The 144,179-nt window shown below is 38.2% G+C and overlaps 1 pseudogene; it reads left to right on the forward strand.

Annotated features, from left to right (window-relative positions):
- The first annotated feature begins 10,251 nt into the window (after positions 1-10,251).
- Positions 10,252-72,031, forward strand: LOC149233518 (serine hydroxymethyltransferase 3, chloroplastic-like; annotated as a pseudogene).
- The last annotated feature ends 72,148 nt before the right edge of the window (positions 72,032-144,179 follow it).

Consider the following 144,179-nt stretch of genomic DNA (forward strand, 5'->3'; position numbering starts at 1 on the left):
TCCATTGTCTCTCCACCTCGCTGAATGACTCTACCACTTGTCATTTCCCGCTCAACGCACCCTGGTAGTGCATTCAAGTGCATTGCAACGCTTCTAGCCAGTGTATTTGGGTGCTTTGCAACGTAGGCAGCTAGTGGAGCATCTGAATTGATCCTGATTTGACTAGTTTTGAGCAGTTTCTGGTGGAGAACTTCTGGGAGAAGCTATAATTTGTTGACCTTGTTTCTTTAGGAGCTGGAACAACATCTTTAGGGACTTAGGATCCCTTGGTTTATGGACATTTCATGCTTATAGCTGTAAGGCACAAAAATGTCTATAACACATATCGCACTAATATTTGGAACATGAAATGAATGATAGAGTCTTGTAGCTCTTGAAAGTGCCTCTGCTTCAACCCATTTGGTCACATACTCAGTTGCTACCAGAATATATGTTTTCTGGTTTGATGATGGGTTGATCGGACCAACAAAATCGAGCGCCCAACGCTCAAATGGTTCAATTACTAATTGTGGGTTTAAAGGCATTTCGTCGGACTTTCCAGGGTGTCCTGCTCTTTGGCGACTGTCACGGGCTTGAACAAATTTTTTCGCATCTTTGAAGATTGTGGGCCAATAATACCCTGTTTGCAGAACTTTGTGACTAGTTCTTCGATCTGCGAAATTTCTACCACATGGTCCATCATGACAAGCTTTCAAGATGTCAAATATTTCGTCTTCACGGACGCATCTTCTGATGTGCATATCTGCCCCTGTATGAAATAGGTAGCTCCTAATCCAAGAAAATCGGGTACTACGTTGCATAATCTATTTTCATTCATTAGGGGTCAGATGCTTTGGTAATTTACCTACTGCTAAATAATTTGCAGCATCAGCATACCAGGGTGTCTTGATAGTAACATCAAATAAATGTTCATCTGGAAATTGATCTTCAACTACTGATGTGTCCACTGGCTTCGGCATTCGTGAGAGAAAATTAGCTACATGATTCTCTTTTCCAGGTCGATCTTTTATTGTGATGTCGAATTCCTGCAATAAAATCAACCATCTTGTTACTCTACCATTTGTAATAGGTTTATTTGCTAAATATTTTATGGTAGAGTGATCTGTATATAAAACAACAGGATATCCAGTGATATAATGCCTAAATTTATTTACAGCATGTATTACAGCTAAGAATTATTTTTCAGTAACAGTATAATTTAACTTGGCAAGAGACAAATTCTTGCTGATAAAATAGATTTCATATCTTCCTACCCAAGGACTGCTCCAATAGTTGGGTCTAAAGTGTCTGATGAAATTTGAAATGGCAAGTCCCAATTTGGGCCTCTGAGCACTGGGGCTGTTGACACAAGTTTTTTCAGATCCTCAAAAGCACGATCGCATTTATCTGTCCAAACAAAATCAACATTCCCTGTCAATGCATATAGAGGTGCAGCTATTTGAGAAAAATGTTATATAAATCTCCTATAATAACCAGAAAATCCAAGAAAATTGCGTACCTCTGTCTGTGTGGTAGGAGTAGGTATTAGAAAAATTATTTGAATTTTGGTCGGATCTACCTGTATTCCAGCTATTGAGATATAATGACCTAGGATGTGCCCTTCGGTCATCATCATATAGCACTTTTCATGGCTGAAGCAGAGCCTAGTGGTAATACATTGTTGAAAAACCTTTTCCAATGTGTCTAGTGCTGGGTCGAAATCATCTCCGTATGGTGTGAAATCATCCATGTATACTTCGAGCCCTTCATTTATTAAATCTGAAAAGATGTTGAGGATGGCCCTTTGAAATGTGGCAAGGGCATTGCATAGGCCAAAGGGTAGGACTCTGTAGGCAAATGTTCCCCAAGGACAGGTAAAAGTGGTTTTGTCCTGGTCTTCAGGGGCAATCTAAATCTGATTGTATCCACTGAAGCCATCCAAGAAAGAAAAGAATTTCTTTCCTGCTAATGTGTCTAATACCTGATCAATGAATGGAAGGGGAAAGTGGTCTTTTTGGGTGGCTTTGTTTAATTCTCTATAATCTACACAAATCCTCCACTTTCCATTCTTCTTTGGCACCACAACTAGCGGAGAGACCCACTTGCTATCAGAGATCGGATAAATAAAGTTTACATCCAAAAGTTTTTGTACTTCAGCTTTCGCAATGTCTTTCAAGTGAGGGTTGAGTCTTCGTTGGAGTTGGCGAACAGGTCTCGCATCCTTTTCTGTATAAATGTGGTGTGTAAATAGATGGGGATCGATTCCTTTCATGTCCAGATAATCCCATGCAAAAGTTTCCTTATATTTTCTCAGTAGTTGGACCAGCTTCTCTTCTTGTTCAGGAGTCAGGTTATTATTAATGTTCAAGGTTTTTCCTGGCTCAATCTCTATAGTTTTGTTGTTTGAAACAGAGGTAGTGGATATTGTTTGATCATGAGTGTCTTTGAGAGGATCTTCTTCTAGTTCATTGTCAAATGCTGCCTCTATCATGTGACATTGTACATGCGATCTAGATTCAGCTTGGTTAATGAAATTGTTAATGACATTATCCTCTGTTTGATCTTTAAAATCAAGGGCATCTTCTATGGTGAATGGGGATCTCACGTTTTCGGTGAGGTATGATACAGGATGTTTATTAGTTTTTATTATTGTTACACTTGGTTGAGCTGGAGGGTATAGGGCTAGATTCTTGATGTTACTCCCTCTAGTTATGGTCATACTACCTTGTCGGTAGCCAATGTAAGCATCAGCGGTCGCAAGCCAAGGTTTGCCTAAAATCAACAGGTGTTCATCAAGTCGGTTTTTGGGGTTTATTATCAGAAATTCGGCAAGATATTCCCAAGAATCAACAGATACCATGACATCATGTAGTGTACCTTCTGGCCTAACCACTGATCAGTCAACCAGTTCTAATAAGGTGGAGGTTGGTTCTGCTGATGTAATGCCCAGTTTTTGACAAGTGGTGGTTGTTAAAATATTAATTGTAGCCCCTAAATCAACTAAGGCATTTGAAAAGGTTTGTCCATTGATTTGTATTGTCACTATTGGATTTCCTGGGTCTTCATATTTGACAAGTGCTTCTCTCCCTGATAATAGATCAGATAGGGTGCCAACTACTTGGACTGTTGGGTTATTTGTTATTCTCCTCCTTAGTTTTTTTATACAAAGTTCTTTAATGGTTTTTGCATATATTGGGATATCTTGGATAGCTTGGAGGAGTGGGATTTTTATGTACAAATTCTTTAGTTCTCCTAGAATATCAAAGTCAGGATGTTCTATAGGGCGCGGTATGATTAATCGTTCTGGGAATGGGGGAGAAGATGTGGTTGCTTGGTCATGAGTCTGTTGTCTGACCACATCTTCTTCTTGTAATGGTTGTTCTGCAGGTAACTGATTTTCAACTTGGGCCTGTTTGTCTCCCTCAGTTTCTATAATACACCCAGACCTTGATTGAAGGTCATTGCACTCCCTTAGATCGGTTTCTAGTTCTGATGTTTTGATTATTTGAATGGATTGAACCGGTTTGTTATTTGGGTTCGGGTTGGATTGGGCTAGGAGTTGCGGTCTTAAGTTGGACTGGGGATTTTGTTGTAGTGTTGGCAGTGTAGGTTGAGGGAGTGGAATGGTTACTACTGGCTAATTCATCGGTCTTTTCCAGTTTGTCTGCCAAGCTTGACTCTGCGAAGTGGGAGGGGACCATTGTGTTGGATATGCATTGTTTTGCCAATATGGTGGAGCGTAGGGAAAACTAGGCCAATTAGATTTGCTTGCTTGGTTCAGCCATGGAGATGACGAAGGAAATGGTTGTTGTGACCAATTTGAGAAGGGAGGTTGATTTTGCCACATTGTATTATATTGTTGAGCATGATATTGCGGAGGCTGGAAAGAAGAAGATGGATCAGGAAACATACCTGATTGTCGTGGTTGCCATTGACGGTGCTGATTAAGTACGTACGCCGATTCTGGTTCTTCTTCCGCTTCTTTGTATACTGCTTTTAGACCAGGAAGTGAGGAACAATTCTCTGTAGCGTGGTCTTTTGTACAAATAACGCAAACTTGAACTGCGTCTACTGGGCACTCTTTGTGGTTGTGTTTCTTTCTGCATCTGGGACAGAATATTGCCAGATTTTGCTCTGCCTCTGCTTGTTTCTGTTTCGCTTGCATAATATCGAGTTGTATTGTCAGAGTCCCCAATATATCAGTTTTGAAATTCTCCACTAAATTTCCAATTTCTACGCGAGTTACTCCTTCTCCAGAGATCTTGTTGTCCCTTGTGAACCTATCATGTTCCGCTAGTTTTAGCCTTGTACTGCCTCGTGAGTTCCTGATACATAAATCAATGATGTTAGCAAAATATTCTTGATAGATGTCTCCTTTTCCCATAATATTTAGTGCTTCAATCCATTGTTCCTTCATGCTTTTAATTAATGTTGTTTTCAATACATTATCAGGTAAGGGTAATGATGCATAAGGAGATCATTGAAGATTATACTAAAAACGTTCAACATATTCTTCTAATGTCTCATTAGGTCTAGATACCATCTGAAATATTTCATCTTTTAATTCTCTAGACCTACAATAATTCTGATATTTTTTTAAGAAAGCACTTTTCATCTGATCCCGGTCATTTATGACACCTCCACCTAATCCCATAAACCATCGTAAAGCAGCCCCTTTCGATGTAGAGGGAAATAATTTCAGCTTTTGGGGATTGGTGGTATATTCGTATCCTCTGCACAACACATCGAATTCAAACAAAAATGCATCTGGATCTTCCGATGTTAGGCCATGGAATGTAGGGATGTGCTAGAGAGGAATGGCCTTCATAGGTGCATTAACTGCAGTATCTAAAATGGGATATTGCAGTGTAGAGGTTTGGGGGGTTTGCTAGTTGTGGGCCATTTGGTCAAATATGTGCCAATAACCTTTTGGGATTTCTAGGAGGGTGTTCCTAGGCTGGCTAGAAGAAGCAAGAATGGTCTTAACAGGAATGGCCTTAACAACACTTCCTTTGTCTGGGATGATGAGAGTTCCTTGCTGAATTAATGTTTGGGGGGGATTTTAGCTCTTCAAGTTTTTCAGCTTCGTTCTAGATGATTTTTATAGCACTTCCCTTATCTGGGTTGCTTAATGGTTGAACTATTCCATGAGGAGATCTTGGTTCTTAGGTTTCCCCTGTTTCTCCTCTTCCCTCGTAGATATTACTAAGGTTTCCTTCTTGCAATGATTTTGGGCTAGAATTATCAATCTTGAAAATCTTTCTCCTATGTTTGGCTGTGCACCTTAGCCAAGGCTACATATGGTGATCCTATGGCCTGAAGGGAACTAGTAGGTTGTCTAGAAGCAGCTTTTCTAGGTCCAACTGAAGGCTGAGATTCTGCTTTTTTAAGGATTTCGTCTATAAAGGTCGATCGACCAAGGGTCATCGGCCCCTTAGCTTTATCAGGTTTGGGTAGTGGTTTAAGGTTTTTTTCAGGCTTTTTCTTCTTAGTCATGCACACAAATCAAATGCTGATTTCTACCCAAAATAACAACAAATCTGCAGGAAAGCGGGCGGGGGAGCAGGGCTGTTACATGCTCCATACGCAGGTTCTTACCTTCCGTTTTTAAAACCCAACTCTCTCCTAGCAGGTACTTACACTACTCTCAAAAGAAACAAATGGATACACTCTTCCCCAGCAACGGCGCCAAAATATTGAGCAACAAAAAGGGTCTTTTAACCTCTATTTACCCTACATTAATTATCAATCCAGGTACGATTTGTTATCTCAAGAGTGTACTCAGTTTGAGGCGGTCACTTGTCAAGAGTAATGGTAGTATTATAGTGCTTTTACAAAAGTAAATAAATATTGGAAACAAACTCTAAGTGTAATGGCAAGAAATTGAAATGCTTTATAACTAAATCATTCACTTAAGAAGCTACAACAATCATCAGTCAAGGATGCAGTAATGATAACTCTTTCCTTTGTGAACTAATGCAAATGAAAAGCAATCAAAGAGAAGATCTTCAATCTGGGAACTGGATAGCAATAGTCAATGTTCACTACAGCTGCAGATCGTTCTGTTCACACCAAAGCAATTACTTGAAATGATAATTCAATTAACAGAAAAGGGAACAACAAATAATCTATTGAAAGATCAAACAACAAAGCTTTAACTTACAGGAATGAATTAAGAAGCAATCACAATCTAAAGGAATTGAGCAGCAATCTTTAACTAGTAATTGAATTGAACAGCAAACCAAGTGTTATCTCAAAATCAAGCCCTGGAAAGCTGCAGACCAGGAAGACTTCAAGTAACTATTTCGAACCAATCTTTTAGCCAAGGCTTAGCCTCCTTAGCCTGAGAGGGCTCTCTCAAATGATTGAAGGTTTTTGATTATGACTAAGATGGCTAACTCTTTGTGAAACAAATAGGAATGAAGCTGGTGGAATAAAATTAACAAGCATCCATTGGGCTTATGGAGTCATATGTCATTTAGCATTAACAGTAGACTTGGCTTTGCAATAAAATCAAGGCATTCATATTTCAATATAGGTAGAGTACACCAAACACAAAAAGGATAGTTTACAAGTATATGAAGGAAATTAGAACACTGCAAGTGATTTCTAAGTAATCAAATACTCATAATACTATAGACAACATGAAAAGACAACAAAAGGAACTCTTACATTGAACTCTCTATGATTCTTGAGCAGCAGAAGCCAGTACTGTATTACCAAAAGAAACAGAGTTTTTACATAAGCTTAATAACAGAGCTTTTTTTTACATAAACTTCCAACCCCGGCACATTTCCCTTTCTCCTATATATAGAGTTCTTCGACCTGACTGCGATTCCTCCTTAAACATTAAGGGAACTCGAAATCTACTTCTAATGACACCTGTTTAACTTTTAACTGCCTATTAAATGTAACAAACTACAACTAGACTTTCTAGAGATCTAAATCAAGTAGGAGTCTAACTCCATATTATGCTAATAATAGCCTTGATTACAATCATTCTCGTTCTTTGACATCTGGTCCCTTTTTAGTTTAGCTATGGTGGATGTTCAAAACTTCATGCTGGTCTTCAATGTCGCATCTTCTCCATTGCCCTGAAACATAGGAAACTACCCCTGTTTATCAGTCTTTGGTTTGCCTCAAAATATTCGAATCCAAAGAACCATGCCCTTTATCTTTGATTATCCAAAATATAACAGATTGCCACGTCTTTGATGTGCTGTCAACCTCTTTTATGTGTGAAGGCAAAAGCTCTTCCATGCTGTCTGACATATCTTGGACTGTAGTAAATATGCTCACTTTATGACAAAAAGTTTAGAGTTTGGATTCGAATACATGTTTCCTCCACCTGTCTTGACCTTGTTGAAGGTTGATAGCTTCAGATGATCCCTTGTAGATATTCCCTTTTCAAAATTCCCGCTTGTATTTCAAAACTGGTTGACTGAGATTAGATTGTGTAGCTTCAGCAATTTCGTAGCACGCTACGAAACTGCTGTGTTATTCCAAGAAACACAGTTTCAACCAAAATTTTGCCATTTTTGAGCCTTTTTCTATTTAAACATTCTTTCAACTGCTCCAAGGCCTTTCAAAACTGAATGGAAATGTATGATTCTTCAAGAATGATTATACCAAGAAAAACCATCAAAATTTTGAAACATAGCCTTACTTGAAGTGAGATTTCTTTAAAAGATTCTTTCAGCTGGCTTAACTGTATCTTTAAGTCTTCAATTTGTTTCTTCATGACCTTGATCCCAGACCTGAGGTTTGTATTGACCTTTCTAATAATTTGAGCTTCATTTATTGCAGGAACAGTCCAGCTACGGAATTGAACACTAAAATCAACCACTTCAGGAATTTGAAATGTTTGGTCCTCCCACTGAGCTTGCATTTGGTTAAAATAAGCCTCCTTAACTGCAAATTTCCTGGCAGCTTTCTTCAATCTGGCAATTTCAAAGTTGGCCGATTCCAATCTCCTTTTCAGGTTTTCCACACTATCTTCTTCTTGAATGGCAACTGCTTTGCCTTTATCCTTTCTTTCATGATGTCGTGTCAGCTCCCCTGTTTCATCTGCTCTTGGCAGTACCTCCTGTACTTGTTTAAACTTCCTCGTTATGGGTCTCCTAGGCTTAAAAACGAATTGCTCAACCTGATCATCAAACTTGAGTTTTTTCGAGGCTTTGACTCTCTTGGCCTTGTCTTTTCCTGATTCTATGAAATCTGCTTGAACTAGTGGAGACTCTTCAATGTCAATGGCTTGCAATAGGTCATTTAAGTCTCCCTTTGAAATAGGGCTTTCTTCAATACTCACTGACTTACCTTTTTCTTTAGCCACCTGGCTCCTAGTCCTTCTTCTTTGAACTCCTTCACCTGTGCTTGATTCATGTGCAGTTTCTTTGACCTGAGTTTTCTCTTTAAGGGACTTCTGGGGTGTATCCTGGATAATCAGTGGCCTAGTGGATTCTTTAACTTGTTTCCTTGCCTTTAACTTTGAAAACCTCTTGGATCTTGTTTCTTCCTGATGACCAGCTGTTGTTGGAAGGTCTTTTGCAGCTTGAGGGCTGAGACCGGTCTTGTTCTTGAAACCAGACATGAATATGAATGTGTCCCAGTCTCTACCTACCCTCTGGAGTTCATGCAGAACAATCAACTTAACCAAGCCATGGTGGAACAATGAAGTCTCACAGGCTTCTTTTCTTAGCTGCACCTTGTCACACATTTTGCTTAAGCTGCGGAATAAGTAAAAAGGTAGATCAATAGATGTCTTTCTGGTGAAATGCAACAGAAGTTTAAAATGATATGAATACACCTTGTTATATCTCCCTTCACAGGTAAGGTACTTCTGTATACAAGTAAGCAAATTGGCATATGACTCTTTGACATAACTTCTAGGAACAGACTTGCTTAAATCTGAGTTAATGAACTCCTGCTTTAGAAATTCTTTGCATGGGGCCATATCAAATTTGAAATTCTTGAACCAACTTTCTTGCCCTCTTGGAATCTTTGTAACTGTGGATATCATGTTTGGTGAGACTTGCAATTCCAGCGTACCAACCTTTGAGTTTAGTCCTATGAAATTTTGGGCAAATTCCTTAGTAACTTGTGCATGACCTCCTTGGAGCTTCTTGCAAAAATTCCAACATCCAACTTGTTTAAATGCATGCTTGACTTCTCTGTTCTTCAAGGTTATGTCTAAACCTTCAGGCTCGTTTCTCAAACATTTGCCTGATCTATGGTCTTTCCTTTCTGTCGATCCCTCCATGAACGTTTGAAACACTATCGCTGCTCAAATTTCAATCTTTGCCTTGCTTGAATGGCTACCTCGCTTGATAACTGCCTCGCTTGATAACCATGTATTCAAATTGAAAACTTGCAGACTTGTTCCTCATGCAACGAATACAATCATCATTAAGACTGTGGATACCTGGCTTTTCTTGGAACTTGCAATCTGTGTGTACCAATGTACCTAGTGACTGTAATAATGGAGATAAGCGGTTGGACATGATATGTGGAGTGCATAAATTGACAATGAATGACGCAACCATAGATTAACTTGACAGATTTGACAGTTGGGAAAGATTCACTGTGGAATGCATGAATCTCCGATTTCGCAACGCGGTCAGTGTAAATTTTGAATTATGCGCTACGAAATCACCTAAGACGTGTCGCGCTGCGAAATCACCTAAAACACATCGCCCTGCGAAATTGCTAAAAAGGATTTATGCGCTACGAAAACACTTCAAAATGGTTACATGCGCTACGAAATCACCTAAAAGGCTTTGTGGCACATAGTAATTTTTAAACCAAACTGACACATGGCTATGAGTCCGGTGATGAATGAGAATGATCAGTGATGAATGAGAATGCATATTTGACTCAAGACCCCCTAAGACTCAGACTCTAAGGAAAAAACAAAATCAAACTTAGACTAGCACCAACCTTTATCATCAAGCTAGTATGAGAAATTTTGGCATTAGAATTCTTAAGTGATAACACCAAGAATGGAACAGAAAACTTAAGTAAGTCTATGAAATATTGAACAACGAACTAAATCAAATGCAAACACACAACGAATAATGGAGCCAGTAATCTTCGTTCAATGTAATAAGTATTAACCACAGTTATAAGGGAACAACAATTGCAGTTGTAATGGAACAGTGATCTAAATGAATGGCAATCACAATTATAGGTAAACCATGGCTAAATGAACAACAGTACCAATTTGTAAATGAACAGCAATGTTAATCTGTAAAGGAACAACAATGTTATACAGTAATGTCAATCTGTAAAGAAGCAGCAATGCGATATGATTTCAGAATGAACAGCATAACATTTCAGTTGCAAATTATAACCTCACTATTCAAGTATGAATTGAATATAACAGAGCCGGTAAATGAAATGTCAAGGAACGACAGATTACTGATTGAAGCAAGTAAAATAAATCAAACCACAAATGACTTGTAATCAAAAAATAATGGTACAGAAAGCAAGTGATCCACTAGGGCCAGGCCCTTAGCCACCAGGGACGCACTGCTGTGGTTACTCCAGAATCACATAACGGAACAGCAACAAATTTTATGTATTAATCATGAAAACAGAGTTACAGTAATCGCTCTTTAAAGAGATTCGATGATCAAAGTTCAGTTTGCAACGACAAATTCTATAAAACAACAGTGTTGTCCCTTTTTATAGTGGCCAGGCAGAAATACCAAAGACACAGATATTCTTAAGGTAGCGATCCCTCGTGATCAAAGGATCCTGAGGGATTCGCCATATCGTTATCCTTCAATTATCTCTTCGTCCTCTTGCGTTGATATGGCGTTTCTTCTTCCTTTTCCTGGATTATGCGCTCCGATCTGGATTGCCTCGTCTGGATGCGGTTCCCTGTCAAAGGGACAACAATTGGTTTTGCCTTGTCTTTTCCTCTAAAATGGCGATCTGCCTGTTGGCCGAATAAATCGTTCTTGCAGACAAGACTGATCTCCCTAGTATCTACAAATATCTAGCGACAAGCAGAACAAATCTACCTTTCTCTAATATTGTGATTTATAAATAAAAACCAAGAGGTGTTTTAGACCCTACCTTAAGTCCAATGCTAGTTTGTGGCAACGATGCTTCGACCGTCCGAATGAGTTTCCTTTTGAGAACCTGCAAACACAAACAAGCACACATCAAATAACACCTGCATAGCTAATATAATAAATCATATTCATCATGGTGATCAAGGAATCCATGAAATAAACCATACAAGACAGCTTATTGAGAAAAATAAACTTGATTATATTAACTTTGAAAATAAGAAGAAACTTTACAACCTTTGGTGCCTTGATGTTGTACAAGCTCCTCCCAGGGTCCAAGCAAGAATCTCCTCTACTTTGACAAGCCTCACACTCTTCCCAATAAGATCAAAAGGTATGCAATATCTCCTCTCAAGCTCAATTAGGAAGTTTAAATTCCAACAGCATTTACCCTCAAAAATATTCAACTTTCAACCTCCTCAGTCACCAGCCCAATGCCTCATTTTATAGTGCAGAGGAAGGAAGTTACATGTCCACCTATGAAGGGATAGAGTCCTCCTTCAAAGGGATAAGCTCCTCACATCAAGGGGTTAGCTCCTTTAGGTATGGGATGCATGAACCTCAAAGGAGCGAACTTGCCACCTCAAGATTCCCTCTAGAAGCTTCTAGAAATAACCCAAAGTGAGTTTTTAAGAATATACTTGCACCTTTTAGAATTTTACAGGGGTCCGCACCCATTACACAGAAACAGAGCGGGCAGGTCCACAGGGGACATGACCAGTGGGTGTGGGACCGCAGGCAATGCTAAGAGAAAGTAAGGAACCAGAGTTTTAGGGATTTTTAAGGGCTTTCTCTCATTTTACAAGGCTTGACATGAAGAGTTGAGGTTTAAGACTTGCATAGGAGGAAAGTATGAGTGGTGATAGACTCACACTGACTGCAGAATGTCATGGTGACAATATTTTGTGTAATAGATTGCCCCCAAAAGTGTGAAGTCTATAATAGATGAGGATAGTATTTGTCATCTAAGAAGAGTGAAGTACTTTATCATTTCGAGGATCATCCTGTGGAGAGCCTGGTTGGAACCTGTAAAAACATTCAATACAAAATATATATATGTGATCATATCATTGCTAAGGTAGGCATTCCCATACTCAGACCAAAACTGACTAGAAAACTAACTAAACTGCTCTGATATAGGAATGATCTCGTAATACATCACAAGTATAGACATATGTAGACACAATATGGACGCAGCCATCTGTTTATGAATAGTCCATTGTATAATGAATAACAAAATTCCTCGCAGCCTGGATGGTGGAAACTAGATCCAGGGTCTTTATTTCTACTTCCCGAAATAGTACGATTCTATCCATGTGAATGAATGTGTCGAAGTCGAACATGGTAGAAACCACTTGATTACCAGTCAATGATGTAAACTGTTAACAAGTGTGAGAGAAACCACCAGTAATGTAAATGGATCTCAAATTACTCAGTACAATCCATGAAATGTGAATAGATGAGTTGATGTCGAACATGTCACGGAATCCTTTGATCGAAGGTCAATGATGCAACCTATTGTCAAAGGCGAGAAACCTGCCATTGAGGCATGCAGATTCTAAGGTACTGACAATTTCTAGATCATCTTTCTAGATAATGAGCTAAAGTCGATAGAAAGCGATCCGCCGTAGGCAAGCCCACAACACGAAATCATAGATCAAGTTTGAAGAAATATGTTTGCAATGACTAACTCAGGGATGGTCAAGATGGATGATAGATATTTTGCAAATGAATGGTTTATTTGAACTGACCTCTTGAACACATAACGACACTGCAGATGGTTTGGTGACAATTGACCCAAAGCTAATACCCAGAAACTGGCTAAAGACTTTCAATATGGTTTGATTAACTGTTAGGCAAATGATTTCCAAACCCAGGTGAAAAAAAAGTGTCGTGTTCAAGAGTGGTTGAAGCTTTTCTGAGACACAAAGTATAACAAACAGGTTCATTTTTCTCTCTTTTCCCCCACCATTTCTGGCAAGTACCTCTTTATTTTTTATAAGCTTGAGGAGGATAACGTTTGCTTGATTATAAGCTCATCCTTCGGATGAGTCCAACTTAGTTGAAAATTTGAACCCTAAGAAGGAGTGGTCCGTTCTTGTTTGAAATTGAACAAGTCCTTTACTGTTAAATTTTAACGAGTCCAGTATAGGAGAAACTCCGCATTTTTCAATTTTAGGGAGTCAGAAGAAAAACTTAAGAAAACTCCATGGTTGTCCTTTTTCGTAAATTTGTGTCTCACAAGCCCAAAAAAAGTATAAAATAATACTTGAGAGAACCGCTTGACCATTACGATCAAGGAGTAATTTTCATAATTAGTGTCTTCGATCCGAAAAAGTAAAAAAGCAATCAAGGACACGTCGTTTTATAACCAATATCGAACTTGAAACGACAAAAGCCCGGCAATCCTTTCATGTTTATACGGTCAGAAAAGAGCTGTAAGTGGACCGTCATTTTAATTCTATTTTAACGAGATTAAAAAGAAAAACTCGGCAATCTTTTCATATTTTACGAGTCAGAAAAGAGCTTAAAGAGGACTCTAATGTTTTTTTTTGTTGAAAATGATCAATTTCTCCTGAAAAATCCAATATTTTGCACAAAAACTCAAACATTACTCATACCTGTTTAAAATAAATAAAAATGCATCAAAAAGTTACCTCTTTAAAGTGAAAAATAAACAAATTAAAAATTCATTTATTCAAAAAAGCTTATAAAAAGGGTTTTTGTAAATTCATTTTTACCGTTTGACTTCACAGAGAAAAGAGAGCTTTTGGGTAAGAAGCTTCCTGTGAAGATTGCGGAAAATCTGTCCGTTGGAATCGAAAACCGTCACCTCCAGGTAATCCACATCACTTTAATCTTGCATTTCAACCATTTGAATTTTGTTTTTAGGCTTCCACTTTGATTTTTTAAAGAAAAATTAGTTTAAAAGACCACTTGCGGGGGTCCGCAGGCGCAATGTGCGAAACCTGCGGACCCCGACTTTTTCCTACAGAGGAAAGAGCCAGGGGCCCGCACCTACTGCTTGGGTAGAGTGAGGACCTACACACTGTCCCTAACTGGAGAGTGCAGACCCCACGACATAGGTTTTACAACTTCAATTTTTTCAATTTCCACCCAAAAACTTTGAATTAAAATGTTCTAATCCGCCCTTTTTTACAATGTAGGATATACACAATGCTCATTTGGCGGGAATGGGAGCACGAAGATGTGGACCTTGCCGCAATTAATCACCAGCCCTCAATAGATGCATTGAGTGCATGCGGGCTATTTAAATTCTAGGCCATACCTGGCATGAGGGCCCAAGTAGACATTTTACAGTGGCTGGTGGACAGATGGAATATACAAGACCAGTGTTTCATTATTGGTGGCCACCGGCTCGAAATAGAGCTAGAGGGCATTTACTTCTTGACTGGTTTGCCTAAGAGAGGTGAACGATTATCTCTATTCGGGACTAGGCCAGGTGGCCAATCTGTCAATAGACTCTGACTAGAGTTTTGTAATGACCAAACAAAGGACAAAGGGATTGATATCAAAAATATTTCCCGTCCTGAACTCAAAGTGATTTCATTTACTATCACTAGAATCTGCGGAAGCGCGGCACTGCATGTAGCTACCTGATCCCAAATGCGAATGGCAGTAGACTGTTATCGAGGCACCATCTTCAACTGGTGTGAAGCTGTGTTGGCGAATGTAAAAGGCCAACTGAATAGAGCAAAAAATAGCCAACTAAAAAACTTTGGATATGGTTACTTAGTTGTGAGCTATGGTCTAGAATGGGTCTCGATGTTGGTCCCACAACATCTTTCTGTTGGAGCTGGACTTCCCCGAGAGCCTAAGCCGATGCGTTGGGTTGCAGTTATGGCTCGTCATCCTGAGGAGGGTTCAGAGGTTGTTCGATTTCCTCCTGAGTATTTTCGTTGGTTGGAGAACCAACTTTTCGCGATTCAGGATTTGCGTTATGCTGGGATGGATTATCGTGGTGACCTAGACATGACTCTTCCACCAGGACAGCAATGGGATGACTCAAGTAAAATCATTCTCAACATTTTCTAAGTTTTATTTTATTTATTTATTTATTTATTTTTATTTATTTTTTTATTTATTTATTTTTTCTTTTTAAATCGTCCAAAACTGATAGTAAAAAGTTTCAAATGCATATGTGGGTCCACGGCGACTAGCCACTCTCTGGCCCTATGAGAGGAGACACCCAACTGCAGCAGTACCGGCCCCACGGGACAAATCTACAGAGACCCTGACCGAATTGGAAAACCGTCGAGAGCGTTTGACAGCAGATATTCCAGAGACTAGCATAGATGACATTCCTCTTAGGTTACAGCACTATGTAATTGGGGTCCCAGGACCTTTCAGGAGGTTCCTTTGTAGGGTGGCCCAAGCAGTGGTTTCTTATCGTGATCATCACCAGTGATAGGATGATCGCCTTTTGTAGACTCATATGACATTTTTGCTTTTTTTACTATCATTTTTGCTGATCATAAGGCATTTTTCAACCTATGATCGAAGACGATGTATATTTGACACACTTCTATGCTATGCTATATCACTATTGTTGGCTATCTTGTAAAACATGTTATGGAATGTTTTTAAATTTACTGTTTGATTATTGAAAATGTCTATTTAACATTCGAGAAGAAATTGCATCTGCTAATGTATTTAAATATCTTGGAATATGCTGATATTTAATGTAGTCAAATTCACGTTCCAAGAGACGAACTCTCAAAAATAATCTTAACAACACTAGATTTCTAATGGCATAAACTCTATTAAGTTGCAATACAACGAGTTCAGAATCTAACCTCACAATCAAACTCTGAATCCAAAATGAGATGGATTCAGATAATAACTCAATCACTGCACTATACTTAGCAATGTTGTTCGTTGTTTGACCGAGGCTTACCTCATGCATAAACTCATCAGAGGGTGAATAGATAACCCAAGCTACAAAAGAAATGCTCCTTGTATTACGACAAGCACCATCAACGAAACCAATGTATGTTTGAAGAGACGTCGACATCTGTAATATCAAGAGTGAAATCAAGATAAGCAGGAATAATGATAAAAGCACTCTCTAAACTAAGCACACTTTTCTAATCTAAAACACACCAGCTAGAAAGAAAACTAATCTAATTAAAATCTCCACACCTAGATTTAAGCATAATATCTCTTCAGATAAAGACCATTTCTGGGTTTACCCAAAGAGACACCGTCAAAATCTACCAATTCATAGGCCCCTTTCGCCAACTTTCGCTTAACAATAAAACCATGCCACATAGGTACAAATTTCCAGTGCCTAGCTCATCGTTTGCTTGATCGTATAGTAAGACTAGGTCTCCTTCCGAAAAATTATGAGGTGTAACATTTCGATCGTACTGAGCTTTAATTCGTTTGGCATGAGTTTCGATTGCTAGTGCAGCATCACGTCGATTCTTATCTAGCTGAGCTAAGTACAATAAACGTTTCTCCTCTTCGGAAGTGGCTGGAAATAATTCTATGGCTATTTGCAATGACAGGATTTCGCATTCAATGGGTAACACAACTTCCAAATCGTAAACCAGTTGGAAAGGAGTGAAACCAGTTTATGTTTTTACTAAGGTTCGATACGCCAAAAACACTGAAAATAACATGTTATGTCAATTCGACCTATGAATACCAATGATTCGTCGGATCATAATGACTAGAACTTTGTTGATGGCTTCAACCAGACCATTAGCCTGCGGGTAATATGGAGTAGAACTATCGTGACGCAAGCCAAGTTGATCTCTTAGTTCAGTCATCATAATTTTTCAAAAATGACGCCCATGATCAGTGATAATCGCCCTTGGAACACTGAATCTAGTAATTATATGATTGAAAATGAAAATTGCAGCAATTTCGCCGTCTGCTGAAAATGTAGGCATCGCCTTGGCCCACTTGGTAAAATAATCTACCGCAAGGATGATATACGCATGCCCCCCAGTCGAGTGAGGGTTACATGTAATAGAGTCGATACCCCACTTTGCAAAAGGACCGACGGCAATTATAGGGTGGAGAGGAGCAAGTGGAGCACGCATCTTTCGATCAAAATTTTGACAATTGTGGCATTTCCGGACCGCGTAAATACAATCTTTAAACAAAGACGGCCTGAAATAGCTAGCGCGCAATATCTTTTGGGATGTGGCATACCCAGACATATGACCGCCACATGCTCCAGAGTGACAGTCATTTAGAACCTTTTCTGCTTCTTCATGAGTTAAACAATGTCAGAAAACAAAGTCCACCCCACGACGATAGAGTGTATCTCCAATGATTTTATATTGTTGGGATTGGAAACGTATTTTGAGTCGCTGAGATCGTGAAATTTCAGGCCGAAAATATTGGGTTTGGAGATAAAAAATGATATCTCCATACCATGGATCAAGAGTGCTGATAAGAAACAAGGATTCGTTCGCAATGGGTTCTTCCGCCACAGTTTCAGTATCAGCACGCGGGAAGTCACACATCAGTTCTGCAAAAACTAAAGATTTCTTTGACTTGGATTTTTCAAATTCCAAGTCAAATTCTTGCAGGATAACAATCCATTTGGAATACTTGCCCCCTAGAAATTGTTTGGTCAAAATATAGATCATAGGGTTACAGTCAGAAATTACGGTAGTTTTGCGTAGTAAGATGTAATGACGAAATCTTTGGATAGCTTGAACAGCTGCCAAGGCCAATTTCTCCACATGTGAATATTTTAACTCAGTCGGATTCAAAGTTCGACTAAGATAGTAAATCGCATGTTCACTAACGAATTCATCTTCCTGAATTAACACCATCCCGATGGTGGAATGAGAAGCGGCGAGATACAAGAAATAATCCTGGTTGTAGTTGGGAGGATGCAATAACGGTGCATGGGTCAACGCGTGTTTAAGTGCATCAAAAGATTTGTCAGCTATCTCATCCCAAAAGAATGGAGTATTCTGTTTCAACAACCTGGTAAAACCCTTTGTTATGTCGGCGTAGTTAGGAGTGAATCGACGTAAAAAGTTTGCTTTCCCTTGCAAACTTTGGAGTTGGCGAAGAGTTGAAGGAGGAGGCAATTTGACAATAGTTTCAACCTTCGAGGGATCGACACAAATGTCGGCTTTCGAAACAACAAATCCAAGTAAACGACTCGTTTCTATACAGAAAACACATTTGTGTGGATGCAACCTAATTCGATAATGCCTACATCTCATAAAGATTGCTCGTAAATGAGTGAGATGATCGGCTCTACGCAATGAATGGGCAGGTAAATCATCGAGATAAGGTTGCACAATGTGCTTGATGTCATGAAACGCATAAGACATAGCTCTTTGAAAAGTTTCTCCAACGTTTTTCAACCCAAAAGGTAATTTGCAATAAGCGAATGTCCCCCATGGACAAATAAAAGCCATTTTTGGTTGATCAACAGGTAGAATGTTGATTTGATTGTAACCAGAAAAACCATCCATAAAGGAGAAAATTTCACTGCCGGCACAATCATCAATGATTTGATCGATATAGGGAGTTGGGTAATTGTCTTTGGGACAAGCTCAATTAATATCCCTATAATCGATACATATTCTTATCATTCCTTGCTTTTTGTTAACAGGAACATGTTGTGGCCACCAACAACCCCCCTCTTTGTTTGGTATTAGTGATAACACCAAGCAAATGGGGACCCTTAATAAAAATCCAAAAAACATTTTATCAAAATTTTTGTATTTTAACTCCCTAAAGCTGTATCGCATCGCGAGAAGAGAGTGAAACATTTTCCTATGCGCATAATAAGCTGCGAAGAAGCGACGCGAAATTCATCACATCGCATATATTATGAAGCACTCTTAAATGAAAAAACTTAAGGAATCTCCGACGGCCGATATGCGACGTCGCATATCGCAACATCGCATAAGCAGCACATAATAATTGGATGACTAAGCGCGATTTGCGATTTGCGATCTGCGATATTGCGATCTGCAATGTTGCGATCTGCGATGAATGTGATCATCAATTCTTGCGATGACACATCTTAACGACGCGATCCTCGATACTACAATGCGAGTCACAGAAATCACCCATCGCAAGATTTCCTCGGCACAGTATTCAAGGAAAGCTGTCTGTAGACCAAAATTGGGCGTGCGCCTTAAAAGAAATTAATGATTGTACGCCAAAGTATCCAAGAAGGATTGTGTTGTGTTTTTCGAAGAGTCAGTTCATTATGGGTGTCATGATTATGCATTCATTAGAGCTTAAAGCTTTCATGTCAATCTTTTCATCATTTACTCTTTTCCTTTGCGTAAACTGTAAGACAGCAAATAACATAAAGCAATGTGCAGGAAACATCTAAGGAAAAGGGGAAAGCGTCAATGCTCGGAGAACAGAGAAGAGATGCCTTCACAGACGGATGCCGCATGCAACGGGACCATAGATTCCAGAGTATCACTCAACAGATATTGATGTCAATAGGCCATCCAAAACTCAGAATCAAAGGCGCACAAAAGCAGCAAGTTTGCAAAAGATCCTGAAGCTTATGACCAGTAAAGCAAAAAGAAAAAAAGCGCTAAAGAGGGAAAACGCACCAGAAAAGCCCGGAACAAAGAACGGAGGCAGTTTTCAATACAGAAAACTGTTCAGAGAGCAAAGTCCCTAACTTATTCAGTCATTCGCAAGGCCGGAAACCGAAATAGCAAAAGCAGAATCAGTTTGAGAGAAATTTGGGTTATTACCAACTATACACAGTGAATACACCAAGCCAGAGGAAGATTTTCGAAAATATCTTCTAGTTTACCAGAAAGTGGTGCCAGCGCTTGTTATTTCTATTTTCGTAGCTCAAACGAAAGGAGAAGACGACCAGCCGACTCTTCCCAAGCGAATGTTGCATGCTTACAGCACTAAGGAGCAAATACAGAAACGGTTAGGAATTAGATTCAATTTTTAGAAATAATTTTGCTTTAGTAGAAGGGCGGTCATTTAAAACCGTGTCCTAAATTTATGTAATTAAGATTAATTAGTTAGCAGTATTTAAACCCTTCTCAGGCATTTGGAGAAGGGTCCAGAAATTTGTCAAAAAACTTGTCCTCAGAACATGCACTTTTTCACCCTCAGAGGGGGTTTTTGATGAATGGTTGGATCGAGATTTATCAATGTTTGCATTTGATATCTGCTACTGATGTTGCACTTTTGTACTCTTAGTAGATGTTAGAACAAGTAGAGATAAATCGTTGTTGCTTGAAGCTTATGAGTGGAACCAGTCATAAATGGTACTTTTATCTCTTGACCATTTCTGCTTATATTCTTAAAGTGATATACAGTTTTCAGTTGTTTATATGTTAATGCATGAATGTGTGGGTTACCATTTGGCACTTCTGTACGGTGGAGTCATTTATTTGTGTTTGATATATGAATAACTTATTATGCGATATGTTGTTCATAACTTTTTATGCAAAGTGGTTTATCTTAATTGATTTCTATTCTTATGATAGCTGAATGATCTTTATTACCAGTTATTGTTCGAAATCTCTTTAGATCGCATAATAGAAGAAAGACACCCCGGGTTAGCGTAGATTAGATGTGTTGTTTCTCATTAGATTACAATAGCATAGAGTTAGTTTAGAAGTTTGAATTAAATTAGCTTTAAGTACTCCTAGATCAGCATCATCCAACTCTACACACACACACACCCCTTATATTGGGAAACTGGTCCCATTATCCCTAGTCGGACCCGCTATACCAAACGGATAAGGAGCTGCCAACCAAGGTCCGGACCGGGTGGGTATCCCCCTTGTTGTCGACCCGATTTTCGGGGCTTCAACAGAACAATATGCGATACCCAATCTGTTACGGGAATTGGATAAATGAAACCTGCTTTAAGTAATTTCTCAACTTCTGCTTTAATAGCAGCAGCTTTTCGCGGGTGGATCTGACGCAAACGTTGCTGGACGGGTTTAGCATCCGAGTAAGTTTTGATTTCATGAACAACAATTGTTGGATCAATTCCTGGCATTTCTTCATATGACCAGGCAAACACGTCGCGGAATTCTTGAAATAGGGCCTTATAAGTTTGGAGTTCATTTTCCATACAGGAGGCACCTATATGAATGTTTTCAACAATTCCAGGTTTAACTGAAATGTCAATAGGAACCGTTCGAGAAATATTTCCCAAGTTTAACTCAGAATCAGTATTTTGCAATGGATTATGTGGTCCTTTGACATAATCAGTAGTAAAAATAGATGAAAAATCATTCTGAAAGTGATCAAGCTCAAGTAAGAACGAAGATCGATGATGAAGATCTTCCCATGGTAAGTCATCAACAGACAAAATTTCACGAATCTTCTCATCAGTATGAACAAGCTCGGAAAAATTTGTTGAATATGAGTTTGATGTTGAAAGTGATTCTCCATGGACCACATTCATTATATCAATTTCGGTTGAACAAGGGTCAGAAAATGATTGTACAGCCTAATATGCAATTTCATAGGGACTCAAAGGCATCGCATCACCAAATGAATCCACCTCAGATTCGGAAGGTACGATCCAAGGATCATCATAAACAATAGTGTTTGATGAAATCATGTGAATGGTTGCAGAAGAGGGTGATACATTAGGAGGAGGAAAGGAAAAAGTTCCTAGTAAACCAGAATCTTTAACTAATCCTACTCCAACATCCTTGTAGGGGATAGTTGTTTTACCGACATGTTGTATACTTTCAGAAGAGGCTGGGTCAGATGAAAAATATGTCAGCTGATCTATAGTTACGATCTTTCCATTATGAGGAAACTTTATAAGCCGAAATACCGATGAAACAACAGCAGTCATAGCATAAGACCAACTGCGACCCAAGAGAAGGTTGTAATCTAGAGGGGCATCAACCACTTCCACATCTAGATTAACAATTTTGCCTTCAACCCCTATATGTAAATCCTGTAGAATGCCAAAAGGATGGAACCCACGGCCATCAAAAGCCTTTAGAACCGTCGAGGATTGATTGAGTGTAGGAGAACCAAGCGATCTCCAACACTGAATCGACATAATACACGTAGAAGCTCCCTCATCAATCACAGTCCTAAAGCAAGGTCTATTTTTTACTAACACTGGAATCTGGAAAGCCATTTGATGAGGAAGGTGAGGTGTACTATTTTCTAAATCGAAGATTATAAGGTTCGAGTCCTGAATATCAACAGCTCCTATAGCCGACAATAGCAATTTACGATGTGTTGGGCAAGATTGCAGCACCTCCAAAGTTGACATTGTTGAAGGGGAAATAGCTAAGTCTTCAACAATGTTATAATTCTAAGCAGCTCTCGCATGCGGATTGAAAGCTAACTTTTGAAGTATACCTTTAGCAGGCAGTTTGATTACTAAGTTTGGGTTAGGTTTCTTGATCTGTAGCGGATCAGAACCAGGAGTTGAAGTTGATGGGTTTGAATTAGAAGATTCTGCTTCCTTACCACCAACAAGACTTTTACTACCATAATCTTGTGATCGCGTCGCAATCCTAACATGAGACATCATCATTATGGGTTCTTCTGAGGCATTTGAGGAAGAACCAATCATCTTACTATCTTGATTAGGAAAAGGATCGTTCAAGACAACAGGCATTTGAGAACCTTTGACAATTTTCGCAACCTCAACACGATGAGTGAAGTCTCTTGCAAAATTCTCTTCGTCACAAATGACATAAGGATAGCGAGGTTTACGTTTCTCATCGGTAGATTCAGTTTTATCTGATATCTCTTTCGAATTTTGTTTATTTTTCTTCTTCCCCTTCTTTTTACCGTTGGATTTTGATCTGGTCGTAGATGATTCTACGACATGAATATCGGCAGGAATTTCAGCAGAAGAGTCTCTTGTCGAGGAATCTGGTAAATTTATGATAGGAGAAGAATTCTTTGAAGATTTCTTCTTACTTTTGGTATTAACTGAACCAATCATACCATCAGCGGCATGAGACCCTGAAGGAGCTGCAGTTATTTGATTTTGTTTTGGAAGGTCGGGGATTTTTTCGTGTAAAGTACCCGACTGCGTATAAACGAGGTCAAGGTACTAAGCTTGAGCAATTACTTGCTCTTAAGTAACAACTCCTGCCTTAGCTACATCCTCAATGATTTTAGGTAATAATGATTTAACAAACCGTTCAGCTAAAATTTGATCCGAAATAAAAACTTTCACTAAACGTCGTCGACATCGCCATTCATGAATGTGATCTGAAATATAAGTGGACGTTGACAGTTTTAATGAAGTTAATAATTCCATGCCATTTTCATATTTGACAAGCAACTGAAAATGAGTTAAGAATGAAGTAGCTAGCTGACTAAAGTTATAAAAAGAGGCTCGCGGTAACTCAATGTACCACTTGGCCACAAGACCAATTAGAGTGCGTTGAAAAAGACGTAAACGAATTGAATCATCTATAATGGAGTTAGATGCACACCAGAGGTGATAAGTCATCACATGGTTTGACGGATCCTCTCCTGATTTACCTTCAAACTTTGGGATATCACTGGGCAACTTATTCGGCATTGGCGGCCAAAACGGAAGATAATTAATTGGATCGTTCGTAAGGCACGACAAATCAGGCAAGTCCAAAGTTGCAATGAACGGTAACTGATGGTTAGGGTCTCGAAAACCCTGGGTCATAAGACCAGCCCCAAGAGGAGGATATCCAGGATAACTTGGAATTGGAATTGCATTTGGGATATTATATCCTCCTAGAAAACCAGGATTAACCAGACTGTACTGGGGTTGTTGAGGTTGCTGATAAGTATATCCAGGGTACGGTTGATACTGGTAGACTGGGCTTTGAACAGCAGGACCAAATTGGTACTGTCCCTGGTACGGTTGATAAGTAAATTGAGGTTGACTTGTGACAACCGTACTTGGACCAGGTTGTCCTACAGGCATCTGAACCGAAGTCTGAATTGTAGGTCTAGACTGAGGTAAAGATGCTTGAGGATTTGATGCAGGAACAGTAGAAACCGGAGCTGCCGATACTCTAGAAGTAGGTGGGGTAGATTGAACAGAAGCTGCAGTAGTTGCAGCAGTTGTTTGAGGCGGAGTTCGAGGTGAACTAGGCCCAGACTGATGAGCTACACCAGGTGCAGAAGTTTGAATAGTAGGCTAGACAGGTTGTTGGGTTGAACCAGAAACCAAAGGATGTCCCGATTGAGATGACAACTGCACATTAGGTTGCAAGATCTGTTGAGATTGAGATGGATCCCACACCATGTTCATTCCGGGGTATTGACCCATAGTAGGTTGAACATATTGAGGACCGTAACCGGGTTGAGCGTAGGGCTGATAATTCAAAGGTACATTTCCAGCTCCTTGTACAAATGATTGGCCAGAAGGTGGTTGGTAACCTTGGGTTGGGTACTGACCTGGAGGTTGATAACCTTGAGGCATGTATGAAACTGGGGTTGACCTTGAGGTATATATTGATATTGGGGTTGACCTTGAGGTATATATTGATTTTGGGGTTGACCTTGAGGAATGTACTGTCCCGAAGGAATGTACTGTCCTTGAGGTTGCCCCCCAGGCGGTAATTGAGTACCTTGAGGTTGCCCCCTAGGCAGCAATTGAGTACCTTGAGGTTGCCCCCCAGACAGTAACTGACTACCTTGAGGTTGTGGATTTGGAATGGTACTTGACATCATAAGAATGTCTTCTACACTCAAGTGTTTATTTTCGTTATTACCAGTTGATAGCCCATGTTAAATGGGTTGAGGATATGCTCCTTAAAAAGTACCAGTGAGTGACTGATACCTAGAAGGAACAAAAGGACTGCCATACAAAAATGTTTCCGGTGATTGGGAAAACATGGATGACTGTCTCGACATATTCAAAAGGAGGATAATAACATCTAGGTGTTGGATGAAAAGGAATGCGAGGTGGTGAAAAACTTAGACCCAGATTTTCTAAAAAGTTGGTCAACGAGACGTACCAAGCGTCCCTCCTAGGTGGATTGTAAAAGATTGATTCACACTCCCTAAGTTCTAAAGTTGGTTGATTTTCAGGGATAGATATACCTTCTTCCGGACTAACAAGTTCTTCAATAGAAATAAGTCCAAAGGGAATATTTTGGGTAATGATCCTTCCTACCCTGGGTGAACCAAGACCACTGGAAGTTGGAGAAGCAAATCCTGAGGATGGAGTAGCAGCAGGTTCAATTTCAAGCTTAGAAATTTTAGGTTCTTCAGCTAATTCACTAGTAGAAGAAACACGACCAGTAACTTCAAAAAATGAAATTGATTCGGAAATATACTCTGTTGCTTGAACTTGATAATCAGGATGAACAACTAAAGAATATTCTCTTTCTTCCGGTGACCCAACTCTACTGTCACTAGGAGTTACAAGAGCTCGTAGCCCTTCAAGCTGGCTCGGTGAATACTCGGGAGGTTGCCCCCGTAGTCTGTGGGATTGTCTCGGTAATTTAGCCACAATTAAATATTTTAATTACTTCACATGCAAACAAAGAAAAATATCAATAAAACCACCTAAAGTCTCTAGAGAACCAAACAATTTGAATCACACACCTAAAAATCTAGGAGTTCAAACCACACACAAACAGTAGCTTTCCGTACCGAAAACACTAGTTGATGATTAAATCCAACGTCGCAGAGTTCAATACAGAAAGGGTGGTTGGAACAGTTACTCCGACAACCTGCTTAATGAAACAGACTAGCACAAGTTTCTTTACTAAACCGTCTCGAGCGAAGAGAATGCCCCAGAGAGTCCAAGTGAGTCTAGTCGACGTCTGCTCCAAGTACAGTGGGATCTTCCCTCCACCATCACCTTAGGAAAGAATCCTATAGATTATGGTCACTATGGTTACCAACATAAACAAATATACCTGGGGGAACAGTCTGTGATCCGATACACACGCAAGGGCAGAGTAACAAAGCTCAATCCCCTTGAAGGCTCCTTGACATAATCCAAGGTTTACCAACAAGTGACCCCAGGCTCCTCGACAATGGTCAATCTGAGGTTTACCTTTTTTAATACGTGTATATATTCTATCTTTCCCAATGAGGAAGGATTGATTACCCCACTAGTTCAGATATGATCTCGTGCTTGACTCCTTTAAGAGGAGCTTCCCAGAGCATAGATGTAACAATTGGAATTTATCTCCTACCGCAAGATATAGCTACTTGTTTGTTTTAACTATCTTGGAGAGTTAATTACTCCCTACTCCAAGATACTAGCCTAAGCTATGTTGGTGATAAAGAGCCCTAGAAATAAAAAGATTGCTAGATAAATTTTACTTTAAGCGTTATTTTTATGGTTGTTTCTTAAGTCAAAAGGTATGGAGATGAAACTTTATGGTGTGAAGACTTCACTCCAAAACACTAAAAATGCACCTAAGATGATAAACAATTCTTTTTCTTCAATGAATTTCTAGCTAAAGAAAGAGTTGAGAATGCACTTCTTTGAAAAACAAATCTTTCTTCAACATATAAATTAAAAGAAAAACTTTTTGGTCTTTTTCAATAAACTCAAAACGAGACTTCTAATTATGCTCACGAAAAATATCCCTTTCTTTTCAACATTCAAAAACTACAAAAAACAATTTTTTTCAAAAGAGATTTTAAAATTTCTAGAAAACACTCAAAACTATGAAAAATCTAATCTTGAGATCTACAAATTTCTAAAAACCTAGTTGAAGTAAAAGCTTAAAAAATTTCTTTTTGAGGACATTTTACTTAGTTATTCAGCAAACTAAGGACTAATTCGTTCAGAATAACAAATTAATAAAAAAACACCCAGCTATGTTTTCTTTTTAAAAATGAAATTCAAAACTTTCAAACAAGTTCTTTCAAATCTTTGCAAAGAGAAAACGAGATCTATTCCTCACCAAAGGCAGATTTCACAAATCAGTCAGACTCATTAAGAAGACCAACAAAAACCAGGGTAATCTGAGGTTTCTTAGGCTTCTAATCTCTGAGTTACTACAAAGACCAAGCGAAAATCAAACCAGGCACGCAAAACTTCTAGAAAATCACCTAAAACCAAAATGCTAATGGAACTCACTCACAAGAAGTTTTTGACAAGACACATGCAGATCTGGGCAGAGGCTAAAAAACATAAACAAATCCTAAGTTTAACTGGATGAAAAGATTTTAGGTTTTTCAAAAATTTGACAGGGTCCGCAGGCTTCTGGTATAACCAGATGTGGTACCGCTCTGTGTAGTAAAGCAACAGTGCGGAGATGTCCGCACTGTGTTACAAACAGAACGTGCGGTCCTCTTTCAAAAGCGTGAAAAACAAAAAACAATTCAGAATCTAAAAAACTACCCAATCCCACACACATCAAGAAAAAACCAGAAACAGAGAAAAAGTTTCTCAAGTCAAAGTAAAAGTAAAGGCAAAAAACCAAAATTCAAGTCCCCAGCGAAGTCGCCAATTTGTCGGCCGGATAAATCGTTCTTGAGGACAAGACCGATCTCCCTAGTATCTACAGATATCTAGCGACAAGAAGAACAAGCAAATATACCTTTCTCTAAATATTGTGATTTATAAATAAAAACCAAGAGGTGTTTTAGACCATACCTTAAGTCCACGCTAGTTTGTGGCAACCATGCTTCGACCGTCCGAATGAGTTTCCTTTTGAGAACCTGCAAACACAAAAAAGCACACATCAAATAACACCTACATAGCTAATATAATAAATCATATTCATCATGGTGATCAAGGAATCCATGAAATAAACCATAGAAGACAGCTTATTGAGAAAAATAAACTTGATTGTATTAACTTTGAAAATAAGAAGAAACTTTACAACCTTTGGTGCGTTGTTGTTGTACAAGCTCCTCCCAGGGTCCAAGCAAGAATCTCCTCTATTTTGACAAGCCTCACACTCTTCCCAATAAGATCAAAAGGTATGTAATCTCTCCTCTCAAGCTCAATTAGGAAGTCTAAATTCGAACAGCATTTACCCTAAAAAATATTCAGCTTTCAACCTCCTCAGTAACCAACCCAATGCCTCATTTTATAGTGCAGAGGAAGGAAGTTACATGTCCACCTATGAAGGGATAGAGTCCTCCTTCAAAGGGATAAGCTCCTCACATCAAGGGGTTAGCTCCTTTAGGTATGGGATGCATGAACCTCAAAGGAGCAAACTTGCCACCTCAAGATTCCCTCTAGAAGCTTCCAGAAATAACCCAAAGTGAGTTTTTAAGAATATACTTGCGCCTTTTTTACTTTTACAGGGGTCCGCACCCATTACACAGAAACAGAGCAGGCAGGTATGTAGGGGACATGACCAGTGGGTGCGGGACCGCAGGTAATGCTAAGAGAAAGTGCGGAACCAGAGTTTTAGAGATTTTTAAGGGCTTTCTCTCATTTTTCAAGGCTTGACATGAAGAGTTGAGGTTTAAGACTTGCATAGGAGGAAAGTATGAGTGGTGATAGACTCACATTGACTGCAGAATGTCATGGTGACAATATTTTGTGTAACACTCCCATTTCTTCATTTTCTGCATAAAAAAAGGTAATAATTAGTCATTTTACGTTACTCAAAAATCTCTTTAACTTTATCATAATCTTTCATCATATGCCCATCTCATAATGTAAAGAAGTTATGAATTAAAGGAAAAGATAACGAAATAAGTGGCAATTACATACCTTTTCTAATGCTCAATAATTGTAATCAATCTAGTTTTTTGTGTGATCAATAGAGAAGAGCAACATCTCCTATGGTTTGTGTGAGTTAATTATTGTGTTTCTCCTCTCTGCCTTTCCAATGTTTTGGAGTCAAATATGACCAGAGCATAAGGCCTCTGTGCAGTTTTGACCATCCAATCAACGCATCAATTTTGGGTTGTTTGCCGAAATGGTCCTCACCTTTCAGTTTTCCATGCAAAGATCTATGGCTGGGCTTTCGCCAGGCTCATGCATCTGAAAGGGGGAATTAATGAGATGGAGAGATTAAGGAAGGCATTTAAAAAAAAAAACATACTTCATATATTTTTGACTTGTGTATATTTTTGTTTCATTTTATTTATTTTCCATTAATTATTTTTATTTTAGTTTATTTTATTTCCATTAATTATTTTTATTTATTATATGATCTTGCCTAAATTAGGGTCTTGACTCCTTTTTATAATTTTTTACTTCCCTCCTTGTTTGGAGTTTGACTTTGATTTTTTTATTCTTGTTAGTTATATTTTTCGATTATTTCCCATTAATAGAATTTTTTAATAATATTTTATTTTAATAAATTAATTTAAATATTATTTTTCAAAAACTAGCCATTTAATATAATCGTTACTTAACAATATTTGTTTTTAATAAATTAATATCATAATTTAAATATTATTGGCTTTGATTTTTTTTATTTATTTATTTTTAGTTATATTTTTCAACTATTTCCCATTAAATGAATATTTTAATAATACTTGAGTTTAATAAATTAATTTAAATATTATTTTTCAAAAACTAGCCGTTTAATATAGTCGTTGCTTAACAATATTTGTTTTTAATAAATTAATATCATAATTTAAATATTATTGACTTTGATTTGTTGATTCTTTTTAGTTATATTTTTATTTCCCATTAATTGAAAAACAATTAATAATATTTGATTTTAATAAATTAATTTAAATATTATTTTTCAAAAACTAGTCGTTTAATATAGTTGTTACTTAATAATATTTGTTTTTAATAAATTAATATCATAATTTAAATATTATTTTTCAAAAATAGTCATTACTTGAAATTATGGTCTCTACATTGCTCTCTATTTAAGCCTTTGCCATGGTCTGCCTCTTCATCTAGTCCTGATGATGAACCACACTAGTTGGTTCGAAACATGTCGGCCAAAAATTTCTCTTACGTGATTTCTACCGAAAGACTTTTCTTATTTCATTATGGATCACAGAAGCCTGAATTCATAAATAAAAAGATGTTTATATTTGTAAAATGAATTATGTATCTATTGTATATCTGGAAAATAGCTAAGTAAGATGCTATCCATATATGTTTGTCATTACATATGTCCAAGGACAAATACTTCGGATAAAATTGTGACATAAAATTCTCACATGTAAATCTAAAAAATACATTCATCTTCGCATTTGCACTAATTTTGCACGTTGGTGATTGTGTATGTACCAAAAGGAAAATATGTGCCTATAAGATATCTATTTTTCTTGATCTTTGAAGTATATCTTTGTATAAAGTAGAAAAGTAGATCTGTTCGGTTTGTTCTTTGCATCCCTCTGCAACCATGTTTTTTTCTCTATATAAGTGGGAATAGGTCAACCTTTGAAAACTACCCACTAGAATTTTGATGCCCTTTATCCAATTGACAAGCAAGTGTGGCTCAAGTGAACATTGTTTCAACACCCAATTTGTAACCACTTTAGAGTCCAAAGACGTCAATAGACTCAATAGTTATCCATTTCGCATAGAAAAGGACAACCCGTAGTGCGAAAATCTCAGTGCGGGTGTTAGAACCCGCCCCACTATACTAGCTGAAGTGGTAATATGTGCTCACTTCAATGACTATATGCATACATATTTACATGCAGCCCCATCAAAGAAACCTAGAATTTGTTCCAAACATCTACCTATTGTATAACTCTCAAAGATTCATTTTTAGAGACAACACCTATTTCTAAGAAGCATGCAACAACCTACCTTTAGATAAGCATTTTGTCAACTAAATAATCTTCAAATATGCTAGCAATCTGACAAGTTCTCTAGATGCCCCAAAATATGTATAATGGGAGAGAGAGATAGTCCTTGTATTTCGCGATCCAATCCAATAAACACTCCTTTATAGAAAAAAATTCCACACTGTTGTAAAATGAAGGATATCTAATACACCCGTCCAAATAGTGATCACAGATCTACAAATTAGAAATAGGTTCCTCACGTCTTCTTGATCTAAATTGCACATGGGACATCTCCAAGGGCCAAAGAACATTTCCTATATAATTTGTCCTAGGTTAATATTATTTCCATGTTAACCAACTAAAGCATATGAGTTTAATTAGAATGTTCCACTTCCAAAATTTAGGGAACCATCTTCAATCCTCCCAATTTAATTGTGTGGGTGAGATATATTTGTATACCTCCAACACTGAGATTTATCCAAAAATGCATTTTCCATCCCATGCGAGAATGTCTTCACTTTCTTATAATTTAATACCTTCCATGGCTAAGTTCCGTACATACTTATCCCATGTTATTGCCTACTCTCCAACTAATCTAAACTCCCATGCACGGGTCCATGAAGGATTCGGTGAGAACGAAACATGTGAGACATATATTTGCTTAAGAAAATAAATTCCTTGGTTATTTATATACCTGATAATCTCGGCAAGCAAAGAATGGTACCCACAATATCCTTTTAAGGGGTCCAATCCTATTTCCACCATTATTCTGGCTCTGATCTCCCAACACATATTCCCAATCAACTAGTGTTTGTTTTTCATCATACTATTCCAAATGGAGGCTTCATGTGGCACTTGCACCCCTCCCTTAATCCACTCCAAGAGAGAACGAGTTTCTAGGTAATTCTCTTTGATAATCGCTTGCCACACGGTCCTTTTAAAGTGCGCCAAAGAATTTTCACCAACATTGCATGGCCAAATAGTGCAATGTTTTTGATACCTCTTCCCCCAACCTCCTTCGGGATAGAAATTTCCTCCATATTAACAAGATGAAACTTATTTTTTTTCCTGCACCAGCCCATATAAATTTTGATATAAATGAGTTAATCCTCTGAATGATATATTTTTGCATCATATAAAGATGCATCCAATATACTGAGATGTTATGTAAAACTAACTGGACCAATATCAACCACCCTCCCATAGCGATCCATTTGAAAGTCCACATCAACAATTTTTGCTCGAATTTTTTAATTAGCCACTCTCAATCTCTGATACCAAATTTATTTGGTTTCAGTATAAAACCAAGGTACTTGAAGTTTTTTTCCATTTGTGTCGAATCAACCTCATATATATTTTTAATCTCCATAATTGAAGGCTCATCTAGAGAACCAACAATAAGCATGGATTTGGACTTACTCACATATAAAATTGTGGCATCTCCAAATGAATAAATAATCTAATATAAAATCATCCATTCTAAAACAAAAGTCTCCCCTAGGATAAGAACATCATCCACAAATATTAGATGAGTGATGGCTATATTCTTAGTAATATGACATCCCGAAATAAAACCACAGGAGTGAGCCTTTGAAATCATCCTACTCAAACCATCGATGACCTGTAAAAATAGGAGAGTGGATAGTGAACAACCTTGCCTCAAACCTCTTGACGCTTGAAAAAATTGTGAAGGAACTCCATTGATCAAAACCGTGAAATTGATAGAAGATATGCCTACCATGATCCAATCAACAACGCACACAAAAAGACCAAACTTATGTAAAATCAATCTTAAAATGTACCAATTGACACAATCAAATGTTATCAAATCTAATTTTAGTAAGCACCCATCCTTCTTTTAACTTTGATAGCGTGAAGGCATTATTGAGTGATATCCACCATATCTTGTATCTGTCGATTCACTAGGAATCAAAATTGTTATGGAGATATGTGTTTTGATAGGAAGGGTTTAATTCAGGATGCAATAATCTTGGAAATAAGTTTATAAACATTATTACAAAGAGAAATCGTCCTATAATCTATAAAAGTAGAAGCATTTCATACCATATGAATAAGTGAGATGAAGGTTGCATATATAGCATCACAGACAAAACATGTGTTCCAAGACTCCTTCACCATCAATAGAAGGTATGGCCTCATCATCAGTCCAAGAAATGTATAAATATATCAACTAACCACCCGTCCAGATCCGGAGTCTTTTCTTTAGCCATTGACTTTAATATTGCATGTAATTCGTCATATGTGATCAATCGATCGACAATCTCACATTCCGCTTCGTTGAACATTTTTGGATATAGTTGAATGATCTCAATTTGCTTCTCTATATCTACCCCTTTCCTGGCCTGATATTAATTACCAAAGAATCAAATTGCTTCATGTTGGAGATATTTTTGAGATGTTATGTATCTGTCTTCCCCATCCATTAGACCCCAAATAGTCTTATCCCTCCTCCTTTTTGAAGAAAAATTAATGAAAAAAATAGTGTTTTTGTCTCCTCTTGTAACCCAATTTGTGCTGATTTTAAGCCACCATTCCTGTTGAGATTGCAACAAGATGATGGAGCTTAGTGAAAAGAGTCGCCTTCACTAAGTGGGCCCGCAGGCTATTTTTGGCGCAAGTCTATTTTTAGACATATGGATCATGTCTATGTTTATGGATGATTGATCAAGTTGGGAAAAATAGATGGACTTCTATTTTTGATGAAAGTGTGAGTGATCACAGTGTGAGTGATCAAGTCTATTTTTAGACTGGCTGTCAAAAATAGAAAAGTCAAATATTATTATCTCACAATAATATTTGGACTATAAACTTAATCTTATTCTCTTGGAGCACTTCAGTTTGAGCTACGGAAGTGGCACATGCAGCTGTCAGAAGGAAATTCGTTTTTCTTATGAGTCAGTTGAGTTGTTGCATGCATGACTTCAGTTAGAACTCAAGTGAGTTGAGTTTAGTGGACTGGAGGTACAGTTGATGGAGTTGTGTTCAGTTTAACTTAGTTAAACTGGTTGTAGTTAGTCTAACTGCAGATAGACTAATGATGAGTTGTTAAACTAATTATTAACTCATAATACAACTAAAGAATACATCAGTTAACTCAGTTGCATGTCAGTGCATGTTCAGTTCAACAGGGACAGGTGGTAGAGAATCAGATTGCTATCAGTTGTGACTATAGTTGTGCACCAGATCTTGCACAATCAAAGGATTGAGTATGCCAATGAGTTTGCTCACGTATTTGGCCCGCATTTTAGCCTTTGCTCACGTCCACAAAGAGTGAGTGACTATTTTGCAGGTGAAAATCGAGTTTGGGAAGCAATTCTCATCAGTTCTTGAGCAAGTATTGAGCAGTGGAGGCAGGCAAGCAGTGGAAGAGATTTGGAGATCAGATCTGAGCTGTATTGTGTGTAACAGAGGTGGAGATACTTGTGAGAAGTATTATGCTGTGTAATGTTACATGACTCAATCATTAATATACAGATAGTGTGGGGTTTTTAGCGAGATGCTTTCCCCGTGATACATACTGTGTTAATGTGTGAATGCTCTTGATGTTTTATTGTTATTGATGCTGCTATATTCTTGATCAACGTAGAGGAGCTTATGTATTGTGTATGTTTTCCGCATTAGTACATGATCAGGATAATCTCCATTGAATATGTGTTAAATTATTCAAAATTTCTACAATTCCTCCTCCTAGAAGCTAAGGATTTGGTGCTTGCACCTTTCAAGTGCATGTGCCATATGTTTTAGAGTATCTGGAAATTAATCTAGCCCAGAAGGATCTGAAAGATCCTTCAGAATTTTATCAATAGTGATTAATTCTTTGATGTTATTTTTCTTTTCTGTTTTTGCGTTCCCAACATCTCACAACTAATTTCAATATGGAAAGTTTTTAGCAAACCTGATCCATCATGGATGTCCCTGAGATATTTGAATTCGAACACCAAGTGTCATAGAATATTTTTCCAAATTCTTTTTCCTTAAGCCAAGAGTGATTAAATTTAAATGGCAAACCCTTTCGGCCACATTCCCTCTGCCAATGAAGAAATATAACATCATCGTCCAACAACAAAGAAGGGTGTACCCATGATCGCAGAATGAAAAAATGCTCCATTAAGTTTTCATGTACCATAAAACAGTCCAGCCTCTTTGATATTCCTTTAGTACCTGTTGTAGCAGCTACAACCACCCTCCAAAATTTTACCTTAACTTCGTTTTGGAGCCTCCCTACCAACCATCCTTAGTAGCATGTCTTGCACTGTCCAAGTACATAGGCTTCAATTGAGTTTCAGTGGCCTGCCAGCCTGTGCATGTCAACCTGTTTGTCTCCCACCCACAGGCTATCAGTCTGGACTTAGTAAATTTTCTAGCTGAGATGCTCAATCATAAAATTGTGCAATTCTGGAGGGGAGCCAACCTTTCCTCCAGAAATTGCACAATCCTACTGGGCTCCACAAATGCGCAATCCATCGAAGTAGCCTTCCCTCTGAAAATTGTGCAATCCAGCCTAGCATTGGGCTTCAGCTCAGAAATTATGCAATTCTGACTGACGGTAAGGGTTTCGGTCCAGAAATTACACAATGCATGAGGGCCAACCATTTTTGCTCAGCCTAGAAACTGTGTAAATTTCATCCCCAAGCTTGCAAACTGTTGCATGTGCTTTCAGGTTGACCGGTTCCCCCCAAAACTGAGCAATCCTAATTTGCATGCATGGGCTACTTTTCCCGAAAAATCAAAAAGAAAAAAAACATCCCTAGATTTTAGGGACCTATTTTTAGCAGCTGGAGGTTATATGCAAAGATCATTTTAGAAACTTCCCTCCAAGTGTTGATTTTTCCTGGATTTGTGGCATGTGCTTCATAAGCCTAATCCTTATCAAACTTATTTATTTGATTTTGTAGAGCTCATCCCTCACATCGATCTTGGAGCTCTGACATCCCACATCGCATCTAGGAGTCTTTAGCACATTCCGCTCATGTTTTTCCGGGTAAGTCTGCTTTTCATGCCTTTGTTGCTTTTCTGTTGCTTTCTATATTTCACTTTGTGTGAATGTTGTTTGCTTGGTTTTATTGAACACTTGTTGTCATTTTAATACATGTTAGCTTGTAGAAGCGTTGTTTTAAGTTTTTCATTGCATCTCATTGTTGTCGCATGCATGACATTGTTTCTGCACTAACAGTCGTCGTTGCGGTGACTTGCTTCACACACATGCTTGTTTTCCCATTTTCTGAATCTTGCACTCATTATTTTGATGCATGATCTTTCACTCTTGTTTACACTTAGCTTCGCCATGCACTCAGAACTTTTCATATTTTCAGTCGCCCGTCGGCAGGTCTGGCCTGCCTTGGCCCGGACCTGGCCTTGCCCGGATAGCAATATGCATTTCTAAGAGTGAAGGCTCTGCCTTCCCTCTAGAAAATGTGAAAATCTAGCCCAGCACTAGACCCCATGCTTTCTTTGCGCAAATCTAGAAGGCAGTGCCTTGCTAGCCCCAGAAATTGCGCAATGCAGTTTGTGGGTTAGCATGTCATTGCTAACTGAAACTGTGCATTGCGCAGTTTCAGTCCTCAGAAGGCCAAGATGGACTGTGCATTGTGCAGTTCCAGCAATCATTCAGCCTCCTGACAACCCAGACTGTGCCTTGTGCAGTTTTGGTAGTCAGTCTCCCAGCCTCATGGTGAAAATTACACAATCTTCCCAGTTAGTCACCCGGGTATTTTGCATGTCAATCCTCAAAGTTGTTTTGGTTTTCAACTAACAGAATACTGGCCATGAGTGTTTCTATGTCTCTAGGTATCGCAGGTGTTTGTCCGTATCTCATCAATTCAGGTTCAATGGCCTCCAAGAGAGCAGGGTCAAAGGACATCGTCGAGAGCGCAACTAGAGATGCAGTTGAACAAGTATTTATGAGCTTTCCTATCTACGAAGACACCAAGTTGTTCATAGAAAAGGATATCAAGATTAAATGGCATGACATCAATGATATATTCTCAGGCACATTTGAGGAAAATATGGAAGCCCGTAGGGTCTATGTCAACATTCACAAGTCTATCTTATATCGGATTGCATGCAGGTATCCCACATTTCCATGCGCGGACATGATCCAATGGATTGTCTCACACGTTGATCTCGAGACGATGATGTTGAGCAGTGCCAGTGGAACACAGCTTTCTACCTTCACAGCAAAGGACTTTTAGGAGATGTATCACTTGCCACAGTGGGTGATCACAATGGAGAAACCCTTCAGCAAACCAGCAGGAGTGCAAACTCAAGAGATATCTTGAAGAGCTGGGGAAAAGAGCCAGCCAAGTTTAGGACAACACCCAGCCGGGTTTACAAGATGAAGATACTGTGGAAGGCATATTAGTACGTGGTCATCTTTGCATGTCGCTTATACGGCCAAGAGAGCACAAAGACCTTCCCGCAGAGTTGGGTGATCACGTTGGACCAACTATCTAGCGAAGGAAAACCTTGCAACTGGTCTGACATGTTGGCTCTCATGTTGAAGGAACAGGTGATAAAAGCCTGGCATCCGCCCAAGGGTAAGCAAGTGGAGATGTACATGTTTGCTTACATTATGGATGCAGTCTGTTCTTGTCAGCAGTTCCCAGGCTTGAGTTGGGCATGGACACCTTTGGAAACCTTTGTGCACACTTATTGCAGATTGTTCTCTGAGTGCAGCTTCCATAGAGTCATCACACAGTTGTCATACCACTTTGTCACCCCGGTGTACAAAATGATATTTGAGCAGGATCCACCTTGCATGTCACAGGTAGCAATGGAGGCATTGATTGACATAGCGGATTGGTATTTCTCACCCCTTGACACCTTCATACGAATGTACGACGCGGAGAAGGCTCTATGTGTTCTACCGAAGTTTTCCATGGACAAGCTCGTCATGCAAGAGGTGTCATATCACATCTCAACAGGGTTGTCAGCGAGACTGCACAAGAAGAAGAAGGCACCTTAGCCTGCTCTTCCTTTGTGAATCGGGTTGTATGAGATACGAAATCTCAAGCATGTTGAGGCTGAGATGGAGGAATTCAAAAGATTCACCTTCAGCACCAGAAGTTTCAATCCATATGACCCGCATTGCTTGGTGAAGGACCACTATGCGAGAGTGCAATTTCCTTGGATCCACGAGGTGTGTCATTGGCCTGAGGAAGACCCATGGAGATATTGTTATCACTCCTCTAGGCTCAACGAACTGTTCGGCATAGTTGTAGAGTGGTTAGAAAAGCAGCATCTCAGAGAGCAGCATCATCATAAGTAGCAGAGGGTAGAAAACCTAAGAGTGATAGAGGCAAGAGAAAGGTTGTTAACATCGCAGAGGTAGAAAAAAGCTGCAAGTTCAAAGAAAAACCACTTGTGATGAAATCATCTTTGGAGATTGAGGCTAAGTGGTGGTGGCGCGACAAGAGGATCGCACAAAGGCTAAGAGAGAAATAGAGGATGGAAGAAACAGAAAAGGAGTTGCAGGATTTGAAGCAGCAACTCCAGGAAGAACAGGAGCTATGTAGAAGAGAGAAGGAAGGGTAGCAAAAACAGGAACAGTAGGGGGTGCAACATGCACATATTGATGGAATTGTGCCCATAGAGGTTATAGACTCATCCAAGCAGCTGGCACAAAGCATATAGGGTGAGAAGTCATTGGAGTAGGACTTAGCTCAAGAGATTGAACAGATGCTAGAACAGATGGATATGGATATGGTGCAGCCAGAGTTAGACCAGGATATTGACCTCATGCCTCAGAACCTAGAGGTCACCCCACCAGCTTCACCAGAACCGAAAGCAGAGCAAGTCCTAAGCGATCAAGGATACACAGAGATCCTTGAAGACAATCTGGAAGCGGAGATGCACAACATATCCTTTGACGAGTCGCAACACAGAGTTGTGTAGTCTCGCATAGTGCCTACTCTGGATGTTCACAGATCTCCTACACAGTTTTAAGAACGAGTGATCATATCCAATGTGTGCAAGCATCTAGTAGCATTGGCTGATGCTACTAGAGCATATACCGAAGCCACCAGCTCAAGTGTTTGATTATTGATAGCAGAGAACGAGCGCATGGATAAGGAGTTACAAGCGGTCAAGTAGGGAGGAGAACAGGTTACATCATCCACCAAAGCAGAGTTGAAGAGAGGGATACTAGATGAAGTATCGTCCCTTAAGACATTCATGCGGATGTTGTATTCCAGATTTGTCACCGTACATAAGTCAATTGTCCATCTCAACGGTTGGCAGCAACGTTGTGATAGGAGAGCACGCATCTTGGAAAATCTACACACTGTTTTCGATCACATGCAAACATGGACAATGAGGTACAAAGGAGCCCCATTGAACTTGCCAAATATGATGAAGCCAAAGGTGGTAGAGTTAAAGGCATGCATCCAGAGTCATATCCAGAACTATGAGGAACTCCTGCAGCTCATCACCAGTTTGCAGGTTTCACATGCATGAGTTCAGAAGCATGGATGTCATTATGCGCACACATGCAATCCCATCTATTGGCACACTCACTGAGGCGAAGTCAAATAACCAAGTCCGACTAGAGCTGGACGTTTACTTTGATGAGTTGATGTGCGTAGCCACTAGCACAGACTTAGAGATCAGCATAGACACTATGCATCAATATGTTTTTGGTCCGGCTGCACTCAAGACTATGATGCGCATGTTATCAAATGAGTTGGAAATAGGTGCCAAATCAGTGTACCCAATGCAACAGAGGCAAGAGTTCGTTTTCAGCAGGATGTCACCATTGAGCACGTGGACACCATAACGGACTACCAAGCTTGGCATCAGTTGTCCACTGTCGATCATAGCGAGGATGTCGAAGCGTTGGTCTTCCCGCAGCTTTCTGAGTCTTAGTAATGTATTGCATGACTTTATCAAACCTATTTTGTCTCACATGGGTACATGTCCATATTGTAATGTAACATCTTGTAAAACTAAAAGAACAAGTGTTGATAGTATAGTGTAACAATCATGTAGTATTTGAAGAGTCATGAGGGTAAGTGAAGAGTCACAAAGGGGAATGTCAAGGGTCACCCTAGCCTTTGTTATTTATAAAACCTCATAACTCATTGTACAGGATTTTGGGAGCCAAGATTCCTATAGGTGTATCTCAGAGAAATCTTGGAGTGTATTGTAACGAGCATTGGCTTCTCCACAATGTAGAGCTAGTATATCTCTTTGGAGGAGCAAGCGGCAGTGACTGTAACGTTTCATTGTCGGGACTAGTGGTTGGTCATAGTTGTATGTATGATTGGATATTTCACTTTCTTAATATAACAGAGCTGGCATATTTCATGCATATGTTGTTATTATATTTCAGTTATCTTAGTTACTCTAATGATATATGTAGTTGTTGTTTACGCATGTATGTATGGATTTTTCTATATATGTTTGTATGAATCTTATCGATATGTGTTGTTGGTTTAACCATCACTTTGGATCGTTGGCTAACTTGCTTTCCAATTTGTGATGCATATTTGCTCGTGTCTTCCCTTTCAATTTGTGTGTTGTCATAGGTTTCCAAGGGGCACACTCATCCCTCGTTCCGTGTGTTAGAGTCATTAATGAACCTTCCTTCACTTGTTGCATATGTCACACCCTTTGTACCAACAAGGACATCTTACTCACCTCTGCGTGCAACCGTGGTCAAGGCAATATCGTTCTACCCCACTGCTGGGACTCCTACACGAAACAGTCTGAGGTCTAGTTGGGACTTCTTATCGGGGAGATCCCCTCACATGTTGGCAGGTCCAGTACCGTCAACAGTAACCAAATGACCACCACCAAGTAGGGAAGTTTGGGATTGGTAGGATGTCCACTAGCAAGTTTGTTCTAAAAGATCTTTAAAATATGCCCCCATTTGGTCTAATTTACACTTGGAGCCCCAAATTTGATCAGCGGCTAATGTCAATTTTAGGTCACTTGCGAGAATTAGAGTTCTAATCTTCAGAATGTCACAACAATCTACACGATCCCAAAAGACATGTCTGGAGGCATACATATTTAATATATGTATCTAGAGCTTGGATCCTCTAGAAAAACCTGAAAGAATAAATACTACAAAATAATTATAAGCCCAAAAATTAATGAGCTGTGGGTTCCATAAAGCAGCCAACCCTCTGGAAAGGCTTGACGCGTCTGTAGCACAAACCCTCCATCCTAGGCATAATTTTAGGAAGTATGTCCATTTTTTTCATGTGGCACCATGGTCTCCTGAATCAAGGATGACCATAGGCCGATGTGTACAAATCATATGACATAGGGATAATTTCTTAGGGGCATTCCTTAGTCCTTGAATGTTTAGGGACATAATTTTCATAAGGGGGAAGAATTTTCAGGTGTTGCATCTCTAAGTTCCTTGGTGACATAATCTTGTTGACATGATTAACAAAGGAATTTTTATGATGCTTATTTTTCACAAATTGGAGAGTTTAATTTTAGTTATCAGGGAAAGTGAGGAAAAGATGAACAAAGACATTATCATGGTACTTATGTCTCGTAAAGTGAAGAGTTTGTTGTTTAGTAATATAATATTATATAATTTGATTTTGGTGATGATCATTCTAGCTCAATGTAAATATATTAATATTTGAATTTTTAATGTTGTTTTTGGTATCATTTTTGTCTGGAATTTAGTTAAATATTAGAAATATTGTAAATATTACTTATTGAGATCGTACAATTTAAGTGTTGAAAGTGGTTGCTATTGATGTCAAATGCTATCCAAACGAAAGAAGAAACCATATTTTCAAATAGCATATTATTAGACATTTCCAATAGTATATCATCCTCTCTCTAGATAATTCCATAGGAATGAGGAGATATGAAATAATTTATTAAGATGACCTAATCGAAGTACAAGCAAACCCCATTTGGATACCCTATCTTTGAAGGCATTTTTACTCCAGCTTCCTAGCTCAAATAGGATCATAGGATATATGGTTGTAAATATTATTCTTATATCTTTCCAACAATATATGGCATACCTTCTAACTTGTAACGGTTGAGGAGAAGTGAATTTTTGAATATTCACTATACATCTTTCCAGTTGCACCAGTCGTCCCAGCAAGTCAACAAGTCAACCCTAACCTGGTGTCCAAACACAGTATAAATAAGTGTGAGAAAAGATATTTCTAAACACTCAACTCAAGTATTTGGTTTTGTGTTTAGGAGAGAAAAGGAGTAGACCTGATGTTCATGCCTCATGAATGAAGTATGTGAAGCCAAGTTCAAGCGACCTTTTGTGGAATAGTTTTGGTACATATTTGAAAGGTTTTTTCTCCTGGTTTTTAAGAAGGGTTTCTAATTATTTTAGTTCTATTTTAAGGATAGACTACTGAAGGTTTTAGGCCAAATTTCAAGTCTGATTGAAAGCCAAGTTCGTACCTCTTTTGAAGGCTAAGTCCTAGCCTAGGTGGAGGCCTTTTTTATTGCATAGTTTTGAGGGAAAATTGTGATCCAATTTTGAAGCTAGTTGAGCTCTATTGGAGATTGTTTTCAAGCTTGTTTGTGGCCAAACCCTAGCACTATATAAGGTTTAGTTTATTGTGTTGTGTAAAAGGAGCCTAAGCCCTAATCCATGTTTTGCGAACCTATTTTGAAGCCCAAAATCTAGACCAAATTTTTCAAGAGGTAAAGGTTTGTTTAAAGTGTGACAACAGTGTCAAGGGAGTTATTACCAAAGGCTTGTTGATTACTGAAACTGTTAAGGAAATTCTACAAGAGATGATTGTTGTATTTTCTTTTGTAATTTTTTTGTGTTTTTATCATTATTCAAGGCCAAGCTCAGTCTATCTAGGTCGCAGACCTATAAGACAATTTAAAGAGAAGTGGTTGTAAAATTATAAGGGTTGGTATAGCAAGTACAATGTTGGGTAATAACCATGTGGGAAGATCTATTGTTGAGCAGAATAGAAGTCTAAATATTGAAAATTAAGTAGTGAACAACAAAGTGCTAGAATGAATTGACTTGTATAAAAAGAGTGTTGTCATCTTCTTGATAGGTTGGACTATTACAAGTCATTTTGTCACATCTGCTCAAATGGCCTAGAAACCAAATCAATCAACATCCTTGACACCTTGCAACCATCCCTTTGCAAAGCCTTAAGCATTATATCTCCAAAGAGTCCAAGAATTTGGGTTTAACAGCTTAAAAACTCATTTTTGGACCCATCGCACCCTGTCTTCTATGCAACCTGCATTGTTGCATGTTGCATAACTAAGCAATTGTGTTGACAATTACATGTTGCCTTTGCCGCAGGTGCGATGGTTCTAGAATTTCATGAAAATAAAAAATAATTACAAAACTTCTCATTCCATAAGCTTTTAAGGTGGCTTTAACCATTTACTATTGATCGAGATCTCATACTCCTATCCTAGAGGTCTTATCTTTTATCCCTAGAGCTTATCCTTCCTCATATGTAGATCTAAGTCCTAGATTGGTAAAATCAAAACTACCCTATTTACCCTATAAATTCACTACCTCCCATAGATTCTAGGTTTGCTTTTGGAGCCTCTTAGCTATGCCCTGATGCTGCTACTTTTTACCTAAGGATCCATTACCATCCTTGAGATATGATTGAAGGCTTGCTTTGTGGCTAAGGAAGGACAAGTTTGGTGGGAGACATCTACATTGTCAAGAAGTACAAAATGGTTGTAATCTTCTCCTGCATTTCATTAATACAAAAAGCTTTGGTTTCCTATACTTGTGTCTATTTTATGCATATGTATTTCAATTCCTTCTTGAATCATTGATTAGAGAGATCAGTTTATGATATGTATGTCTTGTAGTTCTCTTGCTTGTTGTAATTGTTTTGCAAGTTCCATTTATAGTAATTGGAGCTGGAGATAAATTTTACAAGCCAAGAGAAGAGGAGGACTTGCATTGGACTCCAGGTAGGCCTTTCCTCCATTTTCTAATTTCTCTAAGGAAAACATTGGCATTTTTTGTTTTTGTTGTTTCTAGATCAAACCACTAGATCTAGGGGATTCACTTCTCTCCGCAGAAGAGAAATTTCCATAAAACATGGACCCGACAATGAAGAATTAAAGGTGACTAGGGCATAAGAACAAGGTTACCAGGAACCAGGATAAATAATAAAGAAAAGTGGTTGTGGTTAGGCTTAAAGGTGTAAACCAAAGGGTGGCATGGTAGGGGGGAAACCCTACTAAAGAAAGTGAATACATTACGAGAATTGGTGTTGACAGGTCTAAGGAAAAAAATGGAAGAGGAGGTCGGTGCCTACAAATTGTTGATTTAGTGCTTAGATGAGGAGATTAGAGTCTCCAGAAGGTTGGTTCCTACGAATTTGTTGAGTTGGAGAATCTAGGGAGATGAAATATCTTATAGACTAGTGCCTACAAAAGTTGTAAGTTGGTGATTACTGAGGATTGGTGTCTTCATATTCTTGACAGGTTGGGGTCTGCAATGTTTGTAAGTTGGTGCTTACAGAGGATTGTTTTCCTCACAAATGGTTGTAATGAATTCACAATGAATTGAAGAATGTTTATAGGTGTCTCTTCTTCAAGTTCTTGACTTTCACTTTCAGTCTTTGTGTTCATACATTGTAAATGATTGATTATGTGGTGTGAAATCAATTTCAATATTAAATAAGTGAAAAAATTGTTCAAATTAACGAAATGTTGATTCACCCCGACTCATTATTTCCAAAACTAAGTGCAATATGGGATTTTGGAGGTGTTGAATCCAATATTGCATCCAAAAATGAAATTGTAATGATGAAAAATTGCAAATTGATTAAAAATTAAATAGTTGAATTTTGGTTTAAGGGTGTTGAAATGATCTGGATTGGATCATTGTATTATTTTCCATGCATCTTAATTCTTTCAGAGTAGAAAAAGTGGAGGAATCAACTCAAGGAAAATTTTTACCAGCAAGACCCAGTTTGGCAAATTAGGGTCTAAAACCTTTCACGAGCATTTGAGGCTTCAAATGGAAATTTTTTGGGGATGAAAATTTGCCACTAAGGCATTGAAAATTGTTTTTCTATTCAACACACAAATACCTTTCCAACAACAAAAGAATCGCCTCAATCAAAGTCTATAGGAAAAAGTTATGCCACTTGGAAGTTACCTCTTTGTTTTGACCACCATAATTTGAGAGGATACCATGTCAGCCCCTATTATTCATGGAAAAGTGGATAGCCACATTACCATGATGAAGAATACTTTAGAAGATTCAATATTGTAAGTCTAGTTAAGAGTTGGAGTCAAACCTAACCACTAGTAGGTTATCAAGTTGTGTTATAACCAAGCCACTATGAGGAAAAGGAATTCCATTCTACACGAGAGCATTTTGTTCCATAGATGAGTAAAGTAGCCAAGAGTGGATACAGAGAGAGAACACAAAGAAAATGTGGGCACTGCAGTAGCCCATGGACCACAGGCCTCACTTCTTTGTACTTGCATCCATTTTCTATTCAAATAAGAAGAGTAGAGCAACCTCACCTTCCAGCTGGGTTTTCTTCTAAAAGGGTCTCCCAAGTTATATCTTGTGTTAATTTTTGGTTTGTGAGTTTTATTTAGTTTTTCACTATTTTCTACATAGTTATAATTTCCATGCATATGAAATAAAAAATAATTAACATATCCAAAAGTCTAAGGAAAAATAAACCCTCATAATAAATATTTTGGATTTTAAGCATAATTTTATTATATTTGTTGTGATGAATTGTCTAGTGGAATATCCACAATAATTTAAAGATTTAGTATTAGAGCAGTCTTTTTGAGGTATATTGTGACGAGTTGTAGGGATCAAGAATTGTAATTTGAAAGTCATAAAAACCCAACCATGGTTGATAAATCTGTTAATAACCTTCAAGATCTTGCAAAGGAGAGGTTTGTGCGGGTGGAAGCACAAGTTACAAATAGAAATTGTAGTGTGAGTCTCCTATGCAAACCCTAAGAAATAATCTTAGGTTATTCGTATAAGATGGGGCTTATAGCACAAAGGTTCGATCAGAGGGGAGATCAGGAGATAGGAAAGAAACAAAGAAGGATCCAAAAAAAAAAAAAAAAATCAACCTAGTTTGAGTATAACACTTGTTTTTGTAATAAATTGAAGATTGTTTATAGGTGTCACTTCTTCAAGTTTTTGACTTTCACTTTCGATCTTTGTATTCATACATTGTAAATTATTGATTATGTGGTGTGAAATCAATTTCAATATTAAATAAGTGAAAATTTTGTTCAAAGTAATGAAATACTAATTCACCCCCCCTCAGTATTTCCAACACTAAGTGCAATATGGATTTTTGGAGGTGTTGAATCCAATTTTGCATCCAAAAAATAATTTTTAATGATGAAAAATTGCAAATTGATTAAAAATTAAATAGTTAATTTTGGTTTGAGGGTGTTGAAATGATTTGACTGGATCATTGTATTTTTTTTCATCCATCTTAATTCTTTGATAGTGGAAAAACTTGAGGAATTAGCGCACAAGACCATTTTTACCAGTGAGACCTAGTTTGGCAAATTGGGGTCTAAAACCTTTCGAGAGAATTTGAGGCATCAAATGGAATTTTTTTGGAGATGAAACTTTGCCACATAGGCATTGCAAATTTTTGTTCTATTAAAAATACAAATAGCTTCCCAACGATGTAAGAATCGCCTCAATCAGAGTCTATATGCAAAAATTATGCCACTTGGAAGTTGACCGTCCTATTTTGACCACCATAATTTGAGAGGATGCCACATCAGACCCTATTATTCATTTAAAATGTTAATTTTTCTTAGGGATGTATTGTTCTTTGTTTTAGATAATTGCATTTTATCATTTACTATTGAATTCACCCCATAACATCATAACATTGTTATCAACATATGCAATTATATAGAAAGAAATATATCATCATCAATGCAGTGGAACATAAAGGAACAATAGAAGAAAAGAATTCACACATAGAGAAAGAAAAATTGGTTAGAGACCAAGGGGAAACCCTTTCAAAGTCTTCTTCTTATTAGATTGTCATAAAATGTTCAGCAAAGAGAGAGTATAATAATCCGTTTCTTAATTCATAAGACTATCCAACAAAAATAACCGAATCATATCCTAGAGATGAACCCAGCAATAATACTAATCAAAATCATGATTCATAAGCTTACGATCAACTGTTAACATCTGCAGACAACTGAAGAAATGAAACCCTAGGTCCCAACCACATGGAGAGAGATATATGTGTGCGGCTTGAACTTTCCAACCACATGCAGAGGCTTGTGTGTGTATGGTTGTAGCTGAAATTTTATTATGGCAACCATATGGTTGCAAACCAAAAACCCTAATCACATGTGTGAGCTTCAGACCCTACAATTTTGGACCTGAGCAAACCAATTTCCCCACGAACCAACTTCAAACATGTGCGAGCCAAACCAAGGAAGAGAGAAGAAGAAAATGCTTATTGATGATCACCAAATGAGGATCACTTGACTTTTATTTATAGCCATCCAAGGGTGTTCAAATTCTCTTTTGGGTTGACCTATCATTTTTTGCACATTTCAACTTTTATATTAAACATGTATTTTTCCTTAACCAAATTAAATTATTCTAAGGGCTAAGAGGAGTCTTCCTTGATGAGAAAGATTGTCTAAAGGGAGAATTTGTCCCTGATCTTCCAAATTAATAATCCATCTCAACTAGGGAGAAATTACTGGTTGCAACATATGTTCTATCACAAGTGTCTCAACATCATCAAATGTCATCTTTGCTCATCTCCGCTCATTTATGCTCATATATTCTCATCCCTGCTTATCTTTGATTATCTTTTCTTGTCTTCTGATGATATGTTGTACACTCTCTAATATAAAAGAACAATAATTTGGCATAGGAGGGGAGCTCAAGCTATCACCCTTTATCCATCGAGGAACCACTTCTACCACCTAGAATCAATTCCAACGATGAGCCTAATGCTACTACCTAGGAAACTCATCATCGAGGAGTCCCAACTCAACCCACATCATAGTCGGGGAACCCAGCGCAACCCTCAAAACAATTGAAGAGCTTAGCTCAATCTGGAATAACATCAAGGATCCCTGCTCAACCTAGAACCACATCGGGGAGCCCAGCTCAACTCGGAACTAAAGACAATGGGTGAGATCAACCTACCCCAATGTGTAGGGATCATACTCTATCCCAATGTCACTGGCAATAGGTGAGATCAACTTACCGAAGGTAAGGATCACAATCTACCATGTTGTCCCTAATCAACCATCTTAACCCTATAGAGTCAGATGGCAGAACACTTCCATCCACCAACTTGGGTGAGATCCACCTTCTGCAAGGGGTAGGGATCATGTGATATCCCAAGTCCCTCATCCCATTAACCAGATGGGGAGGTTATCCCACAAAGTGGGTAGGATGCTACCTAGGGCATACTATGACTAGGGGAGATATAAGGTCTCTACTTCCTATCAGTCAAAGGTCTCTCATCCTTAGGAGCTCACCAGCTCCATTCCTCACACTGGGAGCTCAACCAGGGGGGGAGAGCATTGCTCAGTTTTCTTAATTAGCCAGGACCCTTACCCTGGAGGGTCACATCCATCAATCAATGTTGCTCTCTCTAAATATTACAAACGTATCAAAGTACTTGTATTTGTTACCTACTTAAACAACTCAATGTAGAGTTCAATCATACTAATTCATGTAGTTATTTGAGAAACAGTCCTTTGTTTTCTTGTTCATCTAAAAGATCAAATCAAACATTATGTTAGATCAAATACATGTCATAAAATGAAACCTTATTTATTTTCCTTCTCATGGAGGCAACAACCACAAGCCTAAGCTTGTCTCATATAGAAACATTGTCTCAATCTATGAAGATATCTTTATCCCAGTTATATACGGGATTCTCTGCCAGTCGGATCCCCGTATTTTTATCACAATATACCATTGTCATATCTAGAACCTACTAAAAAATATCTCTAAATTGCTTCCTTAACCAAAATGTCTCACAGATAGCCATGCTAGCAACAATGTACTCAACCTTGGTCGTGCTTAAAGCTACGAACTTTTGTTTCCTACTCATCCAAGGTGTCATGGCAGATCCCAAACTAAAGGAGCACCTAAATGTGCTCCTTTTATCAATATTGTATCTAGCTCAGTTAGCATCAGTGTATCCTTCCAATCGTACATCTCTTGTAGTCTATCTTAGACCAATATTGATTGTCTCGTGCGGATTATTTCAAATTATAATGCAAATTATATATCCAAACAGGTGTTCTTGAGGAACATCAATGCCTCAATCAACTATCGGTGCTTAGAGGAATCTGCCAAGTTAGGTCCAACAATATCTTTGCATAATTCAATTCCATCAGGGTGTCCAAGGATTTTCATTTAGTCTTTCCAAATATTTCTACTAGCTTCATGTCATATTTTCCTTTTCCAAACTTCTAATTCTAGAAAGTAATGCATCATGCGAAGATACTTCATCTCGAACTCCGGGGCCAACTCCCTCTTAATTTGATCACCAAAGGCTCATTACCTATCAAGAATAGATCATCAACATATAAAACCAAAAGCAAAGGCATACCTTGGACCACTTTGAAGTAGCAGTTCGGATCAGCATGACTTCCAAGCTTCACAAGGTAGTTGTCAATATGGACATACCAAGCTTTGGGAGCTTGCTTCAAGCCATGCAATTCTTTCTGCAAACATAACCAAACCAATATACCAAGCTTCAAATAAGTCAATACTATGCAATCAAACCAACTAAGTATGCTTATCAAGCCTTAAATTCTAAACCAAAACCAATATCAAAACCATGAAAGTTTCTACCAATACCACTAATAAACTTTTCAATCCAAGTCCCCAAGTACTAGGTTACAACCTTGTCTTATTGTCATAACAACAACTATCATTTACCAAGAAATATCAAGCCAACTTCATCAAACCATCCACGTGATCCTAATATGAGTTATTTTTGTCACTAAATGTAAATGCATATATGAAGGACAAGTCATATAAGTTTCTTCCATCCATTCATTATGAGATTTATGCAATAACCAAAATAGAAATTATTGCATACTAAAGAGTGATCCTTTATCGATATACTATCTCCAATGATTAAATCAAGACAACTAGAATACTGATATGCATACTATAGACCCCTGCAAGCACAAGATGATTTAAGGTATTCACATTCTCCGCAACATAAAGATCTTTGCATAAGACAATAATCATGCCAATTATCAAGGTTCTATTAATGATGGTTCTCTATATTTAAGCCTTGCAACATAAGTAGGTTACTTCACCAACATAAGTAGGTTACTTCACATTTTCTAGAGAGGTCTTGCTATCAAGAAACCTTCATTATGATCCCTACAACAATTCAAACATTATGTAGATCTCACAATTCCTTAAAACTTCCCTGCTCATAAAAATCTCTATCATTTTCTTTATGTCTATATGTTTGTCATCCTCTTAGTGCGCTATGATTTTCATGCATAGATTTTAGTTTTTGTATATGCAGGCCCAATCGCAATCACATACCTTTCTTCGTGGAACTAGGAGGCCTATAACTACACTCTTAAGTCTTTCTCCCAGTGGTTGGGGCTTGAACTTGGAGAAACCTTCTCTGCTCAAATTAAAACTTGTCAAAACTTCTTCAACAACATTAACTGGTAATTTATTCATGTCTAGAAACCTTGCTTCAACAATCAAGAGTCTTTTATTCATTTACTGTAAATAATAATAGGATTTGGGGTCTTATGGAGATTTTCTCCTTCTAAATGGGAAGCCACTTAAATTAACATTAATCAACACATCAACCTCTCTATCATAATATTGTTATTCTTCAGCAAAATTGTTAGATCATGGAGTCAAACTATATCAAATTCTAAAACATATATTCATCATAGTCATAAAACAATCATCATCAACTGCTTCATTATTACATATGGACATGCCATCAAAGGTTAGTGTCATACAATTAGGGAAACTAACAAGTGTATCTTCATACAACATCACTTCTCTATCATATTACTCAATCACCACGACAAGGCATCCAATTTTATCTCATTGTCAAATTTACTAATCTTATCAAAACCTAACCAAAATCAACAACAGCATCACAATTTTATCATCAGGGTTACCATGCTTATCACAAGCATTAGTAATAAAATCAAGTTATCAAAATCAATGTTTTCTAGCCAAGTTTATAAAATTAGGAAATCCACCATGTCTTGCCAAATATCAAGAGCACTAATATACCACATGTACCAGAAGTCAAACTTACTTTCATACGCATGAGTCATTCATAAAGGAAATATTCAACATACCTTAGGGTTTAATTTCCCATCCAATCTTGTAGTTAAATCATAGAACTGAAGAAATATACTTCACATAGCTTGTAGTAGACATGTACCTTTGCAACTTGTAACACTTATTTGGCATTTTTCCATTAGGAACATCTTTACTTTTCCAGCACTAGCTCTTCTCTTCTTGCACTAGCTCTCTTTTCCTACACCTTAGATTGTTGGCATTGTGATGCATGTGTTTTCCTTGATGGAAACTCACTTGTAACAGAAAAAGTATATGGGAACCAGATGAATCTACATGTCAGATCAGAGGCGACAAAATGATGGAACATAGATATCAGAGGTGACAGAATGATGGAACAGAATAATGGGTCAAAGGTTTACGGATCAGAATCAAAAGCTTGATACAAGAAATTGTTGGTATTATGAATTAGGTGTTGTCCTTGATAGCAACCTACCTGATGAGTTTTCCTTGATGACAACCTATTTGATGAATGGATTACTTGATAAATGTATAAGCACTAGCAGGATGTGACAGAATGCATGGAAGTTGTGTTTACAGATGTGAAAAAATGCAGGGCATTTTAAAGGAATCAATTCAGAAGTGATGTATGATAGCAACTCACATTGTAATAGGTCAATTCAAAAGTAAGAGAGTAATGGCACAAAAGAACAGGATGATGAGACAAAGGATTGCATATCATAATCAAGAAATTGAGGAAAGAGAATGCTTTAAGTTGTATACATTGTTTAACCTAGTCCAAGTAGTGTATACATGAGGGTACACAGAATAAAAGGCGTGTATACGTATGCACTCAGTTTCATAGAAAGAAAAGCGTGTATGGGATGAAAAATTAAGGTTAAAGAATACTAGGGGTTCCTACCATTGTAGTGGCCCATAGTAATGAGCGCGAAAAAGAATATTGATCCCGTCAAAGAATACCATCGACATAACTATGGTTTTGACCCGAGGTATTGAGAAATTCTAAAACTATATAAGGAGGTGAAGATCAAAGTGTGAGGGTGTGCAAGTAATGAAAATATTATGAAGAGTTAGATCAAAAGAAAATATGCATGTAATGGGTTATTGATGATTTGCTTGATTTGAACTAAGTATGCACCTAAATGCTTAATGATGGATGAGGTCTAATAGATCTGAAATAATTATGCACTAATGATGGATTAGGATCATGAGACCTGAAATGACTTATCATGTATGATCTAATAATGGATAGGATAGATCTGAGTACTAATGCATGTTTTATCCTTTAAATGATATGATCTAGGTATATCTGAAATCTTGAAAAATTGCGAATTTATAAGTCATTATTTGCAGATCTACACGCAGGTTCACCTAAGTGAAGGCGAGTATACACGCGGGTTCGGCACCTCCAAGTAGCGTATGTAGAGGAAGGGATTGTTGTTCAGAAATGACTGATCTATCTGATCAATGTTGTTGTTTACTATTGTTTGTCAATGATGTCTTCATTAGATTTGAAGTTAAAATGGTTATATAAGGAGAATGAGTTTGGTTGACTGATTGATTGAGTAAAAGGGTGATCCTTGCTGCTATCTATTTAGAACTCTATAATATGACAATAGATCTTCAGAATGTCTTTGGGTGGTATATTTTTTAGTTCAGTAGTTTCATGATTCAGTATCTTTAGAGGTATACGCAGATTGAGTTACAGAAAGTAGCGTATACACACAGGTTTTCCTCATTGAAGTAGTGTATACATTCTGATATATGATTTTTGAGGTTTCAATTGGTTCTGGTTGTTGATGCAATGTTATGGGTTCAACGTTGTGTTCTCGTGACAGTGATCTGTCTGTTCAAATTGATTGATTGTCTTTTTCTTCAGAGTTGATGGGTTTCAATGATTGGTTGATGCAATTGTATTTGATGGTTGTATTACAATTGTGGTGATTGATTTTGAGCTTCAATGTTCCTGATGGGTCCAGTATGAAAATTTGATGAAACGTGGCTTATTTATTGTGTTGATGTGTACCAAGAGTATCCAATCTAAAAATTTATGAAACATGGTCCCTGAAGGAAGATTGAAGGTCGTAGCCTTCTGTAGGTCGATGCCTATGTATTGGTAAACATATCAGCTAGTACAAGAGCTAGGGGGTTGTATCTCCCTTCCAGTAGCAGCTGGAGAATGAGTGAAGGTTGTAGCCTTCTGTAGGTCGGCGCCTACGTATTGGTAAATATATCATCCAGTACAAGATCTAGGGGGTTGTAGCTCCCTTCCAGTAGAAGCTGGAGAACGAGAGAAGGTTGTAGCTTTCTTCAGGTGGGTTCCTACATACTGGTATGATTCTGCACCAGTAAAACATTGTAAATAGCTTTTTCTTTATATTAAAAAGAAGATAGAGACAACAGCGACAGGCGGTTTTCTCCCACATTGGGTTTCCACCTTAAATCTTGGTGCTCATGTGTGTTGCTTATGTGTGATGGTTTATTTTTTTATTACAGCACATGGTTACTTTTTATCTAATGTTTAATAAAGTATTTATGCACTGGTTGAAGACAAACAAATGACGGATTAACTGAATCATAAGTTCATTGGATATACGCTAATTGGGCTAAGAACAGTCGCATGCACACGCGGGTTCTTTTCAGTTTAAGTCGCGCATAGAAATCTGAATATGAAATGTAAAAAGTTATTGATTTGAAAATACTTATTCACCCCCCCCAGTATTTTTCCCGACAATTGGTATCAGAGCAGGTCCTTTGGCATAAGCTTGATCGCTTGAAGGAGACCCGTTGTAACAATGGGAAAGAAGAAAAAAAAAGAAAGCACCTCAAAAGAAGAATACATCTCAAAGGAACAGTCATAGCGGGAGAGACAATTGGCTATTAATTAGAAGCAATTATTCAGATTCAGAATCACCTCAGATTGAAGATGAACAAGCAAAATAATTATTAGGTACTAATTTTTGGTCCTTTGGTGATACATTTCTTTGTTCATGCAATATTGAAGATAATGAATGTGACAGTGAAACAACTGAATTTGCTCTTATGGGTGAAAGTGAAAGAAATCTAATAGAGGCAGAAGTTAAAAGGCTCACAGATAAAATTAGAGATCAATAAGATCTATTTGACAAAAGGGAGTGTACCTACAAAGAAGAGGTTACCAGGTTAAAAACTCAGTTGGAGGAAGGAAACAAAATAAGGAAGTAGTACAAGGAAAAGGAAGATCAATGTCAAAGGTTGCAGGATGAAGTAACATCATTGAGAAATGAAGTGAATGAAAAGGATACAACAACCAAGGAACTAAAAGAAAGAACAAGTTATTGTGAAGGTCTTGAAGTTGTGGTCATCTCTCTAAAAGAAGATCTTGAAAATTCAAATAAGCATAATGAAGAACTACTTCAAGCATTTGAAGAACAAGAAAATGAGTTTCTCAAATTAAGACAAGAAGTATGAAGGAAGAAAAGTTGAAGAAATCATGAAGAAACAGTATCTGGAAAAGGAAGAACAATATCAGGTTGACGTAAATATCCTAAAAGGTAAATTAAAAGAAAAGGATAAACTTTTATGATTTCAAGATATTACTAAGGTTTTGGATAATATTCTTAGTAGTCAAAGGTCTCCTGCCATCAAATATGGTCTTGGTTTTCATGAAAATGTTAAAGGTGAATCTAGCTCACAAACTGAGGCAAGGAATTCTAATGTAAAATCTGAAATGCTTAACAAGGAGATAAGAGGTCAACCCCATCAAGAAAAAAGGAAAGAAAGTGTTCAAAGAAAATCATTTAGTCTGAACTATGGAAGTGTTAATCGATTCTTTCCTCTGATGAATAATGTTGAATGTTCTATCTGTCATAATTTTGGACATGTTGTATCTAGGTGTAGAAGTAAAATGTTTCAAGCTAATAACCATCTCACATAAAGATCAGCAACTTCCAGGTATTTTAAGGGATGTTATTTTTCTTGCAATATGTTTGGTCACAAAGCCATTGATTGTTATAGAAGGAATATGAAATATATAAGATGTTATGCTTATAACAAGTTTGGGAATATAGTGAAAGAATGAAGGGACAAGTCTATGGATCGCTGTAGACAATATGGAAAACAATCAAATAAGCACATTTATATTAGAAAATCTGAAAAAGATGAATCCACCAAGAATCAAGAAAATGAAGATCATATAAGGTGTGGTATTGTTGTCTGCTCATTCAAAGACAAAGATGAATGTTCTCATCACATGAATGGAGACAAGAGTAAAATGGTGTCGCTGATGAAGAACCATCATGATAATAATATTCTTGGAACTAATGTTTCAGCAAAAGTTCTAGGATCAGGTACAGTCATAACAAACTCAAAGGGAGCTGAAAGTGTGAAATTTTAGTACTCCACCTTCCATACGCAAATCTTATGAAGTATAGTCACGTATATACACGAGTTTGAAACTGCACAGTCACATATATGTTGGTTTGATGAAGAAACAATGAGACAAACTTAAGAAAAGGGTCTGATATGATTCAGTCAATGATCAATTGTCTTCTATGTCTTGATGATTGATGATTACAATCTGTTGATGTTCTTTAGAAGTGATTTTTTGATGACTTGACGTATAACTCGTTGATGATGATGCCTTGATGATTCTTACTAACATATGCAATGATCAGATCTGACAGTGATCAATTGGCACAAGTTCAGGGGGAGCATATGCTATGCTTCTATTAATACATTGTTGGAATTATGTTTGCATTAGAAGTCTTGGTACGTAATAATGCTTATCAATAATGATGATGTTACTGAAGTGTTTTAAATGATGCATCATGTTATGCTACCGTCATGAAATGCCTATGATGAAATCACAGATGATACTTTGTTTGAGTCACTTAGTTGTTTTGATGCTTTTGATCATATTTTTGGATGACCTTTTTTATGATGCATATAGTTATGTTGCTTACATGGTGATCTTCATAAGTTCAAGGAGAAGAACAAAGCTTGAGTACACAACTTCAATATTTGATGATGATAAGTGTCACGCATTTCTGTTATGTGTTGTCATCATGCCTTGAAATATGCATAAATTTCATATGGTGCAAGATTCCTATAGTTATTGGCTCTCACATGGTTGTGGATTGTTTCTTTTGATGGTATCAAGAAAGTTTGACAAATGATTGTAAGCTCATGGTTTGCTTTTTACATTAATGAGAAGCTAGATACATATTATGCTAGATGCATGGATGATTACTTAAGTCGTGATGTTGGTATACAATATCCTCTTGTATGAAGAAAATTGGCCAAGAGAATGGTGTTATTGCAGGTTTCATGAAGACATGGCTATTTGGAAACTTGGCTTACTTAGTCACATAATGATGATGATTTCTTACTTTTGGTTTTCACATATGCTTATCATGGTTGATGCTTATCAGATGTGGGATGTTGGAAAATCCATTGTAATGATACATGTTTGATATATTGAGGGTTGTTGTGAGAAGAACAAGTGATTCCTGCTACGATGATTTGATGATGATGTTGTGGTCATGAATGATGACTATGGTGCTTCACATACATATGATGTGAATGGTTTTTGTGTTACTGCTTGGAGATATGACATATGCTTAGTTGATTCATGGAAGGCTATAGATAAAGGCTTTTTCTAACAAAGAAAAAGAGCAATTTGGTCTAGATAAGGTCAAGAGGATGAGTTGATATCTATATGCAGCATACTTAGTCACAAGTTGATGATATTAAAGTTACATTGACATATCTTGTGAACTAATGATGGACAGATACAGGTTGTTGTTCTTGATGTTGTTGACAAATGCTTATGGTGCAGATCATATATGATGTATGATAGTTGTTGATAACTATCATGATCTTGTTTAAAACTTTGGTCTTTTTTATCAATGTCATGTATATAATTTGATGTAAAGGTCATGTAAAGACCTATGATGTAATAATTGTCATATTCAATCATGTATGGACTTTTGAGATCATGTCAAATATGTAATCCCACTTGGTTGGGTGGTTGAGTCAAATTTGTATCCCCACTTGGTTGGGAGATTGATGTATGTATTAGTCATTGGTGATAGGAAGGTCATACTCACATAGTTGAGTTATAGAGTCATGTTATTCTTTTGAAAAATATATCGGCAGAATTTGCATGTGCTTAGGGGGAGCATGGAAAGTATAGTGCATCTCAGCATCTACTAAGGGGGATTTTGATCATAGAATTCAACATGTGCCTTGGGGGAGCACGATCAGTGTTCATATTCATCAGTTCATATATGGAAGTATTCATTTAACATTGGTCAATCATCCCTTTGCCCTTGATGTCAAAGGGGGAGAGTAGCTTGGTGTTTGGAGAGTAGCTTGATGTTTTGAAAAGCTTGGTGCTTGTCTTGATGTTATTTACAAGTTGTGGTGACCAAACACCAAAGTGGTTTCCATCAAGTCCAAAGGGGGAGATTGTTGGCATTATGATGCATGTGTTGTCCTTGATGGAAACTCACAGGTAACAGAACAAGTATATGGGAACCATATGAATCTACAGGTTAGATCAGAGGTGACAGAATGATGGAACAGAGATATCAGAGGTAACAAAATGATGGAACAGAATAATGGGTCAAAGGTTTGCGGATAAAAATCAAAAGCTTGATACAGGAAATTGTTGGTATTATGAATTAGGTGTTGTCCTTGATATAAACCTACCTGGTGAGTTGTCCTTGATGACGACCTATTTGATGAATGGATTACTTGATAAAGGTATAAACAAGATGTGACAGAATGCATGGCAGTTGTGTTTATAGATGTGACAAAATGCAGGGTATTTCAGAGGAATCAATTCATAAGTGATGTATGATGGAAACTCACATTGTAACAGGTCAATTCAGAGGTAACAGAGTAATGGCACAAAAGAACAGGATGATGAGACAAAGGATTGCAGATCAGAATCAAGAAATTGAGGAAAGAGAATGCTTTAAGTTGTATAAATTTTTAACTTAGTCCAAGTAGCGTATACACGTGGGTACACAGAATAAAAGGCGTGTATACGTATGCACAGAGTTTCATAGAAGGAAAAGCGTGTATGGATGAAAAATTAAGGTTAAAGAATACCAGGGGCTCCTACCATGGTATTGGCCCATAGTAATGAGCCGCGGCAAAGAATATTGATCTCGTCAAAGAATGCCATCAGCATAACTATGGTTTTGACCCGAGGTATTGAGAAAGGCTAAAACTATATAAGGAGGTGAATATCAAAGTGTGAGGGTGTGCAAGTAATGAAAATCTTATGAAGAGTTAGATCAAAATCAAATATGTGTGTAATGGGTTATTTATGCTTTGCTTGATCTGAACTAAGTATGCACCTGAGTGCTTGATGATGGATGAGATCTAATAGATCTAAAATAATTATGCATTAATGATGGATCGGGATCATGAGACCTAAAATGACTTATCATGTATGATCTGATAATGGATAGGATAGATCTGAGTACTAACGCATGTTTTACATGGTAAATTTTAGGGGCAAATTTTAGCCCAAGGGCGAAATTTAAGGGGTCTTTCATTTTAGAGGGGCGAATTTATATAAAACACCCATTTCATATATTTAGCCCAACTTTTATTTAAAAAACAATTATTTTTTTCATTTTATCCCCAAAAAAAGGGGCAGATAAACTATGAAAAGACTCATTTGACCCGATTCGCCTGGTTTGGGAGGTTATATTCCATTACAATCACCCGATTTTCTGCTTTGTAATGTTAAATTCATTTGCAATCACCCATTTTCTGGTTTGGGATGTGGTTTGGGAGGTTGTATTTGGTCCCAATCGCCCCGATTTCTTCTGTGAATGGCTCAGTGTTTTCAAATATGGTTTTCATCGATGGCAAGGGTGTAAATAAATAAAAATATAAATAAAGTGGAGGTATGGTAAATAAATAAAAATATAAATAAACTAGAGGTATGGTGAAAAAATAAAACCTCCTTTTATATTTAGTCCATAACCCTCTTTCTATTTAAGAAGGCTCAAAAAGAGGTTTTATTAAGTGAATCCTATGGTACAAATACCATATTTATAAAAGAGGTATGGTAAATTAATAAAAATATAAATAAACGAGAGGTATGGTAAATAAATAAAACATTTTTTTATATTTACTCCATAAGTCACTTTATATTTACGAACACTCAAAAAATGCATTATATTTAGGTGAAGCCTATGGGCCAAATACCATGGGCCAAATTATTATTACCATGCAAAAAAACATTCTTAACCCTAATATTAGTATCAATAAAAATAAAGATGCACATGGTATTGACCCATGGTATTCACGTGGAATATAGCCTATTTAAAGGGGTGAATTAAACCAGCATAGATCCAACTTTACTCTGGATCTACTAAGCGCCGAGAAGGGTCAAATATCGTGATATGCAAACTAGGATAGAGTGAAAAAATATTTGATCCCTCTCGGGGCTGGTAGATCAAGAGTAAAAATGGATCTTGTAATTTAATGTCACTTAAACATTTTATCTCAGTTTAAAAAATAAATAAATAAATAAAATAAAAATAAATCAATTATTAATTTTATCAATTTTTATAATTTACTAATAGTAGTTTTTAAGCTCCAGGGTTATGATAACCCATGGTAATACCATGGTATTCATGTGAGCATAGATTGTTTAAAGGGTAAATTCTATCAGCTTAGATCCATGTTAATTTTGGTTCTCCCAAGTGCTGAGAGGGGTAAATAGATTTCATCCCTCTAAGAGTTTGGTAGATGTGGAGTTAAGATGGATATAGATTGGTTTTTATGACAATGAAGATATTAGATAGGCTTAAAAATTATATTGTAAAAAAAATATTAAGGTGAATGGTTAAAGCTACATTTAGTCACTTCACAAAATTTAGTAAAAAATACTCATATCCCTATTAATATTGGTTTTTTTTATTTAACAACAACAAAAAAATCAAAACAGTGAAATCTTATCACTCTTTCCGTGTCACCCTCGCAGAAGAGAGACAGTCGCTACCCAGATTTCCCACCATTTTTCAAATGTTCTCAATATGGTATCTTCATGAAAACGTTAAGGTATTGATGTTGGATTAGTTGTTTGAAAAATAGGTTGGCTTGTACGACCTTTCATCTTCTCTGTTATTCTTATTTTTTCGTAATGATCTATAGGGGGTTGGGACACTGCCCCATATTGTCGTAAAAGGCGGATATTGTTCACCAAAAAGGAAATTAATCCACATGTTACAACGCTATTAAAAAATGCTAGAAGTATAAAGGTAGTGAATTATGCTAATAAGAAATTTAGATTGGGAGAGACGTAATTAAATTTTATTATTTAATTGAAGATTTCCAATTAAAATAATAATAAATCTACATTTATATATTTATATATTGATTGGAAGGCTTTTGAAAACGATCACTTATTTCCATTAGATCCCCTTCAGGCCTTTGGGATACCTACTACTTTCTTATATTATATAGTTGGGGCTTGCTACTTGTTGGCGTGTTGGGGTAAACAAACTCGATGTGTTTTTTTTATCTCGCAGTTGGAGCCTATGGAATAAGAAAGAAATTTGATTTGCATTTTCTCATCCTGATAGGTAAATGTTTGTAGATGAAGATTCCATATTCGCAACTCCGTCACAAGGAAATTATGTATATTTTGTTGTTGCTTAGTACAAAATCAAGCAATTTTTTTTTTAACTCAAAATTGGTTGCATTTAGGAGCATCGAGTTATCTCCATGTCTTCTTCACACAATAAAGTTGTATGGTCCAACGATCTTGCCATATGACTGTTGATAGCTAGCTTGCGGTACAAGGCTATCTTTGATGATGAAGCAGTAGTAGTAGCTTGGTGATGGGGAAGATTTGGAAAGTTAAATCTTCAATTTCCATGATTTTTATGTGGTTGGCCCTAATGAATAATGTTTTGACGTGAGAGGTTCTATAAAATAGGGCAAGGTAGGGTCCTGGAATTTGTACTCGATGAAAATGTGAAGGGGAAACAATAGACCATGTGCTGGTGTTCATTTTTATTTTTGCTCAGGATGTATGGGGTGTTATTATCCCCTTATTTGATCTAGGAGGATCTCATCATATCAGTTACACAGGTTCAGTGTCATAGACAGCATTCAGTCCGGTGTCGTTTAGTTTCGACAGTGTTGTTTATGGTTCAGGTTTTCAGGTGATGCTAATGGTTTTCATGGTGATATGGTTTTGTACCTGGCTGTCGACATGTGGTTATCGTCAATTCCGCCAGGATGTGGTCGTTGACATGTGTTTTTCGTCCGCCTCGCAAGATTTAGTATCGACATGGGTTTGTCTTCCTTTTGCAGGGTTTGGTTGTCGTCGTCATGTTACGATTGTCACGAATGTCACTTTGTGACAATTTGATGTAAAAGGTTATTTTTAAAAATTAACCTAATCCAAACCTAATCCTAAACCCATTAAACCTATGCTAAAAGACCTAAACCCTAATGCATAACCCTAAGTCTAATAACCTAATGGACCATGTTACATTCCAAAACTATGTTCCAAACGCTAAATCCATACAAAAGGCCTAACCCTAAGTCTTAAGAACCTAACCCTAATCCTATACCTATCAGACCTCATTACATTACAAAGCTATGACATAAAAACACATAAAACCTAAGTTTTTAACCTCTCGGCCTATTGCAAAAACATTGTAAAACAATATAAATCATATACACAGTCATAATCGCGGGCCTTAACCGCGCGGGAGAATATCGCGGGACAGTTGACATGTGAGCGGAGTCAGTATGTAATTCGTCAGGGTTAGCACTAGGAGTCTGACCGTAGTGGGACCGTGACCTCAACCATGACATGTGAACCAGAGCCGCCGAAGGTTGTCACCGCGTCGGAATCGCCAGGGAAAGCCGCAACGGTCGGGGGTAATGTGGTCATTTGCAAAACCGTCGGAGCATTGTTAGCCGGAACCGCTGGAGGATGACTGCGGATGTGGTAGTCTGTGGTTAGACAATGGTAGTCACATGCTGACTACCTCCCTCTGCCCGGTCAACAAACCATTTACGGTTGTGTTTTTAATATAAAGTTATTGTGGGTTTTCGTTGCGATTTTGGTGCAAAAACTAATTCAATGACCATGGTGTTATCCCTAAGGTGGCAAAACCTAACAAGACCAAGACCAAAACAAACCCTGAAGCCAGCTCATGCACTCCTAAAATCAGTCAGAGGAGGTTGGAGTGTATTTGCGGGGTTTAAAAGGATGTTTTGCTCATTGAAGTGAGAGAGAGTGGTTTTGGGTTTTTTTGTGCAGGTTCTGGAGGTTATAGTCGATTTTGTTTTCAGTGTAACAAGAGCATCCGGAGTCGGAATTGGGAACTGTGACAAGCATTGGAAACATAGTTCAGAGAGATATCCTTTGACAGTGACTAGAAGTTCCTACATGCACATTCCATTTGGTCAAATTGTTGTGTAATCGACCTCTTTGGTTTCAATCCTAATAAAGCAGTCGCCCATCTTGAGAGCGGACCTAGAGACATAGTCCATCAGGGACGAACTCCGTAATAAATCTTGATGTTGGGTATCGTGTGTTTTTTCTATTTTCACTTATGTTTTTCATCTTACTTATGTTTTATCATTTGTTGTAAAGTCTTTCCTCTCAAGCAATTCTCTCAATTTCCGCACTTTCAGTTAACATTATATTCATTAATGGCGTAATCAATTCTACATCAGTTTTAACATATGACCATTTCAGATCATATAATTTGGTATCAGAGTAGCTTGCGTTTGTAGAATTTTCCATTGAATGTTAACCAGGTCAAAGTCGCAACGTGGAGAAGGAATCCTTGAGCAGATTGATCCAAAGATTGGAAAGCGATGAGTCGTTCATAAGTCGACCATGACAGGATCTGATGCAGGTGAAAATACTGAAACTAAGATGAGTGATGAATAGTTTCAGCAAGCATTCTTGACTATGCAGCAGTTTTTGCGAGAACCCTATGAAGACAAGAAGGCAAGAGATGCAACTTTTTCTTCAAAGACATCAAAGAATGAAAAAGGTAAAGGCAAGGCTGATAAACCACATTCACCTCCATCATCTCCATCATCATCATCTTCTTCTTCTTCTTCTTCTAGTGCAGAATCTGAAACAGAAAAGAAACCTAAGAAAATATCTCTTTTGAAACTTGATGTAAAATTTGAGTTACCTATTTATGATGGCGAAATGAATCCTGAAGAGCTAGATAACTGGATTAAGCAGTTAGAAGTGTATTTTCATATTCAGAACATTTCTAACAATAAAACAAAAATTCAGTTAGCTACACTTAGAATGGGGGGAATAGCTTTAATCTGGTGGGAAAGTAAAACTCAAATAGATGTAAATCGAAAAGGATAAGTCATCTCTTCATGGTATAAGTTTTTAAAAGCTCTTAGGAAACAATTCTATCCTTTAAGATACATGCTGCAAGATGTTATTGATTGGCAGCATTTGAGGCAAGGTAAAGGGTAGAGTGTTCAGGAGTTTACTCAGGAGTTTAGAAAGAAAGCATTAGCACTGGGTATTTCATTGGATGCATGTGAAACTTTATAAAAATACATCGGTAGTTTACATTCATATTTGCAGCATACATTATTGATGTTTAATCCTTATGATTTTGATGAAGTGTGTGTTCAGTCCATACATATTGAATCAGGTGGCAGACCATTCAAGTTTTCATCGCAATCATCCAAAGAGTTGGAAATCAAAGATTCCAATGACAATAGGGGGAATAATAATTCGAAGAGAAAGAAATCATTGATAGCTCAAAAGGAAAGACCTACTTGTTCTCATTGCTGGAGAATCGGTCATGATGAATCTAAGTGTTGGAAACTTCATCAAGAACTTCAGCCCAAAAAGTTCCTTAAGGAGAAGGATGAAACAAAGGCAATTGTAGCAGTCAAACAAGATCTAGGTTCACATTCAGGTGATGAAAGGAGGATAACTTCTATGGTTACGACAGGTAAAAATTCTGACACTGGTTCAAGTTCGAATACTATTGCATCTTCATCAAACATAAATCCTTCAAAAGAGGATAAACGAGCTGAATTATTTAACATAAGGATAAATTCTATGCACACAAAGATAGGTACAATGTTTGACAGTGGATCACAGGCCAATCTAATATCTGAATATTTAGTTAAGAATTTGGGTTTGGAAACACGGAATCATCCAAGACCTTACCCATTAGGATGGCTAAATAAATCAACTCAGATAAAAGTCACCAAATAGTGTCGATTAAGATTTTCCATTATAGCTAATTACATTGATGAAGTAGAATTAGATGTGGTTCTAGTAGCCATATGTGGAGTTGTCTTAGGAAGTCCTTATCATTATGATCGTGATGCAATATTTTACAGGAGATAACGTAAATATCACCTTAAGAAAGATGGGGTTGAATTTATTGTCAAGGCACATCAAAACAAAAATCACTTGAATTTAGTTATTGCTAATCAGATGAAGCGATTAATAAGTTCAAATAAAAGATTTGTAATCATGTGTGTAAAGGAACAACATAAGAATCAACATGATGTTTGTTCAAGTTATGAGTCTCAGCTTAAAGATAGTTTGATCAAAGAGGTAGAAACTTTTTCAGTTCTATTTAAAGAAACCAAACATCTTACTCATAAGCAGGGAATACAACATGAATTACAGTTGATGCCTAAAACTCCTCTTCCTAGTGTCAGAATGAATCAATTCAATTCAAGTTTGGAAATTAACAGTTACAGGGATGCAAGTCAGTATTGGGGAAAGCCAATGTTTAATTTCTCTTATATTGTGTCACCATTTCATGTTTCTTACAGTTTGCAAGCCTCTTTTCAAGTGGAGAGGAAGTCCATTTGTTTTCATATCAAAGCCTTTTCTAAAGCAGGGTCAAAGCATTTAAGGAAACTTATGCATCAGGGGAAAGTGCTAATCAATGGTAACAGCATTTAATGAATAAAGAAAAAGTAATTCAAACAAATCAACAACTAATTCAATACTTTCAAAATCAAACTAAGTTTCAGCAATTTCCATTTTTCAGATTGATGGGTTTATGGCAGCAAGTTCACTTAGTAAACAGGAATCAGGAAGGTATAGTTGGTTTGATGTCAAGAATATCTTTGATTGTCTCTATCATTTCGCAAAATAGATTGTTAATACATGTCAATGGTATTGAACAATATCCTGTAGAGATTGTTTTCAAAGATGATTATGAATCACTAACTCATGGTATTTCGTGGAAAGAAATCAATTGCCATGTTCATAACAGGTTGTTTGACCATCGTCGCAAGTTGTACATATTGCAGATGGATGGAATAGGTCACCAATTCAAAATGTGCCATGGTCAGCATCATCAAGGTCATCACTTGCAGGTGATTGATCGAATGTATTGGTACATCATCAGGACAAGGTGGAAAGTGAGGGAGCTCTACCCTCATCGACTATTTTTTTAGTCAAACTTTTGTGGTCCAAAAGCTTTCAAGTGGAGAGGATTGATCCAGGAGGATCTCGTTAGATCAGTTACACAGGTTCAGTTTCGTCGACAACATTGAGTCCAGTGTCGTTCAGTTTCGACAGTGTTGTTTATGGTTCAGGTTGTCAGGTGATGTTAATGGTTTTCATGGTGAAATGGTTTTGTACCTAACTGTCAACATGTGGTTGTCGTCAGTTCCGCCAAGATGTGGTCATCGACATGTGTTTGTCGTCCGGCTCGCAGGATTTAGTGTTGATGTGGGTTTGTCGTCCTTTTGTAGGGTTTGGCTGTCATCATCATGTTATGATTGTCGTGAATGTCACTTTGTGACAATTTGATGTAAAAGGTTATTTTTAAAAATTAAACTAATCCAAACCTAATCCTAAACCCATTAAACCTATGCTAAAATACCTAAACCCTAATGCATAACCCTAAGTCTAATAACCTAATGGACCATGTTACATTCCAAAAACTATGTTCAAAACCCTAAATCCATACAAAAGGCCTATCCCTAAGTCTTAAGAACCTGACCCTAATCCCATACCTATTGGACCTCATCACATTACAAAGCTATGACATAAAAACACATAAAACCTAAGTTGTTAACCTCTCGTCCTATTGCAAAAACATTGTAAAACAATATAAATCAAATACACAGTCATAACTGTGGGCCTTAACCGCGCGGGAGAAGACCATGGGACAGTTGACATGTGAGCGAAGTCAGTATGTAAGTCGTCAGGGTTAGCACCGGAGTCTAACTGCAATGGGACCGCGACATCAACCGTGACATGTGAACTAGAACCGTCGGAGGTTATGTCACCGCATCGGAACCGCCAGGGAAAGTAGCAACGGTCGGGGGTAACGTGGTCATATGCAAAATCGCTGGAGTGTTGTTAGCCGGAACCGCTGGAGGATGACTGCGGAGGTGGCAGTCTGCAGTTAGACCATGGAAATCACATGCTGACTGCCTCCCCTCCACCCGTTCAACAAACCATTTACGGTTTTGTTTTTAATATAAAGTTATTTGTGGGTTTTCATTGCAATTTTGGTGCAAAAACTAATTCAATGACCATGGTGTTATCCCTAAGGTGGAAAAACGTAACAAGACCGAGACCAAAACAAACTCTGAAGTCAGCTCATGCACTTCTAAAATCAGCCTGAGGAGGTTGGAATGTATTTGCAGGGTTTAAAAGGATGTTTTGCTCATTGAAGTGGGAGAGAGTGGTTTTGGGTTTTTGTATGCAGGTTCAGAGGTTATAGTCGATTTTGTTTTCAGTGTAACAGGAGCATCCGACGTCGGAATTGTGAACCATGACAGGCGTTGGAAAGCTGGTTCAGAGAGCTATCCTTTGACTATGACTAGAAGTGCCTGCATGCACATTCAGTTTGGTCAAATTTCTATGTAATCGGCCTCTTTGGTTTCAATCCTAATAAAGCGGTCACCCATCTTGAAAGCGGACTCGGAGACGTAGTCCATTAGGGACGAACTCCGTAATCAATCTTGTTCTCTGGTATTGTTGTGTTTTTGTTGTTTTCACTTATTTTTTGCATCTTACTTATGTTTTATCAGTTGTCGTAAAGTCTTTCCTCTCAAGAAGTTCTCTCGATTTCCTCACTTTCAGTTAACATTCTATTCATTAATGGTATAATCAATTCTACATCAGTTTTAACATATGATCATTTCAAATCATTATTTGAGGATAGGGTACTTGGTAGGAGGCTTCCTTGTTGGACTGTTTGATGATAGAGCACTCAAATAACATAGATCATTGCCCCTGGTTGCCTCTAGAACCATTTCGTCAGGAAAGAAGGAATAATAGTTTTGTAGACAAGGAGATCCCTCCTTTTCAGGTACATCATCAAATAAAATACCTATATGAAGGCATAAAAATGACTCCAAAGGTTAAAGTTCCAAGGTGGGTTGCAATATGGAGGTTGATAAAACTTATCCATGGCCTTTATTTGTTGGTGCTTTCTAAGGTGATATTCTTGTTATATATATTATCTGCGAATATGTGTGATATTCTTGTTCTATATATTATCTGCGATTCGAACCCAAGTCAGCTTCTCCTACATGTGTGATATTCTTGTTATGTATATTATTTTTGATTTGAACCCAATTCAGCAATGTGCAGGAGGAAAAATCGAACTGGTGCTTCTTTTGGTGTCTTTCATGTCTACCTCTGCCAAAGAATTATCCACAATACATCAAGTTCTGGATTCACATATCTCCCGATATTTGATTATTTTTCACATTTTGAAGTGGGCACAGAGGATAGCTCTTGTTTAAAGTGAAAACATATTCATTTCAGGTCATAATGGGTAGTGAAGCATTAGGGATGGGTTTTTTGGGTCAATATAATTTGAACCCAACTGCAAATTTGATGCCCAAAACTTTACAACTAGTTTTGGGGGTTCCCTAGCAACAGAAAAGCAAAAAATTAGGAGGTTTGAAACTTTGAGGTCGTGCCCATCATATAAACCTTTTTTTATCACAACACGCTTGACAATGGTAAATCCTTTGGCGTTCATGCTATCGCAACCATGCAAATTCCCAGGTGTGCATGTTTTTCACAATTCACGCTATGATTTATTTATTTAAGTATTTGTTTTTGGTTAAAATTGCTACATGTATAGATAGCCTATGTGACATCCTTTATAATCTTGTCATTTGAAGACCAAGTGAAGAAAGCACAAATCATAGTTGAATATAGTTTAACTTGGAGGTGTTTAGAAGATTCATTTGTGAATTGAGTTGCTGCAAATAAGCTTCTTATCTTCATTTAATGAACTATGTCAAATACCTTGGTTTTATTTATAGTTTTGTTGAGTTAATGGTTAGTGAATGGCTTGATAAAGACTTTGTTCTTGATTTGGATTCCCCTCAGATGCCAGCAAGAAGAAATTGTAGACCTCAATAATACAATTCATGCTCCTGTCAAACCGTGCCTCAGTTACCAAGGCTAAAAATTTATTGTGATTTCTTTATCTAGTTTGTAAATTACTCCATGCAGAGGCAAAGCAGAGCTCTGTAAATCATCCTCTGAGTGAGCTTGATCCTGAAATGATTGTGATAATTGAGAAAGAAAAGGAGTCGCAATTCAATGGCTTGGATGATCCAGGTGGATATTGGTGGCCACCCGCTAATTCCACTTGGATCCCCTCTAATGCTTCTTACAGTTTTTTTCAGTTTCCTTAATTATAGCACAGTTTACTATTTTTAGCAATTTTTCGGGTCCTAAACTTCCGGAGCCGTTTTGAGGCCCTAAACGACGTTTTTTGGGAAATCCACCGCCAGCGATTTTTCTAATAAAAATCGCCTTTTCCGTCGTAGTCCTCGGAGAGATATTTCCAATGGGCTATCATGCACGTCAAACGGAGATAGTACGACCAATTCGCGACCCCGGGAAGTTGATGTACCAACTTACCCAAAAAACGGGGCCCACAATTTGGTGTTTCATCTTCTAGGGTTAGGTTGTGGAATGTGAAGGGTTTTCCATTGTTTCTCAACAATAAATAGGCCTTTGAGCCTCATTGTAAGATAGTTCAGAGGCATGTAGCCACCACATCTCTTCTCAGAGATAAGCTACCATCGCCCTAGCTGGTTTATTTCCATTTCTGTTTGTAAGCATATTTCAGTATTTTACAGTAATGAATTGAGGTATTATTTCCGCTGCATATCTGTCTTTATGGTTATCTCTGTATTTTATTGCGTTCCTGTTTAAATCCGGATCATTGGAACTTATTTCTTCTGAAAATTTTACATCCTGGGCGGTTATGGAAGTTGTTGGATCATGTCTAACAAACAAGTATTTAGAAAGACTCGTTGGTAAGAGGTAAGTGCCTGAAGATATAACTTGGAATATTAAGAATGGAACCATCATGATTGTGATTGTGTCTAAGCTGCTTGGCAGTTTCTTCTTGCCACTTGGTATTTTTTTCTTGTTAAACTCAGTTTCTCTTAGCTTTTGGACCTTTACTTTTTAGTTTGAATGTTTGACATGTGTGTAATGGCTTCTGGGTTCAGCGTTATATTGTAGAGACCTATAGTTGTTCAATGAGTATCTGTTATTGCAATTATGGATACAGTTGTTGGACACTTTTCTATATTTATTCACTATTGTGTTGGGTTGGGATTTATGCCATGCATATAATATGATGGCAATGAATTCATTGACCAAAGTGAGAGGCTTTGCTAGCAGAGGGCCCTAGAAGCATTCCATCTTGACAACAGTACATGGGGTGTTAATTTTCAACCATTATCTTGATCCCCGGCTAATTTTGTTGTTTATACAACTCTCCTCCAACCACATCATCACATTATGGTGTGTATGGTTCTGAACTACGAACCTCCTTTGATAAGATTATCATTCCTATTTGGGCATGTAACATGTGAAAAATTTCTTTGCAACGTTTAGGGTTTAAACTTACCACATGGAGGGCATCTGTCTCATGGATTCATGATAGAAAAAAGCGAGTATTTGCTATATCAATTTACTTTGAATCAATGCCATATCGTCTAGATGAGTCCATAGGTGAGCTCGCATTTCCAATCTAATAATAATTAGGAGGGAAACAGTTCCATCATTGAAAACTATTGAACTAATATTTTGGGGAAGTGTTCAAAGTGTTAATGGTCGGGTTTGTTTTCTTGGGTTATAGGATTCATTGACTATGAGATGCTTGAGAAGAATGCCACCCTTTTTAGGATCAAGCTTATCATTGTTGGTGCTAGTGCATATCCCCAAGATATTGATTACCCTCGCATGAGGTAGGTATTGAAGCTAGGTATTTCTACAGATCTTATAATGGCAATCCTTTCAAAAATTTCTCTTTCCAGCAATGTTTATTCTAGCATATTTTATTAATATGTTCTTATAGTATGTAATGTTGGATTTTTTATGATTTTTAGTACTAAAAAGTTTGTGGTTTGGGAAGATTGCCAATATAGTTGGGGCATACTTAATGATGGACATGGCACACATAAATGGTCTCATCATTGCTTCTATAATGGCTAGTCCATTTTATTTTTGTGATGTAGTAACAACTACAACGCACAAGGTGAGTTGATGCTATTAATTTTCTTTGCACTTCACCCTTTCGATTAAAAATATGACTATATTAGATGGATCTTTTTTTGGATCTATCTTAATGCTATCTATTTGTGCCATTCCCCCCTTGTAGAAGAAAAATAATCCCATTAATGTTCAAGAAATGGCGAAGAACTAAAACAAATATGCCATTCCCATCATAGGAGGAGTGATTATAGAGTTAAGAGGTGTATATTTTCCTTTTGATTCTCTTACATGTTCTTTCATTTAGTTTCCTGTTTCCATTTTTTTATGTTCTTTCTGTTTCTTATCACTACTAGATCAAAGCTTCGATAAAACTCATTATGTTCCTTGAATTGTTTGTCAATTGTTTCACTTTTTCCTTTCATTTTTATCTTTCTGATATTTTTCATTCTAAAATATTTTTGGATTGGAGGGTTGTGATTTTTAGTCTTTACGAGGTCCTTGGGGAGGCATGATATTCTTCAGGAAGGAACTAGTATTGGGGTTTCACCTAGAGACAACCATCAAAAATGTAGTTTTTCCAGGGTTACAGGTCAATCTGAGTTCTCCTTCCTTTCCTCCATCATCCATATTGTTCTCCTACTCACTAATATCATAATATTGGATATATCGATTTTTTGTATCATTTCGTTTCTAAATGATACATGAAATAATTTGTGGTTTTCTAGGGAGGACCATATAACCATACCATAGGAGGGTTCATTGTTTGTTTAAAACAGGATGTAACTGCAAAGTTCAAGGCTTATCAAGCACATGTGTAGCACTCTCACATGTCTAAGCTTCTGTAAAATTCATGCATGTGAATTATTTTTGAATGGATTTTGTTTCTTATCAAAGGTAAAATAGTTTTAGTAAGTTGTAGCAAATTGTCAAGCCCTTGCAAAGAGCCTAATGGATTTGGGTTACAATTTGGTGTCTGGTGGTAGTGAAAATCACCTAGTTCTAGTTGATTTGAGGCCCTTGGTAAGGATCCTTTGTTCATATGTTGGAGTACACAACCTACTTGTATATTGATTTCTATTGGATTTAGTTGGTTGAATGTAACATGGTATATATTAATGGGCTTGGACATGGCATTGATGGTGCAAGAGTAGAGGACGTTTTGGATGTTGCTTCTATCACACTGAACAAGAATTCTGTACCAGGTTACATGAATTTTTTATTTGTATATTTAGATGTAAAGGATTCATTGATTTTCCTTTCTCCATGGGATGATATAACTTACTTTAATACCTTACATTTTCAGGTGATAAAAGTGTTATGGTTCCTGGTGGTATACACATAGGGACTCCTACATTAACCACCCATGGGCTTCTTGAGGATGACTTTATTAAGGTTGCAGATTTTATCCACGAGGGGGTGCACATAGCTATTAAGACTAAGGGCTCTTTGAAAAGTAAAAAATTAAAAGATTTTGTAGAATTTATTAAGTCAGACAATTTCCAGCTACGAAATAGCATTGTTGATCTCAAGAAGCGGGTTGAATCGTTTGCTAACCAATTGCCATTGTTTGGTGTTGGCACTAAAAATCTTAGTTAGATATATGACGTGCTCACAAGATCAGAAGTTCCCTTTATTAACTTTTAGGTTGGGCTTCAGTGACGATAACCAGGTTCGTAAGATTTGGTTCCATGTGTATATTATAGTGATGAATAATGTTTTAAGCTGAATTTTGTCTGAATTTATGTGCTTTCCTAGCATTGGCATTAACATATTCTATTCCGATGTGTTGGATGTTGAGTTTTCCATTTCATTTATTAGCAATTATGTACAACTCTCTTTTTTTCATCACAAGAATTTTGGGTTGAAAAATATTGATAACTTGTATGGAAGCTATTATAGCACTTATTCATGTGGTGTGACTATGGATATTTTATATAGCCTAGAAAGCAATATTCCATACTTCTCACAGGCCCAGGTATTGGGCCAATTACACGGTTTCATAAAGTGTGTTCACTAAGACACTTCTACACATGCACAGATTCTATGTATACATGACACATTTGCAATCAATTGGGCTTCTAAGATTTTATTGTTACATTCATCATCTCACATAGGCTAGCAAGAATTGGTCCCATTTGTAGATTATAGCAATGAACCATGTTGAGATCTGTATTTTTCTTGAATTTATGTGATTTCCTAGTATAAGCATACAAATTCTGTTTTGGTGTGATGGATGTTGAGTTTTCTATTTTATTTATTGGCAAAAAAAGTCTACATAATTTGTATGGTACACCCTTTCAATCCTTCATTTTCCTGAGTAGTTATTTAGACTCTCTTCTATTGGTTAGGACTAAGTAATAGGAATAGTAGGCATAAAGACTTAGGTAGGAATAAATAGAAAGAAACTGATATTGTTACATTTATTGTACACACCCTTTATAGAATGAATTTACCACCCTATCCATGGTTTATAGATAGAATTGACGTAGCTTGAGTAGGTATTTACACAGGGTTTGATTACTGAATTTACCACTTTACACACCCTGTATGTGTTTCATTTGACTAGTTGACTACTCTTACTATTTTGAATTATATTAGTATTAGTCAGTATATTATATCCATTGGGACTTACACTATTAGGAAGATACGTCCTGAGTTTATTGAGTTTATAGAATCAAGTTCTCATTTAGTCTATAGGACAAAGGAATGCAAAATATATAGAGACAAATTTGAGAGCCAAAAACACAAAAAAATAAGTGGAGTATTTTATCCAATTACTTTTTGATTCACTTATTCCAGTCAAGTGTATATATAGTTTGTTATGGAGTTTTATGGGGTGAAGAAAAAAGTGCAAGGATTATTGGATTAAGGCTGTGAGACATGATGTGATGTGCCTCAGGACTACAAAATATACCAGGACTGGGTGGTATCTATTTTGCCAAAATTGCATAGGACTTGTAACTAGTCCCATACACAATAAGCAGCCCCTTGTGGAGGTATTCCAGTCCACGAGAGGTGAACATGTCACTTGGGGGAGTTGAACCCTAGAGGGTGTGATAACAACACCCCTCTTTCACTGACCAGGTAAGACCGTGTTGACAATATTGTTTAGACTTTGATTTAATAGTCTTCTAGTCTTAATTGTCTTAACAGGAGAGGGTATTATTCAATAGAATCATAGTATCTAAATGATGAACATGGGTTAAGTTTTGTTTCAAAATATTTGACTCTTGAATGCTCAAATTTTTGTGTGACCACCAAATGCAAGGCATTTCAACCAACTGGATGTTCAAAGTAGCGCAAATTATAGTGAGTACAGTCTCACATTGCTAGAGATTGTTTTCAGTTGGAAGTGTTGAAAAGAATAATGGGAATTTGCCAAACTAGGATTGTGAAACATATGAGTAACTGCTTCTATACCTTGGTGAACTTTCATTTTCATGTACATATATTCCAACTAATCTCTCCTTGAATTAGCAGGATGTAAAAGCTTTTGTGAATGGTGGGCATGGTGTATTGGGATGCTTCCATTAACTCAGGTTTTGAAAATCATGATTGAGTGTGAGGTTACACGTAAAAACTTGGCATGTTTTGAATTAGTAATAATTTATTTCTCAATGCAAAATTTTCATCTTCATATACATCCTAGCTGGGCTCTCTTGAAAATGGCAGAATATAAAATTTGTGTTGTTATGTCATGGATGGCATAAAGTAATATGATTTAATTAGCTCAGGTTTTCATTAGGTCAAGTGTCGAAGATCAGGATTGAAAGTCATCTACAACCATGGTGGTTTATCAAATAGTAATGGTGTTTTAATGAGAAACCTTCATCTGCATGTACATTCCAACTCGACTCTTTCAGAAATGGTAGAATGTACTTTTGTGTTTTGAGTATTATTGGTCGAATAAGGTAACATTATTTAGGAAACTCGGTTATTGCATAGCAGCCATGATTTTCCTGTGTCTAGTCATCATCTCAAATTCTTGTGCTTGTTTTTTTTGGTGCAGACTGCAAAATTGAGAGTTTTTTGCTTTTGATCAGCTACTCTGATTTTTCAATGGGAATTTATGTCTGATAATGTGGTGATTGTGCATGATTTGTTTTAATTCCTACATAGCTGTTGTGATATGTCATTCATCAAAAGATAACATTTTTTTCAGTCTAGATTATTTTTCATTAGTGCACTACCAAAACACAAAAGTCTCTGCTGGGTTATGCATGTATTTGATTCTTGGGATTTTATGTTGGCAGTTCCTTTGTTTTTCATTGTAATACATTTGAAATTAAAGATGAGGTGTTGTTTGTGGTGTAACAATACATTTGAAATTAAAAATGAGGTGTTGTTTGTTGGGTAATACATGATTCTTAAGAAGCACCTCTTGTTGATCAATGCTTTGAATCTTTTTGTATTTGATGTCATGATCCCCAGTCGTTCTTGTTGTAATGGAGATTGTTCTCCCAAGCATTATTGCATGCTTAATGTATTGTCCTGATAAAGTGACCTAATTATGTTTTTTATTGTTGCAACTCCATTGATATTATTGTAAAGTTCTCATTGATTCTATTCAATTGTAATCAATGCCTCATGTGTTTGTGATTCAAGAGTAGGTAATAAACTAGGGGAGGGAAGCCAGTAGTGGAATGGAGACCAATAATGGAGATAGAACCTTACCTCTGAAGCTATAACAAATCAGAACACAACACACCGATAACACATTATAAAAGTGGTATTAAAATAATGAAGAATGCTCACAAGTTTGAAAATAGTCCATAAACTCACTAGGCATACAATTTCCTAGAAAGTGACTCTTAGTTCAATACCATACAAAACATCATGTCCAAACACATATTTAAATGCTCTAACGTAAAGACACTTCCAATCCTTAGACATTAAGAACCATCAAATGTTTAGTCCAACAAGGTTTAGTTTTGATGTACAGATTACCTATCACATCTGATAGAGAGGTTGATTGTTGGAGAATGTCTGCAGTAAATGATGTTCCAATATGTATAACCTCAAGTCCATATAGAGCCCAATGCTTCTTTACCCTTGTGCATTTGATCAGACATGAATAGGTAATTCTTATCATTCAATGATTTCCATGACCCAACCATAAGTTTGCAATCTATAATGCAAAGGAGTAACTTATTCAACTATGTTCAAAATTACCATTAATCAAATCAATCTGCCAGGGCCATTAAACATTTTAGAAGCACCAGCATTGGCTAGGAGAAACTAAGAGCCCCTAGATCATAATCAAATCAATCCTAGACACAGATATCATCATTCTGCATATGAAATCCATGTCGATGACCATTCACCACTCAACTTTCCAATGGAATGTTATACATTTAATCTATAATTCATGGAAGCACCATTGCAGCAACTCAGTTTACAATACTGCTCTCTAGATCACTATCAGAATTTCATACAATGTATCTTTATTCTTGGGACTCATCAATCAAGATTTCCAATGGACCATTATAAATCTAAACCATCATTAATGGAAGCACCATTTCTTCAACTCAATTTACAACACTGTTGTATAGGTCACTCCAAACATTTCTCTCACCACGAACCATTAGTTAGGGATCAACACTATTTCATAAACTCTCTCCTTTAAAGTTTTGTTTCTTGTCACCTATGTTTACCTTAAAGTTTTTTGTTTCCTTGTTGCTATGCACTGCATCAACCTATATTATTCTATAATATTTTTTTGTTTAATGTTTTTCTGTCATACACGAGGAAATAGTGTTGCTCTTGTGAGGGTAAAAATGCAAGTGACAGGGTTGATCATCTACAAAAAGCTTCCTCAAATGAGGAGTTAAATCCGGTAGGTTTTGAAGAGAATAATGATATAAAATATGAAGAGCATATGATGTAGATGTTGAAGGTGGTGCTTCTGCATGAATTATAGTGCAAGGTGCAAGTTTAACCAAGAATATTAGTGTTAAGAGAGGCTGAACTAAAGAGGATATGTTGAAGGAAATTGATGATGTTGACTTCAATGGATGCTTAATAAGAGTTGCAATAAGAAAATATGGAACTCACCAGCATCAATATATTATTGGCTAAATACCTCATGCAAGGAAGAAGAAGAAAGGGGTTATTACAGTGTTAATTGAACAAAAGGAGGAAATAGTTGATTGGTGTAAGGAGATACTTGAAATTGGCCATGACCTAGAGTTGATACAACTTAAGGCTAACGTTGCTCCACTTTGAGTTCATTCTAAGATGGATTTTGGGGAAATCAAGGTGTGCAAGAGTTAAGAAAATATATCAAGAGCTAGCATTATGAACAATTGAAATCCTAAATAGAGACAAAGCTATGGATTTACACCCTACAATTTTGACCAAGTTGTATTACACTCTATCCAAGGCATACAAAGATTTTCCTAAAGTGCTAAAGTGTTTCCTAAAATGTTTTCCCAAAGTGTTTTCCTAAAGTGCTAAAGTGTTTCTATCCAAAATGTGCTAAAGTGTTTCCTAACAACAACGTGGATAACTATATTTTGTTGTGCAATTACAATTGGTTTATCAATGTCTAGGCTATATTTGTTTTAGGGAAATAAAAGTATTAAGAACCATGTCAAGAATTATGAGCAAGGAATATCTATGGTTGCACGTCCTAATGCATGGATGACTAAATAATTGTTTATTATTTGGCTATACCATTTTGTCACTTTTTACCTGGAGGCGTCTATCTTACAAACATATACTTGTTAATTTTTTATGGCCATCACAACAATATAGTTTTACGAACCACAGAGGCAAACACTATAGACATACATAGTGTTGGCACTGCTTAGACATTACTCATAAGTTGCAACCCCTAGAAGTGTGTTTGGGCCTTTTAAGAATTATTTAAGGTTTGAGAGAATAAATTGGATGGCAAAGAACCCATGGAGAGAGGTAAAAAGGTTTGAAACAGTTGAAATTTCTAGCATATCTATTGAAAGGACCTTGACACCCTCTAATATTAATGTGGAATGTAGGTGCAATGGAATTTGGCTAGTCAATTATGATGCTCTTACCAATGATGAGGCTTGTAGCCAAGTTTTTGAAATACCTGGTGATAAAGATGCAAAAGTTGTTATAAACATGTTGAGTCTACCTCAAGGATGTTATCATCTATTAGGTGATGATGATGAACATGGAAATGCTACTTAAGAATATGATGGAGCAATTCAAGAAAAAATAGTAGTTGTTGATGACAAAAACCACATACAAATTTTACAAATGCTAATCAAAATGAAATTGTTGAAATGAATATGATTGAAGGTGGTCGAGTGATGGGAATAATTAATGAGCAATTTGCATTTCCAAGCCAAGTGACCCTACATGAGTGGTTAGCGGAAGCCATGATGAATATGAATTGAAATGATCTTTACGAAGACTAATGAAGAAATCCTTAACATGCCTTCATTTGTGCTGGGCCATAAGGTGTTCAGGTGGTGGGGACTAGAGTTACATAAATCTTTTATTATTGGTCTATTAAACTCCATCATTCAAGGTAGGAACCATTTGTTGGTTGCGTAAGATACAATTATTCAGGTAAGAGAAAGGAAGGTCGGTAAGTAAGGGGACTTGTTTCATTTTCCTACTTGCATAAATCATGCTTGAAGGGGAGGGACTTTAACACAATGACTCAAAATAGAAGATTGCATCGTAAGACCACAGGTAAGGTTCATGGGTATGGGATTCCCTCGATTCAACACTTCATGACATGGTAGAATGACTTTCATAACTTATATATTTCTTGAAGAACGTAGTGTAATGACCAAATATCATATGGAAGGATGAACTACCTGAAGGAATATGGCTTAAAAACTACCCAGAGAGGGAATGGAAGTGTTTATAAATTACCCCTGCAAATATAACAACTTCTCCTTACAATGAGGCTACAAATTTGTAGAAGCAAAAAAGTCCTTTGTCACAGTTAGGCTGGAATTTGAGAAATTGGTTTGATATGGAATCAACAAGGTAGTGACGAAACACTCAAGGAAACAAAATTTGGGAGAAAAGTAAAACAAAATTTGTACAAACATTAATCTCTCATAGCTTGACAAAAGTGGTAGAGAAAAGATTAATCTCTCCTACCTTGACAAAACTGGTGGTCAAGATCAACACATACAAGAACTTTGTTGTGGAATATTATCAAAACTAATAGAAGGATATGAAAGAGTGTACATGATCCAGGTGGCTCCAGACACAGGCAAAAGTCCCAGAGGACTCAGAAAGGGAAAAAATCAAAGTGGTCAGATTGCTTCAAAAATAGCACCAGATCGAAGTGCTTGCTTCCCTTATTCCAACAGTGTGAACGACACTCAAATTCGAGCTCGTATGAAGGAGAGGGAGCTAGTAAAAGTTGGGTTGTGGGCCAGGTTTAAGCGTCCTACAATTTGACTGACCCTAGGGCATGAAACCTAGCTCCCGAAAGCGGGCAAATTTGTTGGATCGTTAATTTGTCTAATATCCCTTATATTAGACAAAATTGGAAAAATGTGATTGCTTTTATAAAATTAAAAAAATAATATTTAGGTGGTGGGCCATGACCCTCGCCACCCCATCGGACCCATAACAAATATTTAAATTAAAATATGGCCGACAGGCCATGACCCCCATCGTCCCCCAACCAACCACCAACATTAAACAATGTTAAAAAGGGGTGGGCGGGCCACCTCCGTGGACCCGGCCCACACCCCAACCCACCATACCATATATGCTCGTTAATCAAAAGCGAGGCCGGCGGGGATTGAACCCGCCCGGCCCACATGGGCCGGCCCCCACCGGGCGGTCCCATAATACAACCAAACCTCAAAACAAAATGCGCCATTTAAATACAGTTCCACCATTATTTACGACAACCCAAACTTAAAACATGCGACAGGTAACGCCATAAAAAACCGCGCCTTATTAAAAGAAATCAGTTGTGTTAATGCACCAAGTAGGGGGGTGGGTGGGGTTGGAACCCCCGACCTGCCCGCGATGAATTTAGTGTTTTCACCAACAGGTTAATAGCGCTCGTGTTGAATACTTCGCCAACAAAACGACATATAAACCCTTCACTTCATTTGCACGGGAAGGCAGATTTGAGAACGGAGGAACGGAGCCACGTTATGCAGGGTGGAATAGAGGCCAAGGCGTGGCACGGAAACTAAGACGGTGTTTTTTAATTAATTTTTGCAGGTGGAGCCATGATCTTGGAAAAACACAGGCGAACCATGATTGAGCCAAATTCTCAAGAGGGCGAAATTTTGCCAGTGTCCAAATTGGACAAATTTTATGTTGATCCTACACCTCTCAGCGACACGAACCTGATGGCATGGTCAGGATTTTGATCTGAGCATAAGGTCTTTAGATAACCCGAAGGAGAGAATCTTTGAGGAATCTAGGGGGAATCTAAAAGAGTCCTTAAGCCCCATATTTCCACTTTCTCAGAATTCAGAAATTTGATAGTCGATTTAACACTATTCGATGCCACAAATCTGATGGTGTAATCAGATTTTCTATTTTATCATTTCATTTTTTGAAAAAATTTCAAAGTGCAGTTCAGGTGTCAGCATTCAATGTGCGAGTCGTCCTTTCCATGAGATCTGATGTCGCGAGATTGATGGTACAACCAACTTCATCAGTGTGACATCCTTTTCTTCAGATGGCCCTGGGATGTGAGGTATATGCAGTGCGTTCATGTACTTCTTTTTGCTATGAGATGCATTTTGTTGCATAGATCCCTATTTAATGTTTGATGTGGGATCTTGTTTTCTTACTTGTTTCATGATTCCTACTTGATGTGACACGGAATCATCTATGGGATGTACTTGTTGTCATGATTCGTCATCTTTTGTTTGAGATCCCTTTGTCATCATGTTGATGGGATACTCATGTTGTCACCATATATGTCTGAATTGATATCCCTTTAATGCCATGTTGGCGGAATGCTCATTATTATCATATGTGGAATTATATCATACTGATAGGAGTCCTTTTTTAATGAGAGTTCCTGCAGCGGAACATCTCTTGGAGCCACTCCTACGTGAGGGCATATTCCATGTATGATAGAGAAAACACATGCATGTACATCATCACTGTTGATATCACTTGATGCAGCGGCCTACACCATCTTGACATCGGGGCCTGGAGATGTAGTCCCTCCTAGACGAACTTCGTTATCAACATCTTGTGTTTTATGTTGTTGATTCTTGTCATGTTCCTTTTTCGTTACAGCATGCATATATGTTCACTTATGCTATTTTAAATGCAATTCTAACAACATCATGAAAATAAAAGATCTTGGTTAAATCCGGGAGTTGAGTCAACTTGGATCAAGTTTGGTATCATAGCGGTCTTTGTGTGGATGTGAATTGCAAGTGTGAACAATGGAACGTGCAGCAACAGAGGATGAAAAAGCGATGTATGAGACCATGCTCAAAATTTCCCAAAGGGTGGAAATAATATATGAAGCTCTACAAAAAGAGACAGAGGAAAAGGAGCGATTGCAGCTTCAGTTGCGAGCCACAGAAGAGGCCTTAGAAGAACTGAAGCACAAAAACTAGAGTCTTCAAACAGAGAACGTTGAATTGAAGATGCTTGTACAAGAAGAGAAAGAGGAGAGACAAAGTTTGCTACAACGGCTTCAAGCTAAGGACGAGACCTTGGAAAAGCTGTAGCGTGACCCATGTGAGGAAAAAAGCAATTCTCTGAATTCATGTATGTGTCTTGATGATGATTTCGCTGTTTTTGAAAATCATACCACAGGAATTGGCTCCAAAATGTTGAAGAAAATGGGGTATGAAGGAAAAGGCTTGGGCATTAATGGCCAAGGCATTTTCAACCCCATCAAAGTAGAAGAATTACCCCATCAAGCAGGACTTGGGTATGTCAGGAAAGAAGTTTGGCAATCTGCCAAGACAGACAACGAACCACCAACAACAAATGATGAGTAGCCCTCACCAGTTCTTTCCAACTCGACATTGGAGGTAAAAGATGTGGATTTCCTTTTAGTTTCATCTTCACATAGTATGATTTCTATTGGATATTTAGAGATCCCAATTACAGGGACAAACATGAGGCTCCTTACTAGGACGAGGCACGAGGAGGAAAAAGAACTTGGTGTTAATAACCAAGGCATAACTCAACCATTCGAGGTTGTGCAGAGACCTCAATTTGCAGGCTTGGGATACACCAAAGGAGAATGCTCAAAGGAGTCAAATTCTTCCGAGACATAGTCGAAATCGTTGAGGAAATAGAATGATGGGAACACATCCCCATCATCCCATGGCAGTTTCCATTGCAGGGAAAGAGCTGAGGCAAGCTCTCATCGCCACAATGACATTAGAGACAGCAAGGAAAGGTATAACCAATCTCGATATTTGAATGTTCATTTCAATTATAATCATGTTGTTAATGATGGACATAAATCAAGGCATCGAAAAACATGTACCTTTTGTGGATTACATAACCATACATTTTCTAAGTGTTGGAAAAGAATAGCAGCACCCAAAAGGAGGAGGCATGAAAGACCCTCTCAACAGCAGGTAAAGAAACATGTTAAGAAGATCTGGAGGAAGAAGGTGTGTTGCAGTCATTGCAACAAAGGTGGCCATCAAAGAGCCACTTGTTGGAGGCTCCATCCAGGGCAGCACCTTAAAGACAGAGCATCAGTGCATGAAACAGTTGTTCGACAAGCAAAACCACCACAAGGGGATGACCCATTCACATTGATAAGTGAAAAATGGTTGCAGGATATGTTAGCCTGTCATGGTCATGCTTTTGTAAATCATTTGTTTCATTTTAAAATGTAAAAGTGATGATGTGTTTTCCATCACTTGTTAAGCAACAATGATGTTTGGTCTTATTTTGTGTTGCATTTTACACTCTGAAAGTGATGTTGTGTTTTCATCACTTGTCAAAACAAAAATAGTGTTTGCCTTATTCTGTAAATCATGTGTTACAGTGATGATGTGTTTTTCCATCACTTGTTGAAGCAACAATGATATGTTGGCCTTGTTTTTGGTAGTCGAGGTATTGTTTCCATTTCGATGTAAACTTGACAACCGAGTATGTGTTATAAACTCGTGGCAAGTATGGGATGCTTGCGCCATTAGCTGTTCATTAAATTCAAGCATGTAATTTGCAAAAAAAACAATGTACGACAGGTTGCAGAGGTTACAGGTGTCGACTCATCGCTTAAGGCTCCGAAGAACAAAGGTGAAGGAGATGGAAGCGAGACCTTTTCAAGACGCTTGTGATGCAGAGAAGTTGCATATTATTTTTCATGCTTTTGGAGGACCAACAGCTCCGCAATGGGGAGGATTAATCCAGGTGGCTCCAGACATAGGAAAAAGTCCCAGAGGACTCAGAAAGGGGCAAAAATCAAAGTGGTCAGATTGCTCCCAAAATAGCACCAGATCGAAGTGCTCGTTGCCTTGATTCCAACGGTGCAAATGGCACTCAAATCCAAGATCGTATGAAGGAGAGTGAACCAATCAAATTTTTGGTCAAAGTTGGGTTTTGGGCCAGGTTTAAGTGTCCTACAATTTGACCGACCCCGGGGCATGAAACCTAGCTCCCGAAAGCGGGCGAATTTGTTGGATCGTTAATTTGTCTAATATCCTTTATATTAGACAAAATTGGAAAAATGTGATTGTTTTTATAAAAAATAATAATAATAATAATAATATTTAGGTGGCGAGCCATGACCCCCACCACCTCATCGGACCCATAACAAATATTTAAATTAAAATATGGTCAACGGGCCATGACCCCCGTCGACCCCCAACCAACCACCAACATTAAACAATATTAAAAAGGGGTGGGAAAACCACCTCCGGTGGACCCGACCCACACCCCAACCCACCATACCATATATGCCTGTTAATCAAAAGCAAGGCCAGTGAGGATTAAACCCACATGGCCCCCACCGGGCGGCCCCATAATACAACCAAACCTCAAAACAAAACGCGCCATTTAAATACGGTTCCACAATTATTTACGGCAACCAAAACTTAAAACATGCGACAGGTAGCGCCAGAAAAATCCGCGCCTTATTAAAAGAAATCAGTTGTGTTAATGCGCCAAGTAGGGGGGGTCGGTGGGGTTGGAACCCTCGACCTTCCCACGCCGAATTTAGTGTTTTCACTAACGGGCTAACATCCCTCATGTTGAATAATCCACCAACAAAACGACATATAAACCCTTCACTTCATTTGCACAGGAAGGCGGATTTGAGAACAAAGGAATGGAACCACGTTATGCAGAGCGGAACGAAGGCCAAGGCATGGCACAAAAACTGAGAAAACATTTTTTAATTAATTTTTTCAGCTGGAACCATGATCTTGGAAAAACACAGGCGGAACCATGATTGAGCCAAATTCTCAGGAGGGCGAAATTTTGCCAGTGTCCAAATTGGACAATTTTTATGTCGATCCTACACCTCTCAGTGACACGAACCTAATGGCGCAGTTAAAATTTTGATTTGAGAAGCAAGTCTTCAGATGACCTAGAGGAAGGAATCTTTGAGGAATCTAGGGGGAATGTAAAATATTCCTTAAGCCCCAAATTTCCACTTTCTCAGAATTCAGCAATTTGACAGTCGATTTTACACTATTTGACACCACAAATCTGACGGTGTAATCAGATTTTCCATTTGATCATTTCATTTTTCAGCCACTTTTCGAAGTGGAGTGCAGGTGTCAGCATTCAATGTGCAAGTCGTCCTTTACATGAGATCCAATGCCACGAGATTGATGGTACGGCCAACTTCAGCAGTTTGACATCCTTTTCTTCAGATGGCCCCAGGATGTGAGGTATATGTAGTGTTTCCATGTACTTCTTTTTGCTATGAGATGTAATGTGTTGCATAGATCCATGTTTGATGTTTGATGTAGGATCTTGTTTTCTTACTTGTTTCATGATTCTTGCTTGATGTGACACGAAATCATCTGTGGGATGTACTTGTTGTCATGATTCGTCATCTTTTGTTTGAGATCCCTTTGTTGTCATGTTGATGGGATCCTCATGTTGTCGCCATGTATGTCTAAATTGAGATCCCTTTAATGCCATGTTGGCGGGATGCTCATTATTGTCATATGTGGAATTATATCATACTGATAGGAGTCCTTTTTGAATGAGAGTTCCTGCAACGGAACATCTCTTGGAGCCACTCCTACGTGAGGGCATATTCCTTGTATAATAGAGAAAACACATGCATGTACATCATCACTGTTGACAGCACTTAATGCAGCGGCCTACACCATCTTGACACCAGGGCCCGGAGACATAGTCCCTCCTGGACGAACTCCATTATCAACATCTTGTGTTTTATTTTGTTGATTCTTGTCATGTTCCTTTTTCATTACAGCATGCATATATGTTCACTTATGCTATTTTAAATGCAATTCTAACAACATCACGAAAGTAAAATATCTTGGTTAAATTCGGGATTTGAGTCAACTCGGATCAGTACAGTAAGAACCTTGACAAACACAGCCACTGAAACTTGCAACATTGTTTGTAGGAAGAGAAAATATGTTTCTTTTTTCCAAACATGTATGTTAGTATATTACAGTTTAATGAATATGTTTTCCTATTATCATATATGGTTTCATACTTTAACAAAACATTCGCCAAGACTTCACAATGTTTTATTATTCAGTGAAAGGTTTGCCAAGATCTTACAAGATTTTATAAATCATTGAAAGATTCGCCATGACTTTACAAGATAATATAATCTAGTGAGAGATTCGCCAAAAAAATATATATATACATATTATATTATTGATAAAATCACCTCCCATTTTTCCTATGTATCATGGGGATTCGCCCATTTATTATACATATAAATTTAGGGTGGTTCTTAAAATTTTCCCTAATGTTTTATCCTTTAAATGTTATGATCTGGGTATATCTGAAATCTTGAAAAGTTGCGAAGTTATAAGTCATTATTTGCAGAACTATACGCAGGTTCACCTCGGTAAAAGCGAGTATACATGCAGGTTCGGCACTTACAATAGCGTATGCAGAGGAAGGCCTTGTTGTTCATAAATGACTGATCTATCTGACCAGTGTTGTTGTTATTGTTGTTTGTCAATGATGTCTTCATTAGCTCTGAAGTTAAATTGATTGTATAAGGAGAATGAGTCTGGTTGACTGATTGATTGACTAAGAAGGGTGATGTTTGCTGCTATATGTTTAGAACTCTTCATAATGTCTTTGGGTAGTACATTTTTTGGTTCAGAAGTTTCATGATTCGGTATCTTTAGAGGTATACGCAGGTTGAGTTACAGAAAGTAGCATATACACATAGGTTGTCCTCATTGAAGTAGCGTATACATTCTGACATATGATTTTTGAGGTTGCAGTTGGTTCTGGTTGTTGATGCAATGTTATGGGTTCAACTCTATGTTCTTGTGACAGTGATCTGACTATTCATATTGATTCATTGTGTTTTGCTTCAGAGTTGATGGGTTTCAGTGATTGGTTGATGCAGCTGTATTTGATGGTTGTATTATAGTTGTGGTGATTGATTTTGAGCTTCAATGTTACCAATGGGTATAGTATGAAATTTGATGAAACATGGCCTATATTTTGTGTTGATGTGTACCAAGAGTATCCAGTCTCAAAATTTATGAAACGTGGTCCCTGGAGGAAGAGTGAAGGTTGTAGCCTATTGTAGGCTAGCGCCTACGTATTGGTAAACATATCAGCTGGTACAAGAGCTAGGGGGTTTTATCTCCCTTCCAGTAACAGCTGGAGAATGAGTGAAGGTTGTAGCCTTTTGTAGGTTGGCACCTACGTATTAGTTAACATATCAGCTAGTACAAGAGCTAGGGGTTTGTAGCTCCCTTCCAGTAGAAGCTGGAGAACAAGAGAAGGTTGTAGCCTTCTACAGGTGGGTGCCTATGCACTGGTATGAGTCTGTGCCAGTACAATATTGTAAACATCTTTTTCTTTATATTAAAAAGAAGACAGAGACAACAGCAAGTGGTTTTCTCCCGCATTAGGTTTCCACCTTAAATTTTGTTGTTCATGTCTGTTGCTTATGTGTGATGGTTTATTTTGTTATTAAAGAACGTGGTTACTATTTATCTAATGTTTAATAAAGTATTGATGCACTGGCTGAAGACAAACATATGATGGATTAACTTAATCATAAGTTCATTGGATATATGTTAATTGGCCTAAGAACAGTTGCGTGCACACGTAGGTTCCTTTCAGTTTAAGTCGCGTATAGAAATCTGAATATGAAATGTAAAAATTTATTGATTTGAAAATACTGATTCACCCCCCCTCTTAGTATTTTTCCCAACGTAGATGATCCTCAAGAAGGATATTATTTTCACATCTCATCTAGAGGTTAGAATTATTCACATAGTCAAATATGTAGGAAGAAATAATCAAATCAATAATCATAAACAAGAATAGTATCACAAAGAAGTAACATAAATCTAAAAGGTACTTATATTTAACGAGATGAGACCAGCTCCCTCTTGAACCATTCTTCAAGAGAATATTGTCCATTATCCATGTAACAATGTTTCCATCGACGTCATCATCAACCAGGGCTAATTGAGGTTAACCCAACTAGGGTTACGCTTAAATATGTTAGAAAAAGTTCTCATTGATCATGATAGGGTTTCAAAACTGCAAACTCAATCCTTTATCTTATCCTAGGGTTTCTTAGAAACCCTAGCGTTTTGATATCTATCAAACCCTAATAACCAAATTACCTACAGTTTCTGTGAAACCCTAACATTCTTTTAGGTCTACTCCATATTTTCTTTCTTCCATCAAAGGTTTCTTCTCAAGGGTGATATCAATGACTTTTATTCATTCCATCTCTGATACCATGTTAATTTTTCTTAGGGCGATATTGTTCTTTACTTTACATAATTGTATTTTATCATTTACATATTGAATTCACCCCACAACATCATAACATCATTATCAACATATGCAATTATATAGAAATAAAAATATCATCATCAATGCAACAGAACATAAAGGGACAATATAAGAAAAGCATGCACACATAAAGACACTAGGATTGGTCAGAGACCAGGGAAACCCCCACAAGGTGGAAAACCATTTCAAATTATTCTTCTTATTAGATTGTCATAAAATGTTCAGCAAAGAGAGAGTACAATAATCCATTTCTTCATTCACAAGACTATCCAACAAAAATAACCAAATCATATCCCAGAGATGAACCCAACAATAATACTAATCAAAATCATGATTCATAAGCTTGCAGTCAACTGTCAATATTTGCGGCCAACTAACGAAATGAAACCCTAGGTCCCAACCACACAAAGAGAGATATGCATGCGGCTTGTTTTCATTCTGTATTTTTGAAGTTGAGGGAGTAAACACATAGGACAACATCAAAACCACTTTGGAAGCTGGGATCTAGCCCAGCCAGTTTTAGAGAGGGATCTCTCTGTAAAATTTATCTATGTATGATGTAAATTTTAGGCTAGTTATTACTCCACTGATTGTTTTTTATTGGATTGCTTGGTTGATTAAATTGTTATAATTCCATTGGACTATGGTGTCTAAAGATTAACTGGATTTGCATCAAATTTTGAAGGAGTTTCACAAGGCAAGCTAGGTTGCACTAGTTGGATCTTTTAGAATTTTAAATGAATTATGAAACAGAAGAAATGTAAGATTCAGTAGAAACTAAGGAGAAATGAAGGATTCCTTAATTTGACTTCAGCAAAAAACATATAAATTACTAACATCCAGAATAGGGTGTTTTGTATAACATATCCTATTCATCACGGTTTCTATTATGTAATTAATCTTTTCAGAAATGGAAAAGAAAAGAAACAATGATTAAACACATGAACGGAAGAAAAACATCACCAATTTGTACACCACATGAATCCTGTGAAGAATTTCCTTGTATTATAGATGCTTCAAGCAAATTTAAAAAATGACAATTCACAGAGGATATTATATTCAACAATCAACCCCTAATAATTCAAACAATGAAGTATTTACAAAAAATAATTACAAAATTGTTGTCTCAACTAACAGTGTATTATTAGCATTATCCTAGACAATAAAATTGATCTTTTACATAATCACAGGCAAGGTTGACAACTGCATGAAGAGGTGGCTCTGTTTTGGTGGATTCGGTTGTTGAATCAGCCTATAACTGTGTTGCGCTGGTTGCTGTACTGGATGATTTGTTGGTTGATATTCTTACTGTGTTCGAGTTTCCTTTAATCCAATAAATCACATAGTTCCTCCCACATTTTTTCATCTAGAATGGTTAACTTAATTACCCTTCGGTAAATCTCGTCAACCTCAGTATACTTTGCAAATGTTGGCTTTAATGTGAAGACATGTTTTACCTCATTCTGGATAAAGAAGTCATTTCCCATTGTCTCTAAGAATGCTCTAGCTGTCATGCTGCCTTTTATACCACTAAATTTAATACTGCTTTTGGCCACTTCCTTCATCTTTAAAACATAATCTTCTTGAGTAATCATTTTTCCATTAATCACATATACATTGGGCAATCCTTTCTGAATTAATGCTTTGATTTTGTTGAAAAACATGTTCACTCCCAGCTCTAGTGTTTCACATTTCTCCTCCAATTGATCAGTGAGATTTCTTTTAGTCAAAACCTTCTTAACTTCCAAGATGGTGGTAGTCCTCTCACTAATTTATAACTCTTCAAGTTCATACTTATTCTTTGAATTCAGGAATTTGATGATGTTGGAAGCCTCTGTAGGCATGTCTCCCAGCTTTTCCCTTACTTGAACAATGGTTTCAGTGGCCCTTTGTATCAGTTATTTCTGTTCAAAAATGATTTGGATGCATGGAAAAATCTCATTCATGGAGTCCAAAATACCCATCCAAATGGTTTCCTTGGCTTGGGCCAAGGTTTGACCAATTGATGTATCTTTCTCCACCCTTTGTAACCTCTCTAGTAGTCTTTGTGATTTTTGTACTTTAACCAAATGAGAAGCTTCAGTTCTGGCTTTCTATTCTTGCAGAGCTTTGAGCTGCCCATGCAACTTATTAATTTCTTATGATTGGATTGACATATTTTCCAATGTCTTTGTCACCTTTTCAGCACTTGTATTTTGAGTTGAAGAAGTTTCTGTAATTGTTGTTCCTGTAGCTGGGACTTGAGTGATGGGAATAGCATCCAGGGGGACTATGGCTACTCTTTGAATCTGTTCCTTTTCTTTGATAATTTTCTCCATTTCTACCTCCATCTGTCTAATCTGAACATTATTCTTTATGATTAACTTCATCATGTCAGCCTTATGTGTTTCATTTTCTTCAATATCTTTAACCAAGGGATCCTCTGTGGCTAGCAGTTTTAGATGCTTTCTCAATACTGCAATGTCCATATTTTTCTTCTTGATGATATCTTCTGTAGCATTTATATCTTTAGGATCTTATTCTATCTTGACTACCAAATATTCCAAAGAAGATACCTTTTTCCATTTTAATTGGGATTGAATATTTTCATATGAAACCTGCAGCTTTAACAATGACATTGCAGTATTAGTTAAGGTAGATGAAATCATCTCACCGGTCTGTTTATGCATCTCCATTTGATCAATGGGATGGATATATTTATTGTTGAATTTAAATTGTGTGCTCTTATAGTCTGTTGGTATCTTAGGATGTGGAATTTGGGCCTCAAGGAAGACCATCTGCATCTTTCCTTGTTCTGTATCAAAAACTGATAGTAATATGCTCTGTGAACTGGAATTTTGCTTCCAAAACTGATTGTAGGTGTAGTTATTAAGAAATTTCATTCTTAAGTTTGATCAATCGGTACTTGTCAAAAACACTCGTTTCCTTTTCTCCTTGGACATCTTGCAAAGATAGCTTTGTTTCTTTTTTACCATGTGATATTGAAGGTCCAGTAGGAGATGTAACAAACTTACTGCTTGTAGATGGTGATTCTCCAATTATGATGGCAGGTTGATCTTCTGCCTCCTTTTTTGCATCTTTCCTAAGAGTCATCTTGGCTCTCTTCCTGTAACTGATTCTGAACTACTTTGCCTCACTACCTGTTTTTTATGATGATCCTTCCTCTCTCTGTCTTTTACTTGTTTTCTCTTAAGGAGTGGGAGTCTGTAAATTTGAAGTAGAAAACAATTGTTCTTCAGCTTCTTGCAATGTATTCTCTACCCATTCTAACTGGTTCACATATTTCTCTATCTCAGGCCTTGAGGTATGGATATATGGAGTAGTTTTGTTTTCTACTCTCAGCTTAGAAATGATACCCCAAGGGTCATAAGACCATGTGAAACTCATGCTAAATTTCATCTCTTTAAGGATCTTATCTACTTCTTCTCCTGCTAACCTGGTGTTGCATATGAAAGGGCCCACCTGTGTCTTTATCCAAAATTGGGACTTCTTCTTTGCCACCACAAAGTGAATATCATCTTAATTTAGCATTTGTCTAATATATTCAATGGAAAATATCCTCATGGGGAGGTATTTTGGGATCTTGTATGGTGCTAACTCGCATCCATAAACTCTGATTTTTGTATAATTTTGGTATAAATACCAATCTCCAATCTTATCAAATGAAAAATCCTTTTGATGTCTTCACTGATTCTCGGTTGTGTTGAGTTGTTTAGGATATTCATAGTTGGGTGAACAAACTCTTCAATGAACTATTTATAGGAGAATTCTTGTTGCTCTTTCATGACTAAAGAAGTCCAAAATATTACTGGTTGTTGGTTTCCCTCTTCATCTAGCTTCTACATGGAAAAAATGAACAAACATATAAGCTAAAATTGAAGTGTAATTAAACACTTTTTCTGTTGAAAATTTAAGAAATTGCTCATGAATGTTATCACCAAAGAATTGATTGAAATTAAACAAAATAGATGGTTTGCTATCTGTGGAAAAGATGGAAAGGAAGCCTAGAATGGTTTCATCTACCCACTGATTAGAATAATAACCTATAATGTATGAAATTATGGTTATAATTGGTTTATCTTGATTAGGGAAGATTGAGGAAGCATATGGAGGATTCTTCTTTGGCAATTGGGCATTTTCTCGTAAGATCTCAAAAATCTTGGCTCTTCTGGAAAAATCAAGCTTATGATAGAGATCGGTGAGGGCTTCTAAGGAAAATGGGGCACTGTTTTCCATAGTGGAAGCTAGCATCATCTAGTTTATGGATTGAGCAGTAACTGAAAAAAGGATCTCACCAGATGGGGTCATAATGTCTCTTTGTTTGGGAACATAGCAGGCTTGGTGTTTCCTAGTGAATTCAGGGGCATGGAAGGTCAGAGGGAAAATATAGTGAGGAAGATTGGACTGCCAGAGTCCAATTTAATTTTCTTTGTCAGCATGTTTGTCCTCCAGACAACAGTAAAGCTCCAAAAATTCATAGTCACATTGTGCCTCACTGATCTTATAATCATTATCAGCTAATGGAATATGATCTAAGTCTATGGATGGAGGGATTAATGGATTAACAGGGTTCTCCTGGTTCTTTCTCTTTGGAGGCATATTTAGATCAGTGAACAATTAATGGTGATGGAAGGAAAAGCTTACTGGGAATAAATTTGAGGTTATGAGCCATCAGGGGAGGGGAGACAGAACATTGACAATTTGATCTGCTTCAATAATCTTTTGAACCTGGTCTCTTTGCAGAGAAACCTAGGAATTAAGGAGAATAATCCAGTGAAAGGGACAAAGAAGACGGTTCAAAGTTTTTTTAGGAAGGATGTCAAGTTCCGTTGGAGGTTGGCGCGAGACTGTTGAAGTCGAACGATTACCAGGGAAGGAAAATTGAATGCTCAACGGTAATTTTGCCAGGAAAACATTTAATTGGGCAACGGCTAGGAAACGTGGCGGGATAGGAGTGGCGGAGGTGTCGGTAGGGACACAGTAAAGGGATGAGGGGAAGATGATTTTCGGAGGGGGTAGGAGGTGGTAAGTGGTATCGGCTGGGGGGGTACAAAATGCAGAGAGGACGCCACGTAGTGATGGGGCCCCGGCAGAGAATACTGCCTTTTCGGACCCCCCCCCCCCCCAGGCGATAAAGGTAGGATGGAGAGGGGGGGCCGAAAATAAATGAGTTTCGTTGATCCTTTTGAGAGGAGAATATCGATGCTTTGACTGTGGCCTCCTTTAGCCATAAACGACAACAAAAAAATTTCCATATTCGCCTTTGATATTTTCTTTTAAAACTTAGGATAATACTTCGACTATAAAATATATCATGAATGTAGATTATCCCATCGTGCCTATCTTTTATAATTTCATTGAAACTTAGGGTAAAGGGCAGTGTATAAATACATTTATAAAACCAACTATTTTTGCCTGCCCCTTAACTAAGCTAACATTTTTATTTTTCTAAAGGGGTTCATTTAGGCTAGCGAACCCATAATTATTTTCTTTTATGGAAAATCAAAACTACTAAATCCTATTGCTTATTTCTCCTATTGATTCAGATTAAATAGTTGAACCAGTGCCATTTTCTACCTAACTATTTCTCAAATACTCTTATCGGATGTAACAAATTTTCTTCATCGGTCTTGGAATAAACAGTAATGTCATCTAGATAGATCATAATAAACTTGCCAATTTCATCAACAAAGGCAATATCCATTGCTCTTTGAAATGTGGAACCAACATTCATTAACCCAAAAGGAATCTTCACATACATGAAGGTACCCCATGGAGTAGTAAAAGTTGTTTTATCTTGATCATCAGGGTGAACTAAAACCTGATTATAGCATGAGAAACCGTCTAATAAAGAAATCCTAGAAGATCCAACTACCTTTTGTAAGATGTGATCCATTTTTGGTAAAGGGTAGTTGTCCTTTAGGGAAACTTTATTAATATTTCTAAAATCTATGCATAATCTAATTTCACATGTCTTCTTCCTAGTCAGTACTATATTGGAAACCCATTTAGAGTACCTAAGAGGGACTATGATTTTAGAGTCATACATTCTTTTAATTTCTTTCTCAATTAGAGGCATTAGTACTGGATTTATTCTTTGAAGGTTTTGTTTAAATGGTTTCTGATCCTCTTTAATTGGAATTTTATGTTGTATAATCTTTGTATCATAAGTTTTTAGATCTTCATAGCTCCAAGCAAAAACATCACTGAATTCTTTGAATAAAGCAATGTATTTTTGTTTTTCAACAGCTGACAGTGATTTGGACAGTTTTATCATTTTAGGATGTTTTTCACTTCCTATGTTGCATTCTTCCACTTCTGCCCCTATGGGCTCAATCTTAGGCTTCTTAGCCACATCATTGAAATCAAACAATTCTTCCAGTGGAACTATACCTCTAGGTAAACGTTATCCTTTAACTGAAGTGTTTCAAACTCTTCTCTCTTTGTATCTATCTCAAGCAATTTTAATTTATTTACAACTTTATTTATATGTATATTTATGTCTGAGTTGTCTAACTGCTTTTCTACACTAGAATGTACAACTATTTGATTTTCTAATTCACACTCTAAGTCTATACGATCTTCTTCATATTCATCCTTAGACTGCAGAAATATTTCAATTTGTTTATCATTTCCAAACACTTGCCAATATTTCATATATCTGGTACAGTTGTTCGATGTTTCACTTCCACTATATACTGTCGATTAGGGTAAGGCATTTTACAAGAGCTCACTAAAAATGCCATACTATTAGCCAGGATATTTTGATTTCTAGGAATTGCAGAAAGGTCATATTCCACAAAACTCTCTACAAAATCAAGCACATCATTTATGTATGCTCTCAATCCAGGGTGTTTGGCCGAATACTCTCCTTTAATTTGTTTTATAATTATCTTAGAATCACCCTAAATGGATATTCTCTTGGCACCCAATCTTTTCAAGAATTTCAATCCTATTATAAGTGCTTCATACTCAGTTATATTATTTGTACACTGAAAATTGAGTTTGTATGAATGACCTTCAGCATGATTGTTTCATGTGTTTGCAACCCACACTCCTGCTCCAGAACCCTCTTTACTATAAGAGCCATCAAAGCTCATGTTCCAAAGAGGTTCATGAAGAGTGTTTTGTTCTACTGCTTGTGTTTGGTTTGGATCTATTTTAGAAATATCAATTTCTGCTTTGGTATCCGGAGTGTTAATGACTCCATCATTATAAAGAATGAAAGACTCTAAATCTGAGTGGACAGAGTAAAGAAGATAGTTGTGAGGCTTGACTACTCACCATGAATTTCATCAAAGTTTCCCTATATAATCTTCTTTGCTGACCAAAAACTGGTATGGTGGCAAAGGTCATATCCATTTGTAGGGTCCCTTGTAACTTTGCTCCCCATGAGCGTGACAATAGCATGCCATACTTAGGGGGTATATCTGCAACCACTATATCCATTACCAGACTTTTGGCCGGGATTTGAGCTAAAGTAACACATAGGTCTTTGATGAGACCTAAACATCTTACTTTGCTGGAATCAAAGGAATATAAATCTTTATAAGGTCTGGTAATGTCAAGTCCTAGTTTTTCCATAACAACTTTAGGCATTAAATTGTGGGAAGCACCTGAATCTAACATAGCATTATGGAGGATCTTATCATGAATATTTAGGCTAACATAGAATGGAGGAACACCCCCTTCCTGTGGTTTGCCCTCAACTTCTGGCCCAAATAAGAGTTCAAGCTGGTCATCATTCAAATTAATAGAATCTATGTTTTCCCCTATGTTTATAGCTTTCATCACTTGAGGTCGGTACATATTTTTGTTCATTAACTCTGTTAGGGGAATAGGAATTTTTAGTTTTTCTAATTCATTCTCAATTTTGAATGATGTTTGAATCTTAATCAGGTTGGGAAAATCAGATTGATCAGTAATTTATTTTGATATAGGTTATTTTCGTTGAATTGTGGTTGGGATATCAGTTTGAGTAGTTGTGGAAACACTATCAACTATCTTTTTGACAGGAGTTTCTACTTTCGTTTTGCCAGAATTATCAATACTTTTCTTAGGAGAAATGTCAGTGGTTTTCCTAGCATCAGTGTCAGAGGATTTCTTAGCAGGATTTTCATAATTCTTACTATTGAGAGTGTTTGAATATTTTTTCTCCTAAGGTTATACTGCATATGGACTTCCATAATGGCATTCTCAAAACCTTGTTTATATTCATATGATTCCTCATAGTCAAGTTCGGTTTGAGTTAGGAGGAAAAGTTATTGCTCCTCTTGAGTGAGAAAAACAGTTTCATCATCATTTATTCCCATTAGATTTATTTGACTGTCATCTAAATCTTCAATTATATTACCCTCATCATCAATATAATTTTCCTAAAAAGGAGGTCGGACTTGCTGGTTTGGACCCTTTTGTTCTCGTTGTTTGATTTGGGGAATATTCCTTCTGAAATTTTGATTCCTATTTTGAGGAGTAGTTTTATTTTCTCTCATTTGAGCTTAATCATTTATGTTTACTCTTTGCATCATCTTTTCCACTACCCTTACTAGGTTATCAATTTTGTGATTAGAGGTAGAAGTGGAAGGCTCTTCTTTAATGGTAACCCTACGTTCAGATTTTAGTTTGGCTTTCTTGGCTAAGATGTTAGCTTCAACTTTTATAGCATTGGCTTGCATTTCTTCTAAAGTGGCAGGGTCTCTCTCTCTAAGTTGATACTCCATGTCTACATCAAAACCATCAGGAAAATCAATTAAAGCTAGGCCAAGGGAGGGTTCGATTTCTGTAGCAATTGCATTGTAAACTGTGTTAAATCGTTCAAGTACTCCTCCACAGTTTCATTTGTTTTACTTTTAAGTCTTTTGTATTCATTCAGGAGTTGAAGTGGATTTTTCTTGTTTTCCCATCTAGCTAAGAAAATTTGATGGAATGCATCAAGGTTGCCTATACTTCCTGTAGGTAAACTCCTAAACCATTTTTTGACATCACCTCCTAGACTTTGAGCAAACAATCTCATCTTTACATCAGCCTCATCTACTTCTTGAAGGTCAAAGACATCATTCATTCTATCCACGTGTTGTTGAGCAGTATGAGAACCAGTGTTATCAAACGTTAGAATTTTGGATTGATAATTTGCATGCATAGTATTTAGTTGGCTCGGTAACACCGAAGGTGCATATCTAGCTACCATAGTTGGTCTAAGAAATTGACGGGAAGATGGACCTATGGAAGGTGTAGTTGTAATAACTACAGGGATAGTATGAACAACATTATGAGTTATTACAAGTGAAAAAGTAGAGACTATAGAATGAGTAGGACTAGGGGGTTTTAGATTAACAGACTGGGAAGACTGGTGGACAAAGAAGTTGTTGTAATTGTTAAAGCTGAAAATTCAACAGATTGTTGAATATAAGCTTCTTTAATGGTTTGGTCCAAAACCAAGACTAGACCCTATAATTTATCAAATTGTTGTAGGTATTCTAGATCAGGATCTAATTCAAGAGGCTGAGTTTGGGGTCTATATGGTTGCAATAAAGCTTCATCAATGAAAGTTTTAACTACAAAGCTCTTAGATTTTGTCCTAAACAAACTATGTTGGAAAGGAAAATCAAACTCTATGTCTTGAATAGTTTCAAACTTCTCAGGAAGAGAGTTAGACCTAGACAAAAGAATTTTCTCAAGAAGAGAATTGAACCTAGACAAAGGACTATTACTCCCTGGCTCTTTATAAAACTTCTCTTTTTGACTAATTTCTCTGGATTATCTAAAAAATTCAGCAAGGTTGGGATCTGGATGTGTTCTAGTGAAAAATCTTTTAGGAGCTAGATCTATTGAAAACTTATCACACAGCTAATAAAACTAAAATTAATAACACACTCAAATATTGATCTGAAATGAGGGTTTAACATCTTGTTTCACTTACAAGAACCTCTCACTCCAAAGCTTAACAATTATTTGATCTAGCTTATGTTGACAATTGCGGAATTAAGTACTTGAAACAGGTGTATGTCTTTGTTTGTTTTCAACTGTTTAAGTGCTTTAAGTTGATTTTTTTATGCTCATATTAGACACACATAATAGCCATATAATGCAGCAAATAAACATCAACACATAATAGCAAATTTAATCTAGGAATTCACCCTAATGTCATGGGCTACGTCTCCTTGAGCTTCTGTCAATTTGACTTGACTCTTTGGGATTATGGCTTCAATTCTTTTACAAGTTCCACACTCAACTCCAATGGTTATTGGCTGAACCAATGGGCTTAGAAAACCATCTGAATCCCCTTCATGGCTGTCATCATTCTGCAAACAGATCTAAGATCCATTAGACTCGATTCCTTCAATCAGTGCATTGAGCTTCGCTGAGCTTCTTGATGGCACTAGCTCCTTCAGAATTCTTCAACTATCTATAAAACCTCTTCTACTATCTCCAACACATATCAGACATCAACAATTGATTGTTCATTTGCTCAAAATGAGCACTGCATCCCCGATCTAATCCTTCCTCCACGGATGGCACTAGGTTGCCTCAAACTTCCTTGTAGCATCTCTACATTCAGAAGTCTTTAGATGCTTTTGTAAACCATTTTAATGGATTCAGAAGGCTCATTACAATCAAGAATGACTATTGGTTCGCTAAGAACAGATACTAGTAGCTCATGCAACTGCCTCCAACCCCTGGTGGCCCTGAGCTCCAAAATCTCCCTTGATGAAAATCTCCTTGAAGATGGCTTCTTCAACTTCTCTGGATTGCTCCATTGGCTTCAAAAGGCCTCAATTAGCCTAGCCATCCTCTTGGTTCACTCTCTTAGGTCTAAAATCACTTATGGAGTGCATTTAATGAGTTTGCCCTAGAGATCCTCCACTAAATTTGGCTAACTGCAATGAACTGTGACTAATTTTGGAAAATTTCACCTTTTTTTCTGCTCCACCAAGCTTGACCATTATCTTAACCGTCGAGAACGCATGTGATTGGTAGAACCGGCAGTTAGGGATAAGGTTAGCGGTTTTAGCGGTTAGGTTAACACACACACCGCGTGTGGTTGGCAAACCGGCGGTTAATTCGCATGTGAACATTTTTTGCAGGACTGCAACCTTCAAACCTCTAGCCATTACAGCTTAAATACAAACCACAACCCATAACTGTTAAGAAACAATGCATAGCAGAGGTGGTAGCGCCCTGGGCTAGCGTGTCGGAGGTCATGGGTTCGATCCCCTCGAACCCAACATAATTTTACTATGCCAATCCAGGGCCACGTGGTGGCCTCCGGGCTTGCCACATGTCAGCTCCAGATTAGTCAACCAAAAAAGAATATTGTGGGGAATATTCTTTTTTTAATATTTCCCAAAAATCAATTATTCTTGGAAATTTCAATTTACTGGACTTTTCAAATGGCAATAACTTCTTCATACGGTGTTAGTTTTGCGAACCGTTCACGGCACCAGAATCGGGAAGATGAGATCTATCCGGTCTTTCAAGTTCAACACTCTTTCAAACACTTTGAATTTTGAGCTCTCAAGAAAGTCCTGGATCAATATCTGATCACTCCTCCCCATTGGGAATCTTTTGGACCCCAAAAGACTGATATACTAATCTGAATAGTAGATGAGAGTACAGTACCCTCTTCTTTCAACCTTCATACACTTTCCTGCATGGAGGGTGCCTTTGAACCAAATCTCGAAGGTAGTCGACACTTCCCTTCCTGGATGCACTTGTTCTCCTGTTAAGAATTGTCTTCCTTGAACTCATTCAGAATTTATAGAAGGTAGCTGAACATCGCTTCCAAGCCACTTCCATGGCGACCTTTGCTGCTGCAAATCTCCTTCAGCAGACGATGTCAAAATACAAGAAAACAACTTGACGACATAAATTCTTGCTTCACCAAAAGAAACAAATTTCACATCATGTGAATCATCAACATGTCTTTACATCTTGTGTACAAATGATCGACTAAATCCCAAGCCAACAAAAATCATGCCCTTTAAACAATTGACCCTTCAAGTCAAGCATGTACAAAAAGAATTTTAATGATTCTTTTACAAAGATGAAACACTTCATCATTATCTCCCTTTTACAATCTTGGAGACCAAATCAACTCTTCCAAGTCGACATGACATTACATGCATGTTTAAACAAAACAATATGATGGTCGATAGCTTTCCATCAAGTCAATTACATACATGTTCAAATACAAGGAAATCATTAACATCCCTGTGTTCATACATTCCATCCTCATGCATGTATTCAATTCTTCAACTTTCTCTTAAGTACAATCATAAGTACAAGATCCTCGATCACATGTACATGTACTTTCAAAGCTGAAATGAATATAATTTTGCTGCAATAAAGTGAGTCTACATACTCGACTTTTCCATCCTGCAACTTGCATTCCATTAGCAAAGAAATGCAAATAGATGTGATACATTTCTTTTCTCATCAAAAAAACATGTAACTTTATTGGATAAGAACTCTAACCATTTCTTACCAATCCACACCAAAGGTGCTTCCTTTAACTGCACATCGACATCGATATGTGGATCATCCTGACACACATCAATTATGGAAACTTCCTTTCCATTCTTGCCATACTCTTTCTCCACTTTCTTCAAATTTCGTGGAAGCATTGTTGGATTCAAAGTCCAACACCTTTCAGCAATATGTCCTTTATTATGGCAATAAGTACAACACATGTTCATCTTCTTGACAGCATAATTTTCCTTGTCCAATGGACCTTTGACTTCTTGCCTTCTTTCCTTCAAACGTTTCCTGTATGTGGCCATTCTCTTCCAACATCTAGAAACACTATGGTTAACCAAACCACAAAAGGAACATGCAATTCTTTTCCAATGCTTATGTGGAACTTTAAGTGTGATTGAAATCAGATTTATACCTTTCTCTTTCACCTTTATTACCTTCATTAGGAGGTGAATCAAATGAAGAAGTAGCTCCCTTTGGAACACCATCAATCCCTTCAATGGTTTTAGAGGTTTGACAACTTTCTGGTTCAAGTGTATGCTTATGTACACCTTCTTCCTATAAAGTATGTTTCAAACTATTGCATTCCCCAAGAATACAAACTTTACAAACTTGAAGTAGGGAACCTGAAATGAAACTCCTTCTAGGAACTGTTTCAATTGCCTTCATGAATGTTTTGGAACTTTCTCCAAAAGATTGTCCATAGCCAAGACCCAAACACTTAGGCCTTTCCTCAACCATTATTGGCTCAACTATACCCTGTGCATGTTTGCCCAATCCTTTTCCTTCATAGCCCATTTTGGACATTAACTTGGACCCTATGCCTCTTGTATGTTTTTCAAAAGAACCAACATAAACATTCTTAGAGGAAATTGAAGACAAACTAGAATTGTTTACCTCTTCTTCAAGCTAATACTTGACTAAGGCTTCTTTGGCAGCAAGGAGCTGTGTCTCCAACTCATGCATCTTTTCCAGATCCATATTTGTAATATGAATTTGTCTCTCCATTTCCTGCAATTTGTCAGAAAGCAAATGCTTCTCTTCTCTCATGGAATTCAACTGCTCTCGAAGTTCGATACTCATTTCTCTCACCATATCCATCATGATGAACAAATCTCGCTTCAAGTCTTCATCAAAGAATCTTGTGAAAGAGGAGGATTTGGAAAACTCACTTGTAGAAGTTGTCATTATCAAAATGAACAAAATCACTTCAACAAAATTCACAAAGCTTTCAAAGAACTAATGACAAATTTCTGAACTAAATGGCAGTAGAATCAAATTCTTATTCAAGCAGCCTTTTGTAAACAAACCCTCTTATGCTTCAAGGATTGCCTTGAGGTCCTTGGGGTAAGGAGAATGCCTTCAACCCTTCTTCCTTCTTGTCCTCTCATGGACTTAGCTTATCAATAGCTTTCCCTTCACCTTTTCAAACTCAAACAATAGTCAATTTACAAATAATCAAACAGTAGAATCCTTTGTACTGTTTAAACACCTATCAAGTCAAACAAGAAAATAGATTGCTTTGTCAATCAAGCATCATGATCTGATACCACCTAATCTAAAATGAGGTTTTAACATCTTGTTTCACTTACAAGAACCTCTCACTCCAAAGCTTAACAACTATTTGATCTAGCTTATGTTGACAACTGCGGAATTAAGTACTTGAAACAGGTGTATGTCTTTGTTTGTTTTTAATTGTTTAAATGCTTTAAGTTGATTTATTTCTGCTCATATTAGACACACATAACAGCCATATAATGCAGTAAATAAACATCAACACATAACAACAAATTTAATCTAAGAGTTCACCCGAATGTCGTGGGCTACGTCTCCTTGAGCTTCTATCAATTTGACTTGGCTCTTTGGGATTATGGCTTCAATTATTTTACAAGTTCCACACTCAACTCCAATGGTTATTGACTAAACCAATGGGCTTAGAAAACCATCTAAATCCCCGTCATGGCTATCATCATTTTGTAAATAGATCTAAGACCCCTTAGACTTGATTCCTTCAATCAGTGCACTGAGCTTCCCTAAGCTTCTTGATGGCACTAACTCCTTCATAATTCTTCAACTATCTCTAAAACCTCTTCTACTATCTCCAACACATATCAGACATCAACAATTGACTGTTCATTTGCTCAAAATGAGCATTGCATCCCCGATCTAAGCCTTCCTCCACGAATGGCATTGGGCTGCCTCAAACTTCCCTGTAGAATCTCGGCCTTTAGAAGTCTTCAGATGCTTTTGTAAACCCTTGCCATAGATTCATAAGGCTCATTACAGTCAAGAATGATTTTTGGTTCGCTAAGAACGAATACTAGTAGCTCCTACAACTACCTCTAACCCCTGGTGGCCCTGAGCTCCAAAATCTCCCTAGATGAAAATCTCCTTGAAGATGGCTTCTTTAGCTTCTCTGGACTACTTCATTGGCTTCAAAAGGCCTCAATTAGCCTAGCCAACCTCTTGGTTCACTCTCTTAGGTCGAAAATCACTTCTGGAGTGCATTTAATCAGTTTGCCCCAGAGATCCTCCACTAAATTTGGCTAACTGTAGTTAGCTGTGACTAATTTTGGCAAATTTCGCCTTTTTGTCTACTCCACCAAGCTTGACCACAGGGTTGACCGTTAGCTTAACCGTCGGGCATGCATGTGATGGGTAGAACCAGCAGTTAAGGATAAGGTTAGTAGTTTTGGTGGTCGAGTTAACACATAAACCGCATGTGGTTGGCAAACCGGTGGTTAATTTGCATGTGAACATTTTTGTGGGACCGCTAGCAGTCCCAACCTTCAAACCTCTAGCTGTTACAACTTAAATACAAACCGCAACCCATAACTATTAAGGAACAATGCATAGCGGAGGTGGTAGCGCGTTGGGCTAGCGTGTCGGAGGTCACAGGTTCGATCCCCCTGGACCCAACATAATTTTACTATGCCAATCCAGGGCCACGTGGTGGCTTCTGGGCTTGCCATGTGTCAGCTCCTAATTGGTCAACCAAACAAGAATATTCTAGGGAATATTGTGGGGAATATTCTTTTTTTAATATTTCGCAAAAATCAATTATTCTTGGAAATTGCAGTTTACTGGACTTTTCAAATGGCAATAACTTCTTCATACGATGTCAGTTTTGCGAACCATTCATGGCGCCAAAATCAGGAAGGCGAGATCTATCCGGTCGTTCAGGTTCGACACTCTTTTGAACAATTTGAATTTTGAGCTATCATTAAAGTCCTAGATCAATATCTGATCAAATATAAACAAAGATTACAACCTCAGATCATGTATTGCATTGTGATATAAGAGTTTTGATTTATTGAAATATTGATTGACTAGCAAGGAATATTTATCTTTCAATTTAAAAATTATTCTTCCACAGTATGGTCACCGTTATGTTGTCTTTTTGTATTTTTGAGGTTGAGGGAGTAAATGCATAGGATGTTGGGTTGTGTTATATTTTTTCCACGACTAGCCTTGAGGGGGGTGGGTAGCCCCTTCTACGGGGTCCGGGGTAGCGCCCCAGGGGTAAAAAAAATTGGACCCTATATTAATGTGGGCGAACCTACCTATGGTTTTGTGCATGGTTTTCACACATGGTTTTGGACGCGATGGTTTTTGGTCCATGGTATTGGATGATTTGGCATGTATAAATATGTATTGTAACATTGAAATGAAAATAATGAAAAATCAAGCTGATAGTCCCGGTTTTTGGATCCAGGGGAAAATCTCTTTGTATATGTGTTTTATGTGTTATGCTCTCGCATTGTTTATTTCATGTTCTTAGAATTCGTATGCAGGTAATTTCTGTATGGGGTTAAAACCTACATTTGGTATCAGAGTTATTTTGGCTTCAAGGGGACGCCTCTATTGCTGAGGGGTTTCGCTCGGGCCTGTGGTAGACCCTGTTCAGTGGGAGATCTACGGGATCGATTCTGGTGGTGAAAGAAGATGGTGAACAATGGAAAGATAAAGATCGAGAAATTTAATGGTCAGAGTTTTGAGTTGTGGAAACTCAAGATGGAGGATCTGTTGGTGGATAAAGATCAGTGGATCGTGATAGATCCGGGTACTAAACCAACAGGAGTGTCCGATGAAGAATGGAAGAAGTTGGATCGAAAGGCAAAGAGCATAATAAGATTGTGTGTCTCAGATTTAGTATTGCTGAATGTATCAGGGGAAGCTACGGCAAAGGCTTTGTGGGACAAGTTAGGGACTTTGTACCAATCTAAGTCTTTGGTGAATAAATTGTTCCTATGGAAAAAGTCGTATAACCTGAGGATGAAAGATGGAGACTCAGTGACAGAGCATCTGAACGCATTTAATACTGTGGTAATTCATTTGTTATTTGTTGATATTAAAATTTCATATGAAGATAAGTGCATCAATTTTTTGTGTTCTCTACCAGATTCGTGGGATAGTCTGGTTATTGCAATAGGTAGCAATGCAACTGCGTTGCAGTTTGATGAAATAGTCTCATCCTTGATGGCAGAGGAGATGAGATGGAAAAATATGGAGAGCCAGAATGGTGATTCCCTATCTGTACGAGGACGGTCCCAGAATAGAAACAAAAATAAGTCATCGAGTGGGAGATCTAAATCTCTAGGAAAACCTGTAAAGGTGGTTTGCTGGAAATGCGGAAAGGAAGGACACTACAAAAGGGAATGTAAATCTAAAGCTCCTGACAAAGGAAACGGATCTGATGATGCTCCTTCTGCAGAAGCGAAAACCACCTCAGATGAAGGTGGGGATGTGTACTTGGCTTCTTCAAGTACACATGTAGATCATGAGGCATGGTTGATTGACTCAGGTGCATCCTTTCACTTCACTCCCCATAGAGAGTGGTTCTGAGAGTATGAGAAATATGATGGTGGTGATGTCTTCTTGGGGGATGACAGGAAGGCTAGAATCGTTGGTCGTGGAAAAGTCAAGTTGAAGTTGCAAGGTGGAAGGATTAGAACACTTTCGGGTGTTCTGCATATTCCTGCATTAGCCAGAAATCTGATTTCTGTAAGAAAGTTGGATGATGCAGGTGTAAAAATAGTGTTCGAGAAAGATACCTGCAAGATGGTTCGGGGAGCACTAGTATTGGTGCGGGGAGTTTGGATTGGAATTCTGTACAATCTGCAAGGTAGCATTGTTATTGATGGGTGCAACAGTTACGTGGTTCCTGAAAGTGGAGTAGAAAACCTAGTGGTCTTTAGAGAAAAGACCATGTTATCACATCAAAAGCTTGGACATATTGGAGAGAAGGGCCTTGGAATACTTAATGGTAAAGGTATGGTAGAAGGTATGACTAATAGCTCTCTGGATTTTGATTTCTGTGAAAATTGTGTATATGGGAAGCAGAATTAGGTGAGTTTCCCCTCTGGTGATAAGAGGGCGAAACAGATATTAGAGTTCGTGCACAATGATGTGTTTGGACCTGTGAAGGTTCCATCACTGGGTAAGTCTGCGTACTATGTATCATTTATAGATGATTTCTCAAGGAATACATGGATATATTTCCTCAAGAAGAAATCTGAAGTCTTTGACAGGTTTAAATAATTTAAGGCTCTGGTGGAAAACCAGACAGAGAAGAAGATAAATGTGTTGAGGACAGATAACGGTGAAGAGTTTTGCAGCAAGGAATTTGAAGAATTCTGTAAGAAGCGTGGTATAGCACGACAAAATACTACTCCATACACACCTGAGCAAAATGATGTTGCAGAAAGAATGAACAAGACATTGATGGAAAGGGCAAGAAGCATGCTCAATGGTGCCGGGTTAGGACATGAATTTTGGGCAGAGGCGATGGAGACAGCATGTTACCTGGTCAACAGATCACCTTCATCAACGTTGGAGGATAAGACTCCACAAGAGGTATGGAATGGTAAGAAACCCTCTCTTTCACATCTGAGGGTATTTGGATGTGATGCATATGTACATGTTCCAAAGGAGAAAAGAACAAAGTTGGATAGTAAATCTGAAAAGTGCATCTTTATTGGGTATAAGGATGGTTTAAAGGGTTATAAGCTTTGGAACCCAGTAACAAGGAAGGTTGTGCACAACCAAGATGTGGTGTTCAGAGAGGTGAAAAATGTTATTAAACATGAAGTCCCATAAAAGGAACCTAAGAAGATAGATTTTGAGCTAAAGGAGGAAGAATCAGACTCTACAGCAAAAGAGGAATCAGAAGATGAAGAGCCACAAACTCTAGTTGTGAGAAGATTAGTTCGAGAAAGAAGGCATCCAAAAAGGTATAGTCCATCTGCTTTCTATTCAAATTTTGCTTTATCTATTACTAATGATGATCCCAGAACTGTGAAGTAAGCAGTAGATTCAGAGGATGGAAAACTCTGGAAAGAGGCCATGGTTGATGAAATGGCATCTTTGCACAAAAATGAGGCTTGGGATCTGGTAAAGTTGCCAGCTGGAAGGAAACCCATTGGCAGCAAATGGGTGTTCAAGAAGAAGACAAACGCAGAAGGAAAGGTGGATAAATACAAAGCTCGGTTAGTAGCAAAAGGTTATTCCTAGGTGCCAGGAATTGATTTTGGTGATATTTTTTCTCCTGTTGCCATGGTAGATTCTATTAGATTACTTTTAACTGTTGTTGTTGTTTTTTATTTTGAGGTAGAACAGATGGATGAGAAGAAAAAATTTCTTCACAGGGATTTGGAAGAGGATATATACATGAAGGTTTTGCGGTGAAGGGTAAGAAAGAACTGGTATGCAAGTTAAAAAATTCTTTCTATGGTTTAAAACAGTCACCAAGGATGTGCTATCAAAAATTTGATACATTTATACGGGGACTTGGCTTCACCAGAAGCGAAGAAGATCTATGTGTGTATTTTAAATTAATTGGAGACCGTGTTATTTATCATTGTATGTGGATGACATGTTGCTGGTTGGAAATGACAAAGAAATTATCCATGATTTGAAGACCCAGTTGTCCTCCAACTTCAACATGAAAGATCTTGGTGCTACAAACTATATTTTGGGCTTGGAAATTAAAAGAGATCGGGCAAAGAGGAAGCTTTGGTTAAACCAGAGGAAGTATGTGGAGACAATATTGCAGAGGTTTAATATGTAGGATAGTAAATCGGTGAAGGTTCCTATTCCTGTAGGTGTAAATTTATCTGTTGAACAGTGTCCCAAGACACAAGAAGAGGAAGAGGACATGTCCCATGTTCCATATGCAAGTGCAGTCGGTAGCCTGATGTATGTGATGGTTTGTACTAGACCAGACATTGCACATGTAGTGGGAGTATTGAGCAGGTTTATGTCAAAACCATGGAAGGAGCATTGGACAGCAGTGAAGCGGGTTTTCAGGTATTTTCGTGGCACTAGTGATTATGGTTTGCGCTACCAAGGAAGACCAGGATTGGACAAAGTTTTGGATATTCGTGCCTTTATTGATGAAGACTGGGCTGGAGATCTGGATCATAGAAGATCTACAAGTGGGTATGTGTTTAACCTATTTGGAGGTGCAGTCAGTTGGATGAGTAAGAAATAATTTGTAGTGGCACTATCAACTATAAAGGCAGAATACATGGCAGCCACTCATGCAAGCAAGGAAGCAGTTTGGTTGCAGAGATTGTGTTCAAGTATGGGGTTAGTACAGGGAGCTATAAGGATAGAGTTTGATAGACAAAGTGAAATTTTCTTAGCAAAGAACCCTTCTTACCATTCAAAGAAAAAGCACATTGATGTTCAGTATCACTTTGTGAGGGATATGATAGAAGACAAAAAGGTGTTGCTGGTAAAGGTGGACACTGAAGAATATTGTAGATGCATTGACAAAATTTGTGAGCTCTAAGAATTTCTCTTGGTTTAGAGAAACAATGGGCGTTGCATGGCTGGATAAATGACTAAGCTCTCTTGTGGTCGCCTGTGGAAAGAAAACAAAAAGTGGGAGGATGTTGGGTTGTGTTATCTTATTTCCACTACTAGCCTACCTAGTAAACCGAGGGGTTAGAGGGGGGGTGGAGCCCCCCCTTCATTGCGCCAATTGCACAGCGAGGGCGGTCACGGGGGGGCAGCAACCCTGACTGTCCACGGGGTTTGAGGGGAGTGGGTAGCCCCCCTCTACGAGGTCTGAGGCAATGCCCCGAGGGAAAACAAATTTGGACCCTATATTAGGTTGGGTAGACCTACCTATGGTTTTGTGCATGGTTTTCGCACATGGTTTTGGATGCGATGGTTTTCGGTCCATGGTATTGGATGCTTCAGCATGTATAAATATGTATTGTAACATTGAAATGAATATAATGAAAAATCAAGCTAGTAGTCCCAGTTTTGGGATCCAAGGGAAAATCTCTGTGTATATGTGTTTTATGTGTTATGCTCTCGCATTGTTTATTTTATGTTCTTAGAATTCGTATGCAGGTAATGTATGTATGGGGTTAAAACCTATATAGGACAGCATCAAACCCACTTTGGAAGCTGGGAGCTGGCCCTACTAGCTTCAGAGATGGATCTCTCTGTAAAATTTAGTAATGTTTGATGTAAATTTTAGGCTAGTTATTACTACACTGGTTGTTTTTTATTGGATTGCTTGGTTGATTAAATTGTTATAATTTGATTGTGCTGTGGAGTCTAAAGATTAACTGGATCTGGAAAAAAGGTGGTCTCTTGACCTAGAGGCTGCTCTGGCCACGTGACCTAGCTCTTCTGAGCTCTTGCGCTGCGCATGCCCGCAGCTGCATACTTACTACCCTCCAATCTGCCATGGCCCGAGAGGGGGGCTCGGAGCCCCTCCCCCTTCCTCCAAAAGTTTGTGAATTTCATAAAATGGTGGATGCATGCTGCAAACGACCCCCAATAGCACAGCAATAGAAATTCGTAAAAAAAAAGGACAGCATACCCTCGGTGGCCCTCCCTGAGGAAGAAACTTGTCAATCTGCTCTGAACCTAGCAGACAAAGGACTCATAGGGCAGCTCACAGGCCTCTAGCCCTCGCCCAAATCAGTAGAAGATTGGATTAAGAGAAACTGGTCCCCATTGATCAAGGAAGGTATCAAATATTACTTTGTTGGCAAAGGCTACTTCGTGTTTGTGTTTGAATATGCTGAGGATCGGAGTCTTATCTTTAGGAATGGGCCTTATTTCATGGGGCCACAAGGTTTATATCTAAACAAATGGTCACTGGATTTTGACCTAACACAAGATGTGCCCACTGCCGTCCCAGTATGGGTGCGACTTCTCCACCTACCCCTGCATTGTTGGACCCAGAAATCGCTCCAAATCATTGGCAACTCCCTTGGAAAATATATCGACCACGCTGCGAGGAAAGATCAGTACTCATGTGCTCATATATGTGTGGAAGTAGAACTTGAAGAAGGATTGCCAGAAGCAATAAAACTCACAGTAGCCGGATGGTCTCACATCCAAGAACTGGATTATGAGCAACTACCCTTCAAATGTAGACACTGCCATGGCTATGGGCATTTTGCGAGATACTGCAAGAAAAAGGCTGAAGAATAGAGAGATAAGTTGAAGGGAGAATAGTGGACCACAGTCCAGAAAGCTGGGCATGCAAAAGCACAAGGGAAAAGGCCTACAAAGGAGAACAACACTGAAGATCAAGGAAATGAAAAGAGGAACCCCCATGCCTCGGATGAGAATCCAAACCCTAATGGAATCTCCCCCTCAGATCCTCCTGAAGTAGATCTGATTACCCAGGCACATATTGACATCCCTCAAACAAACAAAGAAGGAGGAGGAACTGCCTCTCCTGGTGCCTCTCAGGGTATCCCCTCCATTCCCTTGTATGTAGATATAACCAAGAAAAAAGTGGCAGAACCCTCTGACTCCTATGAGGATGAGATCTATGAGAGACCCTCGAAGAGGGTGGGCAGGAAGCCTCACAAAGTAGTGAGGGAAGAAGAAGAAGAACGTCTAAAGATGCAAGGCAGCCAATCCATAATAGAAATGTCTATTGGGAGAAATATAAGAGCAATACCTTCCAAGGGAGGCCTCTCAAACCCCTCGCCAGGTAAATAATGCATAGTCTCTTGGAATTGCAAAGGTTTGGGGACCCAACCAAAAATCAAAGTCGTCAAAGATCTAATGAAAATAGAACCCACAAATATCCTCCTGCTCCAAGAGACCAAAATCGAAGGGCAAGCCCTCATGGAAATCAGAAAGTCAAAATGGAAAAAGAATGCAGGCAAAGCAGTCAGCTCAAGGGGATCTTCAGGAGGAGTTGCGACACTCTGGACTGACAATCACTTCCATCTGCTTAACTCGCATGAGACCCAGCACTGGATCTACACTGAGCTCAAGCACCTTGAAGGTAAGTTAACTATAGCCCTATTCAATCTCTATGTCCCTGTCTTTTATGTTGAAAAAAAGGAACGCAGGAATTCTCTCTCCTACTTTTTAGACCTTCATTCCCCCAACAACATCATTCTAGCCGGATACCTCAATATTGTTATGAAGCCAAAAGAAAAAGGGGGGGAAACAGCATCAGAGACCAACTACTGCCCTTGGTCGAAGAACTCATGCAGCAGAGGGACCTTTTAGATTTTGCACCTGTAAAAGGCACATACACTTGGACCAATAATCGAACTGGGACTGATCACATTTCTGCTCGGTTGGATAGATTTCTGATTCAAAGCTTCTTGCTGTTGGAAAATCTTCTTATCTCCACAAAAATTCTCCCCAAACTCACCTCGGACCACAAATTCAACTCCTTATGGCTCCTAAGGAAGACATGGACCCAATGCCCTTTAAATTCAGCCCTCTCTAGATTGAAAAAGAAGGTTTTCTTGACACTGTTCAATCAGCCTGGGATATTCCCATCAATGGATGTCCCAGCTATGTGTGGGAACAAAAATTAAAAGCCACAAAAAAAGATTTAAAAGAGTGGCTAAAGGATCCATCTAAAAACCCTACTCAACAGAGAAATGAAGTTGTTCACTCATTGGAAACTCTGCAAATGGGAATAGAAGACCTTCACATCACTCCAGAAATTCTAAATAAAGAGGTTGCACTCCAAAGCAACATCCACCGCTCTTTTAGATGGGAGGAAGAGTATTGGAGGCTCAAATCTCATAGCCTATGGCTCAAGGCTGGAGACCGAAACACTTCGTTCTTCCACCAACAATACAAAGGTTGATTATCTCGCAACCATATTACTGAGATAAAAAATGAAGAAGGACAGATCTGCAAAAATCTCACCCAAATTAAATCAGCAACTGAAAATCATTTCAAAAACCTCTACGGGCCTGGGATTGAAGGTAGCAAAGAGGATATTGAAGAACATATCTCTAATATCCCTCACCTCATCAATCAAGAGGAAAATCAAGCTCTTCTAAAACCTCTATCTGAAGAAGAAATTATCAAAGTAATATGGGCAATGGAATCAGATAAGGCCCCTGGGCCAAATGGCTTATCTACACACTTTTACAAAGTCTGCTGGAACATCATCAAAACAGCGCTGTTGAAAATGATACAAGGTTTCTTCAGTAAAGCCAAGGTTGGGGGAGGCATCAATTCAACCTTCCTAGCCTTAATTCCAAAAGAGGTCAATCCAGAAACTTTTAACAGATTTAGGCCCATTTCACTTTGTAACGCTTCCTATAAAATCTTGGCCAAAATCTTTGCAAACAGAGTCAAACCCCTCCTTGAAAAATTAATCTCCAACTCTCAAGGGGGATTTGTTAAAGGTAGACACATCTTGGATAATGTCATTCAAGTCGAGGAAGCGGTCCACTCCAGTAAACTGAGAAAAGAGAAGGGGATTTTGATCAAGCTCGACATGGCCAACACCTTCGACAGGGTCAACCACTCCTTCCTCTTCCAAGTTCTTCAATCCTTCGGCTTCACTGCTCAGTTCATCAATCTCATCAAAGCCTGTATTGATAATCCTTGGATTGCCCCTCTAGTCAATGGCCAGCCAGCATCCTTATTCCAAGCTCAGCGTGGATTGAGGCAAGGTTGCATGTTATCTCCTTTCTTGTATATTCTAATGCGACCTCCCTCAGCAGGAAGCTTATTGCAGAAATGAATTCTGGTGACCTCCCCGGAATTCGCACTTCCAATGCCCAAAAGCCTATAAACCATGCCCTCTTTGTAGATGACTCCCTCCTTCTTGGTGGTGCCTCTACGAGAATAGCTAAATCTTTCGACTCTGTCCTAAAAAGCTATTGTAGAGCCTCAGGAGCTATGATAAATGACAGAAAGAGCTCAATCTACGGATGGAATGTGGATCAAGGCAATCTAAACAGTATAGCCCAGATCCTTGGCTTCGAGGGCTACGCCCATTGGGACAGCATCAAATATCTTGGCCTACCACTCACCTCCGGGGTTAATATCAGAACTCTGTGGCAAGGTATTATCAGCAAGATCAAATCCAAGATCGCCTCTTGGGGAGGGTTCTGGCTCACAAAGGGAGGAAAAACAATCTTAATAAAATCTGTGCTTTCTGCCCTTCCTATCTACCAAGCCTCTTTTCTTCTTGCTCCTAAACACATCATGGAGCAAATATCCTGCCTTCTGCGAAACTTTCTTTGGCAAGGAGGCAAAGGCAATCAAAGAAAAATTCACTTGGCAAACCGGGATCTAGTAAAACACCCAATAGTGGATGGAGGACTCCAGATAAGAGACCCTGCACTCTCCAATCTCACCCTCGGTTGCAAGCTTCTCTGGAAAATATATTCCGAACCTGCTCATCTAGTCGGTGATACGCTCAAGAAAAAATATGCACAGGGGGTCTCTCTAAAGCAACTATTTTTTGACAACACCTCCCCTGGAATGTTAACCTGGAATTTATGCAGAAACAGCATCAATCGCTTTAAGTCTCACCTCTACTGTATTCCAGGCAATGGAAAAAAAATTTACTTGTGGGAAGACCATATAATGAATAGCGCACCCCTTAAATCCCATGATGAAATTCGTGACCTTCGATGCTGGCTTCTAGATGCAGGGTATCGCAAGCTATTTGACATAACAGAGTGGGATCGTAAAGGGATTTGGTAGGATTGGAGCTTCCCAATCGTACCGAAGCATCTCCTTCCCCAGCTGGCAGCGCTGAAATCGCTCCTCTCCAATGCTGCGCCCATCCATCGTGATAGTCCAGATAGCTGGGGCTGGGGAGACACTGGCACTTATACCACTATAGCAGGTTATATCGCTCTACAGCCAAAAAAAGATAAAATACGTTCTCCCAGCATTTGGAAACAGGGTTGGCATTCTACAGGACTTCTGAAAGTCAATTTCTTTTTCTGGATCCTCATACATAACAAACAGTTGACAGGTGACAATCTGCTAAAAAGAAACATTGTTGAACCTCATCAATGCATCATGTGTAGAAATGTTGGAGAGACAGCCCCTCATCTATTCCTAGACTGTGTTTTTACCAAGGAAGTCTGGAAAATAACGCTTCTTGATCTACAAGTTAATCTGCCCCAGCAATGCACCGTGGCTGATCTTTACTCCACATGGCTCCAAAAGTATCCTCATCAAATTCCAGCAACTCTCTGTGGTATCACTTTTGGCTTTCAATCCCTAAATTCATGTGTTGGGAAATTTGGCTCGCCCGGAACGACTTGACATTCAATAATACTCCTTGCTTCCCTGCAAAAATAGTTGCTAAAGCTAAAGCTCTTCTCCTAGAATCTGTTCTTCAGCAGTCGCAAAAACTAGATTCTTCTCTCCTCCCTTCTAAAAAGAGCTAGTTGAATCATCTTAGCCCTCTCCCCAAAGGAAAATCTCTGATCCTCCCCCTTCCCAACCCTCACTGGAGATTAAGAGATCCAGAAGCCAGCTTCCAACTTTGGTGGAGGAATCAACTCAAAACTACAATTTTCTTCAACGGAGCCTCCAAGGGAAACCCTGGGGCAGTGGGCACTGGTGGACTCATCTACTCCCCGGACAGCACTAGAAAAGATTTCTTCAGCTGGGGGCTTGGTCATCGCACAAATAACCAGGAAAAACTCCTTGGCCTCACAAAATCCTGCCAAATTTTTCGAGAAAGAGCCATCAAAGATTGTCAAGCATTTGGAGACTCAGAAATCCTCATCAAGAATATCAATATGTAGGACCAGTTCAACAATGCCACACTCAACAAGTCTCTGAAAAGGCTAATGACCATACTGAAGGACTTTGAATCTTTTCAAATTTTCCACATTCTCAGAAGCTTGAATAGTGAAGTGGATATAATGGCAAACAAAGGCTGCCTTCTTGCATCGGGCGAACTCAACATCAATGACAATAGTATTATTCAAGCAAGTGTTCCTTAACCTGAGAAACAGAGTACATCGAGATGTATTAAGATGTAATATATTGCAGTGTAACAAGGTTGATTAGGCTCCGGCCCAACCAAATCATAAATAAAACATACCCGTTTCAGTTTTTAAAAAAAAGATTAACTGGATCTGCATCAAATTTTGGAGTTTCACGGGGCAAGCTAAGCTGCACTAGTTGGATCTTTCATAATTTTAAATGAATTATGAAACACAATAAATGTAAGATTCAGTAGAAACTAAGGAGCAATGAAGGATTCCTTAATTTGACTTCAGCAGAAAACATATAAATTACTAACAGCCATAATAGGGTGTTTTGTATAACATATTCTATTCATCACAGTTTATGTTATGTCATTAAGCTTTTCATAAATGACAAAGAAAAGAAACAATTATTAAACACATGAACGGAAGAAAAACATCACCAATTCATACACCACATGAATCTTGTGAAGAATGTCCTTGTATTATTGATGCTTCCAACAACTTTGAAAAATTACAATTCGCAGAGGAAATTATATTCAACAATCAACCCCTAATACTTCAAATAGTGAAGTATTTATAAAAATAATTACAAAATAATTACAAAATTGTTGTCTCAACTGATAGTGTATTATTAGCATTATCCTAAACAATAAAATTGATCTTTTGCAGAATCATAGGCAAGGTGGACAGCTGCATGAAGAGGTGGCTTTGTTTTGGTGGATTCGGTTGCTGAATCAGCCTATAATTGTGTTGCACTAGCTGTTGTGCTGGTTGATGTGTTGGTTGATATTCTTATTGTGTTCGAGTTGCCTTTAATCCAATAAATCACATAGTTCCTCCCACCTTTTTTCATCTGGAATGGTTAACTTAATTACCCTTCGGTAAATCTCATCAACCTCAGTATACTTTGCAAATGTTGGCTTTACTGTGAAGACATGTTTTACCTCATTCTGGATAAAGAAGTCATTTCCCATTGTCTCTAAGAATGCTCTAGCCGTCATGCTGCCTTTTATACCACTAAATTTAATATATTTTTTGGCCACTTCCTTTATCTTTAAAACATAATCTTCTTGAGTAATCAATTTTTAATTAATCACATATATGTTGGAACATCCTTTCTGAATTAATGCTTCGATTCTGTTGAAAAACATGTTCACTCTCAACTCTAGTGTTTAAATTTCTCCTCCAATTAATCAATGAGATTTCTTTTACTCAAAACATTCTTGACTTCCAAGATGGTGGCAGGCATGTCGCTAATTCCTAACTCTTCAAGTTCATACTTATTCTTTGAATTCAGGAATTTGAGGATGTTGGAAGCTTCTGTAGGCGTGTCTCCCAGCTTTTCCCTTACTTGAACAATGGTTTCAGTGGCCCTTTGTATCAGTTCTTTCTATTCAAAAATGATTTGGATGCATGGCCAAATCTCATTCATGGAGTCCAACATGCCCATCCAAATGGTTTCCTTGGCTTGGCCCAAGGTTTGACTAATTGATGTATCCTTCTCCACCCTTTGTAACCTCTCTAGCAGTTATTGTGATTTTTGTACTTCAACCAAATGAGATGCTTCAGTTCTGGCTTTTTGTTCTTGAAGAGCTTTGAGCTGCCCATGCAACTTATTAATTTCTTCTGACTGGATTCACATATTTTCCAGTGTCTTTGTCACCTTATCATCACTTGTATTTTGAGTTGAAGAATTTTTTGTAGTTGTTTTTCATGTAGTTGGGACTTGAGTGATGGGTATAGCATCCAGGGGGACTATGGCTACTCTTTGACTCTGTTCTTTTTCTTTGATCATTTTCGCCATTTCTACCTCCATATGTCTGATCTGAACATTCTTTGATCATTTTCGCCATTTCTACCTCCATTAGTCAAGGTAGAGGAAATCATCTCACCAGTCTGTTTATGCATCTCCATTTGATCAATGGGATGGATATATTTAGTGTTGAATTCAAATGTTGTGCTCTTATAGTCTATTGGTGTCTTAGGATGTGGAATTTGGGCCTCAAGGAAGGCCATCTACATCTTTCCTTGTTATGTATAAAAAACTAATAGTAATCTTCTTTGTGAACTGGAAGTTTGCTTCCAAAACTGATCATAGGTGTTGTTCTTAAGAATTTTATTCTTAAGTTTGATCTAGCGATACCTGTCAAAAACACTCTTTTCCTTTTCTCCTTGGATATCTTGCGAAGATAGCTCTATTTCTTTTTTACCATGTGATATTGAAGGTCCAGTAGGAGATGTAACAAACTTGTTGCTTGTAGGTGGTGATTCTCCAATTATGATGGCAGGTTGATCTTCTGCCTCCTTTTCTGCATATTTCCTAAGAGTCATCTTGGCTCTCTTCCATTCTGACTGGTTCACATATTTCTCTATCTTAGGCCTTGAGGTATGGATATATGGAGTAGTTTTGTTTTCTACTCTCAGCTTAGAAATGATATTGCAAGGGTCATAAGACCATGTGAAACTCAGGCTGAATTTCATCTCTTTAAGGATCTTATCTACTTCTTCTCCTGCTAACCTGGTGTTGCATAAGAAAGGTCCCACTTGTGTCTTTATCTGAAACTAGGACTTCTTCTTTGCCACCACAAAGTGAATATCTTAATTTAGCCTTTGTCTGATATATTCAATGGAAAATATCCTCATGACGAGGTATTTTGGGAGCTTGTACGGTGCTAACTTGCATCCATAAACTCATATTTTTGTATAATTTTGGTATAAATACCAATCTCCAGTCTTGGCCTGATCTATCAAATGAAAAATCCTTTTGATGTCTTCACTGATTCTGGGTTGTGCTGAGTTGTTTAGGATATTCATAGTTGGGTTAACAAACTCTTCAATGAGCTATTTATAGGAGAATTCCTGTTGCTCTTTCATGACTAAAGAAGTCCAAAATATTACGGGTTGTTGGTTTCCCTCTTCATCTAGCTTCTGCTTGGCAAAATTGGACATGTCTGCTTGATAATATAGAAACATATAAGCTAAAATTGAAGTGTAATCAAACACTTGTTCTGTTGAAAATTTAAGAAACTGCTCATGAATGTTATCAACCAAGAATTGACTAAAATTAAACAAAATAGATGGTTTGCAATCTATGGAAAAGATGGAAAGGAAGCCTAGAATGGGTTCATCTACCCACTGATCATAATAATAACCTGGAATGTATGAAATTATGGTTATAATCAGTTTAGCTTGATTAGGGAAGATTGAGGAAAGGTATGGAGGATTCTTCTTTGGAAATTGGGCATTTTTTGGTAAGAAGATCTCAAAAATCTTGGCTCTTCTGGAAAAATCAAGTTTCTGATAGAGTTCGGTGAGGGCTTCTAAGGAAAATGGGGCACTGTTTTCCACAGGGGGAGCTAGCATCATCTAGTTTATGGATTGGGCAATGATTGAAAAAAGGATCTCACCAGATGGGGTCATAATGGCTCTTTGGCTGGGAACATAACAAGCTTGGCATTTTCTGGTGAATTCAGGGGCATGGAAGGTCAGAGGGAAAATATAGTGAGGAAGATTAGACTCCCAGAGTCCAATTTCATCTATTTTGTTAACATGTTTGTCCTCCAGCCAACAGTAAAGCTCCAAAAATTCACAGTCGCATTGTGTTTCACTGATCCTATAATCCCTATCAGCTAATGGAATATGATCTAAGTATATGGTTGGAGGGATTAATGAAATAACAGGGCTCTCCTGGTTCTTGCTCTTAGGAGGCATATTTAGATCTGTGAACAATTAACGATGATGGAAGGAAAAATTTACAGGGGACAAATTTGAGGTTATGAGCTGTCAGGTGAGGGGAGACATAACATTGACAATTTGATCTGCTTCAATAATCTTTTGAACCCAGTCGCTTTGTAGAGAAACCTGGGAATTAAGGAGAATAATCCAATGAAAGGGACAAAGAAGACAGTTCAAGATTTTTTAAGGAAGGATGTCAAGTTCTGTTGGAGGTTGGCGCAGGACCGTTGAAGTCGAAAGGTTTCTCGGGAAGGAAAATAGAATGCTCAACGTTAATTTGTCGGGAAAACATTTAATTGGGCAACGGCTAGGAAACGTGGCGGAATAGGAGTGGCGGAGGTATCGGGTAGGGACACGGTAAAGGGATTAGGGGAAGACGATTTTCGGAGGGGGTAGAAGGTGGTAAGTGGTATCGGCTGGGGGGGTGCGAAATGCAGAGAGGACGTCACGAAATGATGGGGCCCAGCAAAGAATACCGCATTTTCAGACCCCCCCCCCCCCCCCCCCCGGTAGTAAAGCTAGGATGGAGAGGGGGGGCTGAAAATAAATGGGTGTGGTCGATCCTTTTGAGCCGAGAATCCTGATGCTTTGACTGCGGCCTCCTTTAACCATAAACGACAACAATCTTTTGTCCATATGCGCCTTTAATATTTTCTTTTAAAACTTAGGATAATACTTCGGATATAAAATATATCATGAATGTACATTTTTGTTGAAATTTGGTACCGGAGGACAGGTGGTTCCCTTAGGCTTTGATCTTTGGCCTAGGGAAAAGTGTCTAAAAGAATTTAATTTTTTTCCTAAAGTGACTTTATAATTTTATAAAGTTAAATCTAATTTAAAAGTGACTTTAAGTGATAAAGTTACTAAGTCTAATTTTAAAGTGACTTTTATAAATTCAATGAAAAATTAAAAAGGAAAAGTGACTTTGGAAATAAATGACTAAGTGGGTCTTTATTAAAGTGGGGTGAATTAAAAAATAAAAAGTGAGATTTAAATGAGCATTTAATCTCAGCCTTAAATCTCAATCTATTTCAGCCATTGGATTTAGGGATCACCCAAAAGTCACTTGGGGTTAGATTAAAGGAGGAAAAGGAGGAAAATGTCATTAATTCTTTCATGAGCAGATTCAGAGAATGAGAGCAAGGGATCAAGGGAGATTTCTGGACAGTGAGCTGCAGAGTTTCAACAGCGGAGTTTCAGCAGAGCGGAGTTTCAGCAGCGGAGTTTTAGCAGGGCTGAGTTTCAGCAAGTCTGTACAGCGGAGTTTCAGTAGGGTGGAGTTTCAGCAAGGCTGAGTTTCAGCAAGTCTGTACAGTGGAGTTTCAGCAGGGCGGAGTTTCAGAAAGGCGGATTTTCAGCAAGGCTGAGTTTCAGCAAGGCTGAGATAAGTTGTAAAAGTTTGCTTGCTGATTTTTGCTGAATATTTCTCTTACTGTAAAAAAAGGCATTTTCCAGAAATAAAGAAGAGCTCTCAAACTGGTTTTCCCCAAGAGTTGTAGGGGGTTTTTCCAGGGTCACATTGACCAAAAATCTCATTGTTTAAATGTGTTTTAATGATTGTTTATTACTGCTGATTTTTATTTCTGCAATTTCCAGCATTCTGTAAAATTTCCAGAATTTTTGTTTTCAGCAAATTTATTTTTTTCAGCTTGTTAAATGTATGGTTATGGGAAAGGGCATTTAAATATATGGGAGAAATAAGGAGAAACTAAAAACCGGGGTGGGAAATGAGAAATTTCTACATGGTATCAGAGCTTGAGTGCTGAAAGACAGTTTGGGACAGCAAAAGGAAAAATCACAGCTGCTGATTTTTCACTCAGAAAATTCCAGCAAGCTGATTTTTTCCATAAACAGCAGTTTTATCTTTACTATAGCAGTGCTATTTTTTAGTTTTAGGACAGCAAGATGTCATTGGGATTGAGGGTGGAGGATAGGCTGGATGGGCATACAAATTACAGCGTTTGGAAGGAGAGAATGCAGAGTATCTTTGAGGAGGCAGAAATCTGGGATATCATGGTGCATACCACACAGAACCCTGTTGTTGTGCCTACTGATGCTACTCAGTTGACATCTTACAATAAAAAGAACAACAAGGATAAGAGACTGATTCTAGATGGAATCAAAGACCATTGCATTCCTCATGTGAGAGGAAAGAGCAATGCCCATGAGATGTGAACAGCATTGTCCAATCTCTACCAGAGTACCAATGAGAACTGGAAGATGGTCCTGAAGGAGAAGCTGAAGAACATTAAGATGGGTAATGATAGTGTAGCTGGATATCTCACAAAGATTACTAATGTGAGAGATGAGTTGGCAGCGATTGGAGAGGCCATTCCACCCACTGAGTTGGTGCGGATTGTAGTGAATGGCCTCCCCCGTTCATGGTTGAACTTTGCTGATGGGGTTTGTGCAGGTGAGACCCTTCCCACATGGGAGAGATTTTGGGATGATTGCATTCAGACAGAGATCAGGAAAGGCCAACTTGGGGCAGCGAAGCCAGTTGAGCAGGATGAGGATGTAGCACTGGTGGCAGGAGGTAAGAAAGGCAAAGGGAAGAAGCAGGCTTCCACAAGCAGTGGTGGGGGCAAAGGCAAAGGTAAAGTTAAACAGGGGAACACACAGAAGGACTATTCCAAGGTGAAGCGATGGAATTGTCAAAATATGGGACATTATGCAGTTGTGTGTCCGGAGAAGAAGAAGAAGAAGGGGAAGAACCAGGACGTGGTAGCTTCAGCAGAGATTGAGGACTTTGCAGGTTGTTTTGACAGGTAGTTTGCGTTCACTACATATGAGTCATCTAGTGCAGGATCACCTGCCACACAGGTTCAGAGGGAGCATGCTTTTCCCTCAATTAGCGGAGCATCTTCAGGTATCTGGTATGTGTACAGTGGGGCTTCACGTCACATGACAGGAGTCCGTGAGTACTTCTCAGAGCTTTCAGAGAGTGGCACTGATATAGAGGTAGTACTCGATGATGACAGAGTTGTTAGAGCAGTCGGGGTGGGGACACTGACATTTCAGAGGGAGTCCAAACCTCCCTTGAAAGTGTCAGATGTTTTTTATGTGTCAGGGATGAGGAAGAACCTCATATCCGTCTCAGCTTTGGAGGACAGAGCATATGAGGTAATGTTCAAGGGAGGACAGGGGTTGACGTATCCCAGGGGCACTCCAGCTGATTCAGCTAGAGTGATAGGTGTACGCCATGCAAAGGTGTACAAGTTTGCATTCTAGCCCCTTTTGGCATTGAGCAGTAGTACTGACAGCAGAGCTATCAGTTCTGTGCTGTGTGAGATTTGGCACCACAGGATGAGACATATGTATCATGGAGCCTTGAGGACATTGCGGGAGATCACTACAGGTGTGCCAGATTTCAGTACTGATCACTTTGATACTTGCAGAGGTTGTGCGATGGGCAAGTTTTCCAAATCCCCTTTTCCCAGCAGTGACAGCAGAGTGACTAGGATACTTGATTCGATTCATTCCGATGTGAGCGGTCGGATGTCTCATGTTTCCTTGAGTGGATATGAGTACTATGTTTTATTCATTGATGATCACTCCAGGAGGACCTGGATTTATTTTTTGAAGACCAAGAGTGAGGTCTTCAAGCGGTTTCAGGAGTTCAGAGCTCTTGTGGAGACACAGACAGGTCGAAAGATCAAGTCCCTGAGGTCGGACAATGGAGGAGAGTACACCCTTGGAGAGTTTGTTGACTATTGTGCGGAGGTAGGCATTAGGAGGAAGTTCATTGTTCCTTAAAACCCCCAGCAGAACGGGGTTGCAGAGAGGAAGAACAGATCCATCATAGGGGCTGCCAAAGCCATGTTACATGATCAGGGGTTGCCATTGTTCTTGTGGGCAGAGGCCTGCAACACAGCTGTTTACTTGAAGAACGGGAGTCTGCATCGTGCCTTGGGGCACATGACTCCGGAGGAGGCTTTCTCTAGGAAGAAGCCTGATATTGGTCATCTTCATATCTTTGGATGCATTACATACTCCTATATACCCAAGGAGAAGAGGACCAAACTAGAGCCCACCATAGAGAAGGGTATCTTTGTGGGCTACAGTGAGACCTCAAAGGCCTTTCGGATTTACATTCCTGCACAGAGGAGAGTTGTTGTCAGACGGGATGTGAAGTTTGAGGAGGACAGGGCCTTTAGGAGGTCACGGGAGTTAGAGTATCTGGATCAGCCAGACCCTCAACAGCAGTTGAGTCAGTCGCGGGGATCCAGTGGGCAGATCAGGAGGATCAGGAGGTACATCTATGAGGATGTCAGGTCCGTCAGTGAGTAGTGGGTCACCAACCAGAGGGGTGGTGCTCTGGGCAGCATGCAGAGCAGTTCACAGAGCAATTCACTAGGGAGTCCACTGATGGACAGTTCACACGGTACCTCAGCTTCTACAGGTTCAGGTGTAGGTAGGAGGACAACAGACAGACAGTCAGGAGTTCAAGCTCCTGATGATGATGAGGAGGAGGAGTTTCATTCTCCGGTGGGAGAAGTGCGCTCAGGGAAGAGGAAGCCCAAGTGGCTTCAGGACACCTTGAGAGATGCCTCATTTGTTGCTGAGCCGAAGAGGCCGGTCAGAGAGAGTAGACCACCTGAGAGGTTCTGTAGCTATATGGCGATGGTTACCAGCATCCTTGACTCTGAGCCTTCTAGCTATGAGGAGGCAGCTAGCCAGCAGGTCTGGAGAGAGGCCATGCAGGAGGAGTATTCTTCTATCATGAAGAATGATGTTTGGGAGGTGGTGCCGAGGCCTGAGGGTAAATCTGTGGTTACTTCCAGATGGCTTTACAAGGTAAAGCATGCTACAGATGGCAGCATTGAGAAATTCAAAGCAAGGTTTGTGGCTATAGGGTTCTCCCAGGTAGAGGGAGTTGATTATGAGGAGACCTTCGCTCCCGTGGCTCGATATACTTCGATCCGCTCCATTATATCGATAGCAGCAGAGATGGGTTGGAAGATCCACCAGATGGATGTGAAGACTGCATTTCTCAATGGCTTCATACAGGAGGAGGTGTACATTGAGGAGCCACAGGGCTTTGAGGTGCATGGGAAGGAGTCCCATGTGTGCAGACTGAAGAAGGCCCTTTATGGCCTGAAGCAAGCTCCCAGAGCTTGGTACTCCAAGATAGATACATATTTGCAGGGGATGGGTTTCACAAAGAGTGAGGCAGATCCGAACCTTTACTTTATTGTGATTGGTGAGGAGCCTCTCATTCTGGTGTTGTATGTGGATGACTTGGTCATTACAGGTGCAGAGAGACTCATAGAGCACTGCAAGAGAGATCTTGTGACAGAGTTTGAGATGAAGGACATCGGCTTGATGCATTACTTTTTGGGCTTGGAGGTGTGGCAGGAGGCAGGGCATTTCTTCCTGGGGCAGGGCAAGTATATTGTGGACATCCTTAGCAGATTCCACATGGAGGATTGTAGACCCATGTCGACACCGATGATCACCAACTGGAAGAAGCTTCATGCTTCGGATTCCGAGTTGGTGGATCCCACATTGTACAGGCAGCTGATTGGTTCCTTGATGTATTTGGTCAACACTAGACCAGATATCTGTTTTGCAGTCAACATGATGAGTCAGTTTATGTGGGAGCCTAGGAAGGTTCACTGGGTGGCTGCAAAACACAATTTTCGTTACTTGCAGGGAACAGTGGATTATGGTTTGGACTACAGGCAGGGAGATGGAGTGAGATTGGCAGGATACACTAATTCTGATTGGGCAGGTTGTGCTTCTAATAGGAAGAGCACTTCAGGGTGCTGTTTTGGGTTGGGTTCAGCAGTAGTGTCATGGTTCAGCCGGAAGCAGTAGTCAGTAGCACTGAGTTCAGCGGAAGCAGAGTATATGGCAGCCAGTCTAGCTAGTTGTGAAGCTATCTGGCTTCGCAAGATGTTGTTTGGCTTATTTGGTCAGTCGTTGAGACCTTCAGTGATTTACTGTGATAATCAGAGTTGCATTAAACTCACGGAGAATCCAGTATTTCATGACAGGTCAAAGCATATCGGGATCAGATATCATTTCATCAGAGACTATGTTCAGAAGGGAGTTGTGAAGCTTGAGTATATTTCCACTGATGAGCAGGTTGCAAATATTCTTACCAAAGCCTTACCACGGGGCAAGCATGTCTACTTCAGAGACAAGATGGGTGTGGTGAGGAACACCTTCCTCGGTAAGAGGGAGTGTTGAAATTTGGTACAAGAGGACAGGTGGTTCCCTTAGGCTTTGATCTTTGGCCTAAGGAAAAGTGTCCAAAAGAATTTAATTTTTCTCCTAAAGTGACTTTATAATTTTATAAAGTTAAATCTAATTTAAAAGTGACTTTAAGTGATAAAGTTACTAAGTCTAATTTTAAAGTGACTTTTATAAAGTCAATGAAAAATTAGAAAGGAAAAGTGACTTTGGAAATAAATGACTAAGTGGGTCTTTATTAAAGTGGGGTGAATTAAAAAATAAAAAGTGAGATTTAAATGAGCATTTAATATCAGCCTTAAATCTCAATCTATTTCAGCCATTGGATTTAGGGATCACCCAAAAGTCACTTGGATTACCCAAAAGTCTCTTGGGGTTAGATTAAAGGAGGAAAATGAGGAAAAGGTCATTAATTCTTTCATGAGCAGATTGAGAGAAGGAGAGCAAGAGAGCAAGGGAGATTTCTGGACAGTGAGCTGCGGAGTTTCAGCAGCGGAGTTTCAGCAGAGCGGAGTTTCAGCAGGGCGGAGTTTCAGCAAGTCTATACAGCGAAGTTTCAGCAGGGCGGAGTTTCAGCAAGTCTGTACGGCGGAGTTTCATGAGGGCGGAGTTTCAGCAAGTCTGTACGACGGAGTTTCAGCAGGGCGGAGTTTCAGCAAGGCTGAGTTTTAGCAAGGCTGAGATAAGTTGTAAAAGTTTGCTTGCTGATTTTTGCTAAATATTTCTCTTACTGTAAAAAAAGCATTTTCCAGAAATAAAGAAGAGCTCTCAAATTGGTTTTCCCCAAGAGTTGTAGGGGGTTTTTCCAGGGTCACATTGACCAAAAATCTCAGTGTTTAAATGTGTTTTAATGGTTGTTTATTACTGTTGATTTTATTTCTACAATTTCCAGCATTCTGTAAAATTTCCAGAATTTGTGTTTTCAGCAAATTTATTTTTTTCAGCTTGTTAAATGTATGGTTATGGGAAAGGGCATTTAACTATATGGGAGAAATAAGGAGAAAGTGAAAACCGGGATGGGAAATGAGAAATTTCTACAATTTTCCCATCGTGCCTGTCTTTTATAATGTCATTGAGACCTAGGGTAATGGGCACATAAATACATTTATAAAACCAATATTTTATGTCTACCTTTTAACTAAGCTAACATTTTTATTTTTCTAATGGGGTGCATTTAGGCTAGCAAGCCCATAATTATTTTCTTTTATGGAAAATCAAAACTATTAAATCCTATCGCTTATTTCTCCTATTGATTCAGATTAAACAGTTTAACCAATTTCATTTTCTACCTAACTACTTATTTACCAAGATTATATTGTTTGACAAATATTTATTCTCTAGTCTAATTTACATAAATTCAAAACATGTTTAACCATGATTATATTGTATGATTAAACAAATAACTAGTCATTGTGGCATTTTAAACAAGTTGCACACAACCTTTATTTATCAATCATGAAGAGAACTATCTATCAGTAGTGGCATTTAGATTTGCAACACTTTCAGTATTATTTTCTTTTTGTTCTTTATTTCTTTGATGGGGTTCTATCTTTTATTCTTTTTTCAATGTTTTTTGTTATCCTTTTTTTTATTTATACCCGCTTTTCATTTTTTTCTATTTTTCTTTTTTTTGGAAATATATTTTAAAAATATATTTTTCCTTAACCAAATTAAATTATTCCAAGGGCTAGGAGGGGTCTTCCTTGATGAGGAAGATTGTCCAAAGGAGGGAATTTGTCCTTGGGTTACCAAATTAACAGAAAAGGGGTTAGCCAAATTATCACGATGAAGAATACTTTAGAAGATTCAATATTGTAACTCTAGTTAAGAGTTGAAGGAGTCAAACCTAACCACTAGTAGGTTATCGAGTTGTTATAACCAAGCCACTAGGAGGAAAAGGAATTTCATTCTATGTTAGATCATTTTGTTCCATAAATGAATAGAGTAGCCAAGAGTGGATACGGAGAGAGAAAATAAAGACAATTTATGCATTGTAGTAGCCCATGGACCACTTGCCTCACTTCTTTGTACTTGCATCCATTTTCTATTCAGATAAAGAGAGTAGAGCAGCATCACCTTCTAGCTGGGTTTTATCTAAAAGAGTTTCCCAAGTTATATCTTGTGTTAATTGTCCAAAGGAATATCCACAATAATTTACGGATCATATTAGTATCAAATCATGTCTTTCTGGGTATATTGTGAGGAGTTGTGGGGATCAAGAACTGTAAATCGAAATTCATAAAAACCCAAACGTGGTCGATAAATTTGTTAATAACCCTCAAGATCTCCTAAAGTATAGGTTTGTGCGGGTGGAAGTACAAGTTGCAAATAGAAACCTTAGTGTGAGTCTACTCATGGAAACCCTAAAAAATAAGCTTAGGTTATTCGAAGAAGATGGGGGTTCTAGTGCAGAGTTCTGATCAGAGGGGAGATTAGAAGATAAGAAAGAAACAAAGAAGGATTCGGAAAAATAACCAAAAAAAGATCAACCCAGTTTGAGTATCGGGAATCATTCACATTCCCTGTTCAAAATGGAAGTGAAGCTCAACATCAAGCCATACCAAGTGAGATTGATGCTCTAAAGCTAAATCAATAGTTACAACAATCGAAAGCTTATTTTAGTGTCCATTATATAGAGGAAGAACATAAAACTCCATTCGCTTGGTTGAAATTAGTGGGTCATGCCCTAAGCCAATGGGAAAGACACAAAAAGACCTTGAGGTTGGAGGGATATCCTCTAATGACTAAGTGGCAAGATTTAGAAACCCTCATAAATTCATAGTTTTATCCTATCAGTTATGTAGACAAGCAGTGGATCCGGTGGCATTACTTCAAGTAGAAGCAGGGGAAAAGTGTATAGGAATAAATTGTAGAGTTCAGTAAGATGGTCATAATGCTTGGTATCTCCCCAAAGAACCCATATGTACTCCTCAAGTATCTAGGGGTCTACATATCCATTTTTGAAATTAAGTGATGTTGTTCAAGCATAGATCAGTGGACAAGGGTTGTGTACAGACACAACTTCTGGAGAACATAGGTTAGAAGAAAGGGAAATCAAGTGGATTAACGTAGAAGGAGCACCAAGACGCTTCTAAGTAGGGGAAGAAAAAATGGAAATGGGTAAAAGATAAAAATATGACAACCACAACATACGACTGCAAAGATCCCAAAAACCATTGCAACATTGGCGGTCATTCAAAGGAGAAGTGAAAGAAAATGCATCCAAAACTTAACTCGAAGAACAAAAAGAAAGATAATAAGAAGAAGAAAAACCAGGTTGAAAGTAGCTAGGATGCGGATGAAAATAGCATCTATACATAAGTGCAAAAAGATGTGAATTTGATTGGCATTCAACAACATCACAAGAATGAAAAAACTAGACTCTTCCATGTAAAGGCACAAGTCAAGAAGACAAAGATTGATACTTTGTTCGACTCAGGCTCATGGGTGAATCTCATTGCAGTAGAGTTGGTCAACAAATTGAGATTGGAAGTTCATAATCATCCAAACCCATATTTGTTGGGATGGATAAATAAGGATGTGGAAATTAAGGTAACCAAATAGTGAAAAATTAGACTTACTATCAGCGTTGATTTTATTGATAAAGTAGAACTAGGTGTAGTTCCCCTTGATGTATGTGGAGTGGTGTTTGGAAATCCCTATATGTATATGTGAGATGTTACCTTCATGTCGAGATACAACTAATACCGCCTCATCAAGGATGGAAAATCCTTCACCATAAAAGCGCACAAGGGAAACTCCAAAATTTCGCTAGTAACAGCCAAACAAACCAAGAAATTGATCAATTCTCACAAGAAGTATGTTTTATTATTTTTAAGAGAAAATTAGTTTGTAAAAGAGTCGGTAAGAAAAAAGGCATCCCTAGAGGGGTGTGCTAAGAAAACAAATCAACAAATGAAAGATTTGTTACATGCATAGAGGGATATGTTCCAAGAGCCTAAAGGGATACCACCCAAAAGGGAAGTGGAGCATGAGATGCAAATTGTCAAACTCCCCATTGCCAAACATTAGGTTGACATATACGTAGTATGTTATAGAATAAATTGAAGTGAAGAAGAAAATGCAACAGCTACTGGAACAAGTTGTCATTTGACCAAGTACATCACTATGTGGGTCACGCATATCATTGTGCCAAAGAAGGATGGGACTTGGTAGATTTGTATAAATTACATGGTGTTAAACAAAATTACACTCAATAACACGTACCCCCTTCCCAGGATAGATGATCTATGGGATCGGTTGCAACAAGCCAAATACTTCATCAAGTTGGACATAAAGTTTGGATATCACCAACTTCGAGTCATAGAAGAAGATACCATGAAAAGCATCTTCAAAACCAGGAAATGTTTGTATGCATGATTAGTCATGTTTTTTGGCCTATGTAATGAACCAATGACATTTATGAGGTTGATGAATGATATATTATGCCCTTTTATAGATTCATTTGTTATTGTCTATTTGGATAATATACTAGTATACAATGCTATCTGGGAGGATCAAATATCACATTTGACGCAGTTTCTAGAGACATTAAAGAAGCACCAATGGCTGGAAAATATCAATCTAAAGTGTAAGATTGAACTGCATTGTTTCGTGTATTTGGGGCATGTGATAAGTGGAGGAGCGTTGAAAATAGATCATACCAAGATGGAGGCTATCACAAAGTGATCAATGGCTACTAATGTTATAAGTTTAGGAGTTTCGTTGGCGTAGCATAGTACCTGAGGAAATTCATAGCCTCATTTTCAGCAGTGATAGCACCACTTCATGCCATAAAAATGAGTGGAAAGAGTTTCCAATGGGGAAAGGTTCAGCAAAGGGCCTTTAAGGAATTCAAGAAAAATATTACTCAAGCACCAGTTCTAGCATTACCAAATTTGCAGCAGCCCCTTGAAGTGGAGACAGATGAAAATGCATATGTGATGGGAGTGGTCTTGATGTAAGAAGGAAAGTGCATATGCTACAATTTTGAAGTATTTTACGGGGGAGTTCTTAACTACCTTACCAATGACGAGGAGTTTTACGCCTTGGTGCAAGTTGTGAATAAGTGGAAACACTATATGATGGGAAACATTGTCTAATGGGAAAGGAGATAGTAATCCACACATATCACGAGCCACTACGGTATCTGCAAGCCTAGAATAAGCTACAACAAACCAGACATTACAAGTGGATGGTGATTTTTACAACAGTTTCATTTAGTGATCAAGTATAAGAATGGAAGCACAAATGAGTTGGCTGACATGCTTTCAAGGCCACCCACAAAAAAGGTCACAACTTTTGGAATTCGATGCACATGGAGCCATTCACCCATGATGCATATAGAGAGGCATATTCAGAGGTTTCAAGGAGGTGTTTTAGAAGTTGTAGAGCGAAATTCATGTGCACAATGGTGACAACACAATCTACTATCATCTCCATGATAGGTTACTCTACAAGATGGATAAGATATGTGTTTCTAAAGGTGAGTGATTGCAGCTAATTAGAGAGGCTTGCGCCTTCAAAGTTGCAGGACACTTTGGTGTAGGGAAGACAATGGCCAACTCACAGAGGTATGTGTATTGACCCAAGATGCAAGAACAGGTAGCTAGGTTCATAAGAGGATGCATGTTTTGTTGTACCGACAAGCATATTAATAGTAAACATGCTCTATATCATCCCTTACTTGTACCCACTCATCCTTGGGAAAGAATTTCCATGGAATTTATGGGAGTTTTATGAACAACCAGGAAGGGACATGTCTACATATTCATGGTAGTTGATAGGTTCAACAAGAAGTGTGTTCGGATGCCCTATAAAAATGACATCAATGGGAAAGAAGTAGAAAAATAGTTCTTTGGACAAGTATGGGTGCACTTTGGTATAGCAAAGGAGCATTGTTTCAGACAAGGACACAAGATTTCTTAGTGTGTTTTGGACTACATTGTGGGAGAATATGGACACGAAGTTAAATAGGTTTACAACATTCCATCCACAGACAAATGGGAATACATAGGTAGTCAATAGGACTTTTGTGAAACTTTTGAGGTGTTACAATTAGAACAATTTGAATACTTGGGATGCAAATATGGTATATATACAACACTCTTATAATAGGTCAGCCCACACTTCTATTGGTAGGTCCCCATTTGAAACTTGTTTTAGATATTTTCCACCTTCACCTTTATATATTGCTTATGGGTAGCAAGGAGGAGTGAGGGAGGATCTTATAGGGGATGCCTTAGGGAAAAAAGTTGTTGAGAAGATCAGGAAAATCCATATATAGGTATAGGAGACATTGTAGAAGTCACAAGAAAAATATAAGGCTGGGCATGATCAACACTGAACATATGGTCCCTTTGAGATATTGGTGGGAGAGAAAGTATGATTACAATTGAAAAAGGAGTAACTACATGGTCCTATTAAGAAAATAAAGGCTCTGGGATATGGTCCCTTTGAGATATTTGTTGAAGGTGGGAGATAATTCCTACAGACTCATTCTACCCCTATACATGCATATTTACTCAATGGTGAATGTAGAGAATCTAAAACTCTATGAGCCTTCTTTGCTTGACCAACAAGAGGAAAAAGTCCTCCATTATGTAGAGGATTTGGCACCAAATGCTAAAGAAGAGTTAAAAGAAAATACATTTTTGCAAAATAAGTCTAGAACTACAAGATAGGGGCAGCATGACCTTTGGCAGATCGGGTTGAAAGGACAACTTCCAAGAAAAGCTAAATGGTACACCCAGGAAAAGGTGGAGGAAAAAATTTATCACCATATTTAGTGGAATATTTTGAGGACCAAAAGCATCCCAATATGGGGAGGTGTGATCTAGATTGGATCATTATATTTTTTGTTATCCATGTGAATGTTTTCAAAGTGGAAAAAGTAGAGAAATCAGTTCACAAGACCATTTTTATCAGCAAGACCCAATTTGGAAAACTGGGGTCTAAAACCTTCTATGAGAATTTTGAGGCATCACGCTGCACTTTTTGGAGGTAAAAATTTGTTGCCAAAGCATTGCACCTTTTTGTATTATTCTACACAAATACCTTTCCAAATATGCAATAATCTCTTCAATTGAAGTTTGAATGCAAAAGTTATTCCACTCGAAAGTTGACCTTCTTGCTTGACCAAAAAAAATCAAGAGGATGCCACATCAACCCCTAATATTCATGGAAAAGGGTCTAGCCACATGATCATGATGAAGAATAATATGCCATGTGATCATGATGAAGAATAATCTAGAAGTGTCAATATTGTAACTCTAGTTAAGAGTTGAAGGAGTCAAACCTAACCACTAGTAGGTTATCGGGTTGTGTTATAGCCATGCCACTAGGAGGAAAATGGGTTCCATTCCATTTGAGTGCATTTTGTTCCATGGATGAGCAGAGTATCCAATAGCAGAGAGGGAAGGAGAAAATAGAGAGAAAGAGAGCAGTGCAACCTCGCCTTCCAACTGGGTTTTCTCCTGAAAGAGTTTCCCAGGTTATATCTTGCGTTAATGTGTGATTTGTGAGTTTTATTTTGATGTTCTTTATTTTTTGCATAATTATAATTTGCATGCATACACAATATGCAGTAATTAATAGATCCAGAAATCTAAAGAGAATAAAGCCTCATAGTGCAGATTATGGAATTTAAGCTTAATTTTATCATATTTGTTATGATGAATTTCCAGTTGAAAGTTCATGCTAGTTTACAGATCATGAACCCATTTATGCATCCAGAAATGTAATTTCAATGATGAAAATTTTCAAATTCATTAAAAATTAAATAGTTGAGTTATGGTAATAATTGTTGGAAAATGTCCAGATTATTTATACTTATTCATTGAGTATTATTCAATAATCATATTGAACCATCAAATGAGGATGGCGAAAAGTGTGGCCTATTTTACCCATTAACCATTAAATGAGGGTTGCACATGCCTAAATATGTCTTACAACCATATCCCCATTTACATATGTGAAAATATAACTTGATAAAAATACTTATAATTGTATGTCTGAGCATGTGATGCTATGAAACATCAACCCATTTTACTAGCATCCTTCCTACTCCAAATATAATTACATAAACCTAGTATTTTTCAACCAAGTACTTATCTTACCATTGTAAATTATGGATCTCAAAGACCTCACTAGCCTTCATATATCCCTATCCATGATGATACTATAAACCCAAACTTATTCGTATTGCATGGACCCCAACAGTGGACCACCAATAGACCCAGTCTTGCAAAAAATAATCTCATACTACCACTACATACATGAATAGATCCATTGAAAATCCAAGCCTTAACATCATCAATCCATGCACACTTTGCAACCGAAATATGTATCGTGCACACTTTGCCAACAAAATAAGATGCATGGGATTTAAATTTGATGGACACGTCAAATATCTACCTAATCTCAATATGTCTAACCATCCAAGTGGTAGATTTATCCATCAACCCATTGAAGAAATTTCAACCCCCGCTCTGATTATCAGTTTTCCGTATCACTCCATGCATTTAGTTTTAAATCCAAGCAAGATAAAAGTTCTAAAATATGGAAATGACAATATTTTTCTAAAACACAAATTTAGAGATTTCACAACTGCTGAAATTGTAGAAATAAAACACAGCAAAATTATGACAACCACACACAGAAAATAACACAGTGATTTTTGGTCAATTTGACCCTGGAAAAACCCCCTACAACTCTTGGGGAAAACCAGATTGAGAGCTCCTCTTTATTTCTGAAAAATGCTTTTACAGAGAAACTGAAATACACAGTAAAAAATCCAGCAACCACAAATTACAACTTATCTCGATTTCTGTGCTTGCACTTTGCCTCGAAAATTGTGCCAATCAGCAAAAAGCCAAAACAAAAATTTTCTAGCAATAAAACAGCATTAAATTTTGTACGGCCAGGCTCAAAAAACATGCCTAGAACTTGATGTGTGAACTGTACTAACCGTACTGAATTCAGCAGTACGGTTGCCACAAAATTCGTGCCCAAACCTACCTCAAAATTCATGCCCTTTCTGATGTCCCTCTTCCTCGATTTCTGTGACGTCCCTCTTCCTCAATTTTTGTGTCTTTCTCCTGCTATACGATTTTTCCTTGGGATGCGTGCCAATAAATGTTGTTGCCCATATTTGCTTAAATGTCTTCTTGCTACTCTCCTTCACTTCCTCACTGCTCAGAAATTTTCTCCTTGCTCTCTCTTCTCTTTCTCTCAAATGCTCATGAAAGAATGAATGATCTTTTTCTCTTTTATTCTCCTTTTACTCTCTAAATGACCTCTTGGGTTACCCTAACATCTAATGGCTAAGAGTCATTTAGATATAGGGATGAGAATAAATGTGCATTTAATTCTCACTTCCTATTTTTTAACTCACCCACTTTAAATAAAAACCCACTTAGCCTTTTATTCCCATAGTCATTTTTTCACTTTCTAATTTTTCATTGACTTTAATAAAGTCACCTTTAAATTAAAATGTAACTTTACCACTTATAAAGTCACTTTAAAATTAGAATGTAACTGTACCACTTATAAAGTCACTTTAGGAGAAAAGTACAAATAAATTTGGACACTTTTCCCTAGGCCAAAGATCAAAGCCTTAGGGAACCACTTGTCCTCTGGTACCCAAATTTTAACACTCCCTCTTACCGAGGAAAGTGTTCCTCACCACTCCCATCTTGTCTTTGAAGTAGACATGCTTGCCCCATGGTAAGGCTTTGATGAAAATGTATGCTACCTGCTTATTTGTGGAAATGTACTCAAGCTTGACAGCTCCCTTTTGGACATAGTCTCTAATGAAGTGATACTTTATCTCAATATGCTTTGACCTATCATGAAAAAATGGATTCTCCATGAGTTATATGCAACTCTGATTATAGCAGTAAATTACTGAAGGTCTCAATGCCTGACCAAATACACCAAACAACATCTTGCGGAGCCATATGGCCTCACAACTAGCCAAACTAGCAGCCATATACTCTACCTCAGCTGAGCTCAATGCAACTGATTGTTGTTTCTGGCTTATCCACGACACAATTGCCGACCCCAACCCAAAATATCACCTAAAAGTACTCTTCCTATCTGAAGCACAACCTGCCCAATCTAAATTTGTGTACCCTGCCAGTCTCACTCCATCACCCTATCTATAATCCAGAGCAAAATCCAAAATCCCCTGCAAGTAATGAAGAATGTGTTTTGCAGGCACCCAATGCACTCTCCTAGGCTCACACATGAACTAACTCATAGTGTTAACTACAAAACATATATCTGGTCAAGTGTTGACCAAATACATCAAACAACCAATCAGCTGTCTGTATAGAGTAGGATCCACCAACTCGGAATCAGAAGCGTGAAGCTTCTTCCAGTTAGTGATCATAGGTGTAGACATGGGTTTGTAGTCCTCCATGTGAAATCTGCTAAGAATATCCATAATGTACTTCCCTTGTCCCAGGAAGAAATTCCCCTCCTCCTGCCACACCTCCAATCCCAGAAAATAATGCATTGAGCCGATATCCTTCATCTCAAACTCTGAAGCAAGATCTCTCTTGCAGCCCTCAATGAGTCTCTCTACCCGAGTGATGATCAAGTCAGCAGCAACATACAACACCAGAATGAGAGGCTCCTCACCCACCACAATGAAGTATAGGTTCAGATCAGCCTCACTCTTTGTGAAACCCAACTGCTGCAAGTATGTATCAATCCTCGAGTACCAAGCTCTGGGAGCTTGCTTCAGGCCATAGAGTGTCTTTTTCAATCTGCATACATGGGACTCCTTCCCATGCACCTCAAAGCCCTACGGCTTCTCAATATAAACCTCCTCATGAATGAAGCCATTGAGAAATTTGGTCTTCACATCCATATGGTGGATCTCCCAACCCATCTCTGCTGAAATCGATATAATGGAGCAAATGGATGTATACCGAGCTACAGGAGTGAAGCTCTCCTCATAGTCAACTCCCTTTACCTGTGACAACCCTCTCGCCACAAATCGAGATTTGAACTTCTCAATGTTGCCATGTGCAACGTGCTTTATCTTGTAGAGTCACCTGGAAGTAACAATTTATTTACCTTCAGGCCTCTGCACTACCTCCCAAACATCGTTCTTCATAATAGAAGAATACTCCTCCATCGTGGCCTCTCTCCAGACCTGCTGGCAGGCTCCCTTCTCATAATTATAAGGCTCGGAGTCAACAATGTTTGTTACCAATGCCATGTAACTACAAAACTGCTCAAGTGGTTTATTCTCTCTAACCTGTCTCTTTGGCCCAGCAATTGATGTGTCCTCGCGCAAGGTATCTTGAAGCCACTTGGGCTTCCTCGTCCCTGAGAATACTTCTCCCACCGGAGTGAAAGAATCATCATCATCATCAGAAGCCTGAACTCCTGAAGGCCTACCAACTGACCTCATGCCTGAATCTATGCTTGTAGATGTTGAAGTACCGTGCGAATTATCCATTAGTGGACTACCCTGTGAACTGCCCTGCATGTTTCCCGAAGAACCACCCACCTAACTCTGAGAGCCACTGCTCACTGATGGACCTGACACTGTAATCAATGTACCTCCTGATCCCTGACCACTGGATCCTTGTGACTGACTCAGCTTCTCCTGAGGGTATGGTGACTCTGGATACTCTAACTCCCGTGACCTCCTGAAATCTCTCTCCTCCTTGAACTTCACATCCCACCTGACAACCACTTTCCTCTACGCAGGAATATAAATATGATAAGCTTTCGAGGTCTCGTTATAACCCGCAAACATGCCCTTGTCTGCAGTGTGCTCTAACTTGGTCTTGTTCTCCACATAGGAAATGTAAGGCACCCAAAGATACGAAAGTGCCCAACATTAGGCTTCTTCCAGAAAAAGCCTCCTCCGAAGTCACATTCCCCAAGGCACAATGTGGACTCCTGTTCTGCAAGTACACATCAGTGTTGCAGGCCTCTGCCCACAAAAATAAAGGTAACCCCTGATCATGAAGCATGGCTTTGGCAGCCCCTGCAATGGATCTGTTCTTTCTCTCTGCAACCCCATTATGCTTGGGGTAGTAAGGAACTGAGAACTCCCTCCTAATGCCTGCCTCAGCACAAAAATCAACAAACTCACCAAGGGTATAAACTCCTCCATTGTTCGACTTGAGGACCTTGATCTTCCTACCTGTCTGGGTCTCCACAAGAGCTTTGAACTCTTGAAACCACTTGAAGGCCTCACTCTTGGTCTCCAAGAAATGAATCCAGGTCTTCCTGGAGTGGTCATCAATGAATAAAGCATAGTGCTCATAGGATACATGAGACATCCAACCACTCACATCGGTATGAATCAAGTCAAGGATCCCTGTCGCTTTGTTGTCACTGCTGGCAAAAAGAGATCAGGCAAAATTGCCCATAGCCATCCTCTACATACATCAAGCTGATCAGAACTGAAATCTGGCACACCAGTCGTGAGCTCCTGCAATGTACTCAAGGCCCCATGATACATGTGCCCCATCCTGTGGTGCCAAATCTCACACAACTCTAAACTGCTAGATCTATTGTCGGTCTTATTTGGGTGTGCTACTCAATGCCATCAGGGGCTGGAATGAGAACGTGTACACCTTGGCGTGGCACACACCAATCTCTCTAGCTAAAGAAGTTGGAGTTCCCCTAGGATATATAAGCACCTGCCCTCTCTTGAACAACACATCATACCCTCTGTCCTCAAGTGCTGAGATGGATATCAGGTTCTTCTTCATTCCAGGCACATATAGAACATCTGACAGTTACAAGGGAGTTTTGGGTCCCCTATCAAATGCCAATGTCCCCACACCGACTGCTCTAACAATGATGTCATCACCAAGTACTACCTCCATATTAGTATCACCCTCTTAAAGCTCTGACAATAACTCTCTGACTCTTTTCATGTGGCGGGAAGTGCCACTGTCAACATATCAAATGCTAGAAGATGCTCTGCTAGTAGCGGGGAATGCGCACTCCCTTTAAACCTGTATGGCAAGTGATCCTACACTAGTGGCCTCACAAGTTATGAACCCAAACTCTCAATCAAATCTCTCTAAGAAGCTCTCTATCTCTGCAGAAGCTACCATGGGTTTTTCTTTCCCTTTCTTGTTCTTCTTCTCCAGACACACAATCGCATAGTGTCCCAACTTTTGACAATTCCAACATTTGACTTTGGAATAGTCCTTCTCCTTGTTCTGATGCTTGCCTTTACCTATGCCTTTGCCTCCACTATTGGAAGCTTGCTTCTTTGCTCTGCCCTTTTTGGCTCTTGCTAACAATTCCACATTGTCATCCTCCTCCGCCTGTTTGGTTGCCCCAAGATGGTTCTTTATGATCTCATTCTTAATGCAATCATCCCACAACCTCTCCCAATTGGGAAGGTTTTCCCATGCAAAGTCTTGGGAAGACCATTCAAAGCAATCCTCACCAACTCAATTGGCGGAATGATCTCACCTACGGCTTCCAACTCATCTCTCGCTAAAGTGATCTTTGTGAGGTATGTTGTAGCACTTTCAGTCTTAGCCATTTTAATGGCCTTCAATTTCTCCTTTATGACCATTTTTCTATTTTCATTTGATCTTTGGTAAAGACTAGTCAAGGTTGTTCACATCTCATGTGCATGTCTTTCCTCTCACATGAGGAATGACATGATCTTTGATTCCTTCCGGAATCAATCTTTTTTCCTTGGCATTCTTTTTGTTAACCTCTACCAACTGTACAGGTTCACAGGTACTACTACTGGGTTCTATGTGGTATTTACCATAAGGCACCAGACTTCTGCTTCCTCAAAGATGCTCTGGATTATATCCTTCCATGCACTGTAGTTGTTCTTCCCATCCAACCTGTCTTCAACTCTCAAACCCAAATACATGTTTCACTATCCTATCAAACTGAAATTTTCAAATTTGTGGTAATGGTTTCTATTTTCTGTGTAAAAATCAGTTTGTTGTAATTTTCACTTTGTTGTCCCAAACTGCACTTTTCAACCAACCAAGCTCTGATACCATGAATAAATTTCAACCCCCACTCCAGTTATCAGTTTTCGTTATCACTCCATGCATTTAGTTTTAAATCCAAGCATGATAAAAATTCTAAAAACTGGAAATGACAATATTTTCTGAAAACACAAATTTAGAGATTTCACAACTCCACCTCAGAAATCGTGCCAATTAGCAAACAGCCAAAAAAAAATCCAGCAATAAAACAGCATTAAATATTGTACGGCCTGCCTCAAAAAATGTGCCCAGAACTTACTGTACGAACTGTATGTATTTCATAAATACGCCTGCCTCAAAGTTTGTGCCCTTGTTGTTGTCCCTCTTCCTCGATTTCTGTGTTGTCCCTCTTCCTCGATATCTGTGCATTTCTCCTGTTGTATGATTTTGCCTTGGGATGCGTGCCAATAAATGTTGCTGCCCAGATTTGCTGAAATGTCTTCTTGTTGCTCTCCTTCACTTCTTCACTACTCAGAAATTTTCTCCTTGCTCTCTCTTCTCTCTCTCAAATGCTCATGAAAGAATGAATGATCTTTTCCTCTTCTCTTCTCCTTTTGCTCTCTAAATGACCTCTTGGGTTACCCTAACATCTAAAGGCTAAGATTCATTTAGATCTAGGGATGAGAATAAATGTGCATTTAATTTTCACTCTATTTTTTAACTCACCCACTTAAATAAAAACCGAGTTAGCCTTTTCTTTCCATAGTCACTTTTTCACTTTCTAATTTTTCATTGACTTTAGTAAAGTCACCTTTAAATTAGAATGTAACTTTACCACTTATAAAGTCACTTTTAAATTAGAATGTAATTTTACCACTTATAAAGTTACTTTTAAAGTAAATTGACTTTACCACATATAAAGTCACTTTAGGAGAAAAGTACAAATAAATTTGGACACTTTTCCCTAGGCCAAAGATCAAAGCCTTAGGGAACCATTTGTCCTTTGGTACCCAAATTTTAACATTTCTCATAGTAGATTTCCCACCACTCCTTGACATGGGGGGTCGCTTTGAGGAGCGCAAAAGTAATATTCTCCCTATCGAAAAAATAATGGACCGAAAAATATCATTCTAATAGGTTTAACCATTTATCTACGACATCTACATCTATTTGACCTTCAATTATAGGGATGTCAAAGTTAAATTCTACCTTGAAGGGGGTGGCACCTCTGAAGTCACTGTTGGATGAAGATGCATCACTTGTTGGCATCCACCAAAGGATATGGGCAAAGTTTTCCATCATCTCGTTCTTTTTCAACTTGAGGGCTTCTTTGAGCAACAACTTGATAGGATCTCTTGCTCCCTCATCTTTATTTTCTTCGCCCATGGGTGGTCATCAGTGTCGACGGGGATGGTCTTGTAAGGGTTCAACCAATTCAAGTCCCAACTCCTTATACCCCGACCTCGTTGAGGACATGCACAGAAAAACAGAGAAAGATCATATCGCTCTGATACCACTAATCTGAATTTATGCAAGAATGAAATGAAATACAGATATAAACAAAAACACATAGCTATAGTGAAAACATAACTTTAATTCATTAATAACAAAGTATTGAAAATTGTTACTTGTAGAATGGAAATAAACTAGTTCGGGTGATGGTAGATTATCTCTAAGAAGAGAATTGGTGGCTACATGCCTTCTAAACTATGTTATAATGACGCTCGGAGACCTTTTTATCATTAAGAAACAATGGGAAACCCTAAACATCCAAAAATGTATCCATAGGAGGTGAAACGCCAAAAGTTGGTGGGCCCTGTTGGGTTTAGTTGGAACATCAACTTCTCAGGGTCGTAACTTTGGCATATGATCTTCGTTTGCCTATCATAACACCTCGTTTTGGAAATCTCCAAGATGAGACCAAAAAAAGATAAGTAAATTGGTCTTGCACTTTTTGAGTCTCTCTGTTTTCCCAAAAAAAACATCTTTTAGGTATTGAAATTTCTAAGTCTATCCATTAGAAATTTAATCTGTATTCTTCTAGTTTATTTCTTCTACTTGTTAATTCTGAACAAGTTATTTAAAACATATAAATAACGAAACAAACACAATACAGTCTCAACATCTTCAGATCAACAGCTAAAAGAAAAAAAACACATAAGTGACACTGTTATTTTTGGACAACTCGTCCCCGGAAAAACCCAATGCGGGAAAACCGGTGTAGGAATTGTGAGGGTTTATTATTATGCAGTATTTCCTTGAGTACAACTGGGTGCCTAACTGGCTCACCCGATAGAGAAAAATAACTGGCAGTAATACCTCTCTATTCGGAAAGAGGTATTCAAAAAACCTGTCCCACGAAACCCTCTCCAGCAACTCTAAAGCACTATGTTGGCCCTTTTGGCCTCTGCGTCAGCTTCAAAACCCTCTGCGTCAGCCCTGTGAGGCACTGCGCTGCCTCTGGGACCCTTTGCGTCACTCCTGCTGCCCTCTACGTGGATGACGCAGGCCCTCTAGCCTCTACGTTGTCTCTGTTGGGATCTGGGTGGCTTGCTCCGGATTCTGCTTCTGCGCTAGTCTCTCGACACTATATTTGCCTCTCTATCCAGTACTCACTGCCCCTCACTGTTGATCACTGATTCGACTTTACTTAGGAAACCCCGCTCTAGTAAGTTGAATGACTGATCACTCTGGTGTATTCTCCAACTGACCCTCAAGCCTCCTCTTATACTTTTCCTATTGGTCCTTCAACGGCCGAGATTAAATCTCAAATCAATGGCTAAGATTAATTTTGCTTGATCCTTATCCTTTGGAACCTTCTAACCCATTTTTATATTAATACGCATTAATATTTTATTTTTCCTATGTTTAGACTTAGGAACTCCATTAAAAATATTAATTATTTAAATATCTCCCAAACTGGTTAGAATCTGCCCAAACCAGGGTCTTGGAGATCTCATGTGCTTTAGCCTCTCCACCAATTTTTATGGCTAGATCACATCCGATGCTACCCCAAATCAACATTAGGCCCTCAAAACGACTCCGAAAATTTAGGACCCGAAAAACTGCCAAAAATAGTAAGTTGTGCTATAATTAAGGAAATTGAAAGAAATAATGGTGGGGGTCCAAGTGGAATATGCAGGTGGCCACCAGTATCCACATGGATCACTTCAGCACTACATCAACCACCAAGCCTATATAGGGCAACATGTCAACTACTAAGGCCTACACCATGAGGCATCTTAGAATAAATAGTATTCTTAATATGAAACACCATGCAGAAATACCATGAGCTCATAAACTGTAAATTATAAACCCATCATTGATTTTATTAAGGTTATCATAATTTTTTTAACTGAACTGAAAATATATTTATATTTCATAAAATTTGTGCTGGGGGGCACAATTGTACAACCTTTACAAGTATTTCTCATTGGTCCAAACTTATCAACATTGTAGTAAGCAACAAAATTATAAATTGTGATCCAAAACTATACTATGGAGTAAGCACAAGGGTGTTATAGTGTTCTAAAAATTCTAGCTTGTAGATCCTCCAAAAAATACGAACTAAAACTAACACTTACAAAACATGGTTTGCAAACATGCTTAAGGCACTAGGGTTAAGCCTAGAATCCCATCCACTTTAAGGTTTCCTTTTGCTAGATTGATCCCCTCATTTGCAAGGAGTTCTTCCATCTTCTTCTTATGACTATGGACATGAATAAATGATTTGCAATGAAAGCTTCCTAGCATATGATAGATACTTTTTATAATATCTTGGATTTTAATGTCAGAGGAAAAAGATCCATTGATGAGGTGGCACAAAAGAATTGCAAAGTCACTAATGATAGTGAGATCTTGAATTTTTCTCTTTGTAACCGTAGAGAGACCTTGCAGAAGCGCATAGGGTTCTGCCTGGTTATTTGTGGCAATTGCTAGACCTTAGGAGAAGGGGTATTCCCATTGATCCTTGGGGTGATATATCACCCCCCTCTGCTCATGCCACTTCTATTAAGGTTACCATAAATTCTCTACGGCTAAGTCAAGATTTATCTAATATTATTCATAATTTTATGTGTGTGTGCTTATAAATTGTGGTGTATGCTCTATTGTTTGAATTTCCATTTGCAACATGTCAATGTGTTTTAATTTAATTACATATGGGTTGCACCAGGGATCCTTCACCATGGAAATATCATGGATGCATATATTTTGATGTCACCTACTTCATGCGTGTCTAGACTTTGCAATAGTTTACTTTGTAAAGGGTGTTGTTGATTGGATGGAGATACCTCTGCATCAGACATCCAACTTTCCAAGTTAATAAGAGGCACATCCCAAACTCTATGGTATGTCTCCTTCTTTATCCCCAAACAACTACAACTTTCTTCATCTATTTGTGTAGGCTCTTAATTCTTTATATCTTTAAAAAAAATTACCAACTTAATGAAAATTCTCTAGAGTTTACATTTAGTGGCTATCTTTACACACAAATCGAAAAATGGTCCTCCGATGATCACAACCTTTGTTTCTCAAGATTAAAATTACATCATTGTTGAAATTGTTGCCTTAAAAGTTAACACCCCATATTGTTGTCGACCAAGACCTTAAAACCAACGCTCAAATTAAAAGTGGTGCTCCCAAAATCCCTATTTTCTTGTTTGAGATTAGAATTATGACTAATGGTAGACTTGATAATCACTATCATTGCGACCAAAACCTTAAAATGAATCGCTAAATTGAAAGGGAAAAAAATACAAAAATATCCATAATATAAAAATAATTATAAAGAATATATATATATATATATATATATATATATATATATAGAAGCTTTTCAAAGATTTTTAACCTCAAAAACCAATTTACAAATTTGAAAAAAAAAACAAAACAAAACAAAAGACAAAAAAACAAACACACACACACACACACACATATATAGAGAGAGAGAGAGAGAGTGTGTGTTTCTTAAACGTGGGGACGAGTGTCCACATAGGTTTCACCTATATTTGAAAGAAAAAGCCAAGTTTGGAGCAGAAATATTATATATTAAAAAATATTTCAAATTACAATGTATATAGATAATGATACATTTTAAATTTTATTTCAAACAAATTGGAGGCCAATTCAAGACATCCTTGCTCCTTTTTTCCAAAGAAAAAAATGAGTAAGTTTTTTATATAAGTAACAAAATTAAATCAAGCCTATGGATTATGGCCCCATATTTCCCCACAAAAGAGTTCCAGGGAATGAGCAATTCTTGCTAGTAAAATAATTCATAAGTAATAGAATGTTTTAAAGATACAAAGCATAAATCTAAGCCATAAAATCCTGAAGGAAACTATTCCAAAAATATACAAATACTAGAAAATTCTAAGTATATTAATAAAATGTTGTTAGTATTGATCAGGTGCTCAGTGTTTATCTCAAAAATCAAAGTTCTTGGAATGGATTGAAACCTAAATGATCACGTCCGTCTCAGAAAAATGATCCTAACGCAACTTGTTTCGTCGAAAACCGAGTTCGTATGAGAAAGTTATTGTGTTTTGATTGCTTTGTTAAATAGGGGAAATTTGCAACAAAATGCCCAATCACTGCATAGTCAGCAGTCTGTACTGCTGACGTGGCAGGTGATTAGGCATGGTCAACGGTGGTCAATGGAAAATTATAGGAGGACAAGTGGCATCGTTTGATTGGGTTGTACAGGTGGTGTGTTGGCGCATTCTTATTGGTTTATTTATGGACCAATGGAAGAATGCCACGTGGCAAGCCCGAGGCCACCACGACCTCCCAAAGGCCTTGACAGTCGACACAATGGAGCAAAATATTATGGTGGAGATCGAGGTCGAACCCATGACCTCCAGCACACTGTCCGCGCAACTTTACCAACTCCTCTACACCGTGGTTCTTACCATATCAATTTGCCACATTAATTTAAAGTGTAAAGGTTATGGGGTTGGCGGTTAGGGGAGGGCCAGCTCGCAAGCCATCCCTCCCCCATGTGAATGTAATGTTACAAACCGCCAATAGTTATAAAAATCGGCGGGCTCCAACACTCCAAAACAGCGACAATTAACATGTGAACGCATATATATAAACCACAACAGTTATGTTAACTCGGTGACTTCGACATACCACTACTCCGCTGCGGTTGATGCTCCGCATGTGAACACGATACCATAACCCCTAATGGTCATTACTCCAATGTGTCCAGCTCCAATGGTTTGGGTTTGCGCTAATCCAAGTTTTTTAATTAATTAAGTGCAGTTTAAC

Source organism: Pinus tabuliformis, chromosome J (genome assembly GCF_031772625.1).
Source record: "Pinus tabuliformis cultivar Carrire ecotype Pingquan chromosome J, CPIR1, whole genome shotgun sequence".
In the NCBI taxonomy this organism is placed as follows: Eukaryota; Viridiplantae; Streptophyta; class Pinopsida; order Pinales; family Pinaceae; genus Pinus; species Pinus tabuliformis.